This window comes from Schistocerca serialis, chromosome 5, assembly GCF_023864345.2.
Source record: "Schistocerca serialis cubense isolate TAMUIC-IGC-003099 chromosome 5, iqSchSeri2.2, whole genome shotgun sequence".
Taxonomy (NCBI): domain Eukaryota; kingdom Metazoa; phylum Arthropoda; class Insecta; order Orthoptera; family Acrididae; genus Schistocerca; species Schistocerca serialis.
This window is the reverse complement of record NC_064642.1, coordinates 99,129,377-99,273,555: the sequence shown is the minus strand read 5'-3', so window position 1 is coordinate 99,273,555 and position 144,179 is coordinate 99,129,377. Positions and strand designations below refer to the sequence as shown.

The following is a 144,179-nucleotide window of genomic DNA, read 5'->3' as shown; positions in this document are numbered from 1 at the left end:
AAGTAGGTGGCGCCAATGCGCGCGCTGCTCACACCAGATGTGATACCGGCGGCGGCAGTATCGCTGATTGAGCCACACGACTCAAGAACTTCTCCCTTTTAAGAGGTACTCAGTCTTTTCCTTGTGGTCACTTACCCCTTTGCAGACCCCTCATAGAGTACCGAATCAGGAACAAGTCTAAAATCTGTTACCAATGGAGAGAACGTCATGACACTTTATCAATTACAGGCCTCATGTCCTGTGGATACAAATTATATGTCTTTAAGGCAGTGGTTTCCACTACCTTCTTTATTTTCATGCTGTTCATCATTGCTGATCCTTCCGCCTTTGATGCTGCAAATTCTCCCTCCGAGGTTACGAAAGTGCCCTGAACCGCTGTCCGCTTCTCCGCCCCGTTTGACAAGGGCGTAGGCAGAACGAGGGTGACTTCTTCGTCAGCCATTGCTGATGATTTTTGTCCAAAAATGTAACAAGTGGCTGGGTCGAACTCGGGACCTGTGAAGTTTTGATTACCATGGAAGAGTGATCAGAATATTTCTTCCTCTTATGAATGTCTCGCAAAAATACAATGAAGATGAAATTAAAGTGACTCCATCTCACACGGTGGCACCAGCTGTTCTTGTTCCCAAGAACTATTCGCGACTGTAACAGGAAAAGAGGGAAGTTTCAGTGGTACATGAAGTACCCTAAGCCACACACCGTAAGGTGGGCTGCGTAGTATAGGCGTAGACGTAGGTGGCAGTGTAGGCTGTGAGTTGAAAGCGTCCTTTAGTGATGGTAGATGGGGCTTCAACACCCTGGACTACACTAGACGAAAATACGAGGGTTGGCCAGGAACTAAATGCATCGCATTTTTGTTCTTTAACAATTCTGTACTGAAAATAATAATGACACACACGAAAGAATGGTGTTTCATCTACACACACTATTTTTCCACGTAATCTCCATCCCGTTCTATAGCCTTACTCCAATGCCAAACAAGGGCTTGTATGATCTGTTGGCACGAATCCTTGTCCTGGTGACGGAGAAGTGCTTCACTGTGTGAATAGCCTCCTCCTCGTCCTCAAAATGTCTTCCACGAATGTCATCCTTTAATGGCCAAACAAGTGGAAGTACGAGGGGTGCTAGGTCAGGGCTCAGACGAGAGCACTTGCCCGCGAAAGGCAAAAGTCTCGAGTTCGACTCTCGGTCCGGCACACAGTTTTACTCTGCCAGGAAGCTTCATCCCAACGCACACTCCGTTGCAGAGTGAGACCTAATTCTGAAAGCATCTAACGGGTTGGTGTGGCGCCGAAGTCGCCGGAAGCGTGTCTGTAGTTATGTTAACCTGTTGACATATGCTTCTGAATTAATGGTACTGCCTCTTGGCATCATGTCAATGAGAATCACACCTTCTGATGTGGTGGAAGAAGAGCCAACACCGTGTTATTAGAGGGGGCCGGAATGCACGCGTTTTAGCTCACGCAGGCTGGCGTGAGGAGGGATGAACTATACTGACGTGAGGTCTGGAACATGACAAGGAATTAGAATTCAGAAAGCGGACGTAATTAGTTTCATACTTAACTTTAATCCAATAATGATTAACGTCGCTCTTGACGGGACATGATTCACAATATCTGTTCAGAATACATTCTTGTAGTAACTGAATATAGCGTCTTGCTAGGTCGTAGCAAATGACGTAGCTGAAGGCTATGCTAAACTATCGTCTCTGCAAATGAGAGCGTATGGAGGCAGTGAACCATCGCTAGCAAAGTCGGCTGTACAACTGGGGTGAGTGCTATGGAGTCTCTCTAGACTTGACCTGCCGTATGGCGGCGCTCGGTCTGCAAACTGATAGTGGCGACACGCGGGTCCGACGTGTACTAACGGACCACGGCCGATATCATGGCTACCAAAGTGTGGTCTCTGGCGGTGACACCACATTCCTCCCCCGAAAATCGGCGGACAGTATAAGGCCTCCGCCCGCCGTGGGGAGGACCCCATGTTGACGTATGCGACGAGGTGGGGAGCCTAACAACAGGCGAGTCTGTGCCACCCGCACCCTGCCATTCGGACCGCGGGGAGCTAGGGAACGCCTGAAAACCAACTCCAGGGTGCGCGCCAACATGCGGTGTATGCACCCGTAGGGAGACAGGAGGGGCCGAAGGGTCGACCTCCACCGGGCCGGGGCATCCGACGGGCGAAGACAACATATGGTCCGGAGCGGGCGAGAGTTCCATGTCGGAGGACAGCTGGTGCCGGGGAGCGATCGGCGGCGCGTGATCCAGGGGGGCGCCCGCCAGCTGCAGCGACGCGTCCACTGCGGGCGTCGCCGGCGGGAGAACAGGCGGCGGCGGCGGCGGCGCGTCGCCAAGGGGCAAAATGGAAGGCAGCGTCGGTAACACCTGAGGCTGAGGCGAGCCAGTAGATGGGTCCCCAGGGCGCTGACCGGACGGCACCGTCGCTGAAAGCAGACGGGGAGCGGCAGATCCCGTGCAACGATAGCAGCTGATTGAGATGCCGGCGCACCTCACCAGAGGCCCCCAAAACCAGATAAATAGCGCGTATGAGGCAGCGAGGAATGCGCCCTTCGAGCCAACGACGTTAACCTCGATAGTGGCGGTAGCAGACAACGTCACCTGGGGCAAAAGCAGGTGTCTGCCGCTGCACAGGAACCTCATGCGGCGGATGTAGCAAAGACATCAAGGTTCGATGAGGGCGACCGTGGAGCAACTCAATCGGCGAGCGACCACCTCGGGGCTGAGACCGATACGAGGACAAAAAAGAGCAATAACGGGTCCTCCCGAGATTGCGACTCTTTCAACTTCAACATCTGTGACTTGAAAGTCCTGACCAATCGTTCAGCGGCACCGCTTGACTGTGGCGAAAACGGCGCGGACGTCAGATGTTGAATACCATTGGTCTTGCAGAAGGACTGAAATTCTGCGGACATGAATTGTGGGCCATTGCCGGAAACAATTGTCTGTGGAAGACCTTCAATGCAAAAGATAGCAGATAACGCTTGTATGGTGGCAGATGATGTCGTGGATGACATCCGGACAACAAAAGGAATTACTGAATGAATCTATCACAACCAACCATCGAGCATTCCAGAATGGACCAGCAAAAGCGATGTGTAAGCGTTGCCAAGGGAAAGTGGCTTTTGGCCATTCAAAGAATTTCCGCGCTGGTGCTGATTGTTGTGCGGCACACACCATGCAAGAAGAGCACATATTCGTAATCGCGGCATCGATTCCGAACCAAATACAGTGCTGACGAGCAAGTTGTTTCGTTCACACTATACCCCAAGTCCTTAGTGGAGAATCTTTAAGACAGAGGAGTGCAACGAACGTCGTAGCACGACCCCTGACTGATCATTATCAGAACGCAACAGCAAGACACCACGTCGAACAAAAAGTCTCTCCTTCAGAGCGCTAAATCGGCGAACCAACGGCTCCCCGATCCGTGACTTTGACAAGGGCCATTGTGAGCAACAAAACGCAGAACGGTAGCAAGGACAGGGTCGGCAGTTGTGGCTGTAGCTACACGACGAAAATCAATAGGAAACGATTCGACCACATCATCGGTTTTCGAATCAATGAACATGCAAGCAAGTTCGGAGGAATCGAATGCCCTATCCTCAGCAACAAGCCAACGAGACAACGCATCGGCGATTCCGTGCTTAGCAGTTGACCGACACAAGATATCGTAGCGGTACGGCGAGAGAAATATAGACCAGCAAATGAATTTCTGCGCTGTACGTGGAGGTACAGGCTTGTTCGAATGAAACAGCGATGTCAAAGGTTTGTGGTCTGTGACGATGGTAAAGTGACGGCCATACAAGACGTCACGATACTTTGTAACACCAAATAAGAGAGCCAATGCTTCTTTCTCGATCTGTGAATAATTTCTTTGCGCAGACGAGAGCAATTTGGACGCAAAGGCAATAGGGCGATCGTACGAGCCATCTTTGTGCGCAAGCACAGCACCGATCCCGAAATCCGATGCATCCACCATCAACAAAAGGGGCTTCTGGGGATCGAATGGCGTAAGGCAAGTATTGGAAAGCAACGCCGATTTCAACCGGCGAAACGCGCGTTCGCATTCCGTCGTCCAGACGAACGGAACACCTTTACGGCGTAAGCGATGAAGCGGAGCTGAAATGGAAGAGGCATGCGGCACATATTTATGATAATGGTTCATTTTTCCCAGCACACTCTGTAGCTGCTTCAAATTCTGCGGCGAAGGCATGTCTTGTATGGCACAGAGGTGTGTGGGACTGGGATGTAAGCCTTGGGTACTGAGTACATGGCCCAGGTATGACAAGTCATGAGCAAAAAACACACATTTGTTCTTCTGCAAGCAAAGACCATTTTGTCGCAAGACCTGAAATAATGTTCTGAGATTGGCTAAATGTTCTTCTTTCGTCTTTTCGGAGATCACAATATCGTCCAGATAGTTTGCTGCAGTAGGGACCGACGCACAAACAGTTTGTAGATATTGCTGAAACTATGCACGGGCGGATGCGCACCCGAATGGCAGTCGTTTGAACTGATACAAACCAAGATGCGTGTTAAGCACCAAAATGCGCTGGGATTCTTCGCCCACCGGTATTTGCAAGTACGCATCTGCTAGGTCCAATGTCGAAAAATATTTGCCTGGGCACAGTTTGTCAAAAAGATCTTCTGGGCAGGGTAAAGGAACAGTAGCAATCACTAGTTGTGGATTCACTGTTGCCTTCAAGTCCACACAAAACCTCAATTTTCCCGAAGGTTTTGGCAAAATTACTAAGGGTGATGCCCAGAGAGAAGCCTGCACACGTTCAATTACAACTTGTGATTCCAAATCATGTAATGTTTCTGCAACCACATCACGCAATGCATGGGGAATATTGCGCGTTCTGAAAAATTTCGGTTGCTCGTTTACTTTCAGTTCCAAATGTGCTTTACAGTGTTTAGCGCAACTGAGGCCCGGTGCAAAAATGTCTGCAAATTCTTCACATAGACGAGAACACTGTCTGAAGTCACAGTCTGGTTCACTGATAGGACCTGATTTACTATAGACAAGTTAAACAACTGAAATAAATCGGAAACAAACAAGTTCACTGCAGAAGAAGAACGAAGGATGTAAAATGACACAAGTTTTGTTTGTCCTTTGTATGTTGCAAGAAGGCTACACTGTCCTAACACAGGGATCCCTTGACCTGAATAGGTAGTTAACTTAACATTTGTGGCATGGAACGGAGGTGTGCCCAGCAGTTTGTCTTGATTGATCAGTGGAACTGGAGCTCCGGTATCGAGCTGGAATGGGATCACTTTGCCGTTAATGTCCATGACTACAAAAAGTTTATTTTCCTGCTGACGACAAGAGCGACTGTCTCGTGCAACGTGAACTGGCACTGGTAAAAAATCACTTGCGACTTGACGTGATTTCCGGCGATGGCGACGCACACTATTTGTGGGACGAACACAGTCACTGTTAGAGAGAGTGGCACTGAGCGGAGTGGAATGAACGACATTTATTTCCATGGGCGATGTTTCACGAGCCTGAGTATAATTGGTTCGATACCGATTCAGGCGTGAAGCAAAGGGCCTGGAATGGTTTGGAGTGTCTGATCTGAGCTTTTTCTGTCAAACATGCCCTTTTTTATTACAGTAAAAGCAAATATCTTGGCGTGACGGGCAATTCTCACGTGAATGTTTAGTAGCGCACCGCGGACGTGATTTAAGCAGTGCATTTGCTTGCCGCCGCGGCACACATGGCTGCGAGCCTGGCGGCAGCGGCGCGGCTGGGCAGGAGGGCTGTTTACTGCTCCGTGCAGCTCGCCTGGCGGGCCAGCTAACCTGACACACGGCTGGCGAAGTTTCAAATGATTCCTGAGCAAAGTCAAGTGTGTCCTGCCGATACAATATGTCCAGCACGTGTTGAAGGGAGGGATTGACTAGTTTCACAATCTGTTCCCTTATACGAACATCAGAAACGTTCTGTGCAATTGCATCACATACCATAGTATCTGAATATGGGATTCCACATTGACACTCAAAAGCACAATCCCTAGTAAGGCCTTGCAAGGTTGCAACCCACTCCCGATTACTCTGACCTGCCATACGTTTTGCACGAAAGAAGGTATACCATTTCGCAACTAGATTGACTGATTGTTTGAAATATGCATCTAATGCAGACAAAATTTCGTCGTAGGACAGAGCTACTACGTCGTGTCGGGGAAATAATTTGACTATCACACGGTAGGTTTGCACTCCGATGGACGACAAAAGAAAAGGCTGCCGCTCATTACCTTCAAATCTGTAGGCAGCAAGATGGAATCCAAATTGGCGTGACCACTCCGTCCAGCTTTCCAGTGCAGCATCAAAAGGTCTGAAAGACGGTGCAACGGCGTGTTGTGGCTGCGTTAGCGGTGGAGTGGTGGCTGCCTCATCGTTTTGCATTCCACATTGACCTGAACCAGCTGTCCAAGGGCATTCAGTAATGCCTGCGTCTACTGATTCCGTAAGCGATAAAATTCAGACAGTACATCTGGAGATTGTGGCGAAACCATTACACAATTAAATCAGGGCATTATAGTTAGGAACACCGTTGTGACTCGTCGCCAATGTTGTGGTGGCAGAAGAGCCAACACCGTGTTACTAGAGGAAGCTGGAATGCACGCATTTTAGCTCACGCAGGCTGGTATGAGGAGGGAAGAACTATACTGACATGAGGTGTGGAACATGACAAGGAATTAGAATTCAGAAAGCGGACGTAATTAGTTACATACTTAACTTTAATCCATTAATGATGAACGTCGCTCTTGATGGTATATGATTCATAATTTCTTTTCAGAATACATTCTTGTTGTTGTTGTGGTCTTCAGTCCTGAGGCTGGTTTGATGCAGCTCTCCTTGCTACTCTATTCTGTACAAGCTTCTTCATCTCCCAGTACCTAATGCAACCTACATCCTTCTGAATCTGCTTAGTGTATTCATCTCTTGGTCTCCCTCTACGATTTTTACCCTCCATGCTGCCCTCCAATACTACATTGATGATCCCTTGATGGCTCAGAACATGTCCTACCAACCGATCCCTTCTTCTGGTCAAGTTGTGCCACAAACTTCTCTTCTCCCCAATCCTATTCAATACTTCCTCATTAGTTACGTGATCTACCAATCTAATCTTCAGCATTCTTCTGTAGCACCACATTTCGAAAGCTTCTATTCTCTTCTTGTCCAAACTATTTATCGTCCATGTTTCACTTCCATACATGGCTACACTCCATACAAATACTTTCAGAAATGACTTCCTGACACTTAAATCTATACTCGATGTTAACAAATTTCTCTTCTTCAGAAACGCTTTCCTTGCCATTGCCAGTCTACATTTTGTATCCTCTCTACTTCGACCATCATCAGTTATTTTACTCCCCAAATAGCAAAACTCCTTTACTACTTTAAGTGTCTCATTTCCTAATCTAATTCTCTCAGCATCACCCGACTTAATTCGACTACATTCCATTATCCTCGTTTTGCTTTTGTTGATGTTCATCTTATATCCTCCTTTCAACACACTGTCCATTCCGTTCAACTGCTCTTCCAAGCCCTTTGCTGTCTCTGACAGAATTACAATGTCATCGGCGAACCTTAAAGTTTTTATTTCTTCTCCATGGATTTTAATACCTACTCCGAATTTTTCTTTTGGTTCCCTTACTGCTTGCTCAATATACAGATAGAATAACACCGGGGAGAGGCTACAACCCTGTCTTACTCCCTTCCCAACAACTGCTTCCCTTTCATGTCCCTCGACTCTTATAACTGCCATCTGGTTTCTGTACAAATTGTAAATAGCCTTTCTCTCCCTGTATTTTACCCCTGCCACCTTCAGAATCTGAAAGAGAGTATTCCAGTCAACATTGTCAGAAGCTTTCTCTAAGTCTACAAATGCTATAAACGTAGGTTTACCTTTCCTTAATCTTTCTTCTAAGATAAGTCGTAAGGTCAGTATTGCCTCACGTGTTCCAGTATCTGAATATGGCGCCTAGCCAGGTCGTAGCAAATGACGTACGTGAAGGCTACGCTAAACTATCGTCTCTGCAAATGAGAGCGTATGTAGACAGTGAACCATCGCTAGCAAAGTCGGCTATACAACTGGGCCGAGTGCTAGAGAGTCTCTCTAGACTAGACCTGCCGTGTGGTGGCGCTCGGTCTGCAAACTGATAGTGACGACACGCGGGTCCGACGTGTACTAACGAACCGCGGCCGATTTAAAGGCTACCACCTAGCAAGTGGGGTGTCTGGCTGTGACACCACACCTTCACAGTCCCACAACACAGTGATGATGGCCTGACAGACGCAAGCACTTGCTTTCAATTTTTCCTACTGTAGGGAGTGGGAATGGCACCAATCCATTGACTGCCATTTTGTTTCGGGCCCGGAATGGTGAACTCAGGTTTCATCACCTGTCACGATCCGGGACAAGAAGGCCTCCCCTTCAGCTCCAAAACGTTGCAATAAATCAAGATAAATGTTTTTTCTGTGCAATTTATGATCCACCGTTAGGCACTGCGGGACCCATCTTGCACACACTCTTGAATATCCAAGAGCGCGGATAATTGTGTCCAAACTTCAGTTGTTGGTTGACAGATGCAGCGCCAACAGCCGAGCCGTAATGCGTCTGTCCTCGCGAATGTCAAAATCAGCTCGATGCAACATGTCAGGCGTGACGGCCGTGGATGGTGTCCCCGACCGCTGCAAATGGTGGAGCTCCCCCGAACCGCCTTCTGATTACATCGCCCTCCGTGCCCAGCGATTAACTACACTTCTTTTTGTATCCCGCCATGGTGGCGGCGCGTGGGTAAGGAACAGGAAAAGGAAAATTACGTCGGCACTGCAGTGAGTAAAAGGGGTTTACTGGTGCAAGAAGAATATATAACTTTGTACAGATGCGAAGTCTTAGACCCGGCGCTGCAGTCTGGAACCACAAGACCGCTACGGCCGCAGGTTCGAATCCTGCCTCGGGCATGGATGTTTGTGATGTCCTTAGGTTAGTTAGGTTTAACCAGTTCTAAGTTCTAGGGGACTAATGACCTCAGCAGTTGAGTCCCATAGTGCTCAGAGCCATTTTTTCTTAGACCCGTCGTATGTAGAGCCAACTGAAGCGAAGTTTCCTGGCTGGCTGCACCTGATGAAACGGGCACAATCTGTAGCGGAGCACGTGGAGCTGCACAGCACCAGCTAGAGGGCGCTGCCGTCGGTGTCTCGTCGTAGTGCCAACCTTTGAAACTATGTGGCATCGTTACTATCGATACCACACTTCCGCCGACAGCAGATGCTCCATAAACTTTGTACAAGCATTTGTGAATATTCGCCTAAGTTTCTTTCTCTGGACTAAGAAATACAATCAGGGCACATTGCTTGTAACGTACATCACCTACAGACGCCATTTTGAAACTATCCTGCAGGTACGATATCTGCCAGAAGTGACTGAGACCTGGCGCCCTCACTCAGGAGATTTCAAATATTACATACGTAACGATTCACATTCGTAGGATTGTTTTTGGCCAGCCGCAGTGGCAGAGCGGTTCTAGGCGCTTCAGTCCGGAACCGCGCGACCGCTACGGTCACAGGTTCGAATCCTGCCTCGGGCATGGATGTGTGTGATGTCCTCAGGTTAGTTAGGTGTAAGTAGTTCTAAGTTCCAGGGAACTGATGGCCTCAGCTGTTAAGTCCCATAGTGCTAAGAAAGCCATTGTTTTCGGCTGAGAAAAAAAATGCGACGTGCTACTTTCTGGAAAAGCCTCGTAAATTCCATCTGCACTTTTGAGCATTTTATAATGAGATTAACATCTGCAAGACGGTCATATGAACAAGAAGACAAGGTAGTAAAAGCATTTTTAGTAGGATAAATTGTTGCAGCCTGGAAAATTTTAGCGTTAGACGCGGTAGCACATGCTTCTGAATTCATACTCTGCCCCAGATCGCCGGTGTAATCACTCCATTTTTCACGGTGTGGCGGTGATGACCGGTAATACGGGAGGCGCTGCTCGTCTGCGCATTTTTTTACGAAGCGTAAAAAAGTCGCCTTACCTGTGCTGCTCGAGATAGCTTCGCTTACGATGTCACACGCGATGGCAGTTTTTAGCGTAAAACTGGTTTATTTAACAGCTGGGGGCCGCGGAATGGAATTTCCGCCCTAGTCACGTAATTCTCGCGTGACGCACACGGCGCCGCCTACGCCGCTGCTGGTCGCTGCCGTTATTTACACAACATGCAGAGCAAGGAAGCGGCGCGTGAGCCGTTTCGCGCCGGCCTCCTGCTGATGGAAATTGCAATTCCGGCGGCGGTGATAGCGAGCGCGCGTTTCGGCGCGCACGCCGGCCGCGCAAGCGAAGGAAGGGCCTCGGCCGTGGCTGGGCCATCTCTCGAGGCGCAATCGCGTCCCACGGTCGCGGCAATCTCGTAAATAGCGGTAGGCGGCTCAACAGGTCCCAGCCCAGACGGTGCGCACCTTTCTCCGACCGGCTATGCTGAATTTTATTCCCGCATCAACGATTTATCGTAAGCCCTGTCTGCTACTCGTGGCGATAAGAATGTTGCACCAGAAATACAGAGTGATTACAGGATACGTTTGGGGAGATCGGATAGTGTCCGATCATGCACTGCACTGTATTGGACAAAAGGTGTTTCTAAACCCTAGCACTGGTCAAATGGAACACTATGGTTCCAGAGACCTTTTAAAATCTCAGACATCTCGGATGTACACTATGTGATCAAAATTATCCGGATACCTGGCTGAAAATGACTTACAAGTTATTGACGCCCTCCATCGGTAATGCTGGAATTCTATATAGTGTTGACCTACCCTTAGCCTTGATGACAGCTTCTACTCTCGCAGGCAGACGTTCAGTCAGGTGCTGGAAGGTTTCTTGGGGAATGGCAGCCCATTCACGGAGTGCTGCACTGAGAAGAGGTATCGATGTTGGTCGGTGAGGCCCGGCACATTGTCGCCGTTCCAAAACATCACAAAGATGTTCCATAGGGTCCAGGTCAGAATTCTATGCAGACCAGTCCATTACACGAATGTTATAGTCGTGTGACCACTCCGCCACAGGCCGTGCATTATGAACAGTTGCTCGATGGTGTTGAAAGATGCAATCGCCATTCCCGAATTGCTCTTCAACAGTGGGAAGCAAGAAGGTGCTTAAAACATCAATGTAGACCTGTGCTGTGATAGTGCCACGCAAAACAACAAGGGGAGCAAGCCCCTCCATAAAAACACGACCACACCATCACAGCCGGCCGGAGTGGCCGTGCGGTTCTAGGCGCTACAGTCTGGAACCGCGTGGCCGCTACGGTCGCAGATTCGAACCCTGCCTCGGGCATGGATGTGTGTGATGTCCTTAGGTTAGTTAGGTTTAATTAGTTCTACGTTCTAGGCGACTGATGACCTCAGAAGTTAAGTCGCATAGTGCTCAGAGCCATTTGAACACCATAACACCACCTCCTACGGATTTTACTGGGGCACTACACACGCTGGCAGATGACGTTCCCCGGGCATTCGCCATACCCTTACCCTGCCATCGGATCGCCACATTGTGTATCGTGATTCGTCACTCCACACAATGTTTTTCCACTGTCAATCTCCAATGGTTCAAAATGGTTCAAAATGGTTCAAATGGCTCTGAGCACTATGGGACTTAACATCTATGGTCATCAGTCCCCTAGAACTTAGAACTACTTAAACCTAACTAACCTAAGGACAGCACACAACACCCGGCCATCACGAGGCAGAGACTCTCCAATGTTTACGCTCCTTACATCAAGCAAAAATGGTTGAAATGGCTCTGAGCACTGTGGGACTTAATATCTTAGGTCATCAGTCCCATAAAACTTAGGACTACTTAAACCTAACTAACCTAAGGACATCACACACATCCATGCCCGAGGCAGGATTCGAACCTGCGACCGTAGCGGTCGCGCGGTTCCAGACTGAAGCGCCTAGAACCGCTCAGCCATTACACCAAGCGCGCGCGCGCTTCGGCGCACACGGTCGCCGCGTAAGCGAAGGCATTTACCGGCGCGATGTGTGGCTGATGAGCAGCCGCTCGATCACGAAATCCAAGTATCTTCACTTCCCGCTTAACTGCCATAGTAATTAAAATGGAACCCGATGTAGTTTGGAATTCCTTTGTGATGGCCTGGATAGAAGTCTGCAACTTATACATTGCGACCCTCTACTACTGCCTACGGTGTCTGTTAGTCAACAGACGAGGTGGGCCTTTACGCGTTTTTGCTATAAGTGTCTTCACGTTCCCATTTCATTATCACATTAGAAACAGAGGACCTCGGGATCCTTACGAGTGTGCATTTGCGTACAGACGTATGACAGAAGTCACACCCAATCACCTGACCACGTTCGAAGTCCGTGAGTCCCGAGGAGAGCCCCATTATGCTCTCTCACGATGTCTAATGACTACTGAGGTCGTTGATATGGAGTACCTGGCAGCAGGTGGCAGCACAATGCACCTAATATGAAAAACGTATGTTTTTGGAGATGTCCGGATACTTTCGATCACATAGTGTGTATACCAGGTGTGAATTTCCTGAGACCGCGCCTGCAGCGCCATCTGCTGCCTGTAACGGCTGACGACGAATGTCAACACACAGTAACTCAAGTTCCATACATCGATACCTGTTTCAAATAAATATGTCGAGTTCTCTGCCTACGAACTACGATTTGCAAACAGTTTTGGTTTTCCGTTGTCATTTGAAGAGAACTGCTGCAGAATCACATCGAATGCTTGTCGAAGCTTCTGGCGAACATGCTCTTGGGAAAATACAAAGTCTCGGGTAGTTCAAACAATTCAAAAGCGGTGACATTGACGTGAGAAACGACGAGCGCGGGAAACAACCGAAAAAGTTCGAAGACAACAAACTTCAGGGTTCATCGGATGGAGATAATGCTCAAACTCAACAGAAACTCGCGGAACCATTGAATGTGACGCAGAAAACCGTTTCTCTTTGATTGTAAGCTATGGGAAAGATGCAGAAAGTGAAAAAATGGGTTCCGCACCAACTGAAAGAAAGACAGCAAGCAAATCGAAAGACCCCTTGTGGAATAGTGGTCGCCAGAGGCAAAAGAAAGCCGTTTCTCCATCGAATAGTGACAGGTGGCTACATTTTAATCCTAAGCATCGTAAATCATGGGTGAGTCCGGAAAAGACCAAACTGCTTTGGGAAGAATACAATGCTCTGTGTTTGGTGAGATCATAAGGATGTCATCTACACTACTGGCCATCAAAATTGCTACACCACGAAGATGACGTGCTACAGACGCGACCGGAAAAAGGTGCTGTGATATGCAAATGATTAGCTTTACAGAGCATTTACATAAGGTTGGCACCGGTGGTGACACCTACAACGTGCTGACATGAGGAAAGTTTCCAACCGGCTTCTCATACACAAACAGCAGTTGACCGGCGTTGCCTGGTGAAACGTTGTTGTGGTACCTCGTGTAAGGAGGAGAAATGCGTACCATCACGTTTCCGACTTTGATAAAGGTCGGATTGTAGCCTATCGCGATTCGGGTTTATCGTATCGCGACATTGCTGCTCGCGTTGGTCGAGATCCAATGACTCTTAGCATAATATGGAATCGGTGGGTTCAGCAGGGTAATACGGAACGCCATGCTGGATCCCAACGGCCTCGTATCACTATCAGTCCAGATGACACTCATCCGCATGGCTGTAACTGATCGTCCAGCCACGTCTCGATCCCTAAGTCAACAGATGGGGACGCTTGCATGACAATAACCATATGCGCGAACAGTTGGACGACGTTTGCAGCATGGACTATCAGCTCGGAGACCATGGCTGCGGTTACCATTGACGCTGCATCACAGACAGGAGCGCCTGCGATGGTGTACTCAACGACGAACCTGGGTGCACGAAGGGCAAAACGTCATTTTTTCGGATGAATCCAGGTTCTCTTTACAGCATCATGATGGTCGCATCCGTGTTAGGCGACATCTCGGTGAACGCACGTTGGAAGCGTGTATTCATCATCGCCATACTGGCGTACCACCGTGCGTGATGGTATGGGGTGCCATTGGTTACACGTCTCGGTCACCTCTTGTTCGCATTGACGGCACTTTGAACAGAGGACGTCACATTTCAGATGTGTTACGACCCGTGGCTCACCCTTTATTCGATCCTTGCGAAACCCTAAATTTTAGCAGGATAATGCACGACCGCGTGTTGCAGGTCCTGTACGTGCCTTTGTGGATACAGAAACTGTTGGACTGCTGCCCTGGCTAGCACATTCTCCAGATCTCTCACCAATTCAAAACGTGTGGTCAATGGTGGCCGAGCAACTGGCTCGTCACAATACGCCAGTCACTACTCTTGATGATCTGTGGTATCGTGTTGAAGCTGCATGGGCAGCTGTACCTGTTCACGCCATCCAAGCTCTGTTTGACTCAATGTCCAGGCGTATCAAGGCCGTTATTACGGTCAGAGGTGATTGTTCTGGGTACTGATTTCTCAGGATCTATGCACCGAAATTGCGTGAAAATGTAATCACATGTCAGTTCTAGTATAATATATTTGTCCAATGAATACCCGTTTATCATCTGCATTTCTTCTTGGTGTACCAATTTTATTGGCCAGTAGTGTGTTATGACTTATTGAAACCTGGTGAAACCGTAACGCTGATCGCTACTGAAAATCGAGCATTATGTGAGAAACGACCGGAATATGGAAAGAGGCTGCACAAACTCATATTGCTCCGTGATAGCGCCCCATCACACAGACCAAAACGAATCTGGGGAAAGATCGAGTTGGGAAATACTAGGGCATTCGGGTCATTCTCCAGACTCGGCACCGTCGGGTTATCAAGTATTTGCATCACTGGGAGACGCTCTCGGTGAACAACGCTTCACTTCGTATGAAAATGTACGAAAATGGTTCGCTTCAAAAGAAGAACTTTTTTTTGGCGTGACATTCATTGCCTGCCGGAGAGGTAGGATAAATGTATAAATACCAATGTAGATTATTTTGAATCAAACATAGTTTATGAGTTTCAAACAACAGGCGTGTAATTATTGCAACCAAATACCGGTTTCACACTTCTATGTCTGGTAAATAGACAAAAGTGACGAATGAAAAATTGTATTACGTCTGGGATTCGAACCCGGGTTTCCTGTACACTAGGCCGGTGAGCTAACCATTATGCCATCGTGGTAGTCCGTGCAGTTGTGTAAAGCCAATGTGAAAGGGTAGCATAGTGGTTAGCACATCTTTCTAGTTAGGAGGGGACCAAAGTTCTAATCCCAGCCTTGCTCCAAACTTAAATTCGTCACTTCAGTCTACATATACGCATCATCGATATTTGAGACTTGTAAATATCTCTGCAACGATATAGTTTCATATGGTTAAAGTACTTCCACTTCCGGCAGGATATTCCTTTCGTTTCACCCTGAGATGTTATTCCAATTCAGTTGGAGAGCTTGTGCAGCTCTGTTCGAGTTTAGGGGTAATATCAAAATGGTTCAAATGGCTCTGAGCACTATGGGACTTAACATCTGAGGTCATCAGTTCTCTAGAATTTAAAACTAATTAAACCTAACTAACCTAAGGACATCACACACATCCATGCCCGAGGCAGGATTCGAACCTGCGACCGTAGCGGTCGCGCGGCTCCAGACTGAAGCGCCTAGAACCGCTCGGCCACAACGGCCGGCAGGGGTGATATCAAGTGAGCTGAGGCGTGAGTGAGAATTTGAGTTGAGGAGGGAAGTGTGCTGGGGTAGTGGATTTGTGGAAGACCACTCTCCCAGGATAGCGTAGTTATTAGCGTGTCATCCTAGGCGGCAGAAGACAGAATTTCGAATCCTGGCCTTCGTACAAATTTTTATTCTCCGATTCAGACTGCATATGTGCATCTAGCACTGGGTGACAGCACCGCTAAGTGTGAACTACGGCAAAATAAGCCGCTTAGTGTAATAGCCACTCACGTTTTGCTGTAGGTGTCATACGTTCTCCCGTACCTTCTTTTGAGTTTCTATGAACGAACACCTTTTTTAGCACTGTTGGTTCTATAATCTCACAGAGATACTTGAAATGTGTGGCCCTTCAATAGAAATGACAGTGCGTTTCTTAGCGGCAGCATGTTATCTATTTCTAGTGCACGAACCTAACAACTGCCGAAAGGATTTATTGGTGTTTCTATCCAATTGATAAACTTCCTAGTAGAATCAACTTGTGAATGTATGTTACTAAAAATATAAAAACAATGTGAATATTAGTACAATTTGACTTCTGTACAAATTCTGTGGTGTAATCCTATCATTGTAAATAGAAATGACTTTTCGCTTCGTGGTGCATGGTTACTATAGCCTAAGAACTATAAAATGCATCTTGGTGTACTGAACAAATACAGGTTTTGTGACATATTATTTGAGCCATGGCGGCTTATTTCATAAACGATAATCTTAGCTGTCGTCTAACCAATGTGCGCGGATGATTTCCGTGCGCGATTATCGCTGTCTTGCATAGTCTTCAAAAGCGGCCGCTAGAGTTGCGTTTACACAGAGAGCCTGCGAAGAGCGGGGCCTAGGCAGTTGACGGCAGTTTTCGCACAGTGTGGACCCAGGGCCAGCAGCAGTGCTTGGAGCAAAGGACACGAGGTGCGGATCGGCACGACTTTTTTTTCCGGGTCATCGTTCACTCTTCTTCAGCAGGACTGGGCAGAAGGCAAAGGTCTGGTTAGCTGATGTGCGCAACTAGCTGCTCAGCTCTGGGCACTTCGCTATCTGTTTGAGCAGATGTCGTGTTTATGTTTTATGTTCACTGAGTCATCATGCTCTTTGTGATTTTATAGCAATTTGTCCTAATCTGCTGGCGAGCGTTCTCTCTCTCTATGCCGCACGTAATTAAAAAAATTGTTGGTTTTAAAATTCTTATTCAAGGAAACCAGCTGTTTCAAGATTTAATATTTGTTTTTGCTATGTTTTAGCAGTTGCTGGGCTCTGGTATCGCTATGTTCCAGCCCTTTGAAGCATTTTGTGAGCTCCAGATAATGATGAGACCCGAGCGAGTTGTTTATTATATTTTTTCCTCGGAGAAATTACTTCCTTTCTGTAGTTCTGTTAGCGAAGCTTATTTCCTAGGGCGTATGTACTTATTGAAAACGTTCTATAGGTGCAATCATGGTTAAACCATAACTTTACTTGTACTGTCACCCAGTCAGACACTTTATCTTTCTTGTGTCAACAGCACTTACTAAGTTGCTGAGAGAGTGTTCCGTGTCGGCAGCTTCTCGCCACGTGGGCCTGGCTTACTTGCCGCCATGTTCACGGCTTTCGAGCATTTCCAAGCACGGCCTGCTGTTTATTTCCAGTCGCGCGTCCTGGCTGTCTGTGTTCAAGTTAAATAACATATGTTATCTAACTTGCAGTGTAAACGAATGTTGCTGTCAGCCAGAAGGCCTCTGATTAGCTTGCTTCACACAGGAAGTTTTCCCTTTAATGTCTAATGCATAGTGTAACCTTGTTCTAAGTTTATTGAAAATCTCCCGACGTTAACCTTTTGCGGGTGTGCCCAATGTTTTGAAGAGATTTATCTAGAACTGTTTTAATTATTTGAATTGGCTGGTTTATTGAAAATTGATTGATTTAAATATTTTAAAAGGCTAATATTGTGAAGTTCTTATGTCTTAAATTGATTTAACAGTATTATTATTGTAATTCAACAGCTGTCTTATTTACCAATTTGAACTCCTACATCTTTGTAATGTCAAATCAAATAATAGATCTCTTCAAACCATTAGGCACACCCGAAAAAGGTTAACATCCAAAGATTTACAATGAACTTAAGTTACAATATGTATCAAAAATAAAGAGAAAACTTCTTATGCGAAGCCAGTTAATCGAAGGCCTCTTTGCCGACAGCAAAATCTCGTTTACAGCGGGAGGCATATATATATATATATATATATATATATATATATATATATATATAATATATATTATTATTATTATTATTCACGTTTGGGCCCTACTGGACCACGCGAAGTACAATCACGGGGCATTCAGTTATTTTCTTTTAGACTTTCTCTCTGCCCAAATTGTTTTCATTCTCTCGGAATGAGCTCTTTTCCTTTCATCAGACCATGTGGTTCCAGTTTTCTTTGGTTTTTCAGCTTGACCAACTACCCAGTCATGAATTTTTTGCCCAAATAATTTTCTGTCTTGAATTTCATCTTGTTTTATATCTGCCTCTTTCATGTCCTCTTTTATAGCAGCAATCCATTTTATTGTCTCAAATTTAGCTTTACTTCGATTTTCGTAGAATTCCACTACTTGTTTAGTTAGTCTGGTAGCATCCATTCTTTTAATATGCCCATAAAATTTTAATCTGCGTTTTTTCATATCCGAATATATGCTGGTGTATTGTTGAATTTCACTATTTGCTCTTAGCCTGTATGTTATATATATATATACATATATATATATATATATATATATATATATATAATCTATAGTGAGGTATTTAAAACTGGCGGAATACATGCGAAATACACATCGGATTAACAAAAAAAAGTTGTAATGAACTTTGTTCATCTCAAAGAGGGACATCCATTACCATGACGCTCGACCCTCCTACACCACCCACGGGGGAGGGAGGGGGAGTGACTTTGAAATCTTGAATATGAACCCTTGTTTTTTATTGCATATTTGGATTTTCCGTGAAAAAATATGTAACTGTTGTACGAAACACGTCGGAAAACATGAAAATGGGGTGACAATTGTTGCATATCGGTAATATCTCACAAAAATAAACATCCGATTAGGAAAATCAAAGAACATTATTGATATATGGGAAAATGCTATCATCTGACACCTTCTACCGTCCCGCAACGCATTCTTAGACGACATTTAGCATTACCCAGGAACAACGACGTGGAAGTAGTAGTAATTTATTCCCTTCGGCGTGCTTAATTTTGGTGAGTCCCCTTGCTTCTCGCATGTCTTTCATTGCAGCAAATGTTCGAAATGTCCGTTGTTACTAATTCACATAGCAATCTGTGTTTGAACGACAGTCCGACATGTATTAGTGTCTCTGAGCTAATATTTGCACATTCACTGCGAATTCGCTGCCGCATATCTTCGGGGGTTGTTGGTACATCCACGTAAACTCTTTTAGCCATCCCCATAGGAAAAAGTCGGCAGAAGTCAAATCGGGTGAACGTGCGGGCCACATCTGAGGACCTACTCGTCCAGTCCGTCGACCCGAATACTTTCTATTCAAAACTTCTCTAGATAGTAGTGAATAATGCGCTAGGCATCCATCGTGTTGAAACCGCATATCCACTCTTGTTTGGAGTGGAACATCGTCTATTAGTATGCGTAAAACATTACGACAATATCACTGTGCACTTGACCAGTCAGATTATCTTCTACGAAGTATTGGCCAAATACCTGCGTACCTAAAATACAGCACCAAACGTAGACACTCCGTGGACGTTGGTGTTGTGCTTTCCTTAATCAGTGGGGACTCTCCACCGACCAATAATGAATATTATGTCGTTTCACATGACCATCATTCGTAAAATTTGATTCATGAGATAAAAACATCTGTTAAATGAAATTATCATTGACTGCGAGTTGTTCCTGTATCCAGTAGCAGAAATTCGGGCGATTGTGAAGAACCATCACCATGCAGTTCCTGATGCTGCCGTAATTGAAATGGATGCCAATTTGTGTCCATGCACTGTGCGTAGAACACTTCTCTGCGAAATTCCTGAACGTCGAGCCCTTTGCTGAGAACTAATGTATTTGCAGCAGCCGCAGCTAAAACATTCACTATGTTATTTTCGTTATTCAAAGGCCACGGTCGGACTTTTTCTCTAGGTTTAACACTTCCCGTTTTAGTAAAAAGGTGGACAACACTGTGAAACGTCGCTGCAGACGGAACATTCCTATCGGGGAACAGAGTAGCACACATTTGACGGCCGGCCGGAGTGGCCGTGCGCTTCTAGGCGCTACAGTCTGGAAGCGAGCGACCGCTACGGTCGCAGGTTCGAATCCTGCCTCGGGCATGGATGTGTGTGATGTCCTTAGGTTGGTTAGGCTTAATTAGTTCTAAGTTCTAGGCGACTGATGACCTCGGAAGTTAAGTCGCATAGTGCTCAGAGCCATTTGAACCATTTTGAACCACACCTTTGACGAGCTTCGCCAACGTTTCTATGAGCCGCGAAGTATGCAGCAATGATATCGACCCACTCTGCAATCGTTAACATCGTGAAACAATTGCGACGAGATGTGATTTTTCATTTTTTCTTCCCTTACTGATTTTCGATTCCCCCCCCCCCCCTCCTCTCGGGGGCGGGGGGAGGGGGGCAGTGACAGCATCGTAATACGTTGCTCTACAGCTGATAGAAGAGTTAAACAACATAATGGTAAGATAACAAACAATATAAGATAGGCAATAAAACGGTGACTTCGATAGTAACAGTAAAATGGCGGAAGTTGCGGAATTTTAAATAGAAAAATAAGGCGTTGACGATGAGAATAAAGACGCACAGTAAGTAGACAGGAACAATGAAAAAAACACAGCGACAGTCTGGTGTCGGTTCGCACGAGATAAAAAAAAAACACAACTAGCGACAGTATGGTGGCTGACAGGGGATGCAAAACACTCAACATTAACTGAAAACAGCACTATAGAGGCGACACGGCGGCGGATGGGGGTAGGGGGACGAGCCGGACCGAGAAGGGGGATAAAAGGGCGAGCCGATGGTGAGAGAGGACATTGAAAAAGGAGGGGCAGGGCGGATGTGAGAAGGAATGTTGAAGGCAGTAGAAAGGAAAGCAAAAAGGACTCAGGGGAGAGAAGGGCGTCAGAGAGCTGGTGGGCGGTCAAAAAACAGGATGGAAGGGGGGGGGGGGGGAAAGGGAGCTCGGGAAAAGGACAGAGGAAGGGAGGTGGAGGTGAGGATCAGAGTTGATAGGAGGGAGAAATGGAGGGAGAGGGGGCATCATCCAGGTTGGGGGAGTTAACGGAATCTGCCTGGGGATGGGAGATGAAGTGTGTAGAGGTGGAGGGTAGGGGGGACACAATGGTGAAGGTGCGGCAGCGGGCAGGGGTTGGAGAAAAGAGGAGCAACCATGGGATGAAGAGGATCAAGTCGGTGGGAGCTGTAGAGGATGTGGATATGTTCGAGGAAAAGGAATTGGGTCATAGAGGATGCGTGTAGGAGACGGGAGTCATATACGGAAGGTAAGGTGGAGTGCATGGCACTAGAGGATCTGGAGGGACATACAGAATTTGGGGGTATAACAAACGGATCAGGGATATGTAGGTGTGGAGGATTGGAGGGTGCAACCTCTGTGTCTGGCCAGAGAGGAGTTTAAGGAGATGGATGCAGTTGTGGGCTATGGACTGGATAGAGTAGATATGAGGGATCCAAGTGAGGTGACAGTCAATGGCTGAGACCAAGGTAGGTGAGGATGGGGGAGAGGTGGACAGGACGAGTGCAGATGGTAAGGGTAAAATCAAGGAGCCAGAAGGAGCGAGTTGTACGACCTACAATGATTGCTTGGGTCTTCGAAGGATTGATTTTGAGAAGCCACCGGTTACACCATGTGGCAAAAAGGTTGTGGTGATTATGGATAAGGCTTTGGGACTGTTGGAGGGTAGGAGCGAGGGCAAGGAAGGCGGTGTCATCGGCATACTGCAGGCGATGGACTGGAGGGAGGAGAGGGTTGGGGCGTATCTGCTGTGTACAGGAGGTAGAGGAGAGTGGAGAGCACACAGCCCTGGGGCACACTTGCAGAGGGGTAGAAGGTGCAGGAATTGGTGTTATGGATGGTAACGTAGGAGGCATGGCAGGAGAGGAAGGAGGCAATCAGGCAGACATAGTTGATAGGAAGGGCGTAGGTCTGGAGTTTAAACAGGAGACTGGGCTGCCATACACGTTTGTAAGCCTTTTTGAGGTCTAGCGAGACAAAAGTGGCGGAGGGATGGGAGTTAAGTTGGAGGGAGAGGAGACGATTGAGGCATGGGAGGTGGTCATCGGCAGAGAAGGAAGGTCGGAAGCCACATTGAGTGTTGGGAGGAGGTGGTGTCAGTGGAGGTGGTGATGGATGCGCCAGGTTAGGATGGATTGCAAGAGCTTGCTGAAGACGAGATGTGTACAATCAGAAGCACGTAACATGTACAGTCTGACCGCAGACTGAGCACATGATAAGTTTGTTCTTCATTCGACTGTTGGAGGTGTCACATGACAGCATTATCAAAAACATCAAAAGAGTACTTCGATTGTCCTAATTGGATGTGTATTTGTTTGAAATAGTGCCGTTTTGCAACAATTGTCATCCCATTTGCATGTTTTCCGATTACAACAAAATCTATCATGAAACGAAAGAAATGTTTCATACAAAAGGTACAATTTTTTTTACAGAAAATCCAAATCTGCATTAAAAAAATAGGGGCCTACTTAAGATTTCAGTATCATCCCCCTCCCGCCCCCAGTGGTGTTGCATGGGGGTCGAACATTATGTTCATGAATGTATCTCTTCGAGATGAACAACTTTTATTACCACCTGTTTTTAATTCGATGTGTATTTCGCCAAATATTCCGACAACAGTTTTAAAAGCGCCACCGTGTGCGTGCGTGCGTGCGTGCGTGCGTGCGTGTGTGTGTGTGTGTGTGTTAAAGGCTAGTCCTTCCATGTCATTTCCCTGGTAATGCTCTGTTTCATTACTTATTCCCTTCTAAAAGAGAATATGTTTTCGAGTTTTTGACTGATTCCACACCTATGCGTAACATTTAACTTAGGATCTGTGAATGTTACATTAGCATATTTGTTTTCGTTTGTAAACATTGAATATTCTTGGTCATGTTCTACATCCTGGAAGGTTCATCACTATGGGTCTATTGGAGCGACAAGTGCATCTCCCCTAATTTAATGTCTTATTTCCCAGTACGTAATATTACACTTTTACTGTATCAGATGCAACCGGTGTTATTCTCCTTATTGCAGGTTGCGGCAACGTCTAGACCAAGGAATATCTTCGAGGATGTTAAACTAGCACAGAGGGGTACGTTTTGGGAATGACAAAGTATTTCCGAATTCCACAGGGGAAACAGGTAACATAAAAAGTATTTTTTACGGTTTCTTTTTCAATAGGCACAGATGGAGAAATCAGGAAGTAAATGGAATGAAAGTACCATGAAGGACTTTTGCCCGGTTAACCGTACGGTCTAACGCACTGCTTTTCCGACGGATTATTGTCGAGGTCCGGCATACCGGGCAGTCTGTGGACGGTTTTAAGGTGGTTTTCCGTCTGCCTCGGCGAATCCGGACTTGTCCCCCTCAGTTACACTATGTGCAAACACTTTCTCCACGTACGCGTACACCATAATTACTATACCACTCATACATTAGGCTTAGACTCATCTGGTGTGAGACGTTTTCCCCGTGGACTGCTCTAGCCTGTTGTAGGGTTGTGTACCACTGCGGACTAAGGCGGGGACGAAGCCATTCCGTCGTTTCTAGATTCAATACAATACAATACAACATGAAGGAAGACTTAGAAAATGTCGGACCTCTTCTAATGATAAGCATGGTAAAGAGTGAGGAACATTCAATTCCAAAAAGTACGTTCAGTGGCAGGCTCAAGATCTGACAGGAAAGGGAGGAAATCGTGATGAAAACTGTTTTAGGAAATAAGATTTTTCCAAGAAAATTCAGAGATGAACAGTAAACAGTGTATTATGAGAACGTTAAAAATTTAGAAAACCAGCGTGTGCTTTTGAGTAAAGATGAATTCTTAAATGTAGTGGAGCGAAACTCGAAATGAACATAGGTTCGCCGGCCGGTGTGGCCGTGTGGTTCTAGGCGCTTCAGTCTGGAACCGCGTGACCGCTACGGGCGTAGGTTCGAATCCTGCCTCGGGCATGGATGTGTGTAATGTCCTTAGGTTAGTTAGGTTTAAGTAGTTCCAAGTTCTAGGGGACTGATGACCGCAGATGTTACGTCCCACAGTGCTCAGAGCCATTTGAACCATTTTGAACATAGGTTCAAAGAGACATTAATTACAAAAGAGTTTTAGTATAGTTTTATGAAGGGACAAGAATCCACGAGTTTTCAGCGAACAGCAGGTCAGAGGGTTTCATCTGCAAACAAGTAGACATGTTCCTTGACAAATTAAGAAAAAAATGGACAAGTTCAAGCTTCTAACCATTTACGATCCAATGCCGAAAATTTTTTTACAAAAATAACTTTGACATTCCACATTACTGCTTTTTTTTATCGTCAGGCTTCTGAAATGTTTAAAGCAGCCCACCAAGAATTCTTTTACTGTGGCAACCTTTTCATCTCAGAGTAGCAGTTGCAAACTGCGTCCTCAAGTATTCAAATCTCTGACTTCTTCTACATGTTTTCCTATCTACGGCTCTCTCTAGTGCCATGGAAGAAATTCCTGATACATCAACAGATGTCCTAACACCCTGTAACTATTTTCCATGTATGCCTTCCCCCCCTCACCCCGAGTCTACAGAGAAACACCCACCTCTCTCCTTATCTTACCAGTCCACCTAATTTTCAACATTCTTCCGTGGCACTACATGTCGAATGTATCGATTCTCTTCTGTCGTGAATTTTCCCGCACTCCAAATGCACATTTGCGGAAATTTCTTCCTCAAATGAAGGCCAATGTTTGATATTAGAGGGTTTCTCTTCGACGGAAATGCATGTTAATGTCATCTTTGCTCCGTTTGTCAGCGTTTACTTTCCTTTCAAGGTAATAGAAATCCTTTGTCTGCTTCGTGATCCCCAATCCTGATAATCTTCTCGCTATTCACATACTTTAGTCCTTCTTCGATTTACTATCAATCCTTTTTCTGTACTCATTACTCTTCTTTCCATTAAACACATCCTATAATTTCTTTTCTCTTTCACTAAATATAGCAGTGTCATCAGCATATTTTGTCATTGGTATTCTTTCACCATGGATTTTAAACCCACTCTTGAACCTTTCTTTCATTTCCGTCATTTCTTCCTCTTTGTATTAATTGAACAGTAGCAGCTGAAGTCTACATTCCCCTTTAACACACTTTTTAATCCGAGCACTTTGTTCTTGGTATTCTGCTCTTGTTGTATTTTCGTATAGCTTACTCCCATTTTTTGTTTTTCAGAATTTCCAACACCTTGCACCATTGGGAATTGTACGAGTAGAACGCTTTTTCCAGGTCAACAAATGTTATGACTGTGTCCCGATTTTTCTTTTGTCTTGCTTCCATTATCGATCACAACTTCAGGACTGCCTCTCTTGTGACTTTACCTTTCCTGATGCTAAACTGATGGTCATCTAACAGATCCTCATTTCTGTTTATTATTCTTCTGTTTATTATTCTCGTCAGCAACATGGATGCATGCGCTGTTAAAAGCTGATTTTACAATAATTCTCGCACTTTATCTTCGGAAATGTGCGGGCAATGTTGTTCCTAAAGTCTGATTGTATGTTGTCAGTCTCATACATTGGACACACCAAGCTGAATAGTCGTTTTGTTGCCACTTCCGCCAATGATTTTAAAAGTTACAAAGGCATGTTATGTGCATTCTGCCTTATTTGGCCTTAAGTCTTCAAAAGTTGTTAAACTTTTGATTCTAATATCGTATCCCTTATCTCTTTCTATCGACTCCTGCTTCTTCTCTGACTTCTTTAGGCAAGTCGTCTCCTCTGTACCTACCTGTGGACTTCCAATTGCACTCTAAATATTACCGCCTTTACTACTAATTACATAGAAAGTTGTTTTGACTTTTCTATAAGCTGAGTCTGTCACGACAATCATCTGATTTTGGATTTCTTGACTTTTTTCACGCAGCCATTGCACCTAAGCTCCCCCGCACTTCTTTCTCAATTTGTTCTTAAGTGACTTGTATTTCTGTATTCCGGTATCTCCGTGAACATTTATGTACTTCTTTCTTTAGATCAGTTGAAGTATTTCTTCTCTTACCCAAGATTTCTTCGCAGTTACCTTCCGTGTCCGTTTTAGAGGTACCCATTCCACTTCAAATATTGCATAACCAACGAAAGGATAATGTTCTTAGAGTCTGAGTGTTATGCAAGAATTTCAACGTTTAGGGAAGCTAGAAAGTTTGAAAAGGGAAATAGTAAGGTCCAATCTCGATGTAGAGGGGATCAGTGAATTTGGTGTGTATGTTTTTCTTAACTTACATTTTTGCTAAATAAACAACGCCCAACCAATAAACAAATTAACAAACTAAATTAACAGACTACCATGAACGTACACCAAATGGTTCAAATGGCTCTAAGCATATAGGACTTAACATCTGAGGTCATTAGTCCCCTAGACTTAGAACTACGTAAACCTAACTAACCTAAGGAAGTCACACACATCCATGCCCGAGGCAGGATTCGAACCTTCAACCATAGCAGCAGCGCGGTTTCGTACTGAAGCGCCTAGAACCGCTCGACCACAGCGGCCGGCGAACGTACAGCAACCACACATATACATGCAACCAAGTAATTTACATGTCATCAATATAACAGTGCTTATACATTCCAAACATGACATAGTAACTGCAAAACTGTGAATTTACTATCGTAACATATTAATTACCACCTTAATTACTCAAATATAGGACAACAGTCAAAATTCAGTTGCAACCGGTGTTACGTAGGTAACATATACATAAGTAGTAAAGCATACTCAAAATTTTATTATATTATAAAAATGTGTAATGAACATATTGTCGCCCACATTGTACAGCAGGTCACTCGATAATATCGATTTAGATGAAACAATCTGCAGTGAAAGGAAAGAAATAAACATTAATATCACATAGCAACAAATATGGAAATTCGTTATAAACTTGTCGCTTTGCTGCTTTATACTACTACAGTGCAGGATGTATGGAACGTAAAGTTAGTGTTTACGAATTACACTTTGGCAAGCTATTTTAAATCCACTGGTATATCTTATCACATTCAGCATTGCTCACAATACAAATGAATATTCCAGTGTAGCAATTCAAATTAAAAACAGTCACAAAAATACGTCAAGAAGTGAATTTCTTCCAGCCTGAATCATAAAAGATGGAAAAGCTGAGCTATTATTCCTCAGATCAAATGAACTTGGTTCTTTACCTCCAAATAAAGCATCACAGTTACCACATATTCAAAAACGTTACGTCACGTTGTAAAACGGTTAGGTTAGGTTAGGTTGGGCAGACAAAAATATGGAGACACCACAAACACATTACCATGTCTACTACGGTGTAAGAAAACCGACGGCATTCAAAACAGGTTCCAGTGGTCCCAGAATGGTAAACAAGTACTGTATGTTTGTTAAGGAAATTTTATGCCATTCTCCAGAAAAACAGAGGCAATTTCAGATAACGACGGATGTGATTGATTGCGATCAATTTTGACTTTAAAATGGACCACGCAGGCTCAATAATATTGACATCTGGTGACTGTGCTAGCTAGAAAAAATTCGAAAATTCATTCTTGAAATCAGAAAACCAGTCCTCGGCGATGCCAGATGTGTGAATAGCGGGGCTTTCATCTCTCATAACGGGAAAAAATTGTATTTGGAATGGTTCTCATGAGCCAAAATGGTCACGTAATCCTTGGCAGTAATGCTATCTTTCAGAGGAACACAGGGACCATGGGATACCTCGATGTGGCTGCCAATCATCATCAACTCCCTCCATGTTTCACACTTGAGATGTCAACCCGGCCAGAATTTGGAAACAGTGTGAAACAAGACTCATTGGAGCAAGTGACATCCTTTCATTGCTCCATACTCACGGTTTTATGTCTCTTGACCATCATTTTCCTTTTACGGACGTATACATTACCGATGAGTGATTCTGCAATTCCAGTTCGCCCTTCAGTTCGCTGCTTCAGGAGCTGCATTCATGTGACATTCAGTTCTGCAGTGACTTCGCAGCTGTTGTTCTCTTATTTTTTTGTAACAATCTCCTTCAGTGACGGTTTTTCACTTACACTCAACAAACACTTCCATCCGCATTGTGACTCTGCTTTCCCTGTAAGCGGTATAAATTTTCTACTTTTTTCCCCTCTTGAAACATCAAACACTATGGCTCCCTTGGTTATGGAATCACCCATGATACAGGAAACCAAAATTTGCCTATATTCGAATTCACTTAGCTCCAACACAATGCACTCACTACCGCACTGTAGTGGCAACACTAGTTAAGATGGAAAAAGGTTAGCTTTGGTGCAATATTTCTGAGTGCACAAGTTACAGCCAGGCACAGGCCTCTTAACAGTAAGTTACACTACCAGCGGATGTGAATAGAATGGAGGACACAGGGCCATAGACCCACTGAAAGGAGTAAATGCAGTGGTTTGCATGGTGCAAGCTACAGGCAAAAGTGGCCCACTGGCCCAACCCAGGTGTTAAGACTACATGAATAGGAATCACACATTAGCAAAACAAAGGCACAGAGGTATGTATAAATAGGCGCTGGTTCACTAAAAAGGCATTCAAGTGTGACATCTCTCCTGGATGGTGGGGCACATCACACCACTGGCTACACACTGCAGCAGATGGGGTACCAGCGTTCCAGTCGATGGCAGGTCGCTGGTTCGACCCTCTGAGGCCAATGTGGGGTCCGCAGGAAGCCAATGGTGTGCAACGCTACTCTGCCATGGATCGCAACTGCAGGCAGTCTTGTTGGCACCCAACACTCGACGGAGGCATCCCGAGGTGAGGGCCGCAGATTCAGATGCCGGATCACAGGTGCTTGTTGTAGCCCTGGTGCTAGCTATGAGGGGGAAGAAGCATGCAGTGTGCCGACCTGCAGCTTCCCGTGAGCAGCACTGCAGCAACAGGGATGGAGGCCACTGTGTTGGCTGCCGGCGCCTCCTGACGTCCTCGCAACTCCACGGCCGTACAACGCTGACACACAGCAGAGCACTGCATGGGTCGCTGAGGCAGCCGTTCTGCACTAAACCATTTCGCAGACAGTGAAGTGGTGTCCTCAGCATTGCGGGACCCAGTGATGCACACTGAGAGGAACGGGGGCACTGTAGCTGGAAATAATAAATCACTGGGAAATTCCGGCGAATTTTAATATGGAGCACCCTGACAGCCCATCCTCATCCAACATGCCCTCTACATTTGGCCTCAGAATAGCACACGTCTTCTGTACAGTACAACCTTTGAGCCAACTGCCTGCATTAAAGTCACAAAATGTGGTGAGTGTTGACCAATTTTTCCTTTTGAGTGTTGGAAGTTTTCTTTCTTTTTTTGTGTTTTGGGTCTGGCTCCTGTCAGTCCATTTTAGATGTTCTGCAAAGGCACACTACTTTGTTTTCTTCTTGTCAGAATAAGTGTTAGTGTATTTGGGGCAGTAAGATGTTGTTTTTTCAGGGCATTTGATTACTTTTGTATTGCTATATGATAATACTGAGTATGAAGATACGAAGCTGTAGGAATTCAGGTTATTCTTGTACTTAAATTTTTAGTTTTGGGACTAACTGGGAACGGAAGCAACACAATGGCAGAGTCAGGGACACAAGGTGTATCAGAACTGGAAGTGGTATGGTTTTGTTGGAATAGGTAGCACAATTGACAGTGGACAATACGAAGCTGAGAAGTAAATTAACATCGAGAAGTGATCGGGAAACCACTTCAAATCAGCTGTTTTTGCCTGGGGTGTCACAGCAGGTGATTGATCCAACCACTGCAAGTTTCATTATTCCGTTTTCTGGCAAGGCATCTGAGGATGTGTGTTCGTTTGTGAACGACTTGGAAACTTCAGCTGTGATGAATGGTTAGTCTGATGAACAGTTGTTACATGCAGCCAAGATTTGATGAACAGGTGATGCGAAGTCATATATAAGGTGTTCTGAAGCATTAAGGTAGGTGGGACAGTTTAAGCAGTTGAAGAAGGGGCCTCTGCAGAGGTACAAGAAACAGAATAGCGCTCGGTATTTCAGGGAGAGGTTGAGTGCGATGACAAAGAGGCAGGGGGGGGCACGGTAGAGAAATTTGTGGACAAGATAAGAGACATTAACGAGTATACTTAAGAGTTGGGTCAAAGCGATGAAGCAAATGGTATTCTGTTGCAGGAGGCCAAGCAAAGAGCACTTGATATATTTTTGAGGAGGTTAACGGCGCATATGTAGCATAAAGTGTGTGAAGGGACTGCAAAATATTTGTATTTGGCCATTCAGCTAGCAAGTCAACGTGAGGAAATAGACGTGGCAACGGAGTACGTGATAGACAAGCAATGTTTATAACAGGTATAAAATGTTATAAATGTGGTCGTGTGGGACACATGCAAAGGCAATGTACCCAGTCACCAAAGAATAAAGGGTGGAAATCAGCAGCGTGGTGGATGCAGAAGTGGAGTTAGTAGAGGTGGACAATTGCTAAACGGCAGAAGGGGTCAAAGACCCACCTAAGGGTGGGTGCTACAAATACGTATGCAGAGGTCGGATGTTAAGAGGTACGATCCACAGGAACTAAAATATTTAAGGTTTTGTTGGACACAGGGGCACAAGTGTCAGTGGCTACTAAGAAATCAAATGGCTCTAAGCACTATGGGATTTAACATCTGAGATCATCAGTCCCCCTGAACTTAGAACTACTTAAACCTAACTAACCTAAGGACATCACACACATCCATGCCCGAGGCAGGATTCGAACCTGCGACAGTAGCAACAACGTGGTTCCAGATTGAAGAGCCTAGAACCGCTCGGCCACAGCGGCCCGGTTTCTACTAAGAGTTTAATAGGATAAAGGAAGTTAGACGCACCACGTTATAGGCGGCATGAAGTGGGGGATAAGGACCTTTGGGGTCAGTGACAGTTGACGTTCGCATAGGGAAAGTCCGATTTGATGCATGCATGGAGGTAGTACTGTGCGCAAGTGAGGGCTACGACATGATCCTAGAAGTAGATTTCTTGCATCAACATCATGACAAAATTGACCTTCGACAACGAAATGTGGAACTTGGCGGAATGTTATTTCAGCTAGGAGAAACTGTTGTCGATGCAGAGCTCTAGTGAGGTGCGTTCAACATAGTGAACAAACTAGTTGAACCACATACATTAGCATTAAGGCTTAATTCGCATGAGTGTGTGTCTAGTGGCACCGGGAAATCGATTTGCGTAAGTGTAGAGTAAAATCTACCTGTGGGTATAGTATGTGTTATTGAACAGTTGAAGGATAATGAATTTTTGGATACATTATTTTGTTTTGTGAAACGTAGTATTGTACGTGTACAAGAGGTAAACGACGGGCGAGTAGCCCCCATGAACGTGAATAATTTTAGCGCTGTAGACGCGAATTTGGGAAAAGGAGGTTTAGAAGCGAATTTGGATGTACAACATGACAAAGACAGGTGTTCGAGAGGTAGGCATAGTAATCAACCAGGAACTGCCGACAGAACTGCATTGCTTAACAAAGTTAAGCATTGGAAAGGAGAAGAAAAATAACAGATGGAAGAATTGTGAGAATTTAAGGATTTGTTTTTTCCGCAAGGGCCGTTACCAGCAACTCCTTTAGTTCAACATAGGAAACCAACATGTGATGAATCACCTGTTTACCATAAACTTTACAGAATACCGAGGTATTTGCAGCCAATTGTGGAAGATTTCATTAATCAAGAGCTTGCGGACAGTATTGTAGAGCATAGTAATAGTTGCTGGGGAGTGGTGTATTTGCAGCCAATTGTGGAAGATTTCATTAATCAAGAGCTTGCGGACAGTATTATAGAGCGTAGTAATAGTTGCTGGGGAGTGGGCATTGTCGTTGTGCCTAAAAAATGTATGGATGTAACTAAGAAATACAGGTTCTGTTGTGACTACCGATACCTCAATAGTAAGACAGTAATAGACGCATATTCCATTACAAACATATTGGAGACTTTGGATCACTTAGGACACTGCCAGTACGTTTGTACGATGGATTTGACAATTGCTTATCATCAGTTAGAGGTGGCTCCTGAGGATAGTCCAAAAACTGCTTTCTCTACTCCAAGAGGCCATTACCAGTACATCAGAATGCCATTCGATTTGAAAAACGCTCCAGCAACGTTTCAGAGGTTGCTAGACAGTGTATTGAGGGGTTTGAAACCACGACAGCGGCTTGTCTAGTTGGATGACATTATAGAGTTTTCATGTAGTGTGGAGAAGCATAGACAACGGTTAAGAGAAGTCTTTATGAGGTTAAGAGCAGCTTGTTTGACGTTGAGCCTGGAAAAGTGTCATTTTGCATTGGAAGAATAGGTCATATTATTAGTAAGGACAGAGTGCGAACAGATCGGAGGTTGGTTCAGGCTGTAAGCGCTTTTCGGGAGCCAAAATCTGTTAAGTAACTACAATCATTTGTCGGGATTAGCAATTTCTATCGAAAGTTCGTCAAGGTTTCTGCAGATTTAGCACAGCCATTGACATGATTGTTATGAAAGGGTATGGAATTTGAGTGGACAGAAGAGTGTCAGAAGGCTTTTGACAAACTGAAAGAAGTGTTAACATCAAGTCCGGTTCTTGTGTTTCCAGATTTAAAAAGGAATTTATTCTAGCATGTGATGCATCGAATCAGGCATTAGGGTGTGTTCTTAGTCAGGAAATAGATGGGAAAGACAATCCTGTAGCCTGTGCGTCTAGGCAGTCGAATACAGCAGAGAGGAATAACTCAACAACAGAGAGGGAGATGCTTAGCGTAATCTATGGAACCATATATTTTAAATGTTATTTACATGCGAGAAAATTTCGTATAGTGACAGATCATGCTGCGTTGAAGTGGTTGTTCGGTTGAAGGATCCGTCCACTAGACTCGCTAGGTGGGCTGTGAGGCTTAGTGAAATCGACTACGAGATGGTGCACAAGCCTGGGAAGAAGCACAGTAATGCGGATGCACTGAGTAGAAAGGTGGCAAATGTAGAAATCATAGGTTGTGACATGGCAGTACGGCAAGAATTACAGGACGCTGACAACGATTGTAAAGTGTATCGGACACAGCCACAATTTAATGTGTACAACGGTCTTCTGTGCAGGGAAACGAAGTTAGGGCCAAGGGTAATAGTGCCAGCAAAACTAAGGGATGAGGTTTCAAAGGAAGCACATGATCACGTGTTATCTAGTCATGGTGGGTGTAGAGAGATGAATATGAGAGTGTTGGAGAGATATTGGTGGAGAGGTGGGAAAGTAGATGTGGCTCAGTATGTCAAGAATTGTATACCATGTGCTCAGAGAGCAGATTTGAGTCAGAAACGGATACAGCTACAGCAATTGCCAGAAGCAACATGTCCATTTTCGATGTTTGGAATTGATGCCATAGGACCTTTCAGTCTAACACCATCAGGGAACAGATTCGTTCTGACAACAATAGACCATTTTTCGAGATATGTGGAGAAGGTGGCTTTGCTAAATCAACAGGCAGCAATGGTCATGCAAGCATTAATAAATAATTGGATTTTGAAGTTCGGGGTACCAGAGACAATAATTACTGACCAAGGGAACAACTACATATCAGATATAATGAGGGAACTGTGTAACTGTTGATCTTAAAGAAGTTGAGGATGAGTGCGTTGCTTTCACAGGCGAACGGAAGGACAGAACGGGTACACAGAACAGTCGGGAAAATTCTGAGTTTTTATGTGGATTTTCATCACTGACAGTGGGACGAGTATTTGAGGCATATTGTATGTGCATACACTGCAAAAGACCATACCATACCAGCCTGTGTGTGGGTCAAAAATGTCTCACCATTTGATTTAGTGAAGCTACAGAAAAGGAAGGACCGGTGCATCTGCACATCAATTCGTGAGAACCGCTCGGGATGTTTGGAAACGGGTACAAAAGAATACAAAGGCTTTGGAAGGGCAGGAAGATGCAGTGAAGTGGAAAGAAAGTTTACCACATAGTAGAGTGGGGCAATGGGTAATGCTATCCAGCCCCTATACAGCAAAACGGAAAATGAAGAAGTTTGTCACGAGGTATCAAGGGCCATACCAAGTAGTTGAAACCACATCCCCCATTAATGTTAAGCTTCGGATGCCAACTAGAACAACGATAGTACACATTCGGCCGTTGTGGCCATTTAAGGATTGTCTGAATGTGATTACAAGCATGTCAGAGGAAGGTAAGAGAAAGAAAGAGTGAAGAGAGGTGTTAAGCACAGGGAAATCCAGGAAGATAGAGTACAGCATGAAGTACCGTGCGCTTTGCGATCCAGATGGTAGTAGAGTATTTGTAGTTTTTTGTTTCTTTTATGTATCAGTGGGTTTGCATAGATTAATTTGGCATTGTATTTTCGTATGTTGTATGTGTTTTCGAGTATTGTGAGCCTGCTGGGGCAACAGTCCTTTTGACAAGGTAGGAAGGATGATGGTGGTCCTTGTCCTGAGGTCACTGAAAAGGGGAGCGTTGAGCAAGTTTGTAGAAGTAAAATCTGAGGAGGTTTTGCTGATCTCGGCAGTTAACAGACAGTACGCCGGAATGACAAGGGAGGAATTACGGAGCTGCCATCGAGGGAAGGTAACGGTATGTCTAGCCAGGGTGATAAGCACCAATCTGGACACATGCACGGTGCAGTTATTTTTAGCCAGGTGGAAAGAAATATACTGTCCAAGGGACATCATGGATCCAAAATTGAACTTGCAACGGGTTGGGATGCATTGGATCTTTTTCAACTACGAATATTTGATAGTGGTAGCAAGCTGTTTGGAGCAGGGAGTATTTGCCGAAGTGATAAACAGAGAGCTGGAGGGGAGTGGAATTTTAATCAGTGGAACTGCATATGGCATAGTAGGAACAACCTTCCATCTGCCAGCATAAATTTCAGGAGTCACGCACTGAATGTTACACAGCCCCAGCTTTACTGGCCAGAAGCAACTTCAGACTTTTTGCCAAGGCAGAATTTGACCTTGTTAAATCAAACCATGGAGTGAGGTCTGTTGCAATCCATAAACCATTTCATTTCAAAGCAAGAGGGGCGCATATCAGCCGAACAGCTTGTGCACCATGTCGCTCAATATAGGAAAAGGAAACTACAAGTAATGATCACTTTGAGCACCTCTGTGCCAAGTGCCATCGCAGCCTTAATTTTGTTGTGCGTCGTTTTCATTCTGGTCAGGCGGAGAGCCAATTCCAGGAGGGAACTGACGGTAGTCCAAATCCTAGTGCATTGGATACCGAGGGCATAAGACAGGTACATCTACATCTACATCCATACTCCGCAAGCCACCTGACGGTGTGTGGTGGAGCGTACCCTGAGTACCTCTATTGGTTCTCTCTTCTATTCCAGTCTCGTATTGTTTGTGGAAAGAAGGATTGTCGATATGCTTCTGCGTGGGCTCTAATCTCTCTGATTTTATCCTCGTGGTCTCTTCGCGAGATGTACGTAGGAGGGAGCAATATACTGCTTGACTCCTCGGTGGAGGTATTTTCTCGAAACTTTAACAAAAGCTCGTACAGAGCAACTGAGCGTCGCTCCTGCAGAGTCTTCCACTGGAGTTTATCTATCATCTCCGTAACGCTTTCGCGATTACTAAATGATCCTGTAACGAAGCGCGCTGCTCTCCGTTGGACCTTCTCTATCTATTTTATCAACCCTATCTGGTACGGATCCCACACTGTTGAGCAGTATTCAAGCAGTGGGCGAACAACTTTACTGTAACGTACTTCCTTTGTTTTCGGATTGCATTTCCTTAGGATTCTTCCAATGAATCTCACTCTGGCATCTGCTTTACCGACGATTAACTTTATGTGATCATTCCATTTTAAATCACTTCTAATGCGTACTCCCAGAAAATTTATGGAATTAACTGCTTCCAGTTGCTGACCTGCTATTTCGTAGCTAAATGATAAGGGAACTACCTTTCTGTGTATTCGCAGCACATTCCACTTGTCTACATTGAGATTCAATTGCCATTCCCTGCACCATGCGTCAATTCGCTGCAGATCCTCCTCCATTTCAGTAAAATTTTCCATTGTTACAACCTCTCGATACACCACAGCATCATCTGCAAAAAGCTTCAGTGAACTTCCAATCTAATTCACAAGGTCATTTATGTATATTGTGAATTGCAACGCTCCTATGACACTTCCCTGCGGCACACCTGAAATCACTCTTACTTCGGAAGACGTCTCTCCATTGAGAATGACATGCTGCGTTCTGTTATCTAGGAACTCTTCAATCCAATCACACAATTGGTCTGATACTCCATATGCTCTTACTTTGTTCATTAAACGACTGTGGGGAACTGTATCAAACGCCTTGCGGAAGTCGAGAAACACGGCATCTACCTGTGAACCCGTGTCTATGGCTCTGTGAGTCGCGTGGACGAATAGCGCAAGCTGGGTTTCACACGACCGCCTTTTTCCAAACCCATGCTGATTCCTACAAAGTAGAGTTCTAGTCTCCAGAAAAGTCATTATACTCGAACGTAACACGTGTTCCAAAATTCTACAACTGATCGACGTTAGAGATATAGGTCTACAGTTCTGCACATCTGTTCGACGTCCCTTCTTGAAAACGGGGATGACCTGTGCCCTTTTCCAATCCTTTGGAACGCTACGCTCTTCTACAGATCTACGGTACACCACTGGAAGAAGGGGGCAAGTTCCTTCACGTACTCTGTGTAAAATCGAACTGGTATCCCATCAGGTCCAGAGGCGTTTCCTCTTTTGAGCGATTTTAATTGTTTCTCTATCCCTCTGTCGTGTATTTCGATATCTACTATTTTGTCATCTGTGCGACAATCTAGAGAAGGAACTACAGTGCAGTCTTCCTCTGTGAAACAGCTTTGGAAAAAGATATTTAGTATTTCTGCCTTTAGTCTGTCATCCTCTGTTTCAGTACCATTTTGGTCACAGAGTGTCTGGACATTTTGTTTTGATCCACCTACCGCTTTGACATAAGACCACAATTTCTTAGGATTTTCTGCTAAGTCAGTACATAGAACTTTACTTTAGAATTCATTGAACGCCTCTCGCATAGCCCTCCTCACACTACATTTCGCTTCGCGTAATTTTTGTTTGTCTGCAAGGCTTTGGCTATATTTGTGTTTGCTGTGAAGTTCCCTTTGCTTCCGCAGCAGTTTTCTAACTCGGTTGTTGTACCATGGTGGCTCTTTTTCCATCTCTTACGATCTTGCTTGGCACATACTCATCTAACGCATATTGTACGATGGTTTTGAACTTTGTCCACTGATCCTCAACACTATCATTACTTGAGACAAAATTTTTGTGTTGAGCCGTCAGGTACTCTGTAATCTGCTTTTTGTCACTTATGGTAAAAAGAAAAATCTTCCTACCTTTTTTAATATTTCTATTTATGGCTGAAATCATAGATGCAGTAACCGCTTTATGATCGCTGATTCCCTGTTCCGCATTAACTGTTTCAAATAGTTTGGGTCTGTTTGTCACCAGAAGGTCTAATATGTTATCGCCACGAGTCGGTTCTCTGTTTAACTGCTCAAGGTAGTTTTCAGATAAAGCACTTAAAAAAATTTCACTGAATTCTTTGTCCCTGTCACCTGTTATGAACGTTTGAGTCTCCCAGTCTGTATCAGGCAAATTAAAATCTCCACCCAGATCTATAACATGGTGGGGAAATCTACTCGAAATATTATCCAAATTATCCTTCAGGTGCTCAGCCACAACAGCTGTTGAGCCAGGCGGCCAATAGAGACATCCAATTACCATGTCTGAGCCTGCTTTAACCGTGACCTTCACCCAAATTATTTCACATTTCGGATCTCCCTCAATTTCCTTCGATACTATTGCACTTCTTATCGCTATAAACACGCCTCCCCATTTACTGTCCAGTTTGTCTCTGCGGTATACATTCCAGGTAGGAAAGAGGTTGATCGAGCATTAAGCGTAGTGGTCATCCACTAAGGAATCTTTACATTTTGTCTCATGTCATGTGTTTTAAGAGAACTAGACCACATCTAAGTTTTCTAATACTAGTAGTAAATATGTCATAAGTACATGCCGACCTAAAGAAGTTTAAGAGTAGTTAGGGGTTGACCTGGGGACCAGGTCTCTCAGATGTGAGGTAGGGGGGGGGGATGCCAAATAATGTAGTGGCACCTCCAGTTAAGACTGGAAAAGTTTAGCTTCGGTGCAAAGTAGAATGGAGGCCACAGGGCCATAGACCTGCTGAAAGGAGTAAATGCAGCAGTTTGAATGGCGCAAGTTAGAGGCAGAAGGGACCCACTGGCCCAACCAAGGTATTATTAGCACATGACTCGGAGCGAAGCGTTTTCAAAACAGAAGCACACAGCCATGTATGAATAGGTGCTGGTTCTCTAACAAGGCATTCAAGTGCGACATCTGCCCTGGATGGCCGGGCATGTCACACCAACAGCTACATGCTGCAGCAGGTGGGGCACCAGCATTCCAGTCCACAGCAGGTCGCTAGTTCGACCCTCTGAGGCCAATGTGAGGTCTGCAGGAAGCCAGTGGCGTGCCACACCACGGCTCGCTAATTCAGGTAGTCTTTTTGGCTCCAAAAACATGATGGAGGCATCACAAGGCGAGGGCCGCAGATTCGGACGCTGGATTTCAGGTGCTTGTCTCCACAACCCTAGCCATGAAGGCGAAGAAGCACGAAGTGGGCAGCCCATGGCTTCCCACAAGTGGTACTCAGGCAACAGGGATGGAGTCCACTGAGTTGGCTGCCAGTGCCTCCTAACAGCGTCACAACTCCTTGTCCGTACAACGCCGACACATAGCAGAGTGCTGCATGGGTCACTGAGGCAGCCATTCTGCGGCAAGCCGTTTCATAGATACCGAAGTGGTATCCTCAGCATTGTGGGACCTGGTGATGCAGACCGAGAGGAACAGGAGCACTGTAGGTGGAAATAATAAATCGTTTGGGAAACTCGCACGAATTTTAGTACGCATCCTGACGGCACGTCCTCGTCCAACATTCCTTCTACAGCACAGAACACTGTTCTTAACACGACTTATACATTCAGAGAAATGAGGACACAGGTGCAGTTCATCGAAAAGGAAACAGCGCAGCATATTGGCTTGTCTAGCATCGCCATTTAGGTTCAAGCACACTTTCCTCGCAGTGTTTCCATATTTTTGTCTAACTCCTGTGTGTTGACTGTATAGAGGCCATAATGTAACTGATTACAATATTAACACCAACATCACAGTTTTCATAGATTATTTTTTAGTAATAGTCACCGCAGATGCTGTGGCATGGCTTCAGGCTCGTTCTGTCGGTAGACGGCCGTCGATGCTCTGAAATTCCTGTGTCGCGCGAAGGACAGCCGTCAGCTTTCGCCTTATCCCTATATTGCTCATGAGACGAATATAGCACCAATACAAACACTTTGGAGTTGTATATTAAATAGCTACTGTTACTGTATGCTCATTAACACTCATATACATAGCAGTTCGGATAGCGTATTGTAGTATGAATCGTATAGTCCAAATTCTGTATCACTAAATCGATTGTGTATAATAAGTTTTTTATCAGTCTCATTGTTTCGATGCGACCTGCCACGATATCCTCGTTTATGACAATCCTTCCATCTCAGAGTACCATTTGTGTGTGAACACATTCAAGTTTTATAGTGGTTAATCCTCGAATAGTTCGTGTCTCTTCTATTTTCCACTTCTGTAAAGTGTTTGCTCGAAGCTAAGCAAGTTATTTCTGGATGTGTGTTAGTGATAAATGAGCAATCGTCCTCGGAATTTGCATGTTGCGGATTGCTGTTCACTTAGTCATTGCCTTACGTTTTTGTTCTGCCATGTTAAGTGTTTAAATTCTCTGTTTTATAAACAATTACAAATTACCTGTGGAAGGGTTTTGGTGGCAAGTAAGCATTCGCAGTAGTACTCTCCGTGTTGAGCATTGCTGTTCTCTTAACCTCCTCTTTTTTTCTTCTCTGGATTGCTTATAGTGTTTGAATTATTCATTTACATCATTGTTTTGCACTGTGGAAATCTTCTGTGGTGGCTTATTTGCCACGTTTATTTGTGAGATACATTTTTCAGAGTTCTTGGTGCATCTGTATTCAATTTCTGTATCACGTACACCCTTTGCTCTGCATACCCTATTCGTACTTCGATTGTAATATCACACACATCTTAGTAGAGGTTACAGCCTGTCTGAAGTTCGTTTGCTGTACAATGACGATTCACTGAAAAAAGTAAGCTGGATTAAAATAACTATTAATTTAAAAAGGGCACCATGACAAATATGAACGATCACGAGTCCGACAGTGCTTGAGATTGTGTAAAAATATAGGGCAATCGAACAGAGTGGAAGACTGATGCTATATGGCACTATTTGTGAAACCAAAAAAAGTGTCACACGGTGTTGCGCAAAATCTTAAAAGCAAACTGACTATTGTAATGGGGCTGCCTTTCAGCTGAAACTAATGCGGCAAATCGATGAACTCCCCTCACTGAAAATGCTAGACTGCGAAGAGAACTCAACAAATCAAGTGCTCTAGCTCTATTAAGGCGCATTTAGCAGATGTAGTCTTAGAATAACACACTACTCGAAAATCTGCAGAACGCTCTTCCCATATATTCCGCAACTGCTGGAAGTAAAGCGAATAGCCCTAAAAACAGACGCCAAGACCACAGAAAAGTAAGAAAATTTGGTCTTTATCTACTGAAATGGCGATCTTGATGACAAGTCAGTCAAAGAGAGAGTCGCCTCTACAATCAATCCATGCATAAAAGACTAAGAAACAGTGCAGTTACAATTGACGGTAATATGCGGAAGGAAAATGGGAACAACAAACCATGGGTGAAGAGACATGGCGGTGTACAGGACTAGGTAGACAACATTTCTACCCGCTGACACACCAGTTGATGACGCTGCAGAACCTATACGTCTTACGGGTTTCCTGTCAGCAGAGTATCATAACGATTCCCCAGTAATGCAGTCCGTACGAGAAGAGGTGATTAACGCTCTGTATAGACTTAAGGGGAACAAAGCACTAGGTCCCGACGGGCTCTATTCAGGAGTATTACGCAATACGATATCCTGACATCAGTACTGAACGAAGCACTACTTCGAGAAGAGCTCCGGAAATTCGAAAAGTTGTAATACGGAAGGAAGGCAAGAGTCCTATCGGACAAAAGAGCTTAGACCGATCAGTTCGCTAAGAACTCTCACCAAGGTGCGTCTTTTGTGTGACAGACGATAGCCGCACAAGGAGGTCCCTCGCTTCAGCCAATGGTAGTTTGATCATCAACCAACGTCATGTTATAGTGGGCTCGACACTCTACAAATACGAGATTGCTGTGTTAATATATGTAGCTCGGGACCTTCAGAAAGGAATTAACTTACTGAATAAGTGAGAAATTTACCACGGAGATCTCAAGAGAATAAACTAAGACACGTTACATAAGGCTACAGCAAAGACATAGAAATTTAGCCGGTTATCTGGGACAAAACTAGGAAAGATACTCAAATTACATTCTCCAAATAATTGCAGTCCCCTCGCTGCTCTAAGGAGACGAGACCTGGGTGATTAGCAAAAAGCAAGAAAGCTGTATTCAAGCCTAAGAAATGAAATTCCTCAAAGGTTGCACAATGGAAGAGAGACCAAGGAATCAAGATGTTAGAAAAGAACTAAAAATATTTAGTCCAAATAAGAGAAGTTGTAGAGTATAGGAGCAAATGGAACGAACACCTCGAAAGAATGGAGAGTGACACTCCCTTCAAAGGGTAGAAATTATAAAGTGAATGAAGAAGAGATGGAGGAAGACCCCAGCAACGATGGGTACAGTAACATGAAATTTCACCTAATAGCCGAAGAGGAGGAGGAGAAGAAGAAGAAGAAGATGATGATTTGGGTCTTTTGAATCTTTGGCCGGCATTCTATCCAAGACAGAGAACACCAAGTCCCTTAAATTCCTCTTATGTACAATTGTAGGGACTGTTTACTAGTGTGGACCGGAGGGAAGTCCAAAATACTAAATAAAAATACCAAAGGCAGTCCACAGAGGTCAGTTAGCGGATCCATGGTTTGGAATATAACTACTGAGCAACTTGTACAAGTATTCGAAAATTATGACGAGGTAGAAGCATGGTAACGTACGCCTTGGTGGTTGCATCTGGAAGTCCTAGGGTCAAACTAAGAGGAAAACAAATCACATACTGCATGAGATGAGAAATGTTGCGCTAACAATGAACTGACTATCACAGCCCAAGAGACGACATTTGCACAACTGAATGGAAATTTGTGCTTTACTATAAGTGTCACAATGTGACTGGAGGGCGTTCCAGTTCCCTGTAGTAAAACTACTCAATATCTGAGAGTACTATTGGATAGAAGAAGAAATTTTATAGTGCGTGTGACGACCGGCACACAAAGAGCACAAAACGTTACGCACAAATTTAACACTTACTGGTACAGCTCAGTACAAACTTCAATTGCACTCTGTAAGGACCCACCACAGCGCAGTTTCCTCTGTGATAGTGGGCATTGCCGCAGGCGTGTGGACGCACCACCTCCGTTACCAAAGAAGCATTCTGAGACGGATCCGAAGGGGTGCGCTACTTCACCTGACTGGTGCCTTCAGTTTGACTGCTGCTGAAGTATTGTCAGCTTAATGTGAATTGAAGCTGTGAACATAGGTATTTGATACCAGGCAGCAAGTCAGCAAGATACAGTATGAAGGGCAGAAACCAGGAGACGGTGTTTTTTATATTAACAGAACCAGAGGGATAACAAGCTAGAGTTGTGGAACTAGCGAACTGGAGGAGTGGCCAGTGAGACCTAGTACTTAGGGAAAGGCAGGATTTGGTGCGGACGGTGCCGTAATCCGTTACCATTGGTTGCTCAGTTTTTTCTTTTTTTTCTTTTTTAATCGCGTACACTTTATTTGGAAACAATTGCAAATGAAGCTCACAATAAGGAACACTTATTCAATTTGACTGTTAAGACACAATGTTTAGTACAAAAAAATCTTGAGCAATTTGCACTCATGGCTGAAGGCCTCACTGACCAGAAATTCACATTATTTGTCAGCTGAAGGCCCCAAAAGTAATAACTCAAAAAAATACAGTTGGACGTCTGAATGCCTGGATAGCAAATTTTTGAGAAGCAGTTAAACTTCTTCGAGAGATATTTAAAGAACACTCATCATCATTTCATTGTCAAGATATTTTGTTTAATTAGAATTTCTGAATAGAAGTTACACTCACGGCTGAAGGCCTTATTAACAATAGATTCAAACTCTTTGTCAGCTGAAGGCCCAAACAGTAATAATTCAAAATTATTATTTTAAAAGAAAAACAATCATCACAATCTGACAAAATCAAGAGAGAGGTGGGCCTCAAACAGTACTCCAAGGATCGACCTGGGAAAATCGCTCAACTTCGTAAACGATGAGACAAGCAGCCAAGAGTTGTATTCACTTAACCAGATGGTAGCTCAGACTAGGGGCACTTTAATCGCAGACCAACACTCTTGCAAAAACTACCTAACCTCAGATAACCTGTACAATGATGGAATAAGCTACGCGAGGCGTAACCAGCGGACAGCACTGCACCTTGAGAATCCGGTATTAGAACATCCAGAAGCAGCAGGAACCACTATGACCAAATTAGTTCAAAAGAAACAAAATATCCGAACCACAATCAAGGAGGCTGCTGAACTACATGCCTTAGCAGCGGCAAGGCGAGGAAAGGACACTGCCGCAAAGTACGCTCACCTCTAGGGCAGGTAACTGGGGCGTTAGCGGCCACTAGGCAGAGAAATACCGCTGCTTGAACTTCACCAATAATAACACAAGGAATTCAATGACTAATAATAAGAAGTGGAGGATGGCTAATTAATTTCACCAACTCCTAACATACTACTCGTTGCTCTTCAGCGACCTTGCGAGCACAAAAGTGCGTAGAAACGGCATGATCTCATAATAGTGGTGGTTTCACTACTGGGTTAGTGTTCACTCAACTCAAACGTCCTGGGTCCGGTGGACAAAGAGGTTGTGGCCCTCGCAACTACAGCCCCTCGATCCGGCGGTGCCTCCGCGCCGCTAGCCGTCCCGGCATGTCCTCACTGTTGCTCCATCCCAACCGAACTCCCCGACACACTCCGACCTGGCAAACACTTGACATCCTTCGAAAGATAGTACGACTGTACTAGATATCGATAACCGCTGCTGCTGCCACTCGCGGACAGACAACGCTAGCAACCCTAGTGGAGGCAGTAAACACAAGAGGAAACGTGACGCCACTATCCCCATTGCACGATGCCAGCCAACCAACGGCACCAACGCGAGCTGTAACACGGCTCAGTCATCTTCAATGGGACATATTTTATACGAGATGAGCAGTTAATGTAACATCAGAGATGGACTGAGAGTGAAGCATATCTACCCCATTTGGAGAATGAAATCTTTTTAACAGGGTATGGCCCGTATCCAGTTTAGTTAAAAAGAATTCAAAAGCGTGTCGTTGACCTTTGTGTTTGTCCTCATGGGGGAATCTCATATCGCGTTGTACTGCTGTGTGCGGACTACCATGCAGCTGGAACGTCAATAACACCTAATACTACAATGGAAGAAATAGTGATACAGAGCTATGGACTTTAGTTATCTGCATATCAAATGAGATATCTCCAACTGAACTGAACCGATACCACGAAAATTAGGGAAGTTTCATATTTATATCAACAGAGGGAGGAGTAATGTCAGAGGAGATACCACAACAGGAAGAGAGCACCGTCATATATCCATATTATGTTACAACAAGCTCTACCAGTAGGACAGAACAATCTACAAGGCGCTTTCAGTATGTAAGTAGACACTTACCTTTTCTCCGCCAATTTCGGTTGAAAAAATACGCAATTTGTTGCGGTACATCGTTGAATATTCTCGCTGTAATCCTTAGTTTCATGAAGTTCCTATAGGTGGCACCGCTAAACATAGCCTTCAAAATGGCGTCTGTAGCTGAGGTAAGTTCCAAGCAGAGAGCAGTCGTTGAGTTTCTTTTGGCGGCAAATCAAAGCAGCGCGGATATTTACAGGTGCTTGCAGAATTTCTACGGAAAGCTGGCATTGAACGAAAGCACGGTGAGTCGTTGGGCGAGGCTTTTGTCACCACCTCAACAAGGTCGCCCAAACTTGTCTGATCTCCAACTGCATAGAGGTGTAGAACATGCGGCTTCTCTCATTCGACGTGATCAATGGATCACGCGCCTCGTCGCGCAAGTGAAAGTTTCTGTTGGTACTGCTGACAAACTCGTTCACCAGTTGGGGTATTCAAAGGTGTGTGCCCGCTGGGTTCCTCGAAGCCTAATAAAAAACCATGAAGAGCAACGAAGGATCATCTCTGAGGAATTGCTTGAGTGTTAGGAGGCTGATTGTGACATTTTTTTGTCAAATATCGTCATAGGCTTGAATCATCACTTCGAACCGGAAACAAAATGGCAGTCAATGGATTGGCGTCACACCACCTCTCCCCCGAAAAAAAGTTCAAAGTCGTATCCTCAGTCGTTAAATTCATGGTATAGATCTTCTCAGTTCAAATGGCTCTGAGCACTATGCGACTTAACATCTGAGGTCATCAGTCCCCCAGAACTTAGGACTACTTAAACCTAATTAACCTAAGGACATCGCACGCATCGATGTCAGAGGCAGAATTCGAACTTGCGACCGGAGCAGTCGCGGGGTTCCGGACTGAAGCGCCTAGAACCGCACGGCCACCGCAGCCGGCGATCTTCTCGGACTCTGAAGGGGTTATTCTGCGTGATGTCCTCCCATGTCTGACACATCCATGTCAGAGGCAGGATTCGAACCTGCGACCGGACCAGGTAGGAGAAGTGTATTGCGCCACCCTCAGGAAACTGGAGAAATGGTTTAAGCGTGTTCGTTGCCGAAAAAATGCCAACGAACTTCTCCTTCTCCATGATAAAACAACGTCTCACAAAATTCTGGGCACCGAGAGAAGCTCACAAAACTAAATTGCACTGTTCTTCCTCATGTTACTGTTACTGCATCGATGATTTCAGCCGTAAATAGATACATTAAAAAAGATAGGAAGATTTTTCTCTTTAGCAAAAGTGACAAAAAGCAGATTCAACAGTACTTGACGGTTCAACAGAATAGTATTGTCCCAAGTACAGATAGTGTTAAGGATCAGTGGACAAAGTTCAAAACCATCGTACAACATGCATTAGATGAGTATGTGCCAAGCAAGATCGTGGGAGATGGAAAATAGCCACCGTGCTACAACAACCAAGTTAGAAAACTGCTACGGAAGCAAAGGGAACTTTATAGCAAACAAAAATTACACGAACCGATATGTACTGTGAGGAGGGCTATGCGAGAGGCGTTCAATGAATTCGAAAGTGAAGTTCTATGTACTGACTTAGCAGAAAATTCTAAGAAATTTTGGTCTTATGTCAAGCGGTAGGTGGATCAAAACAAAATGTCCAGACACTCTGTGACCAAAATGGTACTGAAACAGAGCATGACAGACTAAAGGCCGAAATACTAAATGTCTTTTTCCAAAGCTGTTTCACAGAGGAAGACTGCACTGTAGTTCCTTCTCTAGATTGTCGCACAGATGATAAAAAGGTAGACGTCGAAATAGTCGACAGAGGGATGGAGAAACCATTAAAATCCCTCAAAAGAGGAAAGGCCGCTGGACCTGATCGGATACCAGTTCGATTTTACACAGAGTACGCGAAGGAATTGCTCCCCTTTTTGCAGCGGTGTACCGTACGTCTCTAGAAGAGCGTAGCGTTCCAAAAGATTGGAAAATGGCACAGGTTATCCCCGTTTTCAAGAAGGGACGTCGAACAGATGTGCAGAACTATAGACCTAGATCTCTAACGTCCATCAGTTGTAGAATTTTGGAACACGTATTATGTTCAAGTATAATGACTTCTCTGGAGATTAGAAATCTACTCTGTAGGAATCAGCATGGGTTCCAAAAAAAGACGATCGTGTGAAACCCAGCTCGCGATATTCGTCCACGAGAGTCAAAGGGCCATAGACACAGGTTCTCAGGTAGATGATGTATTTCTTGACATCCGCAAGGCGTTTGATACAGTTCCCCACAGTCGTTTAATGAACTAAGTAAGAGCATATGGACTATCAGACCAATTGTGTGATTGGACTGAAGAGTTCCTAGATGACAGAATGCAGCTTGTAATTCTCAATGGAGAGAAGTCTTCCGAAGTAAGAGTGATTTCAGGTGTGCCGCAGGGGAGTGTCATAGGACCGTTGCAATTCACAATATATATAAATGACCTTGTGAATAACATCGGAAGTACACTGGGTCTGCCGGCCGGAGTGGCCGAGCGGTTCTAGGCACTTCAGTTTGGAACTGCGCGACCGCTACGGTCGCAGGTTCGAATACTGTCCCGGGCATGAATGTGTATGATGTCCTTAGGTTAGTTAGGTTTAAGTAGTTCTAAGTTCTAGGGGACTGATGACCTCAGAAGTTAAGTCCCATAGTGCTGAGAACCATTTGAACAATTTGAACACTGGGGCTTTTAGCGGATGGGGCTGTAGTATATCGAGAGGCTGTAACAATGGAAAATTGTACTGAAATGCAGGAGGGCCTGCAACGAATTAATGCATGCTGCAGGGAATAGCAATTGAATCTCAATTTAGACAAGTGTAATGTGCTGCCGGCTGCTATGGCCGAGCGGTTCTAGGCGCTTCAGTCCGGAACCGCGCGACTGCTATGGTCGCAGGTTCGAGTCCTGCCTCGGGCATGGATGTGTGTGATGTCGTTAGGTTAGTTAGGTTTAACTAGTTCTAAGTTCTAGGGGACTGATGACCTCAGATGTTAAGTCCCGTAGTGCTCAGAGCCATTTGAACCATTTGTAATCTGCTGCGAATACATAGAAAGAAAGATCTTTTATCATTTAGCTACAATGAAGCACGTCAGCAACTGGAAGCAGTAAATTCCATAAATTATCTGGGGGTAGGCATTAGGAGTGACTTAAATGGAATGATCATATAAAGTTGATGGTCGGTAAAGCAGATGCCATACTGAGATTCATTGGAAGAATCCTAAGGAAATGCAATCCGAAAACAAAGGAAGTACGTTACAGTAAAGTTGTTCGCCCACTGCTTGGATATTGCCCACCAGTGCGGGATCCGTACCAGATGGGGTTGACAGAAGAGATAGAGAAGATCCAACGGAGAGCAGCGCGCTTCGTTACAGGATCATTTAGTAATCTCGAAAGCGTTACGGAGATCATAGATAAACTCCAGTGGAAGACTCTGCAAGAGAGACGCTCAGTAGCTCGGTACGGGCTTTTGTTGAATTTTAGAGTACATACCTTCACCGAGGAGTCAAGCAGTATACTACTTCCTCCTTCGTATATCTCGCGAAGAGACCATGAGGATAAAATCAGAGAGATTAGGGCCCACACAGAGGCTTACCTGCAATCTTTCTTACCACGAACAATACGAGACTGGAATAGTAGGGAGAGGTACTCAGAGTACCCTCCGGCACACACCGTCAGGCGGCTTGCGGGGTATGGATGTAGTTGTAGATCCTCCCCGAATGTTTCCCCATCCAATGTCCATCTGCTTGGCCCCACGAATAATGCACTCCGCGGGGATCAGTACGTTGATGGACGTTGGCTCAAACGTCGACAAATAGAGTCGTACCATGTGGGCATACAGGCCTCTCAGAAAGGATGTCGCACTGAACGGAGATTATTTTGGAAAATAGGGTTTTGTGCCCAGAAGAGTGGGGAATAATATGGTGTACTGGAATCCTGAATAAAACCAAACTGCTTTAAGAAAAAAATACGTTGCGTTACAAATTGAACACACCTCATTCACAGCCTGCTGTAGCTCTCCCCCACGAATAATGCACTCCGCGGGGATCAGTACGTTGATGGACGTTGGCTCAAACGTCGACAAATAGAGTCGTACCATGTGGGCATACAGGCCTCTCAGAAAGGATGTCGCACTGAACGGAGATTATTTTGGAAAATAGGGTTTTGTGCCCAGAAGAGTGGGGAATAATATGGTGTACTGGAATCTTGAATAAAACCAAACTGCTTTAAGAAAAAAATACGTTGCGTTACATATTGAACACACCTCATTCACAGCCTGCTGTAGCTCTGGGGGGGTGGTGGTGGTGTGTTGGGGCTTATGGGCGCTCAACATCGAGGTCATCAGCGCCCTGACACACATTAAAAGGAACGAATGTGGACAGACCTAAAAAAACTAAAGCACACACTCAAAGAAAGCAGGAAAAGAAGGAAAATGCTACATAAGAAAGTAAAACCTAAGGAAAGGGGAAGCATAGCAACAAGAATGTCACAGGAAATTACCCGGCGACGGACGCGAAATGCAGACGCTTCCTCTTGGTCTCACTCAGAGGAAGATCGCGTTTTGTAGCCACTAGGATACCGATCCAATTCTGGGATTTTAAGAGACAAGAAGTGACTTAGACATTCCAGAAGACCAGAACGGTCCATAACCCATACTGTGGCAATTTCCATTATTTATTGTCCTCTGAAGTGATTGTTCAAATACTTGTATACGTATAGGGGGAAAGTCTTTGTAGTGGCCTGAGTTCTACCAGGACACACAATCCAGAAGGTTCCATAGTAGTACAAGTGGTGGGTTGCAGAAGTAGTACACTGAGAATCTAAGGAAATGACGCTACTGGATGCCCATTTCGGGACAGTAGCTGGCTTGATAGGATTCAAACCAGTCGTAGAATAGTTGTACGTTCTAGATTTCTATCGTGTTACGTATTTACTTGTTTCCTTATTTTGTAAACTCGTTATAGTGCATGCTATGTTATACATCAAATATATAATATGAAACAAAATTAGTGTTATGTATAGTTACGACCTGCTATAGTTTTCTAGCTACCAGACCACTGTACACTGAGGTGGCAAAAGTCGTGAGACTCATCGCAATATCGTGTCAGAATACCTTTTGCCACACGTTGAGTAGCAACTCGACGTGGCGTGAACTCAACGTTAGAAGCCCCTGCAGAAATATTGAGCCATGCTGCCTCTATAGCCGTCCATAATTGCGAAAGTGTTGCCGGTGCCCGAAGTGACCTCTCGATTACATCCCATAAATGTTGGATGGGATTCCTGTTGGGCGATTTGGGTGGCCAAATCATTCGCTCATCTCGTCCAGAACGTTCTCCAAACCAACAGCGAACAATTGTAGCATGTTGCATTGTCATCCATAAAAATTCCATCGCTGATTCCGTGAATGGCTGCAAATGGTCTCAAAGTAGCCCAAGATGACCATTCCCAGTCAATGATCTGTTGAGTTGGATCAGAGGATCCAGTTCATTCTATGTTAACGTAGTTCATATCATTATGGAACCACCACTAGCTTGCCTTGTTGACAACTTGGCTACATGGTTTCATGAAGACCCCGACACACTCAAACCCTATCATCAGTTGTTACCAACTGAAATCGGGACTCATCTGACCAGTCAACGGTTTTCCAGTCGTCTGGGGTCCAAGCAATATGGTCACGAGCCCAGGAGAGACATTGCAGGCGATGTCGTTACTCGAGTCGGCCCTTTGCTGCCATAGCTCATTAACGTCAAATTTCACCGTACTGTCCTAACGATTAGCTTTGTCGTACGCCGCAGGTTGATTCCTGCGGTTACGTCACGAAGTGCTGATCGAGTGTTAGCGCTGCCAATTCTACGCAACCGCTACTGCTTACGGTCGTTAACTGAAGGCCGTTGGCCACCGCGTTGTTCCTGGTGATAGGTAATGCCAGAAATTTGGTATTCGCGCCACACTCTTGACACTGTGGATCTCGAAAAACTGAGTTCCCTAACGATTTTGGAAAGCAAATGTCCCATGCGTCTAGCTCCCACTACTATTCCGCGTTCAATGTCAGTTAATGGCCGGCGTGCGGCCACAATCACATCGGAACCTTTCCACGGCAATCACCTGAGAACAAATGACAGCTCCACGAATGCACTGCCCTTTTATACCTTGTGTACATGGTGTATGTGCATATCGCTGTCCTATGACTTTTGTAGCCTCAGTACAGATTAAAAGAAATAAATAAATAAAAATATAATAAATTCCAAATTCTGTCTTCGCCTACAAGTTTGCCTTCCACGGCGTGCCCTAGTATCGTGAAAATTATTCTCTGTTGTCTAATGTCGTATCATCTAGACTCTTTTTTTAGTGAGTTTTTCTCGCCTTAGTTTCAGAAATCATTCTTACTTCTTATGCCGTAGGTTATTTTACTAACATCCTTTCAAGCAGTCTGTTACATGGTACTCAGTTTTGGTGTTAAGTCTGTTTATATTTTATACCGTTACTCAAAATTTTCGAGTTTCTTTGATGTGCTAACAATCAGTATTCTATGATCGGTAAAGTATTGCATTCAAGGTGTTACGCAAATCTTTCTTACCTTCAGAGTGGATATAAATGTTGTCAACGGATTTTATTGGCGACGATCCTTCACTCTCAACTTCATTGCCACTCCTGACCTTTACTTCGTCCATTGCTTAATGGATAAAATTGTTGAACGGCAGAGGAATCCAAGAATCTCTAATTCGAGCATTTCTCTCTTCGTCCACTAATCTTAACTTTCCTTGTCGATTGTGGTAAATGCAGTCTGTTACCCGTCTTCCCCTACAACTTATACATGAATATACGAGTTTCCCAAAGACACTTGTGAACTGTTAGTCCAGGCCGAAGTGGCCGTGCGGTTCTAGGCGCTACAGTCTGGAACCGAGCAACCGTTACGGTCGCAGGTTCGAATCCTACCTCGGGAATGGATGTGTGTGATGTCCTTAGGTTAGTTAGGTTAAATTAGATCTAAGTTCTAGGCGACTGATGACCTCAGAAGCTAAGTCGCATAGTGCTCAGAGCCATTTTGAACATAAATGTGAACAGTTCTCCACATTGTGAACAACGTAACACGTAAACAAGAAGAAACGAATTGTATTTCAGGTTATCTCAAGATCAACCTCATACACAGACGAAAGCAGTTGAAAAGGAGATTACAGATATAATTTTTTGGACTTATATCATTTCTTAACAACCTTAAAACAATGAGGGTAAAAGTGATAAAAAGCAGTAACACATGACGTATATTAACACCACTTTTTCAAAATTTGTCAGACAAAGTTAGCTCCAATTCAATATTGACCACAACACAGCCACATTTTAGAAATTGAAGATAGTCTCCTCATTTTAGACGTTATGAGCTTCAACCTAATATGATATCCCGTTTTCTGTGAATTACTCCAATATCAATTACGGTTCCAAAACTCCGCGACAGAATTAAAAATGTAATTAAAAATCATGCTTTCGGAGAGAAAACTGTACACGATTGTAAGTTTCTAGGTAAGTTTGTAATTTTGGACCACATAAAAATGAAAATTGTTATTTAGTTGCGTACGCAAAAATGTTCTTCAAATCGTCCTTGTAAACCGTAATTCGGTAAAGTGTATTTTGACAACGCCAACATGTCAATTGGAGTCCCTGCTACTGGCGTGTACAGTGGGGCGAATATCGGTGTTAAGAGTAGCAGTACAATGAAGCCAACTACGGATTCAGCTCATTTAGTAAATGTCATAGCAATTATACGGCATTACTGTAATTTGAGGACGTTTACATTTGTGACACCCGAGAGATTAAGGAGCATTACAGCAGTCTGAGGAAGTTTGCGCGCACAACACGAGCGCTCCCGATGCGAGAGCTGCGACTGCGGTGAACCACGTTAATATGGCTGCTGACCCAGCGATTCATCAGAGCAGAGCGAAGCTATAGGCTAAAAGGCGAATCTAATTAATGGACACTGCATTATGAATTACTGATTTTCAGGTAATTTGGACGATTTATGACATACGTGACTAGCCAAGCTCGGTTTCACATGGCTTCGAGTGAAGTAAGGTATAACAAAATTTCGCTAACAAAGTTTGCTCGCTCACACCAGTTTAGTGTTGTTTCGTGCTAGACGATTGACGAAATAAGTAAAGGAAAGCACCTGAAAATTCTTAACTGAGTAGAGTAACTTCCTGTCGCGTAGCGCGAATGCAAACTTTCGCTTACGATGGGAAAGTGGAAAAATGGGGTATTACAAGTGACTGAGAACTGTTGTTTTCTGCAAAAATAAATAAACAGTGAAATAAATCAAAAATAATAAGTCTAGTTAATCCTGTTTCGCTACAATGTAATTAATTTTGCTGACGATGTATGAAATGATTGCCGGCCGCGGTGGTCTAGCGGTTCAGGCGCTCAGTCCGGAACCGCGAGACTGCTACGGTCGCAGGTTCGAATCCTACCTCGGGCATGGATGTGTGTGATGTCCTTAGGTTAGTTAGGTTTAAGTAGTTCTAAGTTCTAGGGGACTGATGACCACAGATGTTAAGTCCCATAGTGCTCAGAGCCATTTGAACCATTTTTTTTTTTTTTATGAAATGATTAGTGTCAACAGTATCCAAAGTGGGTTGTACTGTAAGGTGTATGACTGGAAATCCCACAGGCATTGAATTTTATTGGATTTTGGGAACAGATCATGCAATAAATTGTCTGTTTTATTGAAGCGAATAACGTCTGTAACATTTTCGTCGAATGAAGTGTTCTACTATGACGATTGCCTCGAAGTGATTAATCAAAACTCTATACTGTTTTGCTGCAATTATTTTCATTACTTTCCGCCTATTGTACGAGGAAGTTCCCGAGCGAATGTAATTATATATTTAATTCCAATAAACAGTTTTATAACAGTGAAACACGAAAGAGAAAAAGAGTTCTGGAATTAATTTCAACTGGTAACAGGGAATACTCCCTTCAAGGACCACAAAATTAGTTATATTTGGAAAAGGCTGGGAAATGCTGGAGGATTCCTTTTAGATTCCATCATGGCGATACAGAGATTCAGCAATCACATATTGAATTGTAAGACTTTCCCAGGAGCGGATACAGACTCAGATCAACATTTGGTGATGAAGAACAGTACGCTGAAGTTTAAGGGACTAGTGAGGAAGAATCGCTGAGCAGAAAAGTATGATGCGACAGTGCTAAGGAATAAAGAGACACGCTTGTAATTCTCTGAAGCTATAGATGCTGTCGTGATGAATAACCCAGTAGGCAGTTCAGTTGAACAGGAATGAACATCTCTAAAAAGGGTAATCACTGGAGTTAGTACTACTTAAACCTAACTAACCTAAGGACAGCACACACACCCAGTCATCACGAAGCAGAGAAAATCCCTGACCCCGCCGTGAATCGAACCCAGGAACCCGGGCGCGGGAAGCGAGAACGCTACCGCACGACCACGAGCTGCGGACGATTTCTATGGGAATTCTATTATTACACTCAAGAGTGGAAGACGAATAAGTGGAAAGAGTACATTGAAGCCATCTATGGAGAGGAGGACTTGTCTGATAACACAAGAAGAAAAAGGAATCGACAGAAAAGAGATAGGGAATCCAGAATTACAATCGGAATTGACAAGAGCTTCGGGCAACTTAACATCAAATAATGCACAAGGGATAGAATATTTTTAAAATCGTTGGGAGAAGTGTCAACAAAACGCTGTTCTCATTGATATAACACCAGATTTTTGAACAGTTACCATCCACCCAATTCCGAAGATAGCAAGAGCAGATAAGTGGTAGAAATGTAAAATCTCAGGCATCGAGGTTGCTCACAAGAATAATACACAGGAAAATGGAAAAAAAATGAGGAACTCTCAAATGACGATTAATTTGTCTTTAGGAAAGGTAAGGGCACTAAGGGGCAGGTCCGACGTTGTGGTTTATAACGAAAGCAAGACTTAAGAAAAATCAAGACACGTTCATAGGATTTGTCGACCTGAAAAAACCGTTCGACAATGTAAAATTCTGAAAAAAGTGTGAAGAAGCTGTAGAAAGAGACTGGTAATATATAATATGTACAAGAGCCAAGAGGGAAATCTAAGACTGGTGGACTAAGAATGAAGTACTCGGATTAGAAAGGAGTGTAAGAGAGGTATGTTTACTTCCCCCTCTACTGCTCAAGCTAAATGTGGAGGAAGCAATGACGGAAATAAAAGAAAAGTCCAATAGTGGGGTTAAAATTGAGGGTGAAAGGGTATCAGTGATAGGATTCGCTGATGATATTGATATCCTTAGTGAAGGTCAAGTAGTAGTTCAGGATGCGTTGAACTGAATGAACACTCTAATGAGTAAAGAATATGGATTGAGAGTAAATCTAAGAAAGATGACAGTAATTAGAAATATCAGAAATGAGAAGAGCGAGAAACGTATCAGAACTGAGAACCCCGTAGTCGACGAAGTTATGGAATTCTGCTACTTAGGTGGCAAAAAACCCGTGATGGACGGAGCAAGAAGAACATAAATAGCAACTAGAATTGACAGAAATAGCATTCCTGGCCAAGATAAGTTTGCTAATATCAAACACAGAGAAGAAAAGAGGCATTTGAAACCTGTTGCTACGGACCAATGCTGAAAGTTAGGTGGACTGGTAAGGGAAGTATTAGGCTCTCCACAGACCCGGCGACGAAAGGAGTGTATGGAATGAAAAATGGAACATCGTGACCGCACACCTGTCAAGATATCAAGGTAATAGCTACCGTGACACTAAAGGGAGCTGTAGAGAGTAGAAACCGCAGAGGGAGACAGTCATTTCCTTCTTTTCTTTTCTTTTTTTTTGGGGGGGGGGGGGGGAGGGTCCTGTCATCAGTCTTCTGACTAGTTTAATGCGGCGCCCCACCTTTCATCTCAGAGTAACACTTGCAACTCACGTCCTCCGTTATTTGCTGGATGTATCCCAGTCTCTGTTTTACAGTTTTTAACCTCTACGCTCGCTCTAGTGCCATGGAAGTTATTTCCTGATGCCTTGACAGACCTACCATCCTGTTGCCACTTTCCTCGCCGAGTCTCCGCAAAACCTCCTAATTCCTAACCTTACCAATTCGCCAGATTTTCAACATTCTTCTGTGACATCACATCTCAAATGCTTCGTTTCTCTTCTTCTCTGTTTTTCCCACAGTCCATGTTTCATTGCCATTCAACAATGTGCTCCGATCGTACATTCTCAGAAATTTCTTCCGCAAATTAAGAAGTATATGGACACTAGAAGACTTCTCTTGACCAGGAACGCCCTTCTTGCCAGTGACTGTTTTTTATGTCCTTGCTCCGACTGTCATGGGTGATTCTGCTGCCTACGTAGTAGGATTCCTTAACATCATCTACTTCGTGACCACCAATCCTGATGATAAGTTTCTAGCGGTTCTCATTTCTGCTACTTCTCAGTAATTTCGTCTTTCTTCGACTTACTGTCAATCCGTATTCTGTACTCATTAGGCTGTTCATTCCATTCAACAGGTCCCGTAATTCTTAATCCTCTCAACTTGAATTTTAAATCCACCCGTGAACCTTTCTTTTATTTCCGTAATTGCTTCTTCGATGTGTAGATTGAACAGTAGGGGAGAAAGATTATCGTCCTGTCTTATACCCTTCTCAATCCGAGCACTTCGTTGTTCATTTCCCATTCGTATTGTTCCATCTCGGTTCTTGTACATATTGTATATAAGCCGTCTTCCCTGCAGCGTAAATATTTTTTACTCAGAATTCCGAACATTTTGTGTGTAGCTTCCATTTGTAACCGCAACGTCAGAATTGTCTCTCCCGTACATTCACCTTTCCTAAAGCCAAACTGATCGTCATCTAACAGATCATAAATTCGCTCTTCCATTCTTCTATATATTATTCTAGTCAGCAACTTGGATACTTAATCTGTTATGTTGATTGTGCGATAGTTATCGTCCATGTCGTTTCTTGTAATCTTTGGAATTGTATCGACGATGTTGTATGGTACATTGTCAGCCTCAAACGTTATAACACACCAATGTTAGCAGTAGTTTTGTTGCCAGTTACCATTGTTATTTTAGATATTCTGAAGGAATGTTGTATATTCCTTCTGCCGTATTCCATCGTAATCCTTGCACGCTTCTTTTAAAATCTGGTTGTAATACTGGATCCCCTACATCGACCCCTGTTTCTCCCTCAATCGCGTCATCAGACAACACTTCCCCTCACTGACGCCGTTAATGTCCTCTTTCCACCTGTCTGCTGTATCCTCTGCACTTAACAGTGAAACTCCCATTGCACTCCTAATGCTATCACTCTTGCTTTTAATTTCACCGAGGGTTCTATTGACATTCCGATATGCCGAATCAGTCCTTCTGACAATCTGCTACATGTCATGATGACGTTCTGACAATCTTTTCTTTTTGGTCAGATTTTTCCTGCACCTCTTTCACCTTTATTTCCCTGTACTTCCTGTTGTTTCATTTCTTAATGATTTGTATTTCTGTATATCTGAATTTTCCCGAACATGTTTGTACTTCCTTCACTCACCGATCAACTGAAGTGTGCCTTATGTTACTCATCGTTTCTTCCCAGCTACCTTCTTTGTATGTATGCTTTATTCCCAACTTCTGTGATTACCCATTTTCAACTGTCCATTCCTCTTGAACTGAACTCATTACTGATCTGTTCCTTATCGCAGTATCTATACCCTCAGAGAACATCAAGCTTATTCCATATCCTTATTACTTCTGTATCCCAGTTATTTGCGCATTATTTTTCATTGCTAATCTCTTACACTTCAGCGTTCATCACTACTAAATTGTGATCTGAGTATATCTGCTCCCGGGTACACCTTACAATTCAGTATCTTATTTCGGGATCTCTGCCTGTCTGCGATGTAATCTAACTGAAATCTACCAGTATATCCCGGACTTTCCCAATTATACACCCTACTTTTGTGAGTGTTGAATAGAGTACTTGCTGTTACAAGCTGAAATTTATGGCAGAAGGCAATTACTCTTTCTCCTCTCTCATTCCCTGTTCCAAGCATATATTCTCCTGCAACCTGTCCTTCTCCTTCTTCCCTTACAATCCCATTCCAGTTCCCCATGACTATTAGACTTTCATCTCCCTTTATGTACTGAATTACTCGTTCACTATCTTCATATACTCTGCCTCTCCATCTCCGGATTGCGACGTCGGCATGTATACCTGAACTGTCATCTCGCGTCCGTCGGCCGTCGTAATTTAATATGTTATTATTGTTATTATTATTATTTTTTGATTGTTGCCGACTTACGTGGTGGGCCTTAATAAAAATGATATTCCATTTAATTTTGATTTTACGGTTAAATGCTTTCCTGAAGTTCTCCTTTTTAACAATATTAATCTCAAATTATTTGTTACGTTAATGAATGTTAGACTTGCAGCATCTTAAAACATGAGCATACCAGCTGAACAATGTAATAAACATTCCATATTAATTTCCTCGGCTAGTCAGTTCACTTTAAAGCAATAGATCTTTAGTTATTAATTATAATTGCGGCCCACACACGCGCGAGAGTATTTTTCTTACCTCCGTTAACTATTGTATTGTAGTCGGAGTTCTGGCTCTGGCTGTCGGCTACGGTACTGAAAATAAGAATTTGAAAGCTACTTATTTCTGCAACTTCGTGCGGCTGTGGAGAAAAATTAATATTATGTTAATAGCGGGCGAGTATTTCGCTTCCGCTAATTTTCATAAGTTAATATCGCCACGCAATGGCGTCGTTGGCTGCATCGGCCGCTGCGATTGTTGAGCTGTAAATTATTTGAATGCAGGTTAATTCAAGGAAGGCGGACATGAAATCGGGATCACCTCTTACAAATTAAAAGTGCTCAATAATATTAAATCATTATATTATATGCTTAACTCATACAAATATGCATACATTTGCCAGCACTCGAAAGATGTCCGTCGATACACAATAAAGACAAGAAAAGAAGTGAAGACGACTAAGAAATTAACAAAAGAGCGTATCTTGTCGTCTCTTTAGATCACTTTGTTATATTTCTTTGCATTGCATTTCTTTGCATTTCTCGACAGAGAAATTATTGTTTTACGGCTACATGAAAAAAAAAATATTATTCATTTTATGAATGTCTCTTCTTTATAGATATTGTTTGCCCGCATCTCGTGGTCGTGCGGTAGCGTTCTCGCTTCCCACGCCCGGGTTCCCGGGTTCGATTCCCGGCGGGGTCAGGGATTTTCTCTGCTTCGTGACTAACCTTAGGTTAGTTAGGTCTAAGTAGTTCTAAGTTTTTTAAATATTGTTTTTAAGTATTTTCGTAATATGAAACTGGGGACGCTATATTGCCCCCCGAAATGTTTGTCATAAAAAATGTTCGTGTTTTTTGACATAAATATTTCCTCTTTCATGTCCACAGTGTCCACACGCAGATTTTTCTTTCACAGTCTACATATGTCACATCGTATATTTAAACCGTTAAATTACTGAGGTGTGTTGCACACAAAGTGTAATACAGATGAAGTTATCTACATAACAATATAATATACAATTGGTTACGTATACAGTCATGTACAAAAGGACATAGAATACAATTAGTTTCATTTTGGCTGCTTCTTCTTAGGGTTGCAACTTTTGCAGTGTTCAAGGTATACAATCACTAGTTGGTCTGTAGAACTTGAAGTCCCAGGGGTGTCAACTGTTCGCTCCCCATTTGGCGCGGCCGTAGGGAAACCTGGGGAAAACCTCGGCGGAGCGACAGACTAACTGCTTTGGTCACTTTCACTTAAATGTTTCTGGGATGTCACTGGAGTACAGGATGTGCATACATTACAAATATTTTTTTGTTGTACTATGCAAAGAATGAGGTCATTATAACCATTGATTGCGGTGTCGTTGATGATCTACGCCGCGACGTTTAGCTCGCGACGGCGTCGGTTGGTGTGTTCGGTGTTCGGCGTTCGCCGCGGCTGCGGAGAGGTCAACACCCGCTCGACGCCAGCGTGTCTCTCGCCGTAGCGGAACGTCAGAATCAGCTGATCGGCTGCACGGTTGGTGATGCGCTTCTGTCTCGGCCGGGCGTGGCGGAGTGGGATGATATCCGCCTCCCGCGCTTGTTGGCAGGAGTCAGCTCTGCTACGCATCTCCGACGTAGTACATGAAACATACACACAACCAACGTAATTATTTGTTTCCCGCTGCAGATGGTTACGCTAGTGGGAAAGAAGCATTTATTAGTGCGGCAGTTGTTGTTAAGTTTTCGCCAGTTTCCGAGTGTTAAGCTAGTACTGTCTTGCAGAATACATGACATGGATCTTCTCCCGTGAATGAAGTTTTGTTGCGCCACTGTTTCCATTACACGTCAGTTTTTGTCTTGATACAATTATTTATGTTTTCGCCGCACTCGCAGGCACTGGTGAGTGTCCCAGTACGAGCTTAGCACAAACATTCGCCGTTTCTGCGGTCGCTGTTTTGCAACAGTCCACGCATCGCATTCCAATCTCGCATTATTGTGCTCACTGAAACTACAGTCTGTCCCAAAAATATTGACTGTGGGTTCACTTCACGTTAACAGTTCACATTTATAAGCAAATTCACAGTTTTTCGTGCGTAATATTGGCGTTTGGCGTCCTTACCGCTGTTGAACGTTCAATACTAGCACTTCACGTTAACAGTTTCACCTTCACAGTTTTTCACACTGCTTAAAGCAACTGTTTCGATTAGTTCACAAACACTAATGTATTTCATTCAGTCTGAACTGGATTTTGGCTAGTGCTGGATTTTACCAGTCTCTCGCACTAATTATCTCTTTTCATTTTCCACTTAGAGTGGTACTTGCCTTCAGATTTTTTGACTATACAATTGTATTTCCGTCTCATCTGAGGTAAGTCCCCATGCCATGTCTGCCCACTCATTGCGTACTTGCCCTCCAGAGCCAGGCTCGACTTTACAAAACATTGCCTCTCGCGTTATCGTACACATTTTATAATCTAGACCTAGCGTGCAAGTTTCTAGATTAGTGTTTGATTTGTGACTTTTGTTTACACGATAAATTCATGTAAATCTCTGCCTTAGCAGATGGCAATATATTTTAACAGTTCTTAGCGGTAGTCGCGTTTACTGATTTGCTTTGTACCTTGTCCACAACACATGAGGTACCTTGGGTGATGTACACCCTGCACTCATATTGTTAAGTAAATTATGATTGAGCATATTTCAAGATCGATATAGACATAAATACATGGAACAACATATACACTATAATATTGAATTTAATAAGTTGCGTTACTACTACAGTTCAAAAATATCCATGACACACTAATGAAAAATTCTTTCATCATTACATGCTGTTGAATTTTTTTTAAAGAATTTTTCAACATGAAATTTATAAAATACTCTTAAATCTACGTTTATTTTTTTTCAAAATGCAATTGTTTAAAAATACTATTATTCCTTAACATCTACAAAATTGAATCGCACTAATCTTGTGTGCCTCATTGTCTTTAAATGTTACACTAAAATCTGAACATTTACTCACAAAAAAATACGCTATAAACTTAACCTATTATTCAAATATGTAAAAGTTGCTCTACTGAGCGAACTTCTTTAAGTCTTTGTATGGATAGAGTCCTCTAATCTCTTCCGATTCTACGTCACCCAACAAATAGCTACATCCATGTGGTATGTCTATGATTTTGTAGGGCCCGGCATACACCGGTTGCCATTTTTTATTCTTTTTCGCTAACAGAGATGACTTGGGATGAGTCCTTATTAGCACCAAGTCACCTGGTTGATACAGTGTTACCTTCTTTATTTTCTTGTCATGCTTCTCCTTTCGGCGCTCCGCGCACCTCGTTAAGTTATTTAGAGTCTCAGCTATAATTTGTTCGTGAGGTACAACTTGTCGTGGTACAGTTGGTAATGGTGACAGCCAGCTGTCGGTTTCATTCTTTCCAAACATGACTTCTAGTGGAGTATAACCGGTGGCTGAATGTGGCAATCAATTGTGGAGTTCCTCAAAAGTATTCTGCCCACTTGGTGTGGCGATTCGGAATGTAAGTTCTCATGAACCTGTTCAACTCTTTAAAGGTACGCTCTACAAGACTGCTCTCCGGGTGAAATCGAGCTACAAAAATGTGTTTAATACCTTGCTCTTGTAGAAACGTTTTCCATTTGAGACCAGTAAAATAGGTGGCATTATCGGATAATATGATCTGTGGTTTGCCAGCATTAACAAAATAATCTGTTCGTAATTTCTGAATGAGGGGTGTGGCCGTTGAAGCTTTTACAGGATACAATTTTAGAAATTTGGAAAAGGCATCATATACATTTCACACCACCTCTGCCAGTGGGTAGTGGCCCTAGAATGTCAACAGAAACTAGTCGTAATGGTTTGTTAGGAACAACAGGGTGCAATTCACTTATAGTGGGCAAATTTGTAGATTTCGTCCTTTGACAAACTACACATGTCCTTACAACATTCTGAATTATTCTTTTCATATTCTCAAAATGACATTGTCTTGCGAGAAGTGCTCTACATTTTTCAATACCCACGTGTCCCCACGAAAGGTGCACGTGCTAGATTAAATCACTGATACATACTTCCGGTACACAGATACACCACAAGTCCTTGTTAACATCCTTCCGGTAATATAACACCCCATTTTGCACAGAATAATGGCTACCTATCTGATTTCCACCCGAAGATAGGAGCTCTTGTTTGACTTTTCCCAAGGCGGGATCTTCGTCCTGTAAACTAGGCAGTTGCTTGCACGTCTGCTGGAACTTTTTTCGACAAGTAGGGTCTTTCATAACTAAAATTTTGTACTCTGTTGCCTGTTCTAGTATTGTTGTTAACTCAGGCAGACCTTGCGGCAACCGTGACAAAGCATCAGGTACTACGTTGTCACAACCTTTTATATACATTATTTGAAATTGATATTCCTGCAGAGCAAGCACCCACCTAGTCAACCTGTCGTGCATTAACTTGCATGTCAGCAAAAAACTTAAGGCCTGATGATCACAGAAAATTTTTACATTTTTTCCGTACACATAGTATCTGAACTTCTTCATGGCCCATACTACTGCTAGTGTTTCGAGTTCGGTGACTGTATATGATCGTTCACAACTTGACAACACTCGGCTTGCGAAACCGATTATTCTTACGTTCTTGTTTCCACCATCCTCATCGATTTGAAATAAACAAGCGCCTAGTCCGACAGTGGAGGCGTCTGTAGCAAGTCAAAATTCCTTTGACATGTCAGGATGTGACAATAGATTAGCATTTAGAAGGGCTTGTCGTATTTGCTCAAATGACTGCTGACACAGCTCATTCCATATCCAGGGTGTAATCTTTCTCAACAAGTTTAACAGGGTATTATCATTTAAAAGCTGGTCAGGTATGAATCGTCTGAAAAATGACACTAGACCCAGAAATGCCTTTAACTGTTTCTTGGTTCTAGGAGGAGGGAAGTTCTCAATTGCTGCCATTTTCTTCGGATCGGGCACAATACCTGTAGGTGATATTACATGACCAAGAAATTTTATTCTCTCCCTGCCAAATTTGGATTTTGCGAGGTTTGCTGTTACGCCTACCTCAGAAAAATCTTTTTAGTACGCATCTCAGCGTGTCCATGTGGCTTTCCCAATCGGGAGTAGCTATTAATAAGTCATCGACATGCAACGTTACTCGGTCCAACAAATCTGGTCCTAATACTTTATCGAGCGCTGCAATGAAGACACCTGAACTAACATTTAATCCAAATGGTAAAACTTTAAATTGGTAACTTCTACCGGCAAACACAAAGGCAGTGCACTTTCTTGATGATTCAGTTAGTTGGATTTGCCAATACGACGAACGCATATCGACAGAGGTCAGATATTTAACTCCATAAAACTTCTGTATCTGTTCATCCAGGTTTTCTGGTCGCGTTCTGACAGGTACAATTATTTTGTTAATATCGCGCTCATCAAGCACGAGACGTATACTGCCGTCCGCTTTCGCTGCGGCCACGAGCGGACTGCTGTACAGGGATAGAGATGGTTCAATCATCCCCCAATCAAGCATTTTTCTTATTTCCTTCGTAACTGCCTCCTTCTTTGACCACGGGATGGTGTAGTTTGCGTGACAGAAGGTATCGTGAGGTACCACTTCGATGTTATAGGTGTAGCCCTCGATAACACCGGGTTTTTCCGAAAACACATTCTCGTAATCTGTAAGTAGCTGAGTCAATTCGTTTTGTTGTGCTTCAGTCAAATTTTCTGACTCCCTAACTTTCATGGCTATCAGTTTCCTTTTTTCCTCTTTGTCTTCAGTAATAAACTCTTTATAACGTGCTTCTCTTGTACTTAAGTCAGAATATAAATTCATTACCTGTATTCCTTCGAATCTAGACTGAAAGCTCCGGCAATATTTACCGTGCACTTCCCGTGACCTCAACAATGGCAAAATTACACGTCTATCCTCATTCATAAGGCTTACTTCCCCGCACAAGAGGTCGATTTTTGCGTCCCTCTGGCGTAAATATTCCATCCCCAGGATGCAAGCCACACCTAATCCCTTAACTACTAGGAACGAGCTTTTCATTGCCTCATTTCCTACCGTAAACTCGACTTGCACCTGGTGCTTTATGATATGAGATTGTGCACCTATTGCACCTGTAACACGACAATTCTTTACTGGCAATACTGGTATTCTATTATTTTGACTCAAGTACTTGTAAAAATTTGCGCTCATGACATTGGTTGACGCACCGGTATCGACTATTATGTGTATTGGTGCTCCATACATATCTGCTTGCAATATAGCCTGCACAACACTTTTGTCGGTTCGGTTACGTTACATTTCTGCGGTATGTCTACAAGTTCCTTTTCTATTTTTATTCCCTCATTGTATCTCAGCATACAAAGTTTATGGCTGTCATCCGTGAATGTGCCCTAACTACACCATCCTGCAGCCAACAACGGAGAGCGTATTGTGGCTGTCTTTAGTTTAACGGATGAGCATTAGTGGGTTGACAGTTGTCTGTCACTTCCACTAACCTCACATTGTGGTTCTGGTTGTTGTTGTTGCTACTGTTGGGTTGGCCGCCCTGCCTCCCCGATGGTGTATTTTGATATTGTGTATGGCTCTGGTTTTGCGGTGGTTGGTTGTAACTTCCTGACTTGCTCTGTGATGGACCTGGGTTGGCGTTCCATTGTGGCGCTGTGTTTTGTTGCCACTGTGGTGTCGGTTCATTACAACCACGCCACTGGTTTCGGTTGTTCCGCCATTGCGGATTGCCGTTACCATTATATCCATTAGTAATGCGTCCATCATGATGTCTCTTTCGATTTTGACGATTATAACCGTTGCCGTTATAACCATTGCCACTGTTTGTGCCTCGATTCTGTTGCCGGTGCTCTTCCCTATTCCCGTTACCATTTGGTACTAAGTTACTACCATTACTGTGGCTGCTATTGTAATCGGCTTTTTGTTGATTACAGCCTGCATGGTTCCACTTGTTTTCGGTTTTCATATCTTCGATCAATAAGTCAACAGAATCCACTATTTCCATGAATTGTTCTATATCGTATTCCGGCACATTGATGAAATATCTTTTAATTTCACTGGGCAACTTCATTTTTATTAATCTGATTATGTCACGATCGGACATTGGCTCGTCCCAGTACCTGGTTTTGTTTATATACTTTTCGAAATATTTGCGTAACGTTACCATCTTAGGATTGTACATTTCTGGACTGTAAAACTCCTTTCGTAGTCTTTCTTGGACGCTATCGGACCAGAATTTTTGCAAGAAGGCACCTTCAAACTGTTGCATCGTTAGACATTTTTCGGACACGTCGGTGGCCCACAGTGCCGCGTCACCTTGAATAAAGGAGACCACGAACTGTATTCTTTATCTTTCCGTCCATGTCCTGGGAAACACATTCCTGAAGCTCTTAATAAATACCACAGGGTGGACATTTCGTTTTTCGCTATTGAAGGGTTGGAATGTCCTGTGTTTTATTACATTGTCCTCTTTTTTGCACATTTGATTGCTACATTCTGGGACATTCATTACTTCATGATGTGCGCTGCACGGTATCGCATGTTGTTCGTGCTCATAATTCGCATTAGGTTGCGGTTGCGCACTCGCACCCTGCCTACCGTCAGCGTTATTATAGTAATCAGTACGCGGAGTCAGATTCATTATCTGTCCGCCACTGTTTACACTGCTTTCCAATGCAGACAGTCTCCGCGCGACCTCCTGTTGCCAATTTGGCAACTCCGCTGTCACACGGGATTTGATCTGTGTTAATTCGGCATGTAGTGCGGCAGCGCTAGCGTCAATATTTACACTCGCGGCCGCAGTCGCTTGTTCTACAGCTGTTTTTACGTCGCTTTCAATCTTTGCAGATATCTCGCGATCCTTTACTTCTAGCCATTCATTGAATTCTTTGTCGACTTTTTGAGTTTGCATTTCCAAATATGTATCAATACTTTTCCGTGCATCTTCCTCCACATTATCCACGCGCTTGGTTAAAGTTTGGACATTGCCTTCAAGCCTAGCCTGCGATATCTGTAGTTTTTGCATCTCGCCGGCTAAGCTTTGCACGCGTCCCGCATCTCGCCAAGTTCGCTTTGTATACGGTCTAGTTTCGCTTCACTGCGCTGCTCTTGCTCACTGAGCTTTTGCGTAAATTCTTTCCCTTGGTCATGTAGCATTTGCGTTAATTTTTTCTCCTGCTCATGTAGCATCTGAGCCAGTTTTTGATCACTCTCCCTATCTCTTTCTTCTAACCTGCGCATAAATTCTGCAAATGGGTCTGCAATTGGTGAGCATACTGGTGTCCCTCTTAATCTAGCACTCGATTGGCCCCCCTGCCCAGGCAGTGGAGTTGTTACTCTATTCCCATTCTGCTGTGGAGCGTCATTCACCGTCCACAGATCGTCGCCCCCCGCTCCGGAAATTATGTTACCGGAGGCGGTGGCTTGGGATTCGTTTACGTTTTGCAAATGATCCTCACTTTCCATGTTAACAGAATTTTGTTCTTCTGGTACGGATGCTTTAGGTTGTCCTATCTTACCCATACTAAATTCACTTTAAGCCACTGACAAATCTTTAACACTGATACACACACGAATAATTATCACCTCCAAAAATAAACACATAAATACACAAAACACCGAAGGTATCTCATGTTCACATGGGTTCGATATTCCGCACAGAGCTACACAGGATGCTTCCACAATAGGTCTTACCTTTATTTTTCTTTATCGTAATCCCTTTTCTTTCCTACACATTTTCTTCTCCAGATCTCCTCAGGGTGTGGTTTTGTTGTTGTACATGTAAAAGAATTTACATAAGCATTAATATTTTACAACAATTAGACACATACATAATTACATTCAGTACAATAGAATGATATTAATCGGGCCCCAAAGTTGCGGTGCGTCCGTCGGCCGTCGTAATTTAATATATTATTGTTATTATTATTATTTTTTGATTGTTGCCGACTTACGTGGTGGGCTTTAATAAAAATGATATTCCATTTAATTTTGATTTTACGGTTAAATGCTTTCCTGAAGTTCTCCTTTTTAACAATATTAATCTCAAATTATTTGTTACGTTAATGAATGTTAGACTTGCTGCATCTTAAAACATGAGCATACTAGCTGAACAATGAAATAAACTTTCCATATTAATTTCTTCGGCTAGTCAGTTCACTTTAAAGCAATAGATCTTTAGTTATTAATTATAATTGCGGCCCACACACACGCGAGAGTATTTTTCTTGCCTCTGTTAACCATTGTATTGTAGTCGGAGTCCTGGCTCTGGCTGTCGGCTACGGTACTGAAAATAAGAATTTTAAAGCTACGTATTTCTGCAACTTCGTGCGGCTGTCGAGAAAAATTAATATTATGTTAATAGCGGGCGAGTATTTCGCTTCCGCTAATTTTCATAAGTTAATATCGCCACGTAATGGCGTCGTTGGCTGCATCGGCCGCTGCGATTGTTGAGCTGTAAATTACTTGAATGCAGGTTGATTCAAGGAAGGCGGACATGAAATAGGGATCACCTCTTACAAATTAAAAGTGCTCAATAATATTAAATCATTATATTATATGCTTAACTCATACACATATGCTTACATTTGCCAGCACTCGAAAGATGTCCGTCGATACACAATAAAGACAAGAGAAGAAGTGAAGACGACTAAAAAAATTAACAAAAGAGCGTATCTTGTCGTCTCTTTAGATCACTTTGTTATATTTCTTTGCATTTCTGGCCAGAGAAATTGTTTTACGGCTACATGAAAAAAAATATTATTCAGTTTATGAATGTCTCTTCTTTATAAATATTGTTTTTAAGTCTTTTCGTAATATGGCACTGGGGACGCTATACTCTCCATCTTCGGATTGCGACGTCGGCGTGTATACCTGAACTGTCATTGTCGGTGTTGGCTTGCTGTCGATTTTGATGAGGATAACCCACTCACCCACCTGTTCCCTGGCCGGCCGGTGTGGCCGAGAGGTTCTAGGCCCTACAGTCTGGAACCGCACGACCGCTATGGAAGCAGGATCGAATCCTGCCTCGGGTATGGATGTGTGTGATGTCCTTAGGTTTGTTAGGTTTAAGTAGTTCTAAGTTCCAGGGGACTGATGAGCTAGATGTTAAGTCCCATAGTGCTGAGAGCAATTTGAACCATTTTTTGACCTGTTCTCAGTAACCTGTTAACAGTATCGTTCGGCCCTGCCTTCCTATATATAACGAATCCTACTGCGTAACAACATTTTCTGTTATTGTTGATGTTACCCTTTACTCATTTGAACAGAAATCCTTGTCTTCTTTCCATTTCACTTCACTATCCCCCAGTACATCTATATTCAGGCTTGGTATTTTCCTTTTCAGATTTTTTAGCTTTCCTACCACGTTAAAACTTTTGACATTCCACATTATTCAAGCGGTATCTCATGGTCACCTCCCCTTTGCTAGGCGCCGCCCAGAGATCTGAATAGGGGACTGTTCCGGAATCTTTTGCCAATAGCGAGTACACCATGACACTTTTTCAATTACAGGGCACACGTCCTGTGGGTACACAGTATGTATTTTTAATGCAGTGGTTACAAATGCCTCCTGCATCTTCGTGCCGTTGATCATAGCTGATTCTTCTGCCTTAAGGGGCAGTCTAACACCCCAAGGACAAGAGAGTGCCCTGAACCTCTGTCCGCTCCTCCGCTCTCTTTGACAAGGCCGTTGACAAAATAAGAGGGCCTTATTATCCCGGAAATCTTCGGACGCCATTGTTGAATTTTATTCAAAATTTAAGCGGTGACGGGACTGCAATGCGGGACCGAAGATGTTTTGATTCGCTATCTAATACGCTACCCCTATCCCACGGGTGCTATCGGTTAATACTGTATGTAACTTGTTTATATGTTTATATATTGGCAGAGCTTCAGCCTGCATTAATATCACTGACAGCCCTGTGCGCCCTCTGAAAGGGACTCTGTGGTTGGTCGGACTCGCAGTTGGAAGCTAACAGTCAACAGTGATGGAGGTTACAAGTCAATAGGTAGCAATGATGGAGGTCAGAAACAGTGTTACCGCGAGCGGACGGTCTGGGTCTGTGTCCGTCATGGAGATTTAATATTGGTTGGATATGGATTGTAAAATGATAACGGAATTATGGACGATTGTGTAAATTTTGGAACAGGATGTCACATGAATAAGGTAAAATCTGCTAAGTATATTGTTTGCTCTGCAACTAAATCTTTCCTTTGCTAACCACGTGCCTATTAATAGTTAGAGCCCTCAGTAGTTATAATCTTTTTATTTAGTTGGCTCTATACTTGCTGTATTTTCTGTAGGTCGTGTCATGAATATTTTCTGTGAGGTAAGTGACTTATGAAATGTATGAGTTATTGTTAGGATTTTTTTCTAATTCAGGATAATTCTTTTATGTCAATTAACAGTCAGATTGCATTGCGTTTGTATATTATGGGTCATAAATGAATAGAGTAAATTTGAGCTGTATCTGTCAGGGAAAATTCTGTAGGTCAGTTTTGAAACGATAAGGACGGTTCACTTGCATTCAATTTCACTCAGGAGTTTCAGAATTGAAGATATATTTAGAAGTTTCAACTGTGCCAATTGATCTTGTACTTCCCGCATTTCTCTTTTGTGTTAGGTATTGATTTGTTTCTGACTGTTCTTTACGAAGTACTTAATCTCGACTTTTTCTGTCTTCACAAATCTCTTGTAGAAGGCGAACCAGTTATTATGTCCTCACACTCCTCTGTATCAGTAAAAGCTACCAGTCTTGTATCATTCAAATCTTCATCTACCTTTGTAGATAAATTTGTTAACTGATCTGAAAGTCGAGCTAATTTGTCCAATAATGAGGTAATTTCCTCCATGTGCTTTCCCGAACCAAATTTTAGAATAACTACTGTACCCTTAAGTTTTCCTGATCTTCTACATGTTGTGCAACCGTATCGATAAGATGCAACAGAGTCAATTGTAGCCTGCAAGGTGTCACGATTTTCGTCTACGATGGTCGTTTGTTCAGTTATGTCTAGCTTTTGAAGCTGTTCCTGTGTTTTATTCTGATTTTGTTTCATTTTGTCTAACGCTTGAAGATTTTGATCAAGCTTTGAATTAAATACAATAACAATGCATGAGTAACTGAGACATGTTCCTCTGTGCTTTTTGGCAGTGCATTCGCACCAGCAACACTCATATTTCGAAAAGCAGAAAGTGTGTCTTGACTTAATTGAGGAAAATGTAGTGACACAAAACCCATATCTACGGTATATCCAAGATTTTGTTCTGTTATTTCACATTCCTGAGGCAAACTGTTATCAACTGATCGTCCGGCAATACTTCTGTGTACACTAATTATTTCACTGTCTACACCATGATTTACTGCCTGGTCTATGTCCCTGTGCACTATTATCAAATTACTGTCTTGAATATTCGACACTTCATTACAGGGTGGTACTAACACGCTACGCTCGTCTTCACTATCATTTCTCAATTTGATTTGCAGCCTAGTGTTACTCTTCTCTCATGCCATGATAATCACAGTATTTTACACAATAACACAAAAAAAATAATTTGAAAAACAAAAATAGGAAGACACACTAAAATAGCACTGAAAATAATAAATATCTAATTAGTTGCAAACAAGAATTCAATATACTTAGTGCAAATCCACATGTATGTCACAACTGCTTTGCTCATTACAATATACTACACCAATAAGAAACAATTACAAAGGAAATTTCATATACAATTATACACTAGCAGTAAACAATGACTAATTTCTATTCATGCAATAATTATTCAAACTACGCTAAAATCAGAAGATTCCAATGAAGCATTCTGGCACGGTCGCCAGGTGAAACTTCTAAATATATTTTTTCTTCTGAAACTGCTGAGTGAAATCGAAAGCAAGTGAACCTTCTTAAACTGCTGAGTGAAACTGAACGTACAGTCACTTTGCTTGTCTTTATCGTTTCAACACTCACCTAGAGAATTTTCCCTGACAAATACAGCTCAAACTTATTCTATTCATTTATGACCCACAATATACAAAGGCAACGCAATCTGGCTATTATTAACACAAAAGAATGGCCCTGAATTAGAAAAAAATCCTAACAATAACTCATACATTTCATCTTGCCTCACAGAAAATCTTCCTGACATGAACTACTGCAAATACAGCAAGTATACAGCCAGCTAAATAAAAACATTCTAACTACTGTAGGCTCTGACTACTAATAGGCATGTGGTTAGCAAAGGAAAGATTTTGTTTCAGAGCAAACAATGTATTTAGCAGATTTTACCTTGATTTTGTGACATCCTGTTCCAAAATTTGTACAACGGTCCATAATTCCATTATCATTTTACAATCCATATATTACCAATCCATATATTACCAATATTAAATCTTCATGATGGACACACATCCAGACTGTCTGCTAGCAGTAACACTGCTTAAAACCTTCATCACTGCTAACCATTACTGCTGAGTGTTAACTTCCAACTGCGAGTCCGACCAGCCACAGAGTCTCTTACAGAGGGTGCACAGCGCTGTCAGTGATATTAACGCAGTATAAAGCGCTGCCAACATACAAAAATATAAACAGGCTACTTACAATACATGCAACGAATATTTGGGAACATAGTTTGAAATGGCTACTCCATGAGGAAAAGTTTGGCATACCTGAGTGATTCTTGATGGGCCACATCAAACAGGGCAGAAGATTTTTGACTAAAATACATAAACTTCTAAATTACAGGTTCCATCAATCAGTCGTCTTTTTTTAAATTTTATTTTGCAGATATAGATTTTGGCTAGAAGCTAGCCATTCTCAATACACTATTATTTTCGCTCAATGCATGTAAGTCCCTGTTGATTGGGCTTCACCCTCAGTTACTGAATACTACTGTTGTTGTTGTGGTCTTCAGTCCTGAGACTGGTCTGATGCAGCTCTCCATGCTACTCTATCCTGTGCAAGCTTCTTCATCTCCCAGTACTTACTGCAACCTACGTCCTTCTGAATCTGCTTATTCTATTCATCTCTTGGTCTCCCTCTATGAATTTTACCCTCCACACTGCCCCCCAATGCTAAATTTGTGATCCCTCTATGTCTCAGAACATGTCCTACCAACCGATCCCTTCTTCTAGTCAAGTTGTGCCACAAGCTCCTTTCTCCCCGATTCTATTCAATACCTTCTCATTAGTTATGTGATCTACCCATCTAATTTTCAGCCTTCTGCTGCAGCTCCACATTTCGAAAGCTTGTATTCTCTTCTTGTCTAAACTATTTATCGCCTATGTTTCACTTCCATACATGGATACACTCCATACAAATACTTTCAGAAAGGACTTCCTGACACTTAAATCTATACTCGATGTTAACAAATTTCTCTTCTTCAGAAACGCTTTCCCTGCCATTGCCGGTCTACATTTTATATCCTCTCTACTTCGACCATCATCAGTTATTTTGTCCCCAAATAGGAAAAGTCCTTTACTACTTTAAGTGTCTCATTTCCTAATCTAATTCCCTCAGCATCACCAGACTTATTTCTTCTACACTCCATTATCCTCGTTTTGCTTTTGTTGGTGTTCATCTTATATCCTCCTTTCAAGACACTGTCCATTCCATTCAACTGCTCTTCCAAGTCCATTCCTTCGCTGACAGAATTACAATGTCATCGGCGAACCTCAAAGTTTTTATTTCTTCTCCATGGATTTTAATACCTACTCCGTATTTTTCTTTTGTTTCCTTTACTGCTTGCTCAATATACAGATTGAATTTCTAATGCTATTAAATAAAAAACTCTAAACTATAGGAAGAGAATCCTCCACCATAGACTTCAGAGTAATTTGAAAAATATATATCTAGATGTCAATGTTGGACGGCCGGTGTGGCCGTGCGGTTCTAGGCGCTTCAGTCTGGAACCGCGTGACCGCTACGGTCGCAGGTTCGAATCCTGCCTCGGGCATGGATGTGTGTGATGTCCTTAGGTTAGTTAGGTTTAAGTAGTTCTAAGTTCTAGGGGACTGATCACCACAGATGTTAAGTCCCACAGTGCTCAGAGCCATTTTTTGTCAATGTTGGTACGAGGGTAGTTTGCAAAGTTCGCTGATCAGCACCAGACGTCAGAGCCAGAGCAATGAGGTTCGTGTGTAATAACTAGTTCGCCTTCTACAAGCGATTTGTGAAGACAGAAAAGTCGAGATTAAGTACTTCGTAAAGAATTGTATGAAAGCAAAAGAAATTGATGTCGATTTCCAGAACATACTGCAGGACTCTCCTCCTTCATGTTCAACTGTGGGCAAATGGACAAATGAGTTTAAATTAAGTTGGGACGACTTTGATGATTGATTATACGCGTAATGTTCGGCCAAGATGTGTGACTCTTGCAGAAATTATTGCAAAAGTACATAATATGTTTATCAGGATAGCCAACAAAAAGTGCGAAAAATTGCTGAAGTTGTGAGGATGTTATCTGAACGGGGATATGACATTTTAACGGTAGATTTGTGTATGAGAAAATTATCTGCTAGAAGGGTGCCGTGATTTTGAGCGCACAATCATAAATTTATCTGAACGGAAATTGTAAGTAGGCTGTTTAGGTTTTCTTATTGGTAACGCCACGTAGCGCTCTGTATGAGAATCACTGGCTGTGCTATGTGCAGTCTGTGGCTAGTTTGCATTGTTGTCTGCCATTGTAGTGTTGGGAAGCTGGATGTAAACAGCGCATAGCGTTGGGCAGTTGGAGGTGAGCCGCCAGAAGTGGTAGATGTGGGGAGAGAGATGGCGGAGTTTTGAAATTTGTGAGACTGGATGTCATGAACTGCTATATACATTATGACTTCTGAACACTATTCAGGTAAATACATTGTTTGTTCTCTATCAAAATCTTTCATTTGCTAACTATGCCTATTAGCAGTTAGTGCCTTCAGTAGCTTGAATCTTTTATTTAGCTGGCAGTAGTGGCGCTCGCTGTATTGCAGTAGTTCGAGTAACGAAGATTTTTGGTGAGGTAAGTGATGTGTGAAAGGTGTAGGTTAATGTTAGTCAGGGCCATTCTTTTGTAGGGATTTTTGAAAGTCAGATTGCGTTGCGCTAAAAAACATTGTGTGTCAGTTTAAGCCCAGTCACGTATATAATTTTTCTAAGGGGACGTTTCATATGTCGACCCTTAGCCGAGGATATCTCACTGGAATCTTCTGATTCTTTCTTGTAGTTTGTGTAATTACTGCAGCTTTTGTTTATTGCTAGCGCGTAATTATAGAGAGAATTTCCTTTGTATTTGCAGTTTTTCATTGTTGTACAGGAGAAGAGAAGTTTGTGGCACAACTTGACCAGATGAAGGGATCGGTTGGTAGGACATGTTCTGAGGCATCAAGGGATCACCAGTTTATTATTGGAGGGCAGCGTGGAGGGTAAAAATCGTAGAGGGAGACCAAGAGATGAATACACTAAGCAGATTCAGAAGGATGTAGGTTGCAGTAGGTACTGGGAGATGAAAAAGCTTGCACAGGATAGAGTAGCATGGAGAGCTGCATCAAACCAGTCTCAGGACTGAAGACCACAACAACAACAACAACAGCAAAACAGTTATGGCATACATATAGATTTGCAGCAAGTATTTCGCAGCTGCGCTTGCAATTAACGAGATATTATTTTCAGTGCTACGTTAATGTGTTCTCTTATTTTTGCTCTTCAAATTGCGCTTTTCTGTGTTATCGTGTGAAATATTGTGACAATAATGGCGTGTGAGAAACGTAATACTAGGCTCCAAAGTAAACTGAGAAATGACAGTGAAGACGAAAGCAGTGTGTTAGCGCCACCGAGTAATGAATTAACTAATGTTCAAAGTAGTAATTTGGTAATTGTGCATAGGGAAATGGAGCGGGCTGCAAACAGTGGTGTAGACAGTGAAACAATTAGTGAACAGAGAAGCATTAACGATCGATCGGTCGGCGACAGCTTGCCTCAGGAATCCGAAATGACAGGACGCAATCTTGCAAATACTGTAGATTCAGGTATTGCGTCCTCACCGTTTTCTCAAATAAGTCAAGACACAATTTCTGCTTTTGAAACTGCGAATATTGCCAGTTCAAATGCATTGCCAAATAGCGCTGAGGAACATGTTTCATACACCAGTGCATTGTTATTACAATTAATGCAACAAATGGGACAAAAGCTTCAAAAGTTAGACATAATGGAACAAAATCTTCAAAAGTTAGACACAATGGAACAAAATCTTCAGAAGTTAGTCACAATGGAACAAAATCAGAGACAAACACAGAAAAAGCTTCAAAAGTTAGACACCACACTTGAACAAACACGTGAAGATTTAACTATTGAGTTACATAACATTGAATTGAAATGTCAAAAAGTCTGTAATGACGTAAAAACACAGATTTGTGAGCATTTTCAACCTATTTTTTTTGCGGCATGAAAATGCATTACAGAATCACGAAGCAGCCATAAAAGAACTGCAAACTATTGTTCATGAAAATCATGAGACCTTGCAACCTAAAATTGACTCAGTTGCATCTACCGATTCGGTTACGCAACTTGCAAAAACTCAAGAAAACTTAAAGGACACAGTAGATACTCTGAAAACTGGTTCAGAAAGACACATGGAGGAAATTAGTTCATTATCAGAGAAAGTAGTTCAACTTTCGGATCAGCTAAATAATTTATCCACGAAGGTAGATGATAATCTGAATGACACAAAACCGGTAGTCTTTAATGACACAGAAGAGTGCGAACAAATTAGGAAATTCAAACAAAATCGGAATCAAATTAATACGCAACACCAAAGAGAAATCCGGGAAGTACAAGATCAGCTGACACAGGTAATACAAGAATTACGTATTTCAGAGGACATTCGCGCTCCAATACGGGAAGAGGGACATAGAAATACGGAACAGCCACAAAATAATAACACAGGGCACTTCGGAAATTATGAAAGAAATTGGCAAGGTACACCGAATTTTGAGATGGACCCGCCGAAACGACATAACAATGACCAACATGCGACTCGCCGACATGATGATTTTGACTATAAGCTGTTCATTACTACACGTAAATTCAAAATATTTAAGAATTCTGGCAACGACATTCATCCACAAGCGTGGCTTCATCAATTCTCGCCGGCCGAAGTGGCCGTGCGGTTAAAGGCGCTGCAGTCTGGAACCGCAAGACCGCTCCGGTCGCAGGTTCGAATCCTGCCTCGGGCATGGATGTTTGTGATGTCCTTAGGTTAGTTAGGTTTAACTAGTTCTAAGTTCTAGGGGACTAATGACCTCAGCAGTTGAGTCCCATAGTGCTCAGAGCCATTTGAACCATTTTTTCATCAATTCTCTCATTGTTTTCCTCCCAACTGGTCATTAGAACACAGATTAGAATTTATGTGTGGCTACTTGGAGAATGAACCAGCTGTAAGAATGTGATCGGTCATTCACGATTGCCACAGTGAAGGAGAGTTTTACCATGCCTTCCTCTCAGCATATTGGTCTCAAGCCACACAAGACCGAGTAAAACATGGCATCATAATGATGAAACATTTCGAACAATCTGAATTCTCCAGTCTTGTGAAATATTTTGAAGACATGTTGCACAAGAATCAGTACCTGTCAAACCCATACAACCCCTCAGAACTCATCCGCATTTGCTTAATCAAATTGCCTGAACATTTACGACATATTATTTAGGCAGGACGTTGCAAAGACGACATTGAAGCTTTTCAGGGACTGTTACAAGAATTAGAAATTGACACTGACAATTGCGGAACGCGAAAACAGGAACACAACCATTACAGGTCACATCCGTCGCAATTCCGCGATGAAAGAAATAATAACTGGACGTGACAAGGCTATTCTCACAACACAAATCGTGACCAAAACAGACACCACCCATATGACAACCGTTGTTAGAGTAGTAATAATTACAGGGAAAAATCACCTCTCCGCGGTAATGACTATCACAGAGACAATCAGAGAAACGGACAATATGGGAACCAAAATAAATATTATCGGGGAAGACAGAATAGCTTTAGAAGCAATGGTCCAGTGTGCAGTTACGATTCAGGGAGAAATTCTCCACCACGTGACCGACAGGAATGAAACTATGAAATCTACCGACATGACGACAGACGATATGATCGTAACGACAGACCTGAATTGCATCAGAACTGACGGGATTCAAACAGAGCATGGCCCTCTCGACAAGGTAAATTTGAAGAAGTTAGGTCTCCAAATCCCAATAATGACGCGCGCCAACAAAGAGACAATAGGCGATGACTCATACCGCTGGCAGCCACGAAACATACGTATGAAACTGACGACGCAGCTGCCGTAGCTAGTAATTACGCAAAAATGGAAGACATTAGGGACATCTTACTCCAGGAACACGACGTAAAACATAACAACATTGCATATCCTGTGATTCATATTACAGTAAATGACGTAAATTTTACTGCAGTACTTGACTCTGGCAGTCCCATTTCAGTAATTAGTGAAACAGCCTTTAGCAAATGCAACAAATCGAACGATTGCCCCACACTTCCGTTATGTAAGATTAAATTACAAGGTGCAATCGTTGGAAAAAGTGTAGATGTACGCCAACAAACCAACTTAGAATTCTTTTGTCAAGGCCACAGCTTCTCTATTGTTCCATTATTGTCGACGGAAATTATATTGGGAGTAGACTTTTTGAATGAATAGAAAGCAATCGTAAACTTTCACGATGCTGAAATAAGTTTAGAGAGAGAAGGTAAGTCAACAACTTTGAAATTTGAAGATTGGCTCTCAAACCATGACGAGGAAATTAATCGGCTTTACCTTCACGTTAGACAACAGTTCGGAATTTTGTATGGAACTAGACACTAACAATCACTCTGCAAGTACTGACAGGGATGATATCGACGGCGTATTTGATACTAATGAGTTAATTCGGAATAAAATTCAAACAATTGAGAATTGTAATGACACTGATAGGCAAGACCTTTTCGAGATTTTACAAGCACATTCCACAGTTTTTACTCACAAAACAGGAACAATCAAGGGATTTCAATACCAATTTCGTGTTCGTGAGCATACTAAATTTTGTGTTAGACCATACGTAATTCCGGCGCATTATAGGGACTGTGTTAGAACAGAAATACAATCTATGCTTAATGAGTGCATTATTGACCCTGCAGTAAGCTCATACAACAATCCATTACATGTTGTTGAAAAGAAAAATGGATCGATCAGGCTTGTCTTAGATTCGAGACAAATCAATACTATCAGACAGGCCGCAGACGATGGAAGAACTTCTTCAAAATTTTAATGGTGTAAAAGTGTTGTCTTCTATTGATCTCAGATCCAGCTTTTATCTGATCGAACTTCATCCGGAATGTAGAAAATACACAGCTTTTCTTTGTTTCGGCGTTTGTTATCAATTTCGGAAACTTCCTTTTGGTTTGAACATTTCTTCGGCAGCGTTCATTCGAGGGCTAAATTCCATATTACCTGATTTCTTAAAACATCACATCACCTTATATGTGGATGAAATTCTAATAGCAGAAGCCTCACGGGAACAACATAATCGCATCCTCAACAGTTTCTTACGTATTTTTGCAGAATCTGGAATTACAGTTAACTTGGAAAAGTCTGAATTCGATAGGTCAAAGGTGAGGTTTTTGGGACATATTATTTCTTCTGAAGGCATTCAGCCGGATCCTGAAAAGTTAGAAGCAATCAGAGCCATTCCAGTTCCATCCACAAAAAGACAAGTCCGCAGTTTTCTAGGTCTCGTAAATTTTTACCGTCGTTTTCTGAATATGCAATTTCTAGTTACACCAAAACTTTGTTCTCTCACTGGAAAAATACTATTTGGAACTGGGACGAACAAGCACAGTTGGAATTCAATTCTTTGAAAGAATCGCTACTTAACGCGCCAATACTAGCTCATCCAGATCTCTCACAAGATTTTTGCCTTAGCACGGATTCTTCTAAAGTCGGTCTTGGTGCCCACTTATTTCAAGAAGCCATAGAAAATGACACTACTGTTCAGAAAACTATTGCTTTTGCTAGCCGAGTGCTAACAAAATCTGAAAAAAATTATTCCGTTGCTGAATTAGAAGCTTCAGCTATCGTTTGGGCATTTAACAAATTCCGTTTCTTTCTTTCTGGTAAGCACGTAAAAGTATACAGTGATCATCGTGCATTACAATTTCTTATGTCTTCAAAATTAAATCATGACAGGTTAAAACGTTGGGCATTGTTTCTGCAAGAAATCCGCTTCATAGTAGTCTACATTCCCGGCAAGGAGAACATCGTTGCGGACGCACTGTCACGCGCACCGGCTGGGCGTGAGAAAAGTAACACGGCAACCTCGAGAAAAATTTCATTATTCTTTACATTCAGAAAGTCGCCTTTTAAAACTTCATCACCACATCTTTAAAGGACATTGCTCATGAACAAAATAAAAATCCGATTTGGAAAGACATCAAAAGTAAATGGCATGAAAAGCCGCACACTCAGATTCGGCATTATTATCTGGTTAGAAACAACATACTCTTCAAACGCTGCACTGTTGATGACAAGCTATGGGTACTTAGCATTCCAGACGATTTTGTTAATAAGCTTATTTGGTACATTCATTTCAGCTACGCACATTTTGGTCCACGAAAATGTTATCATATTCTTCGAACGACTTGTTATTTTAACAATATCGAAAAGAGAATTCTAAGAGTCTTGTCTATTTGTACACTTTGTCAAAAGGTGAAACCATCTACTATCTCACATCGTGCTCCGTTGTTTCCAATCATTCCTTCTAAACTAAAAGAATTTGCTGCTGTTGATCTCTTGGGTCCCCTTGTCAGAACATCGAATGGATTTTCGTACGTTTTAGTCGCTGTTGAACTTACTTCAAAATTTGTTTTTTTCAACTCCGTTACATAAAGCCACTAGACGGTCTGTATCCAACGCCTTTGTTAAAAATTTCTTACATAAAGTTGGACACGTTAGTAAAGTCATTTCAGATAACGGACCGCAATTCAGATCTGCTGTTTGGTCACGCATGCTTCAGAATCATAAAATCAAACCTGTTTTTATTTCATTGTACTCACCACATTGTAACCCGTCTGAACGGATTATGAAAGAAATCAATAAGCTTTGCAGACTTTATTGTCACAGAAAGCATCAGCATTGGGACACATATTTACTCTTATTTCAAAACGTGCTGAATGAAATGCCTCACGACTCCACTGCTTTACCACCTACTCTTGTACTAAAGAATGAAGAACCACCGACTAGAATCAGAGAGCTTGTACCTTTTCCGAAAACACGTAAACTTCGACACAAAGAAATAATTGATTTAGCTATTAAAAATATAAAATCTGCAGCAGACAAAAGGAGAAAACTACACGACAAAGCAAATGCAAAGAAATTATATATTGGTCAGAAAGTTCTCATTAAAGCTCATTCATTGTCACATAAGAAGAAACACTTGAGTCACTAATTCTTTCTAGTTTACAATGGACCTTACAGAATCCGACGTATACCACATGATAATTGCGTTGAAGTTGAAACTCTGGGTACTAGGAAGAGTAAAGGTTTACACCACATTTCACATGTAAAACCGTTTATTGAAAAATAATCTGCTTTTTAACTTTGTCTTTGCCATAAAACTTTTCACTGCACATTTCTAGTATGCTTTGTCAGACATAAGAAACTGTTAACATGCAACAATGTTTGAAGTTAAATATCCAGTCTAGAACCTAGGGAACATTTTTAAACAGAAATTACGTATGCATTGTTATAGTGAACAGACGACACAGTGTTGTATTTGTACATTCTTGCTTGTTAGTTGCACGATGACGTAACGACTGTAAGGCTTACATACTTAGGACATATACTGGTATTGCTGATGAGATTTTAATGCAACATTTTGGTTTAATTAAAGATACATTCTGGATTTAAAGTGCTTTCTGTGAGATACCAGATGACACAGTGGTTAGTTTATGTGACAGCTACATGATTACATCACGACGTTACTAATGAGTGACAATTTACAATGTTGCTTTTGCGGTGTGTCTGTTTTACATCTGCACAGTTTCTCTAAATTATTCTGGAAAGTAAAACATGTTTTAGTAGTAACTTTTGTGGTATAGCTACAAGGAGACAGCCTTTTCCGTAGCACAACAATACGTTACAGCACAATACTTTCTTCATCACAACAATAAGCGTAATAACCAAGAAATCTTTACGCAAAGCATTTCACTTTTGTTTATCATGAGGTAAGTACATTGAATTCTGCAGAACTTAGCTTTTGGAGGACGATAACTACGAGACTTCCACAGAGATTATCTTACAACATTACGCACAGTTTAGCGCTACAGTACACGTATTTGAGTGATTAATTTTGTACTTAAAACATTTATTTTTAAAGATATTTGAAGTACAATGATACAAAGGTTTTCCGTGATACATTTCATTCCATTGCTGTAATCTGTAACACCTGAGGGTATAATTACATTAATCCTCAGGGGGGTACACGCTTACTTTCTGTATCATGTGTTTGGCAAGCACAAGGAGCCCTAGCAAATATGGTATTTGCTTTTACAACTTTACACAACGGTACCATATTTCTCTAACACAGAATTACACAGCTATCTCGTTATTTAACAGAGAAACAAACATTTTTTTTTACTACATCAGTGACACATGTTTACGCAATTACACAGTTGGGTAACTTCACACTTATGAAATTGTATTTTGTCTGTACTTTATGAACTGTTCACATTTTTTCAGACCCATTGTGATATTATGAGAGTTTTTAATGATATATTTGGTATGGGATCACGATTTTTAAAGTACGTTTGAGGCAGATGACACTTTTGAAATGAGCAGAGAATTTTTTTTAGGTTTTGAAATTATTGGAGGGAGCTACGACGATTTTGAGAGTTGACTGAGGTGTTATGATATTATTACAATGACTATGTGTATTATGCTGTTGCGGTATGTTTATGATCAATAAGCTGATGCTCTATGAGTTATTTGAGTATGCTATGTATCTGTTATGATGAAATATTGAAGAAGTGTCGACGAATAAGGTAAGGAATAATGAGTAGTGGTTAGGGACTCTGGTTTGTGAAAAAGGTTGTTGGAAACCAAGAATCGTACTTTAAGAGTTATGAGATGTATGTAAATGTGTGAATGTATTACAATGCTGACGAAAACTTTTTGGTCTCTCTTATGTCAATAGGATTTTGTTTCTACAGATTTGTAACGCAAATTCTTGACCTGTGAAATATTTTTATATGAGACTGTCACTGTAGCAGAAACTGCTGTCGTAAATATTTCGGTAAGAAAGTTAAGTGACCACCTTCACGTAATGTGTCGTGGGCACCCAGCTGCGCGACAGACGCCTGGAGAAAAGCCATTAGTGTGTGCCTTTCAGAGGCACAGGTGGAGAAGAAAAAAAAAGGCCATTATCCTCGCTATTGACACTCCTTTGTAGAAAGCATCGTAAATACGACACCCTAAAACTTGAAAACATGATTACACTGTACAGTTCTTAATTTATGATATTTACTGAAATGAAATGATGAGAAACATTTCATGTCTATTGTCTTGCTAGTTGAAGATTGTTTACTGCATTATGAAATGCCATATGGCTAGTGAATGACGTTTCACGCCTTGCTTTGCCTATTTTGTTTAATATCTAGTTCCTAGCTGCACTGCAGCATTGGTTAAAATAAAATTTTATGGATGTACTAACATAAATATTTTATGCCTACAGATCCAGTAAAAAACAACTTTATGATGGATGTACTCCAAAAAAATGAGGGAGTACAAAAAGACATTTCCACTTCCCAGCAATTGCATACATAATTTTTGGCAGTGACTTGGTAACTTGTCTGCTAGTGCAAGTTACAGTGATGCATCCCTCTAGTGTTAAGATGTGACATAGGTATTAAATATGGCCATTTTTACTGTAATATTTTTTCTGCTTGAGCTTTCTCATGTTTAGATATAAGTTATTGCATTTGCTGCGGCTGTTTTCCAGGCATAGTGTTACTAAATTTCACTTTGTATTACTCTGTTAAGCTAGTTTTACTACTGATTTATTTTTCTTGTTGCTGCATATTGGCTCTTATTAGTTGTAATGTTGCATTGCTTGGTAATTTAGATTTACTGCAGCTTGCTTTGACAATTTCCATTTTTTTTCATTGCTGTTTGTATTAATTGTTTTATGCTGCTGCATTGCCTCGTCCCTTAGTGTAGCATCTGAGCTCAGTAGATTTAAGTTAGCTTAAGAGGGGGTAGACTATATAAGAGAATGAGTTGCAATGTATTAGAAGAAATGCATTGAGAAGTTATACAAAAAAGTACAGAAAGCAGGTATAGATAGGACTTTTTGGGAATAATGATGAATGAAGGGAGATCTCCAAGGAAAAAAAAGGTTTTGTTTGCAAAATACTGCAGTACCAAATGTTACACTGAAAACAAACCCTGTCCTTTCCCCCTGTGTTATTCTGCTATGTGTTTGTGTACTCTTGTATATTTGTGTTTTTCCTGTCTTTATGTGTTTAGCTAATAAGATTTATGTTGTAGAATTTTTCAAATACAGTGTTATTTTCTTCGTAAAGATGTTTAGACATTATTTATTCTGTTTTGCTTTAAGGATCATGTGTGAAATTAATGTTTCAAGAACTATTCTCATTATTTTATTTATTTACTTACGTCATAATTCCTGTAACACTGATGTATATGTCTATTTCTATTCTTTTGTAAAGCCTGTATTACTACAAATGTTATCTGTATTGTTATGTTCTTTAATAATGTATTTTGTACCTTTGTTATTGTATTATTATGTTATAAAATTGTAACTGACACCAGTTCATCAAATTAAGTAACTTGTAAGTTACATTTCACTGCACATGTTTCTGTTGGTCATAGTGTATGGACAATATGTGAGAAGTAGGGACTGATAGTGTTTGCACGTGTGTTAGTAATTCTACAAAGGACTGGATAACAGCATTGCTGGTTCTAAGGACATTTCAAAAAGATTTTTGTGAGTGCACAAGTGGTGGTTCATGGACTTGCTATGTTATCTGCAAGACTCTTCAATGGTGATTGTGCACCTGCACAGTCACAACAGATGGCTGCTGGCCATCTCTACAAGGTCTACAGTGGGTCTGCATCTTTTATGACCCACCAATACCATTATTTCTACAAGGACTGCAGTGGGTCTGCACCTCTGGTGGCCCACCAATTCCGTAATCTCTACCAGGACTACATTGGGTCTGCTCTGTGATGACCTATCTACCAATATTCTTCAAAACTTCGACTGACTCTGCTGTGGGTTTGCTCTGTTGTGGCCCATTACGTGTCTGCATGTCAAGAGTCAGTACTGTCTTTATGTTGGAAGCAAACACTACTTCTTCAAGACGGCATGGAAATCCACTTCTTCCGTGTGCATTTTCTTTTACTGCTCAGACTTTGAGAAATACACTGCAATTTTACTATGATGAACGATCAGGACTGTCTTTATGGACTGTGAGAACATTTTAGCTTTTGACCAACATTGTATCAATAAGTGTGTGCATTTGATTTCTTTGTTATTGTAATTGTGAAAAAAATTTTAACAAATATGTATTGGTCAGTGCCCAAAAAAAAATTGTAAAATTTTTTGTGGGGAGCATGGGGGCTATGTAAGTAGGCTGTTTAGGTTTTCTTATTGGTAACGCCACGTAGCGCTCTGTATGAAAATCACTGACTGTGCTGTGTGCAGTCTGTGGCTAGTTTGCATTGTTGTCTGCCTTTGTAGTGTTGGGCAGCTGGATGTTAACAGCGCATAGCGTTGGGCAGTTGGAGGTGAGCCGCCAGCAGTGGTGGATGTGGGGAGGGAGATGGCGGAGTTTTGAAATTTGTAAGACTGGATGTCATGAACTGCTATATACATTATGACTTTTGAACACTATTGAGGTAAATACATTGTTTGTTCTCTATCAAAATCTTTCATTTGCTAACTATGCCTATTAGCAGTTAGTGCCTTAAGTAGCTTGAATCTTTTATTTAGCTGGCAGTAGTGGCGCTCGCTGTATTGCAGTAGTTCGAGTAACGAAGATTTTTGGTGAGGTAAGTGATTTGTGAAAGGTATAGGTTAATGTTAGTCAGGGCCATTCTTTTGTAGGCATTTTTGAAGGTCAGATTGCGTTGCGCTAAAAAACATTGTGTGTCAGTTTAAGCCCAGTCACGTATATAATTTTTCTAAGGGGGCGTTTCAAAGTGATCGATCTGTGTTTGCCTCGCTTCAAAACAACCAATAACATTTTTTGCACCAGTTTGTGACCACAGATGAAACTTGTGTGCATTACTGTCTCCCAAAGGCAAAACAACGGTCAAAGTAGTGGAAACATGTTAGTTCACCACCACCAAAGGAAACAGAGGCAATACGGTTGTGTTTGTTTTATGGAGTGCGGGTGGAATTCTGCTGATAGATTATCCTCCTACTGTCCAAACAATTACCTTACACTAAAGGTTGAAAATATCGCTTCAGTTGTAAATTTCCTTTACTACCACGACCGGTTTCAGGCTCTCATAAGCCCATCCTCAGGTGTCGCACTGTAAACAGCAAGAGGTGGCAGATAATTTTCACACGCCACAAAACATATAAAAAAAATTCATGAAAAGTTATAAAAACTTTTAAAAAACATTTCGAAACCGCCGGTCGGGTCACTCACGTAAAAGAATAGTTTCATTGCGCCTTACGTTTTATCTTATATCGCGGCTTCCACTCAGTTATTCCGCAGTTCTGTACCAACCTGTTCAATACGCTCCTTTACTACGCTTAGTACGCTTTTAACTTGTTTCGTGTATTTTTTACGTAATTTTTTTTGTTTTCTTTTCATTTGAAATGTAAACCAATAACCCAATCTGTGACCGACCGGGCTAATGGCCCCGTGTTCTTCTCTCCGTCAGTAGACTGCAGCACTTTTGCCACTTTGGTTTACCAATTTGCTTCCTCGTTCGCATCCGCTACTCCCTGTTCTACGCTCATAGGTAGCACACCGCGCCTAGTACACGACCACCGCGGTGCAGTGTAAGTGTCCTGGTATTATGTCCTAGTATTATTTGTATATTTCCCTACCCAGGCAGTCGTCCATGGTACTGCCTGGTGTCACTTTCGCATTGACATATCTTTCACAGCACTTAGCCCAAATCGACTGTTTCGAAATATTTTTTAAAGGTTCTTTTAAAACATTTTTATGAATTTCTTACTTACATGTGTTACGGCGTGTAAAAATTATCTCCCGCCTCTTGCTATTTCCAGCACGACACATGAGGATGGGGTTATGAGAGCCCGAAACTGGGCATGGTAACAAAGGAACTTTACAACTGAAGCGCTATTTTCAACCAATAGTATAATGCTCAGCTGCGGATGTTCTTCCAACAGGTTTGTCTGTAATTACGGGACAATTCTATGATAACCTCCTACACCAACTACAGCAACTGCGCTAAAAGATATACGAAAAATACCAAGTTCCGCAAGAAAGAAACTAAGTCATCTTTTCTAAAGACATTGCTAACCCACATTCACGGGTCGTTTGCGTGATAAAAAACATAACATAATACACGCATTGTTGTCACACCCTCCTCATTCGTCTGATTTGAGTCTATCATTTTTGCAACACTTCCCCAAATTCAAAATTTTCCTTGATGGACGGATATTCTCCTCAAACGAAAAACCGACAGCCGAAGCTGACGAGACGTTTTGCAAGCCTGGAGGAATCTAATTTTCAGGATTGGATCGAGGCATTTGGGCATCCCTGAACCAAGTGCTTTAGTGTATATGGAGATTACATTGAGAAATAGAAAAGTTGCAGTGAGTCAAGTCGTTTCTTTGTATTCCGTTAAGAGAACTTTTGAGTCAATCCTCGGACACGGGGTGTTCCAGAACGTCACCGAAAAAACATCGGAGGTTGTTCAATTGTATTTTGCCTCGCGGGTTTGCCACGCGGTCTGAGGCGTCTTCGACGGTTAGTGGGGCTCCTCCCGTCGGAGGTTCGAGTCCTCCCTCGCGCGTGGGTGTGTGTGTTGTCTTAAGCGTAACTTAGTTTAATTAGTGTCTAAGCCTAGGGACGGACGACCTCAGCAATTTGGTCCCATAGTCCTTACCACAAATTTGCGATTTTCAATTATATTTTCCACGTTTCTTGGTATAAGAGACTCAGGTCTCAGATGGATCGTTTCAAAATAATAATGTAATTGTGGGGTATATGAAGACAGTATTATGCTAATTCACCAAAACACGAAACACACAAATGCAAGAATCCTCGAACTACGCGAAAGTACTGTGACGTGAATGCAGTCGCTTCGGAAACAGCGCAAACAGCGCGGTTGTGCTGCTCTTCCAATGTATTCAGTGAACACACAAACGAGAAGCATGTCGACACTCTCTTCATTAATCTACATCTACATGACACAAACCTATCCACACTGCTCTCTATCATTGTTAACGTACAACTAATCCAATCGGAAAAACAAACCCCTGAACCGAACATTAGTGAATGCAAGCTACAGGCCATTACTGTAGTCAACTGCAACTGAATGGAACACGTTTATTTCCAAACAAGACACGCAGCGCATTCCAGCGACATTTCCACTATTTTGCTAGGATAAAGATTCAAAGATAAACGACACGGAATGTAGCAAGCCACCGAAAGCCAGTTAGTTAGTTAGTTAGTTAGTTAGTTAGTTAGTTAGTTAGTCATATGTTCCTCACATCATGTGAACAATTGTTTTATCGAAATGATGTGGTACGATCATGTTCACAGAAAATGTTTAAATGATTACTGTTACCATTAATGAACAAATTAGTTCTTAATCCTACTCATACAACTACACTTAAAAACAAGGATCTCGTTTGAGAACCTCAGTATTATGTTTCTTCCATTTCAAGTTTTCATCATTATTTGCACACAGAAATTTGGAGCATTCTACCTTATTTACTGGCACCTGTTCTTGTGCTGCTTCAGTGATATGACTCTTGTGAAATTACTGACCCATATCACTAATTTTTCAGCCACTATTTTACGGTTACATGTGCGGATCCTGTAAACATATACGTGGGGAGAAAGCCTCACACGCTCCTAAAGATGCATGGTTCTTGGTGCGTTTAGGGTCTTCTTTTCATCAGAAGCCTCTTTGTGAATCTCATTAGGTCAAGGACGCCTCCCTGGGATGATCAAGAATCTTCGCGGAAGCCAGGCCGTGACCTGCTCCACCGATTGTGTGTGAACACAGCCGGTGACTGCCCACAAGCTTGACTGTGAATGCGGTGTCCACCTTTCCATCCCCTCAGCATAATTTCATCATGACATTGCGCTAACGTCAAAGGCCCAGAAACCGCAGCGCCGCCCAGCTAGCGCGGGAGAATATGTTTCGTTTTGCTCCAAAAATTTTGTTTATCCAATGAGAATACAACCTGCCAGCTATGCATGGCGTCCATGTAACGACCAATCAAGGTAACACTGCTTGGAGCGCAATGCCAAACTTGTGATGGTAAAATGTGCAAATTGTTCGCAAGAATTCAGAATCATACTGTCGTTTCCCCAAGTTTTGAAAAATGTTGTTGCATTTCTTGTCCATCGCGCTGGTAAAAATTTGAAGTCAACTCCTCTATGTTGAAGGTTCAAAAGATTGGACGTTGGTTGGGAGGAAGTAACTGTTTCCTACATTTGGGAATCGACCACTGGAGAAATCAGGAGCTCTCTCCCGGCTCGGGCTGATCTTGAGAAGGCATGAAGTTTTCAAACGCCTTAATAGCGTGACGTGTAAGCTGAGCAGTTTGCCTCTCTTATGTTCCAGGTACGCAACTTGAATTGCTGATTTAATTTCAGTCCCTTTTACGTTTCTTTAATCTTGTATCCGCAAGCTGCAGAGATGATGAAATGTTGGTGCTTCTTCCAGTACTTTAATTCACGGGGCGCGTGTAATATCGGATACTGATAGTCTTCACGAAGAGCTAGTACATCTGGAGAAGGTTTTTAAAGAGAATGGCTATACTTCGCGTCAAATACGGAAGGTCATGCACAATTATAATAGCAAAAAGCAACGCTCTGAGGAGACTGATGACTATAAGTCAACTGCGTTCCTTCCATATGTTGGGAACGTGTCTTCTAAAATTGGCAGATTGTTTAGGAAGAATAATATTAATGTCATCTAACGTCCACCAGCGAAGAGCAGGGCTTTAGTCGGATCCGTTAAAGACGATTTACAATTGACGAAGGCAGGTGTTTACAAAATTCGCTGTGAGTGTGGCTCTAGATATATAGTTCAGACGACACGAACGGTCCAGGAGTGCTTTATAGAACACGAAAAACACTCCCTGTCTGCGGACACCTTTAAAATCAGCAATGGTGAACATTGCATTTTCATGGTACATTCACTGGAATACAATAATACGAGGGTTGGAACTTTAATAGGGGAAACTATTTATTTGCAGCTCGTGCAAAACAGATGCGTGTTTCAAAGTTTTGCTGACCTTCAAAGTAGTCACCAGCATTGTGTATAACCCGTTGCGAGCGATGTGGAAGTAGGTTGTGTTCCAAAATTGAACAGCATAGAGACAGTAGTGATGACACTTCCTGCAGGACCTGACCATCATATTGCAGGACAGTACTCAAACACGTACAGTGCAAGCTGTTACTGATTTGTTTGACTGATGGGGATGCTAAGTGCTATACCACGTACTGCACTCCCCTGACTTAAGCCCTCGTAAGTTCAACTCGATTTCTAAACTGAAGGAAACACTCCCCGGCATTCGCTTCAGAACTTCCACAAATTCGTCGGGCAATAGACCTCGCCGCTGCAACTGTCAACACAACTGGCACTGCTAAGAGTAGCTTACGACTTCCACATCGATGGCAACAGGTTATACACAATGCTGGTGACTACTTTGAAGGTCAGTAAAACTTTGAAATACGTATCTGTTTTGTACGAGCTGTAAATAAATGGTTGCCGCTATTAAAGTTACAGCCGTCGTACCAAAATTTTAGCACCGGTTTCCAGTTTCTGGGACTATGTAATTAAAGAATCCATGGAAATACGTCTTGCTGATAATTTAATGAATAGTGATAACGGCTTTCAGCTGGATAAAAATTGGAATCCAATTATTAAAATTATGCGGTCAGAACGGAATCGACATGCTCAGCCAATACTCAGGGATTAGATTGCTCTTGCTTCACCACTGAGGGCAGCACACACAACTTGGCTGCCTCGCGCATGTCACCACCTAACGCATGCGTCCTAAACCGCCAGTATGATTCGCATGCGAGGAATTAGCTATAAATACCATGACTGCACCAGGTCTCTTCAAATACGACCACGTTTTGCTGTCCGTTTTCGTACAGTCACTAACAGTGGTCTCTTCTCGTCCAGCCACTTGTTTCTTTGACCATAGAGTTGGCGCATTACTGCACCCCTCCTCTGCACTTCCACCGTCGGAGGTTGGCACGGAACTTACCCCAAGTTCCACCGCCACACCTTCAAAGTGCTATGCTCGGCTGTTATTCAGCCGTTGCTTTGAGTCTCCTCTCACTTGCCCATCGAGACAGTTGGACCGGACCTGAACCGGTGACGCTGTGTATTAGTAAAATGCCACAAAAAAAGGTCACTTCAGTGCTTCGTCTACTCACCTGAGGACGGCCGGATGTCTCTGCGCCGAAATATCGTGGCAGAATGTTGATGGGATCCGGCTGCAAACCCGAAAATTACTGGAAGAAGAAATGCGCCGGGAAAATTTCATAAGTAACACATTGGTGCTTCATCCTCTTTACAGTCTTGCTTTCATTTGGTACCTCCGACAGCGTTAGTGACACTTTCGCTAATTTAGTTTCGTAGCTCAGTTATTCTTGTGTTTTCATAACTGTTGATTAACATTAGTGAAAAGAGTAAATAAAATTCTAGACGATTCTGATACAACTTTCCTCGTTAGTGGACCCACTAAAATATAACTATAATCTATTTTACTGCCAAGATTTATTTTACTGTCAGCGTTGTCCTTTGCGTATAGCGTCCAGATTACGTAATAAGTTCTGACTATTTGATGTTATAGCAGCAGCGGGCGTGGTACTCCATTCGACATCGCGAGGACACTTATTTATCGCTCTGTTTGTTATTCAGAATAGAGTATAGCGTGATTTCTTAAAATTTTGGGAGAGTTCACTTTCAGAGAATAATAGTTTGAAACAGATCATCAGCAATATCATCTACCGCTTGGTCGGTAATGGTATTTACTATAACACTAGTATAATCCCTTATATCAACAGACTCAAGTTTAAATTTTGTACAAGGAGGAGTCATACACTTTCAATTACCTTGGAAAATATGAAGCTTCGACGACCAAGCTTGGTGATGGGGTTAGTCTTCCTCTACACATTCACCCTAGAATGTGACACATTTTTCGCAACGATTGATCACTTAGCGGAGATGTTGTTTATAGAAGCAGTGGCGGCTCTTGCATATATATCCTGGGTTTTCACAAATTTTTATATTCAGATAAACCTGACTCACCGTAAGATCGACAGCATGAATAAATGCTACAATCTCACAGTAGACGGTGATGTGCTTTAGGCCCTTATGATTGTCAGTGTCTCAAATGGATTACTGTATAAAATTCATAACTTAATATATTACAACTCACTCAGAAACCCACAAAGTAGGTCAGCTCAACTTTAACATATACTGACGTCCGATCTAATTTTACTACACAAGATAGTGAATTAGTATTTCTGAGGAGTGTTCTGTCATCTAATGGGATTTATGCCACGCAAACGGGGATAAAAGTCTGCCGCGGTGTGATAACACCGGTGGCACTGATATAAACTTGCCGGCCGGTGTGGCCGTGCGGTTCTGGCGCTTCAGTCTGGAGCCGCGTGACCGCTACGGTCGCAGGTTGGAATCCTGCCTCGCGCATGGATGTGTGTGATGTCCTTAGGTTGGTTAGGTTTAAGTAGTTCTAAGTTCTAGGGGACTGATGACCAAAGATGTTAAGTCCCATAGTGCTCAGAGTCATTTGAACCATTTGATATAAACTTCCGGTTTGAGTGACACATCGTGAACCATGCACTTTGTTTATCAATTCCACATGTACTTGGCCCATAAGGCAATTACGTCACGTGAGATGCGCATGCGTAAAAGCTACTTAAAATGCGCACAACTGAAGGTGTGCTCGCAACCCTGAAGCCAAGTTTCACAGAGACCAGAGAAGCAGCTGCGCAGTAGATTTAAGTGTTCTGTCCTTCAGATTGCAGCATCTATGTTACGTTTAACAGCTTTCAGAAAAATAAAAATAAAAGTAACAAATCCGCAGGGTGTCGAAAGTTAGAATGTTCACGTGCTGTTGTGCTCTTACGCAGTGAAATCTGGTTTCGCAGGAGAGAGCGGATCAGGTTGTGGAAAGGGGCCCGAATCAGTTGCTGCTAGTTACACAAACATACGAAGTTTATTTTGCTAAAACACTTAATCACACATCCCCTTACAAGAATTCAAAAACAATACGGCTGAAGGCCAGAACACAAGTTATTCAAATTGTCTTAAGGAATACACACAGCTGAAGGTCTTAGTTACAAAATAGAAGAACTGAGGGCTTAAGGCATGGATAACAAGAACTCCAGTAAGAAAATTTTAAAAGGTTTTAAACAAATGACCTTTCAAATTTTATTTTAGATGGCTGAAGGCCTTACCTTAAAATATTTCACGTAAGGTTCGGCTGAAGGCCATATATTGAACATCGAATAACTCAAGGCTTAAGGCCTGGATAACAAAATTAAGATAGAGAGGAAAATTATCAAATTTTCAAATGATTTTTTAAATTTTAATTTAAGATGGCTGATGACCTATTTCACGTAGAAGTTCGGCTGAAGGCCACATGGTGAACATTAAAACAAACTGAATTAACACACGGCTGAAGGCCTCGCACAGTACATGAGACTAAAAGAAAATCACAATCCAAAACAACAGAGCAGTGGTGCTCAGAAGTGTTCCAAGGATCGGCCTGGGGAGGAAACTCTAACGTAAGTTTAGGTGAGACAGGCAGCCAAGCGTAATATTAAATAATCGGATCGCAACACGTCCTAGGGATGGCTGAAGAACCAACCAACAACCTAATGAAGTCCCTTCCACCCGACCAAGAGCATGACAACCGAAAATTTCAGCGAGGACGAAGATACCAGCAGCACTATGTCTTGACAACTGGCGTCTAAATACAGTCAAGGCACAATAGCCACTAAAAAGAAAATATGAACAATGCCAATGCTGTCAAACTACACGCCATGCAGGACAGTATCAACACGGTTAGGAAAACACACTGCCAGAAAACTACACTAACGACCAGGACAGGTAACCGGAACGTTAATGGCCACAAGGCAAAAGATACCGCTGGTGCACTTCACTAACAAGTTACAATCACTTCAATATTTAAACACCACACAGGAAGACGGCTGCAAAATTTTGCTGACTCCAGCACACCACACGTTGCGCTTGTGGGAACGGCCAAAGAATCAAGAACTGGCAATGAACGAAGAGATGCCACAGCAGTTGAGGTTTCATAACATGTTAACCGATTACTCAACTCCAGTATCCAGGTTTGGTGGGCGACGACCATTGTAGCTCTCGCAAATAGTGCCTCACAAATCCGACCACGCATGCACGCCAGCAGCAGCCCCGGCCTGACCCCGCGCTGACAGAGACTTCCTCACTGCTCTGTCGCAACCGACCGACTGCCTCACACACACCACCACACGGAAATATAGCGGGCACGCCAAAGATGGTACAGCAGTACTAGTATCGATAAACGCTGCTGCTGCTGCCACTGACAGAATCAAGTCAGAAGAAACGGCATCAATGCGAGCCAGCCACGGTTCACACAGCAGCCGCCAGTCTTTAGAAGTCTGCTTAGGAAACGCTCCACGTCAAAAATCACCTCATCCTCATCTAGAAATATGTGCCACGCAATGATTTCTTCATCAAAGTAAAGAGACGGAAGTGACAAGGTGCTACTTCAGGTAGCCTCGGATCTATGATATTTCCAAACTGGAGCAAAACTTGATAGTGGTGCCCCTCTCCCACTTGGGCATTTGAGAGAGGACGTCAAAAGTTTTTAAGAGAATCGATTTATCAAAACTATGTTAGTTTTGTAGCGCATATCATTCTGAAGAGTGTGATATATATATGTAAAACACACATGGTCGAGACAGCGTAAGACATGTTATTTCGTGTTAAGTGTGCCAAAGTGCAGTGCCACGCCTCTTTACACAGTATTCTTCTATCGCACGTCACTGCATTTCGCTCTGTGGAATTCAAACGTGTATATTTTGTAATGGAAGCCACCAAATCTAGAGTCAGGACAGTGGAAAATAAAATGTCCTGTGGTGCTTTCCTGCTTCCAGTCAGCCTTAAAAAACTCGCAATTAATACCGGGTGGGATTATTTATGACCAAGAGAACCTTCTCTTTTGTGTGACATACTTCTTCAGTCCTTAGGTCCCAGCGTTTTTTCTCTCTTACCTTGCTATAGATTTACACGGCGTCCTTTTCTGCGAAAGGATCTGTTACCTCGTCAAATGTTTTGCTACACGAAAAACCAAAATGTGGTTGTCTAACACTGAAAAAACTGTTAATACGAATAGTACCCAGGACTGGTGTGGTTTGATTTGCTTACGTCGATTTTGTCACTGTAAGCGAGATAAAATGAAATAGGCGATTCTAATATTGCAGCAACTGTAACACATACCGAATACGGGAGATTTTTTTGGCATATATGGTCATTTTTATCTACCTCATTTACATAAATAACACGACCGACTATAATTCACGAGGTACTAACATCAAATGCCTATTAGACCTACTACAAGCAAAAAGTTTTACGCTAAGAAATAGTTTCGCACTTCATTCATACGCTCCAAATTCTCAAGCATGAGATCGAAAATTAGTATTAAGATATTTTTATATAAATTTGGAGTCGTCATATTCTACCATATAACTTGTCCCCGTTTCTTCTCCTTCCTCGCTCTAACAAACAATCTTGTCATCATTAATTCTGAAACTATTCCTGCCATTGTCAAAACTTATTTTCCGGTTAACTTCGCTAACAATGCCAGAATCACCTGTTCAGTTATCCCGCTTGGATTCTCCGGCTAAGCGTTACCACGTTTTCATACAACGCGTTCTCCGCGCTGTCCCGAGAATAGAACTTAAAGCGGCAGCTACCCGGGGACTGTACGACTGGCCCTTAGTACTTGGAAGACAACGAGAAGATAATATGTAACCTTTCTTATATATTATTCCTGTTAGTTGTTTATTTCCACTCTGGTAGTCTGAATCTAGGGATTTCACTAATAATTATAACAGCACTTATCAGTCGCACATCCAATCAAACACAAAAAAACAGCAATTGGCATTGACCAGTTCGTGTTTATTCGGCTCATCTCGTATACCCCGCCCTCTTTTTCTGTGGGAAAGTCTTTTATTTCTGGATGTGTCAGGACTCCCATCGCAGAGACATCACGTACACTATGCACGTATTCTAAAACGAACTTCTGATGCGTTCAGAAATCAACTTAGAGTATATGAAGATGATATGTGTTCTTTCAGACATGTCCGAAAGAACAGATACCATCTTCAAATAGTTGAGACTAACCAGCCATTGTCCTGCTTCTTCTGTGCTGGATGCACACCCATTGCCCGAACTCTGGCGGGACTCGGTAAGATTTTCTGCTGCGAGTAATGAGTGTGTTGGGCAGGGACACTACGAATGTAGTGTGTGGACATTAAGTTGGGAATGTGGGTCTCACGCGGAGCGTGCAAGGGATAAATCCCTGCAGTTACAGTATCATCTGTGCCCTCGTTGGCTCAGATGGATACAGCGTCTGCTATGTCAGCAGGAGATCCCGGGTTCAAGTCGCAGTCGGGCAACATATTTTCAACTGTCCCCGTTGATGCATATCAGTGCCTGTCGACAGCTAAGGGTCTTGATTTAATTATCATTTCAACTTAGAATGTGTTCGAAAATGTTCACAAACCAGCAAGCATGCGTTTCAAAACCATATGAATAATCGATAGACCAACGTGCCCTGGATATTACTTGCTTTGTGAAACAAGGTTTTTCTTTTCTTCAACAATATGAATGTGGTGCCCCCTGAAATTGCCGTCCGGGCCGGAGACCTTGGTTGCCCCCCCCCCCCCCCTTGACTCCTTGTAGATCCGGGCCAGACCTCAGGAGAATACCGTGGTGAGGGGGGGCGGGGGGGAGCAAGGAGGTTTGATGAAACGCTTTACAGCCACAAGAAGCAGCATGTGTCATTGTCTCCTCTGAGCGAAACGAGCTGCAACGTTATGTAAAAAAAGAAAAGAAAAAAACTTCCTTTCACAACTTGCTTTTACGCTTCGTCTTTGACAGGGAGATTTCGGTAGCGTACTCACTTGACGAGATATCCCTGACAAGGATAGAATGTTAACTTCACACCATGGCAGTTACATAAACCATTCACGACCACTTTGCCTAATAATGGTTACGATTCGCCTTTTTGTCGCCCATGGATCCACATGTTTCCACTGCCTGCTTTGCTCCTATGTCTCCGTATCACAGCGATTCATCCAGCTCTCGTCTATGGTGGCTAAACGACTAATGAAATCTGGGTATCCTCTACACTGCAGCCGCAGTGTGGAGGATATCCAAATTTCAGTTGTTTTGGTTGGGCTGGCTTCTTGAATAATTGTGGGCTGTTGCATTAACATCTGATTATCACTTTTTCTCCATCGTGTTTATTGTGATACGTTGGTATTCGAGCACCAGGCCCTCCAAATCCCTTGTTACACCCGATTATACACAGAGAGAATGTCTAAATGGTTCAAATGGCTCTGAGCACTATGGGACTCAACTTCTGAGGTCATTAGTCCCCTAGAACTTAGAACTAGTTAAACCTAACTAACCTAAGGACATCACAAACATCCATGCCCGAAGCAGGATTCGAACCTGCGACCGTAGCGGTCTTGCGGTTCCAGACTGCAGCGCCTTTAACCGCACAGCCACTTCGGCCGGCAGAGAATGTCTACCTCTCTGTTCTACGTCAGTCACATTTGTTTGTTCACACCTAAAGCGTCTGTACCAGCGAAGCATTTTTGCCGTATACTTTCAGTTTGGATTGTTGCAGCGTTGTTCTTCAAATGCAGGAAACGAATTATTGCTACTTACTGCACATTACCAATGGGCTGTTATAGCTCCTTTAGAGGCGTGTTACGCAGCTGTGGCACGGGGATTCGCATGTACTTGATTTTAATTGAAAGTATCGGCTGACAAATATTATAAAAATGTTGGTAAAAAGATCGATGCAGTGTTCCTTCGTATATGCGTACTGCTGCAAAGCTGGCAGAAGCTTTTAGCCAGTGGACTGTCACCTATAGACATTATGACAGTGTGTGTTCAAACCTGCTTGTTGACGTTCGGTGAATGCCTCTTACATCTCGTTTTTATCGATTGTGATATTACGTAAAAGTCCTCTACATTATTACCCTTCTCTATGGGTATTACGGGAGCGTTCCCCACCATATCTTATTACTTTTAGGGCATACGCCCTTTTGTGGATAACCTATTGCAGGAGATTGTTTACGAACGCTATGTTTCCCATAAAATGTTAAGTACCGGGTGGACATAATTAAAGTACAGCTACTCACGTAAGTGCAGTATGGAGTATAATTATCATATGGCAGTGAAACTTGGTACACATGCTAATAAGTTATGGCAGTGAAACTTGGTACAGGTGCTAACGCGTCATTGCGTAATACATTTACGCTGAAAAAATTAGTTCCAATCTTGGCCATGAGGTGCAAGTCTGGCGCTGTATGCTGTATGTATGACGGTATGACATCCACGCTGTCATATGACAAGCCATAACGTGAGTGAACATTATGACTACCGAGAAGAGAAGTCGTGCACTGTTAGTGAAATGTAAACGGCAACAATTACAGTGCTGCATTTGGAGAGCATCGCCGACTGAAAGCTCTACGGATAAGCCCGATGTCGTTGAACGGTTTAAAGAAGGTAATGAAATTCTAAAACGCGGGTGAACTTGGGGTGGCATCTAGAAGAGGAAAGTGTCCTATCCCTGGGGAAGGTTCGTCGAAGTTACTGTAAATGACCATGCAGCACGTGCCACGTCCGTGGCGTGCCATGCCGCGAGAATTGTTCATCTCATGGGCAACGGTACAGATAATGTGCAGTCTACTGTAAACTGGTACCTATACAATAACCAGCCGGTCCGTCAACTGGAGTATCGTGATCCGCAGCAATGTTTGAATTTGTTCTTTGATTTCTGTCACGGATCGAAATTGATGACATGTGGCCTCAGTGGAGTAACGAGGCACATTTTACACAACATGGTTCAGTGAATGCACAGAACTGCCGAATCTGGGGCAGTGTTAAACCGCGTGTTGTGAACGAAGAGCCATTGCACTCGCCACATGTGACATTGTGGAGTGGATTTACTGTCACCTTTACTCTCAGAGGGTCTGTTAGATTCACCACGACGTACGCACGTTATGGACACCTCCTTTTACAAGATGTGATTCGTGCTTTGCAAGAGCGTAACTATTTTGGAAACTAGTGTTTTCGTGCAAGATAAGCCAGTAAGGCGTGTCGCCGTCCAGTGAAGGATCTGCTTAATGCAACCTTCCATGAACATGTTATTTCCAGACTTTTGCAGATGCATGGCCTACAAAAACAACTGATGTGAATCCATGTGACTTTCGGCTTTAGGGATGTCTAAAAGAACGTCTTTACGAGGGACCTACGGTCTTTATATGATCTGTAGGTCAGTATACGAGAACACGTAGCTCATATTCCACCGTAACTGTTGCGAGCAACTTTTGATCACGTTTGTTTATGGATGCAGCATCTCGTCGACGTCTCTGGTTTCCATGTTGAACAAATTATATATGTGGTGGTTAATAATAAAATCCACATTATGCCTTTCTTACCTGTTTGAAGTTTTCTCTCCGCATCCTTTCCTAATCTATTACATATGGAGACACTTCTATACGTCTTTCTTGTGCTCACAGCGCCAGATTTGTCCTGCTGGCCGCAACCGGAACTTTTTTTTCCAACTTAATTCGGTTCCGTATTAAAGCATTAAAATATATGCCAAGTTTCGCTGCCATACAATAGTTATAGCCCACTCTCCGTGTCTGTGAGTAGCTGCTCTTTAATCATAACCACCTGGAATATTGCGACTTGATTCCAGTGAACACGTTTTTCCTTGTGGTTTCATCTTCGATTTTGAATTATTTATTTTCTACATGATTTTTTTTCTACTTGTATACAGATCGTCACCTGAAAATGCAGCAGTGAATGCTGTGAAACCGGTAGTACCTAGTGACAAAAGGGTTTTACAGCTGAAGCGGTTTAATTTTCAACATGAGTTATCACGGCTGTGGTTGCCCAGATTCTAAGGTTTTATTTTGATCGATAATGGCGATAAAATGGGGACAGTAATTTTCTCTGCGAGTGCTAACCCTACTCCACTCAAATGGCACTATGAATGACTGCTGACGTAACGTCCCCAGCCGGCACACGGATCACCGTCAATATCACTTGCTCTCATTTCTAAGAAAGCGTCAGAGAGTTTCTTATTACGTCAGGACGTTGGTGTAACAACTTGTTATCCGAAACTTTACGGCAAATTTTTTCTCTCTTTGGAAACTAAATTCGATGAAAATTTCTTCCACTAACTTGAGTAGAAACTGCTACCTATCTCTTTATTCTAAAGAAACGGTCTGTTGGAATTTTCCAAATTACACGCCACTGGACCTTCACTTCAGCAATTTTCGTAGTTTTCCCTCTTATGCTCTGCATTGTCCAGCATCGTATCTTCCTAGATCTGGGGGAACGAAATGGTCAGTGTGTTCACTGGCCTCTGTGTTCTTTCTTTCTCGTATATATGATTCTATTATTCATTAGTATAATGATCATATTCTTCAAAATGGCATACGTACATATTTAATACCAAACATAAGGGTACTGACTACAACCAATATGCACCACAGCAGTCGCGTACAGAATAAAACAGTTAAACAGGCTGGTTGAAATGATGTGCTAGTTGCTAAAAGATATATTAAATGAATATGTTGTAGAAAAACAATGCTGAACGTACTGCAACGACACCATTATTATTGATTTTAGTTTATTTACGTGAGGAATGTCATGACTTATGGCCAGGAGCTGCTGAAAGAGTTGTGTAAAATAATAAATTTCATCAATTCGGTACTGTTGACAAATAGCAGAAAATTACATCATCGATCATAAAAACGTGCGAAACACTGATATTATAGATGTTATGTTAACAGTCATCATTAACATTGCAGGGAAGAGGCATTTTACATATTACATAACAACAGTGAGGAATTAACTTGTTTTATTATCTGATGCCATTGATTTTATCGCCTGGAATGATGAACATGTTTTTATCAACCTGATGATGGTCTGAAGACTGAAACTGGTTGCTCAGTAAAGAAACGCTATTAACAGCTGTTGGCCATGAAGCCTGACGCTCTTCACATATGCACGAGCTGTGGCTCACCACTTGCAGTTGATTTTAGATGACGCAGAAAGCTAGATCAAACCAGTTTTTTTGGCCTGAAGGACACAACAACCCCAAGAACTACAACAATAACATACTTATAACCTATTATACAATTTCAGTAGTTTTAGTTAGCATTTACGCCAAAATCGACAACTGCAGGAAAACATCTCTGAGGGGGAGAAATAGATACAAAAAAATTGATTAAAACTTCCTGGCAAATTAAAACTGCGTGCTGGACCGAGACTCAAACACGGGACCTTTGCCATCTTCGGGCAAGTGCTCTACCGCATAAGCTACCCAAACACGGTTCCGTGCATTGCCTTACAGTTGTACTTGCACCAGTGACGATGGGTTTGTGTGTCGTGCTTCAGTAGCTCAATAACTAGAGCACTTCGTCGCTTAAGGCAAATTGAGTCTCGGTTCAAATGGTTCAAATGGCTCTGAGCCCTATGGGACTGAACATCTGAGGTCATAACTCCCCTAGACTTAGAACTACTTAAACCTAACTAACCTAAGGACATCACACACACCCATGCCCGAGGCAGGATTCGAACCTGCGACCGTAGCAGCAGCGCGGTTCCGGACTGAAGCGCCTAAAACCGCTCGTCCACAGCGACCGGCCGATTCTCAGTCCGGCACACAGTTTTGCTCTGCTAAGAAGTTTCGTATCAGCGCACACTGTACTGCAGAGAGAAAAAATCATTCTTCAAAAAAAAAGCATTTGTTTCCGTAGGTGTGAAGATAGCTGCTAGTCAACACAAACCGCTTAGCATCTGCTTCTTTTTAAATAATATTGCGATCCATACCGCAGAAACTGAAACAAAAGAAATCTAAAAATTTTGTCTAGAACATTTGCCAAAAGAATGTCGAAGGAATACTCATTCAGGTGGACATACAATCGTGGTAGCCTAACGAAATATCCACAACTGCTGCAAGACGAATTGCTTTAGTCGTACAAATCACAAGGAATCCATGACCTGAATCCATGTGGCTTGTGGTTAGTTGAGGGTTGCAACAGCACTGCTTCACATAATAGTTGAAACAGTCATTCATTAGCCAGAGAAAACCTCATACACAGTCTTTCTACTGAGGGACCTATGAATTTCTAAAAGGCTGTTATTTTAATTTCTACGTTTGCTATTGGCTAAGATGGATTTGATTGACGCTTTCATTAATGTTTTTTAAGCTTTCATACAACCTCCAACACAAAACGTATGTTTAGTTCTCGAAAAAAAAAATATATTGGGGTCAAGGAGGTATGTACCTGAAGTAAATAAGACAAAATCCGCCAGTTTTCAGCCAAATTGCCCTGCCGGCAGTATATGTGCTCGAAAGTTCTCGCCACGATAAAAGTGAGAAACGACATCTTTTACAGCAAGGAAAGGCAGCCAGAAAGGAAGGTTCGCATCGCAGCCAGCGACGCCAATAGTTTACCTCTCGTCATGGGACCGACAGACGCTCCTTCTCTTTCACAAAGGGGCCTCCTTGTATTTACTGTATAAAAAGGAGTCGGCGCCTTGGCCGAAAAAGGAAAAGCAATGATTTACTGTGGCGTATTGACCGAGCGAACGAATACACTCAAAAAGTTGTCTGCTCCGCTTCACCCCAAAAGCACACAGAGATCCACACACACACACACACACACACACACACACACACACACACGGTCGTGCATATATTCCCAGCAGTACTCCTTCACCTACACCCCCTCCCCAGCTCCACACTCTGCCCTTCGACCAGTCACTTAGCCTCTTTTTCCCACACCGAACGAGCCCCTCCCTTTCACGTCCTATTCCCAAAAGGCTAAAGAGAAGTTTTCCATCGCTCGGAATTAAATTTCTCCCCATTCGGTGATAAAAAGCGCTCTCCGGCGGAACATGAGTTTTGCGTTACACGGGCGCCCCGCACACCTCTCGCCCTCTGGTGACTGAGCGGCGCGACGCGGCGTCGGCGTCGGCGTCGGCGGCGCCGGCGTCGGCCCAGCCGTGAAGACATGAAAAGCGCCGCCACTGACCCGCGCTGCAGAGTGCTGCGCGCTCAAGGACGGCCGGCCAGCTCACCCCGCGAACCAGACGCTGTTCCGCGCCCAGCGGAGCAATACGTCGTGGAAGGTAGAAAACAGCAGATATGAGCGGCAGTCGCTTCCTTCCTGGTGAGTTCTCATTCAAGCGTCGTGCGTCAGCTCCAGACTGCCGTGACTGCTTGGAATACGTAGCTACCAGGTGTACCGGTATGAAATGAGCGTTAAGATACAAATGTGTCGATAGGGAACATTTATTATGAACGAGCCTTAATTTTTTTTTTGGTTGGTCTGACATCTGTCAAAGATATTTAGTATACATCAAGTCATGGAACGGCAAATCATCGAGTAAAACTGAAATGATATCAGGTGTTCCCCATGGAGGCGTCCTGGGACCTCTGCTGTCCCTGATCTATATAAATGACCTGGGTGACAATCTGAGCAGTTGTCTTAGGTTATTCGCAGATGATGCTGTAATTTACCGTCTAGTAAGGTCGTCCGAAGACCAGTATCAGTTGCAAAGCGATTTTGAAAAGATTGCTGTATGGTGTGGCAGGTGGCAGTTGACGCTAAATAACGAAAAGTGTGAGGTGATCCACATGAGTTCCAAAAGAAATCCGTTGGAATTTGATTACTCGATAAATAGTACAATTCTCAAGGCTGTCAATTCAACTAAGTACCTGGGTGTAAAAATTGCGAACAACTTCAGTTGGAAAGTCCGCATGGATAATATTGTGGAAAAGGCGAGCCAAAGGTTGCGTTTTATTGGCGGGACACTTAGAAGATGCAACAAGTCCACTAAAGAGACAGCTTACACTACACTCGTTCGTCCTCTGTTGGAATACTGCTGCGCGGTGTGGGATCCTTACCAGGTGGGATTGACGGAGGACATCGAAAGGGTGCTAAAAAGGGCAGCTCGTTTTGTATTATCACGTAATAGGGGAGAGAGTGTGGCAGATATAATACGCGAGTTGGGATGGAAGTCATTAAAGCAAAGACGCTTTTCGTCGCGGCGAGATCTATTTACGAAATTTCAGTCACCAACTTTCTCTTCCGAATGTGAAAATATTTTGTTGGGCCCAACCTACATACGTGGGAATGATCATCAAAATAAGAGAAATCAAAGCTCGAACAGAAAGGTTTAGGTGTTCGTTTTTCCCGTGCGCTGTTCGGGAGTGGAATAGGAGAGAGATAGTATGATTGTGGTTCGATGAACCCTCTGCCAAGCACTTAAATGTGAATTGCAGAGTAATCATGTAGATGTAGATGAAACAACATCATATATTTTCATCGTGTTGACAATGTCGAATTTTGTACCAGAAAGTGATGACTTGCGGAAAGCAATAATTTTTTGTTTTCATTTGATAAATGTGCTGCAGAGTCTCATCAAATGCTTGTCGAGGCATATGGTGATCATGCTCTATCCGAAGCAACATGGAAAAGATGGTTTCAACGGTTCAGAAGTAATGATTTTGATGTAAGAAATGAAGAACGTGGAAGACCATCAAAAAAGTTCGAAGACCCCGAATTGCAAGCAATATTGGACAAAGATGATACTTTGAGTCAGAAGCAAATGGCAGCAATGCTAAATGTTGCACAACAAACAATTTCTGACCATTTGAAAGCTATGGGAAAGACCCAAGAGTGTGGAAAATGGGTGCCACATGAATTGAATGAAAGACATATGGAAAACCGAAAAACCATTTGTCAAATTTTGCTTCAAAGACATGAAAGAAAATCAATTTTGCATCGAATTGTTACTGGCAATGAAAAATGGATTTAGTTTAAGAATCCTAAACGGGAAAAATCATGGGTTAATACGGGACAACCATCAACATCGACTGCCAAAGCAGATCGATTCAGCAAGGAGACAATGCTCTGTGTTCGGTGGGATCAGAAAGGTGTAGTGTATCATGAGCTTCTAAAAGCCGGTGAAACTGTGAATGCTAATCGCTACAGACAACAAATGATCAATTTGAACTATGCATTGATCGAAAAAAGACCAGAATGGGCTAGAAGACATGGCAAAGTAATTTTCTTACACGACAATGCGCCTGCACACAAAGAAAAACTGGTTCAGGATACAATCAAAACACTTGGCTGGGAGCTGCTACCCCACCCGCCGTATTCACCAGACTTGGCCCCTTCCGGCTACCATTTGTTTTCACCAATAGGACACGCATTGACTGAGGAACACTTCGATTCCTACGAAGAAGTCGAAAATTGGGTGTCTGATTCGCTTGCTTCAAAAGACGAACATTTCTACTGGCGTGGTGTCCACAAATTGCCAGAAAGGTGGTCAAAATGTATAGAAAGCATTGGTCAGTACTTTGAATAAAATGGTTTTACTTTTCAATTCAAAATTAGTGTTTCATTTTCACAAAAAAAACCCTCATTTCATACCGGTACACCTGGTATAAGTCATGATCTTTCTCACGAGTTAAGCCTGCGGTCCTGAATTAGTGCATCAGTCCACCTCTTCCTGGGACATTATAAACAACGACAGGGGATCTCACGTTGATTCCATATTTCTTGATTTCCAGCAACGCGACCGTGTACTTGATTCCCTGTAAGAAATGTGAAAGTAACAGACGGAAAGTTGACTAGTAAAGTCGTCGCGATACCAGGGTTTCTCAAGGAAGTTTTATAAGCCTCTTGTTTTATTAATCTACACTGCCTGGCAAAGTGGGTCACAGAGATAGCGAGGAGAAAACGAAATGTAACGTGCCGGTTGAGATGCTATATGATGTTCAATTATTACAAAACAGAGTCAAAATTACGAAGAATTTCGCAATATGAACCCACTTACCACTATCAAGTTGCACACCTTCTAGCATAGATACATGCAGTTAACTAGGTTGGGAAGGGTGCCACTAAGCCGTTGTTTGTAGACGGGTTATGGAGTAAAAAATTCGCTTCACATGTATGGTCACTTTGTTTCAACAGCACGACTGGTTTTGGAGCGTTACTAACATCATCAGGTGAAGTAAATCACAACATGGCGCTAGATACCATTTGATACTGAACTTTTCCCCGCTTCCTGGAATTTTACTCCATTCTAAAAATCATGCCGAACCCCACAAAATGATTTTTGTAGTGTTGTAAAATACTAGGAATCGGGGGAAAAGTCCTCCAGCATCAAATTGTAATTGACTTCACCTGATGATGTAACTAATGTTACGAAACCGGTCGTGCTTTTGATATAAAGTAACCATACAGGTGCGTAGTGTTTTTTTTCTTTTTCTTTTTTGAACCTGAAACTTTTTTACTGCTGATGTCCATTAAATAAACGTTTCCGTCCTGGATACTGACAAGGGATGGATTTGATGTCCGAGCTGGCCCCACATATTCCAGCGAGGAGAAATCTGGTGATGCTGCTGGCCACCGGAGTATCTCTACATCGAACAGATAATTCAGTGAAACATGCTGTTTATAGACCATCATTCTACTGGTGAAAGACGGCTCCACGATAATGTCACATGAGAGGTAACACTTTCGGACGCAGGACATCCATGAAATACCATTGTGCCGTCTGACTTACCTTGATCACTACCAGTCGCGAAGAGAAGTCACACCCTGTTACTGTCCATACCACGACGCCAGAGGTGAGACGTGTGCCTCTTCAAAACACTTCAAGAATTGGTCCTGCCCCAGGACACCGCTGTGTTTGCCTGTTATAACACCCCAAACATAGAGCCCCTAATGGCATCCCTTTTCACCAAGTGTGACGTAATCACGTACACAAACAGTGATCCCATACTGTCAAATATTTTTTATTCTAGTCTCTGATCAAGATATCAATTCTTTAGACGATGACCGGTTTCAGTCCGAACACACACACACACACACACACACACACACACACACACACACAGACACACACACACACACACATATATATATATTGACGATACCATTATGGCCTTATCACTTTAGGACATGGTGCAAAAATGATCTGAGGATGTTCATTACGGACTGAAACCGGTCATCGTCTAAAGAATTGATATTGTGATCAGAGACTGGAATAAAAAACATTTGACATCCCTTTTGACAGCAAAAGCTATAAAAATTAGTTATTCTGACCTTGACAGTAGATACTGGCAACAAAATATTAACACTATTGAAAGTTTTACCATCAGAAATAGTAGGGAACTAACAACATCTATTCTACGGGAAGTACTAAATGAAAGACTATCAGATGATCACTTAATATACGAAGCATGAAACTCTAAATGAAGAATTCAAGATATGTGCTTTACGAGGGTTAAAACCCAGACGAGATAAAGTGATCAGAGATAACATTTATCCAAGAAAAGAGCTGTAGACGCATCGAACTGTAACTTCGCTGCGACTGTAATGAAAAAGTTCAATGCAGATGTTAATTCGCTCTCTTGTAGGCGTCGCGATAGAAGCACGCTTATTGACCGACATTAGATTCTTTCAGAACGATCTGGAATTTTAAAGTTTTTCAAGTATCGTCTTGACATATTAGTCAAATTTCTGAAGAAAGGTAACAGAACGTTTATCGTTTAGCCAGACAACGTGAGGCGTAGCGCCGTATAACGACCCTGCCTTGGAGGCGGTTAAGTGGGAGAGCTGGATAGTGACAGATGGTGACGCGAGACTAGACGTGCACGTAGTTTATGTATCAGCCGATGGAGGACAATACTGCATAGTGGGTATTACATATTTACGTCGGTAAAAAGTGCAGTCGTTAGGTTTACTATTTTGTGATTGGTTATGGATGAAAAGTGCGGACTGACGCGGGAGAGTGTTGTTTTGCTATTGGCTGTTGAGTAAACTGACCAATGGTAAAGCAATATTCTTCGCGCGCCTTTCTCTGCTGGTGGAGAAGACTTAGAGTATTCTAGGGAGGAGTCGAAGCCTAGAAATGAAAGAGATCGGACGTGTGCAGTAGTAGTTCCGATGGAGATGATAAGTTGCCGGATCTAGCAGTGTTTCATACATCAAAAGTGTGGTAAAGTGACGGCATAATTATTCCGATGGGTGTATAGAAATTTCGAAATTTTTAAGTGAATTTTGTAATGAGAAAGGACATATATTCCACGTGGCGTATTGAGCAGGTCGGTGGCTAAAACTATCACTGCATTTGGTACCGACAGACTTAATATTTGGCGAGCATTATCAATCAAAAACAATCAGTATTTTTATAGCTATTACGTTTCCGGGAAATGCAACACCATAAACTTGCTAACGTGAGTGAAAGGGATTATGAGTGACTGTGTTAAGACTAGCACGGGCTTGGCAGTGATACTTGTTCACTTAAGTTTCAGAATATATTAATTGAGGACAAAATTTCCAACCTTTCATTTGTGTGAAAACTTCCTCCCTAAACGTAGATTAGTGACTTAAATTGCAGCCTGGTTCATTTCGAAGTACAGTAGGTTTCACTCGGCTTTCCTACTGATGATCTGCTGAGACAATGTTCACAGGAAGGTGCAGGTCCCTCGTAAACGGGCGGAAAGAACCGCGCCGCCGCAAACGGAACAGATATTACACGTGAGGGAAAAGTAACTCGTGTGGTACTTAATCATATCTGGGACTTAGTCGTCGTGATCTGTGATTGTCACGAACGTTGAAGGACACAGAAATGTACCAGAGGCGGACATAAACTCTACAAATAGACTTGAGTAGGAAACATACACACGTAGTAATGAAGAATTCACAGGTACGCCGTGTTGTCGGAAGCTGTAGTTAGTGTCAGAATTGCTGATGTAAATCGTAGCTTCAGTTCCCTGAATGACAGATCGGTGTGCTTTCCAATGCATTCGTTAGATAATTCAGAAGTTCGATAAACTCAGTTATAACTTTAATACTTCGTGTCGTCTACATCATTTAATTGAATTTTATTGTGTAACTGTGAATAATTATTTTCTTGATAGAACGCCGAAGCTAAAGGTGACTGAGTGACATTATTAACAGGGAACAGTAACTGAACGTTGTATAACGACGCTTTCTGTACGTTATTTAGAGAATACATTAGATCTGGATTTACGAGGTAGGAGTTGTTGAATTAGCACAGTAGCGATGCATTAACGACGCTATAATACTTCACAAATCAACATTCTCGCACGACTATAATGTGGCATCGGCTTGAATGGTATAACTTATAATTCGAGATATCATACTGTCTACATTTGAACATTCATTTGGAAACCGGGCATAAAAACTACTGTTATCAAGTTTCGAGTAAGCTTATAAGCCCGTCGCGAACATGCGAAGGATATTTGGTTTATTGTTTCAGATAAAGGAAGTTGTTGCGGTACCGAGTGGTACATTTCGGCGTGCTGCTCCATCGATACGTGGATATTTGTTACAGGGAGAAAGTATCTGAAACCAACCAAAGCGAGGAGTTTGTTTTAAGAGTTACAGATCGGAGTTGTCTCGATCGACGGACGCCGACCTGTGTCAACCAGACTTTAACATCCATTTCCATCGACTGACACACACACACACACACACACACACACACACACACACACACACACACACACACTTGCCACACTGTGCTGTTCATATGAGACACTGCAGAACTGCGATTCATCGCTGAACACAACGTGACACCATTCCATGCAATGCGGTACCATGCATCGTCCAGGTGTCCCACTCATAGTGCCACTCGATACACCGCAGGTTTGTGTTGTGCTGTTAACGGCAGCCTACACACGGGACGGTAATTCCCTGGTCTAACTGTTGCAAGTCTACGACCAATGGTACGGGATGGCACAGAATAATGCAGGGGGTCCATTACTTCCTCTCAGGTGGCGGGTACAAATGTGAAGGTGTTATTAAGTCTTTCAAATTTATCATAATGGGGGTTAAGAAAGACCTATCAGTAATTGAACCGTAGACAATTTAATAGCCAAGATCGTATTCAATACTTTTTTATCCTGACTACAGATTTCAGCAGCTAAGACTGTCATCTTCTGACCTACATAATGATGCATTTATATGGATCACACGTAAAGACGTTATGATGTGTTTGGTGGCCAGACGTGATAGACTGGAATCTTGACGATGAATATGTGTGTCTTTGTAACATCCCCGCAAAAAATGAAATGATAATACTTAAATGCAAATGGACATTGTGCTAAGTGTAAGCTCCCCAGAGAAATTTTGAAACACAATAATTGAATGTTAACTGGAATACAACTTAATGTAACCTCCCAGCAAATAAATTTAATGACAATGACAATTAAATAAAAATTAGCAATCTGACCCAGGTATAAGCTGCCCACAAAAATGTGAAAGTCAATTCAGTGATAAAAAATCTCTGTGACAATGAAAACACAGACCGAAATGTCGATCTTAGGCCCTGTTCACTAATTAAACTGTAATTCTTACCTTAGTAAAAGTGCATCTGCTCTTATTTTTTGCCATAGCTTGGAGGAAATTCATTGCAAAAATTTTGAATTTAAGGGAAACTTTTCTTTAAGGAATAGCAAGGGAAATATTTCTTTCATTAAAGGATTCTTTGTTGAAAAATTGCTTTGAAAACAAAATTATTATTGTGGCGATTCTTGGACAAATTAGTTACAGTTAATTTACATCATTAGCTGAGCGCAATGCTGCTTCATTACCTTATTTAAAAAATAATATACCTCGTCCTGAATCTTGACCAGAGTGCCATGTCGACGCCCGCCGACTCCTCACTCGCAACTGAACTCTCTCGCAACTCGACTGCAACTGCGTCATCTCGCACGCGCTACTACTCTCGAACAGCTAACTCGCAACTGAACTGCACTCTCGCGCGGTCAAGCGCAGACTAGGAACGACAAATAGCTCTCTGGTCAGAGACTCTGGAATGCCTCGCCATCGCCGCCACACAACATACGTGTTTCATCTTCCATTTCTATGCACTCTGTCATTGGGCCATTGTCATATCAGAATACCCAATAAATCCAAATACTGCATGATTCGAGCGGTTCTAGGCGCTTCAGTCCGGAACCGCGTGACTGCTACGGTCGCAGGTTCGAATCCTGCCCCGGGCATGGATGTGTGTGATGTCCTTAGGTTAGTTAGGTTTAAGTAGTTCTAGGGGACTGATGACCTCAGATGTTAAGTCCCATAGTGCTCAGAGCCATTTGAAACATTTGAACCATTTTGAACCATTGCACGATTCGACGTCCCGCCCAAATGGAGACCCGCAGGCCCCTTTCAAACGCTAATAACGCTGTCTCATACTGTATTCTTTACAGTGATCACTCAACACCTACACTGCTCACACCCATTATATACCGTGTCAGGCCTCCCAACAACACTAAACACGAAATTCACTAAGGCATTCCGGCGGCCGTTCTTCCCGTCACAGAGAATTGGAAGTCTGATCATTGACATACCAGAAGATGGAGCATATGTTCACAAATTTACGTAGGCATCCGACAATGCCTTCTGAGTGCTTCACATTTTTGTCGTATAGTGTATACAAACGATCTGAAGGCAGTTAGGGCACCCTCTTAGATTGCTTGCAGCTGATACTGTTGTTTGCCGTGTACTAAAGTCATCAGCTTCTGTAAAGTTTGGAAGGTAGGAGACGAGATACTGGCAGAAGTAAAGCTGTGAGGAGGGGGCGTGAGTCGTGCTTGGGTAGCTCAGTTGGTAGAGCCCTTGCCCGCGAAAGACAAAGGTCTCGAGTTCGAGTTCGAGTCTCGGTCTGGTACACAGTTTTAATCTGCCAGGAAGTTTCATATCAGCGCACACTCCGCTGCAGCGTGAAAATCTCACACTTTTTTGAAGTGAAATTGAAACGTCCCCTTTGAACAATTATACATGACTGTGCTTAAACAGACACACAATATTTTTAGCGCAACGCAATCTGACTAGAACTAATTAAACCTAACTAACCTAAGGACATCACACACATCCATGCCCGAGGCAGGATTCGATCCTGGGACCGTAGCCGTCGCTCGGTTCCAGACTGTAGCGCCTAGAACCTCACGGTCACTCCGGCCAGCAAAGTCATCAGAAGATCTAAACTAATTACAAAATGATTTAGACAAAATGCCTTCATGATTCTAATAGTGATAGCTACTCCTGAACGGCAGAGAGTTTGTTGTATTGAAAGTGAATACTAAATACGGGGGTTGGAACTTAAATAGTGGTAACTATTTATTCACAACCGATACAAAAGCGTTACATGTTTGTACCTGTTACTGTCCTTCAAAGTAGTCACCAGCGTTGCCGGCCGAAGTGGCCGTGCGGTTAAAGGCGCTGCAGTCTGGAACCGCAAGACCGCTACGGTCGCAGGTTCGAATCCTGCCTCGGGCATGGATGTTTGTGATGTCCTTAGGTTAGTTGGGTTTAACTAGTTCTAAGTTTTAGGGGACTAATGACCTCAGCAGTTGAGTCCCATAGTGCTCAGAGCCATTTGAACCATTTTTCACCAGCGTTGTGTGAACCCGTTGCCAGCGATGTGGAAGGCGTAGTATACCGTTAGCAGAGCCTGTTTTGTTGATGGTGCGAATAGAGTGGTCTAAAGTTATGGTGATTTTCGTGTACAACTGTGATGATGTTATCCTAACGTATTACGTTCCTCCGCGGCGGACCGTCAGTGCACAGTATTGCTTTTGGTTTTTGGAGCATCACCTGCAATCAGCTTTGCGAAAGAAGCGGCGACACTTTCTGCGCAACCCACCCATCATTTTGCACGACAATACGCGGGAGCATACAGCACAAGCTGTGGCTGCTCTGTTCGGTCAATGGGATTGGAAAGTACTGTACCATCCACCATACTCCGCGGACTTAAGTCCTTGCGACTTTGATTTGATTCCGAAGTTGAAGGAACCGCTTCGTGGCATTCGCTTCAAAACTGTTCCAGAGATTCGACAGGCAGTAGACCGCTCCATTCACACCATCAAGAGATGGTATGCTGCGCCTAACGGTATACTGCGCCTTCCACATCACTGGCAACGTATTCTACACAAAGCTGGTAACTACTTCGAAGGACAGTAACAGGTGCAAACATGTAACTCTTTTGTATCGGTTGTGAATAAATAGTTGCCACTATTTAAGTTCCAACCCTCGTAATTCCGTTGCGTTCAAGTTACACGGAAAATCGCTAAGCGCAAAGGTTGTCGTTTCAACTAAAAACCCAGGGATCACAATTACGAGCATTTTAAAGTGAAAGCATCATACAGAAAATGTTGTGGGGAATGTCAACTAACCACTGCGTTTTATTGGCAGTACACCTTTGAAGAAGCAATAAATCTCCTAAAGAGTGTAGCGTGTCCGTCCTCTTATGGAAGTATTGCTGCTTTTCATGGGAACCTCATCAGATAGAATGGACGGGGAACATCTCAAGAATTCAAAGTAGGACGGTTGTGTCATCGCGAAATAGTGGAAAGAGTGTCATGGATATGATAAGTTGGGGTGTCATCATTAATCAAAGAAGGTTTTCTTTAAGTAGAGATCCTTCCACGAACTTTCACTTACAAACTCTCTTCTTCACATCCAATAATGTTTGTTGACCCCCAACCACACAGGGAGAGAGGACCATCGTAATAAAATAACAGAAATCAGAGCCCCCTACACAAAGATTCAGGTGTTAATTTTTCCCATGGGCTCTTCTAGAGTGGACTGGCCCAGAAATAGTCTGAAAATGAACCCTCTGGCAAACACTTGAGTGAGAATACCAAACACGCGGATGTAGATACAGATGTCTGGCTTTTCTGTTGGCCCTATCGGTGGTTTCCTTTTTCCTAGAATTCCGGAAGGTGTTCACCAAAACGTTAACTACTAACTACTGTACGTTCATACGGAGTATCTTCGCAAATACATCATTGACTGTGAGTATTTAATGAATGGAACCCAATACGCTATACTGGACGATGAAAGTTCCACAGAAACTGCAGTAACATCGGATGTGCCCCAAGGAAGCATAATGCAGCACCTGACGTCCTCAATAAACATAAAAGGAAGACAAGATAAGATTAGCAATACAGTCAGGCCGTTTGCTTACAACGCTGTTGTCTACAGGGAAGTGTTACCGTTAGACGATAGTCAGGAAATGCAGGAAGAGTTGGGCAAAGCTTACACTTGGTGTAATGAATGAGATTTCTCTTTAAACTGTTAAATGTAAGACATTGTCTACAAAAAGAGAGACTATCCGACAGTACCTAATTACAGGACTAATGATGTACATCGTGAGCATGTCATTTCATAGCACTATATTGGGGTAATGCTAATAAGCGATATGAAACAGGATGATAACATACGATGAGTACTAGCGAAGGCAAATGGAAGATTTATGTTTGCCGGATTCTGGGACCGATAGTGCAATGCATGTGTAATAATGCGTACACGACGTCTGAGCGACCAGTTTTGCAGTATTGTTCTAGCGTTTGAAGTCCTTGGTAAGTAGGCACAACGACAGACATTGAACGAATTTACGAACGGGCTGCTCAGATCTGACAGGTCGTTGTAGGCCATGGGAAAGTGTAATCGAAACGTTCGAGAAACTTAACCCTAGTAGTGTATGCCTTTACCCTAGGGTCACAGTGACACCCTGTTATTTGCTGCAGAAACAGCTTAAATACACAGTATTTTATAATGAAACTGGACTAAACTACTAAATGCATTTTATTTCACTTCTGCCACGTATTTTATCGATCAAAACTAGTATTATTGCTTCCAGAATGCGAGACAAGAAAAACCTGTCATGTAAATTTTGCCGTGATAAACTCTAAAGTTATCCGGAATTTAAGATTTTATCTGCGGTTTAGTTAGGTGAAGATATTATTCCTTTAATGAAATACGCATATTACACAATTTTTTTGAGACTTTCTCAATTTTTCGTAAGTCCATTCACCCATAATTTCCATACTCTTGCCACAACTTAGTAATTCTTGAGGGCAGTACGACTTGCTGCATTTACCGCTTACCAGTGACCTTTTCCTGTCCTTTTAATATGAGCATATGAAACACCTCCTGCCCTCTGAAGTTGCAACATGTGTCCACGACCAGAGTTATTCCTTAGTTTGTATAGATTCGCCAGATAGATCACATTCGCACTGTCCATTCTTGCTGCAGGAGCAAGTATTCAGAATCGCTTTCGTCAAGTAGGTACTTACGTCACTTTCGCGATAGACTTCTTCTAACAGTATTTTCCATATAGCATCGTATCTACGTCCAATTTTGGCATTAACGTACCTGTCACTCAGCAGCGGAACAGTTACACAATCTGTACTCCTTGGTCACGGTGACCCTCCAAAAAATATTGCCCTGAAGTCAATTAAATAACGAAGTCTCACAACTTCGAACAGCCGTTCTCTACTAGGGCTCACACATTGCTGGCAACGGGCTGCATATGTGCAGTGGCACAGGCGCTGTAACGAACTAGAAACTCCAGCGTCAGTCTGAACTTGGTGTACACTTCTAGGGTTAATTGAGTATCCACCATACACTTGAACAGAATAATACTGAAATAAGATCATCCTTAGATGTTGGTCCCTCCGTCACCCAGTGTATAGATAGATATAGTCGTACCCAGTAGCATGTTTTGGTAGTCTCTCATTGCCCGTTCGAATGACATCTTTAACCCATTTCAGGCTGAATTCTTCGATGTTAATCGTACCACTGTCACCTTCAACTGCCTTATTGTCTGTTCATGGTGGATGCGCTCTTCTTGGCTATAACTTTTGCATCCTGTCGCAAATATCATTTCTGTGGCGTCCATTTGGCTCATTTGATTGGCTTTCACGACACAAAAAATGGTTCAAATGGCTCTGAGCACTATGGGACTTAACATCTGTGGTCATCAGTCCCCTAGAACTTAGAACTTCTTAAACCTAACTAACCTAAGGACGTCACACACATCCATGCCCAAGGCAGGATTCGAAACTGCGACCGCAGCAGTCGCGCGGTTCCGGACTGCGCGCCTAGAACCGCGAGACCACCGCGGCCGGCTTCACGACACAAAATTATTGGTCACGCAGAAGAATTGTTATTGTCATTAAAAGTCAATAAACACCAATTTCAGATAAATTCCTAATTGTACATTGACCGAATTTCTCTTGTCACGACACATCTTCCATAATAGTGATAGCATTCAGTAGACACGAAAAAGAGACAGAAATACGACGACTTCAGCAGAACAGGTATTTACTAAAAGTTCCCAAATAATTCTGTACAACACGGACCAGGTATCAGATCTCTGTTCACATTGTCATGGGGTGATACGCATTTAACGCAGGTATGACTCTATGAAAGTCAAGTGCAGTACTAATATGGTTTTCGTTTGTAAAGGTTTTTGAGTTCTTATTGACCCATAGACATGTTTAACAAATTTAAAAGGCACTCTAGTAAGTTGGGTTTTACAATGTCACTTATATCTTGAGAAAAATCTTGCTTATGTTCTCTTTAATATTTGTTTAAAACGACAGAGTTTCGGTCTCTAAGTGAATTTTATCCAGTGCTCATTGTCACAAGCGTGGCTGCAACTCACGGTTTCCAGCTCCAGACCGGGCCCTGTTCATTAGGGAGGGGAAAGAGCGTCATCTCAACTGCCGAAGTTAGGAACAAATCTTAGCAACCGATGTATCATTGGATTTGCCTTTCTACGTTGTTGTCAGTGCCGTTAAAACAGTTTTATTTTTAATTTTGTCTTTTTTTTAGTCATCAGTCTTCAGACTGGTCTGGCCCGCCACGAATACCTCTACTGCGACAGCATCTTCATCAAGTAGTAGCAATTACACTCAACATCTTTAATTATTTACTGGATATATTTCAATCTCTGTTTTTTCCAACAGTTTTTTCCTTTTGCAGTTCCATCTCGTATCATGGAGGTTATTCCCTGATGCCCGAAGACATGTGCTATAATCCTGTCCCTTCTTCTCACTGTTCTACATAAGTTTCTTCTTCGTCGATTCTGAGGTGACCTTCCACATTCCTTATCCCCATCAACCTACCTGATTTTCGACATTCACACACCACATCACAAACATACAGAATTTCTTCTGTTCCGGTTACCACAAACGTACATTCTCAGAAATTTCTTCCCCTAATGAAAACCTATGTTTGATACCAGTAGAGTACTCTTGGCCGGAATGTCACCCTTACCTGTGCTTACTTCTATTGTTTTCAGAACACCGAACATGCTGCACCATTTTAGACGGTCAAAGCTTTTTCTAGATCGACGAATGCTGTGACAGCGTCTTGATAAATCTTCAGTCATGCTTCCTTGACCAAGCGCAAGGTCAGAACAGTCTCTCTGGTGTCTTTACCTTTCCTGACGCCCCGCTGAACATCATCTAACAAATTCTAAATTTTCTGTTCCATTATTCCGTATATTATTCTTGTCATAAGATTGAATGCAAGTGCTGTCAAGTTAATTGTACGATAATTATCGCTTTTTCCCGAAGTCTGATGTTATGTCGCTAATCTCATTGACTCTGCCTACCAAATGTAATAGTCTTTTGTTTGCCATTCTCGTCAATGGCTTTAGAAATTCCGATACAGTGTTACCTACCCATTCTTCCTTATTTGTCTTCCACAGCTCTTTTAAATTCCGATTCTAGTACTGGATGCTCTACATCTTCCTTATCGACTCCAATTTCTTCGGATATCACATCATTTGACAGATTCTCCCGTCATATATGGCATGAATGTACTCTTTGACACCTATCCGCACGCTCCTCTGCGTTTAACAGTGGAATTCCCATCACACTCTTTATGTTGATATCCTTGCTTTTAATTCCTCAGGAGGCTGTACTGAACTTCTATATGCTTAGTCAGTCCTTCCGTCTACCATTTCTTTTTCGATTTCTGCACATCTTTCCTGCAACTGGCGGGCTGGTGTGGCCGAGCGGTTCTAGGCGCTTCAGTTTGGAACTGCGGGACCTCTACGGTGGCAGGTTTGAGTCCTGCCTCGGGCATGGATGTGTGTGATATCCTTAGGTTGGATAGGTTTAAGTAGGTCTAAGTTCTTGGAGACTGATGACCTCAGATGTTAAGTCCCATAGTGCTCAGAGCCATTTTCCTGCAAGTATTTCAGCTTGGCTGCCCTGCACTTCCTAGTTATTTAATTACCAAGGGTGTTATTTTGCTGCATTTCTGTTTTGCCCTGAACATTTTTGTGCTTCCTTCTTTTGAGGATTAGTTTAAGTATTATGGTTTTGAAGTTACCGTTCTAGTACCTATGTTTGACTGTCCAGCATTAGTCCTTACCATTTTGAGAGATGTCCTCTCTTCTTTAACTCAATTGCCTACTCTGGTATTCCTCTTGGAGTATCCACAACCTTAGTGAACTTCAAGCGCTTCTCAGCATTCCTCAGTATTTCAGTATCCCTCTTCTTTCCACTATGTTTTTGCCATACGTTTATCCCAGTCTGCCCTTCATTATTACCAAATTTTGATGTGGCTCTACACCTTTCATTCAACGTCTGATTTCGAGTTTTTCCTGTCTGACTAGTATGTAATCGGGGATGAATCTGTTGTATACTGCCTACCCGTGAAATATGGTGTGCATAGGAAATCTGCTTTCTCGGATCGCTAGACAACAATTCAAGCGAATCGTATTAATGAAGTTTATTGTAAAGGAAAGGATTACAATACTTAACTTTCTGTTAAGGGGAGCCGGAGGTGCCTATGCTGCCCATGTTAAAATTAAGTTTGAGGAACATTTATGAATAAACTACCAAATAGAAAAATTTGAATTTTTTTTACATATAGAGTGGTTTAGTATTGCAGTTATGACAAGGATTTTGGAGTATCTTTTCTAGTTTCCTCCCAATTATTTTTTTATTAATGACCCAAATTTTTTTTACAAATAATTGCTTTATAATTAAACTGAAATGAAACTACTGAACATATTGCCAAATGGCTGTGTTACAATGTAAGTTTGACCACTAGGAGTGCTGTATAAAAATTTCATCTCTCTAGCTTGAGTGAATTTTTAGAAAATGTTCCTTATATTCGAAAAATTCTAATTTACGGGAAATGGCTATCAAAGTTTCTCAATACATTCCTGCACTATAGGATGGATTATCAGGGTCCTCTTCTTCATCCTCCAAAAGCTTCCTCTTCTGTCTTCTTTTCTGGCCTGTTGTTCCATCATACTTCATATGCCTTTCTCTTCTTCCTGCTCCTCTCATCCTTTCTCTGTCAATATTTCTTAGTGCTCGTACAGTGTTCACCCCAGATGTAAATCCTAATGCCTTCAGAACTTCACACTTCACACTGTTTCCTTGGTTGTAGGTTGCTATTGCATCATAAATGCCAAAGTGCAGTGTTTTTATGCTTACAAACACCCTTTTAGGAATCACTTTCCAAATCAAATTGTTTACGCTCTCATTAGGATTCTGCGTCTTTCCGTGTAGACATTTGTGTAACAATTCTGGCTGTGCTAATTCATGAAAAATTGGTTTTATTGCATTTATCACAGCTGCTGGCAAACCATGTTTGTGATCATAGTCCTTTTTTGCATTATATTTGCACCAGGAATCTTTTGGGCACAGGCTGTGTTGAGGGTATTCATTGGAAGAGGCAGTATGAAGGAACAATGCCCACACTGCTTATCGCATGTCACTAACATTACTAGTATTTTGCCTTATAGCATACCCATAGTATCTCTGTAGACGTTCAATCACCCCATCAGTAAGCCTGCATCTCCCTCCTATTGTCTTTCCATCACTGAGCTTACTTGAACCCAAAGTTTGTTTGAGCCTTCGAAGCCGTGCACCCATACGCTTTTGCACATGCCCAATGCATTCCAACTTTTCAACTACAGCCCTTGCACACTCGCTGTATGCGTAACATAAGGCGCTGTATGCGTAACAGGCCGAGAAAATCCCAAGCAGTTCGCCAGGAAGTCACGAGAGGGTGTTGGATGCATTCGGCGGCCGCCCATTTCCTCTGCAGGCGCGGGGAAAAATGGTAACTCCACTTCTAGGGCGAGTAGAACAATAATTCAAAGTTTACATTAAAGAGGAATGTTCCAATTAATTTTCGGTAGCAAAAAAAAATCGTAATTTTTTGGATTTGACCACCTCGGCTCCCCTTAAACAGATACGTCGCAAGCGAAGGGCGACAGACAAAATAATAAATCTCTTCAGTATAGACAATGCTACATAGGAGAAGTGAAATCACTAGTCTTCATGCTATTCTTGAACTCGCTGCTGTAGAACTAGTAGAACTGGGTAGTCTTCAACTGGGCTGCGGTCAGTCGGGTGCAGCGCTTAGGTTCTGTATGTTCTCTTCGCGTAGAGGCCGCTGCCGTCGCATTGTCATCCTAGACAGGAGTCGGTGAGCGTGCTATTGGCTGACGTCTTCTTCACAGCCGTCTCTGCTCTATTATTCACGACAGGCGTGCCGGCGCTTGGCTTTACTACGGAACAGAATCTTTCTGCGTCTCTGGTTCTTTCCCAAGTATATGCTTTTGTCTTGCGATTCGGTGAATAGACAATTCGCTGTTACAATCTGAAATTTATTGTAAAACTAATTTACTCTTTCACTTCCTTCATTCCTGTTACCAGGCTCATATCCTCCCGTAATTCTTTCTTTTACACCTTTCCCTACAATCGCATTACAGTCACCCAAGATTACCACATTTTCATCTTCATTTACTTACTGAGTTATCCGTTCAATATCCTTATACACCTTCTCTTTCTCTTAATCTTCCACTTGCAATGTCACTCCAACTGGCCTTGTCGGCAGTGGTTTGCTATCAAATCTTGTGAGAACAACCACATTACTGAACTATACAGAGTCACTCACTTTTTTGAGCTACTTTCCTTTTAATAACGAATGCTACTTCCCTTACACTATTTTCTGCTGCTGTTGATACTACACCTATATTCGTCTGACTAGAAATACTTACCTTTGGTGCTATTTCACTTCACGGAAGAACTAGACTGAGCCTTTGTATTTCACTTTTTCGATTTCCTACTGCGTTCAAACATCGGACATTGGATGCCCCGACTAGTAGAATGTTTTCATTTTGTTGATTATTCGGTCTTTTTCTCATTTCCACCTCCTCGTTGGCAATCCCGTCCCCGAGACACGAATGGGGGCTAATATGAAATCATTTACTAATGGATCATATAACACTTTTCCAGTCACAGGTGACATGCTCTGTGGATAAATATGATGTGTACTTAATGAAATGATTTTCATTGCCTTCTGCATCCTCTTGCCGTTGATCACCGCTGATTCTTCCCCCTTTTGGCGGCAGATTCCAACCCAAAGGGCAGGAGAGTCCCTGAGCCTCTATCCGCTCCTCTGCCCTCTTTGACAATGCCACTGGGAGAACGAGGGTGACTTCTTATACCGGAAAACTTCAGCCACTATTTCTGATGACTTCTATTGAAAATTTAAGTAGTTTCTTGGTTCAACGTCCAAGACGTTTTCATCACTAATTCAAAAACGCTACTCTTAGTCCACGAGCACATAGTTCCGTAAGTTATTTCATTTTATATGTAGGAAAAAAATACATGTGTTATCAACATTGCCAATTACTTTCCTCTTTGCCTATTATCAACATTCGGTAACTGTTTCAATAGCATGAAGCGCTTCTGACACATTCGCAATGTCGTAACGTCTGTGGTGCTACGTAGAAATTACCGCCGGCCGCGCTGGTCTTGCGGTTCTAGGCGCGCAGTCCGGAACCGTGCGACTGCTACGGTCGCAGGTTCGAATCCTGCCTCGGGCATGGATGTGTGTGATGTCCTTAGGTTAGTTAGGTTTAAGTAGTTCTAAGTTCTAGGGGACTGATGACCACAGCTGTTAAGTCCCATAGTGCTCAGAGCCATTTGAACCATTTTTTTAGAAATTACCTGTAGAAAACTTTGGTACTTGTTCGAGGACGAAACAACTGAGTACAGTGAGGCTGTTGTGGTATCATTGATTACTGGTGGTGATCTAACATTAAGAAAAGCAGAAAAATACGTCCGCATGATGAGTGTGGTAATAAAGAGTGTAAGAGACTACATGAACAAGCAGCAACAAACATTGACCTCTGGGTAACAGAAAGTTTCAGAAGCTTGGCACAAATGTAGATTTATTGTAAGCCATATGCACCGACGATAGCAGAAATGCCAAGTATCCACTGCAATTCAAAGACAATCCAATAACGTTACAACAAAATCAATGGTGTCTTCCAAGAACATTCAAGCAAAGTCGAACCCTTACAGAAGACAAGAAGCTGAGAGACGTCAAAATAACTGTAAAACAGATTTGCGATAAATCTTCAGAGACTGAAAGGAAAATCTTACTTGAAACTTCCTGGCAGATTAAAACTGTGTGCCCGACCGAGACTCGAACTCGGGACCTTTGCCTTCCGCGGGCAAGTGCTCTACCAACTGAGCTACCGAAGCACGACTCACGCCCGGTACTCACAGCTTTACTTCTGCTAGTACCTCGTCTCCTACCTTCCAAACTTTACAGAAGCTCTCCTGCGAACCTTGCAGAACTAGCACTCCTGAAAGAAAGGATATTGCGGAGACATGGCTTAGCCACAGCCTGGGGGATGTTTCCAGAATGAGATTTTCACTCTGCAGCGGAGTGTGCGCTGATATGAAACTTCCTGGCAGATTAAAACTGTGTGCCCGACCGAAACTCGAACTCGGGACCTTTGCCTTTCGCGGGCAAGTGCTCTACCAACTGAGCTACCGAAGCACGACTCACGCCCGGTACTCACAGCTTTACTTCTGCCAGTACCTCGTCTCCTACCTTCCAAACTTTACAGAAGCTCTCCTGCGAACCTTGCAGAACTAGCACTCCTGAAAGAAAGGATATTGCGGAGACATGGCTTAGCCACAGCCTGGGGGATGTTTCCAGATTGAGATTTTCACTCTGCAGCGGAGTGTGCGCTGATATGATATATGTCTCCGCAATATCCTTTCTTTCAGGAGTGCTAGTTCTGCAAGGTTCGCAGGAGAGCTTCTGTAAAGTTTGGAAGGTAGGAGACGAGGTACTGGCAGAAGTTAAGCTGTGAGTACCGGGCGTGAGTCGTGCTTCTGTAGCTCAGTTGGTAGAGCACTTGCCCGTGAAAGGCGAAGGTCCCGAGTTCGAGTCTCGGTCGGGCACACAGTTTTAATCTGCCAGAAAGGTTCATATCAGCGCACACTCCGCTGCAGAGTGAAAATCTCATTCTGGAAAATGTTACTTGTTTAGTTGTTAAAGAAATTTTTCGCCTGTGAATAAGTTATCTATCAAGTCCTGCTCCCTAACTGCTCATTGGTCAAAACGACTCCTAAACGAATAATGTAATTACCAAAATACTGATTTTTTTGTGCTGAAATTGCTTTACTGAAGATTATAATGTAGTTCCTACGTTCGATGGTCGTTCAGATGCGAAAAGACAGTCACAGAACTAAGTAAACGCCAAACACAACAGCAGCTGTTCACATCGCTCTAATAACATAGGTGTAGCTTACCTTACGGGTTGTCAAATTCTATATTGTGTTGCCAGGGAGTTGGCCCTTCTGCAGCAGCAGTTGAACGTAGGTGGAGCGAAATGCGTGACGTGACCGGAAAAATGTGCAGTCCTAAACAATAGGGAAAACTGATAAAAGCGAGATGGAGGCACCTGACGTAATTATTGGCTGTAAAAACGGGCTTGAAAATAAATGCCGAACAGACAGTGTCGTGGCACGGAATAGATGTCTGTATGTCACCATACGTGGGTCGTTTGTTGTGTAGAAACGTAGTTAAATTTGCCGCGGTTGCGACGTCCCATTAGTAGCAATAGGAACTCTTCAACATATTACAGTAACTAACAATGGTAAAGTCTATCTTCGTGATTATCGAAGCAAGTATGTTGTGATGTTACTTCGGATTTTTCAGAAAAAAATCTTGCTTATTATGAATATACTGTAGGAACGGAAGGGACCTCTTTATGGTCTGATGTTTGAACATGAACAGAACAAAAACTCGTATGGAGATGGGTTTCATCTACTGAGGAGATCGCTTGGTCAAACACTAGTTGAAGCAATTTCTATATCCTGTTCGTCTGTGCAGGTTAACAAGATTTTTTAAAGGAAAGTTGGGGAACTTTCAGACTTGAGCTGTCCATATACATCTAATGAACGCGAGATCCGCATGGAAATAGGAAAAAATGCTGTTTTACGGAAGTTTTCAGTACCCAATTCTAAGAACGAACACTTCAAAAGAAGAAATACATCAATTTCTCTTACAAACATGTCACATAATTGTCATGGCGTTTGTATTGAGTTGCCTCTGCGTAGCTGTACGGAGTCATAAAATGTGAATGGAATGCACCCATAAGCGCTCAGTCGGATTCGCTTTTAGTAATTAGTTGGACTGTGACCTCTCATACCGGGCAACTTGGCGACAGGCAGAGGTGATCAATGTAAACCATTTAACCATATACGAAAACATTTCAGCAAATAACCTATCATTAAAACAGCTTTAGTCGAACTGTCTTTCAATTATTTAAAAATGTTTCTCAATAACAGTGAACCCAGAAAACATTTACAATATTGGGGATTTTTTCATCATGGTAGCAACGCCATCAACCGTTACGAAATCGTCTCGATTGAAAAACAGTCCACAGTTGCACTAATTATGTTTATTTTAAACCTTGTCCATGGTTTCTGTTATAATACTGTAGCCTTCTTCAGAAGTCATAAGCTTTTGAAAATGGAAAATGTCTTAGCCCAGCGGCTGTGTCAAGATCACTAAAATAAAATAACTTGAACAAACATAAACCTGTTTCAACAGTAAGTAAAATTACATATGGTACCGTATGTAATTTTACTTATGAAGTGTTCGGATTAAAAAGGGTGTGAGGCTAAGATATAGTCCTCCACTTCCAATGTATACTACGTATCTATACGTCGAAGAATTAGTGCTGGAAATAAAAGAAAGATTCGAAAGTGGTATTAGAATTCAAGGTGAAAGGATATCAATGTTAAGAGTCGATGGTGAAAAGGCTATCCCTGTGAAAAAGAAGAATTACAGGATCTTTTGAACGGAATGAACAGCCTAATATGTACAGAATATGGGTTGAAAGTAAATCGAAGAAAGACGAAATTAATGAGAAGTAGTGAAAATGGGAATAGCTAGAAATTTAATACCAGGATCGATGGTCACGAAGTAGATGAAGTTAAGGAATTCTGCTACCTAGGCAGAAAAATAAACCCTGACGGATGGAGCAAGGAGAACATCAAAAGCTGACTAGCACTGGCAGAAAGGACATTCCTGGTCAAGAGTAACGTACTAGTGTCAAACATAGGCCTTGATTTGAGGAAGAAATTTTCAAGGATATACGTTACTTTGAGGAAATCGGAAAAGAAGAGAACCGAAGCATTTAAGATGTGGTGCTACAAACGAATGTTGAAAATTAGATAGATTGATGAGGTAATGAATGAGGAGGTTCCGCGCATAATCGGCTAGGAAAGGAATATATGCAGAACACTGACAAAGAGAAGCTACAGTATGATAAGACATCTGTTAAGACATCAGAAATTGAGTTTCATGGTACAAGAGGGAGCTGTAGAGAGCAAAAACTGTTCTGCAGGGGAAGACACCAATTGGAATACATACTAAAATTATTGATGATCTGGGTTGCAAGTGCTAATCTGAGTTGAAGAGTTTGGCGCAGATAATTTCGTCGCGAGAAGCATCAAACCAGTCACAAGGGTGTAAAAAATTAGCTACTTGAGTTAAATATTGTAATTTTGTCATTAGGAAACTGTGGGTGAAGCTGTGGGCATTAGAAAAAGGAAAAAAAGCAGTGCCAAGTGAAGAAATCGGAATACATCCGACGTATTCTCCTGTTTGAGTTCAGGAGAGAGGCGACAGCAGCGGGGGCAGCCGGTAACATTTGTGCCTCATATGGGGATATTGGCACTGGACAGAGAACAGCAAGAAACTGTTTTTCTCATTTTAAGGAAGCTCGTTTTGAGGTTAGTGACTCACAACGTTCAGGAAGACCTTCGAGGTTTGATGAAGCTGGTTTAAACGCAAGTAGTCCACATTTATCGATGCCATTTTATTCCATAACCAGCAAATGTAATGAACTGTCATCAATTAGTCATAGTGCGACATTTGCTTGCAATGGGAAAGGTTCACATACTGGTACCACATGTTCTAAGCCAAAAGCACTAAACTCAGCGGATCATTTTATGTGTATCTCCCCTTGCTCGTCATCAATTGGTTCGTAATCGACACCGCCCATCCTCCTCTTGCATCGTTGCTGATGAAGAGCAATGTTGTCTTTACGCTAAAATAAGGAAACGAAAGGAATGGTTGAGCCAAAAACAAAGCAGCGACTCCCCATACAAACACCTGCCCGCACCCACGAGAGATAATGTTATGCGTCCGGGAGAACAACCGACCAAGAACAACGAGCAGGAAGACTGCGTGAAGTGATGCTACTCCACAATAACGCCTACCCTCATTCCGATAGGAGTTGGGTTGGGAAGTCATTTTGCGTCCACTGCATTCACCTGATCTTGCACCTTCAGATTTTCACCTTCTCCGCTCTCCATCGAACAACCCTCAAGGAACTTCTTTCCCGGATGAAAATGCACTTCGAACATGACTCGACTACTTCTTCACCTCAAAACCACGTGCTTTCTACAGTCGTGGAATCGAAAACTCATCCTAGCTTTGGCAGACTTTTAAAAGGTGAAGGAGAGTATATTATTGATGACAACAGTCTCTGTTATGAGTTTCTGTTGTTTTATTAAACTTACGGAGAAAGGCTACGGACTTTTGCAGCAACCCAATGCTTAGTGCAAGTGGATGGGGAATTGACGCGTCTTTTTAATATTTCTGGTCTTAAAATCAGGGTTAATGTTAAATTTAAGAAAAGTTTCAATAAATATTTTATATAAAATGTGTGACTCAAGTTCAGTCAATCGCTCTACCCTTTTAATCCTGATGGCCCAGTACTCTGCTACCATCTCGATCGATTTCCGTGTGAACTTCGCGAGGGGAACAGCATGCAGTGGGTTTTTGGATTCGCACACCTTTCAAAATGCCGTGGCTCACAGCAGTACACGAAACTGAACGTCTGCGATACTTATCAGTCGGTTTTCGTACCAGCTCAGTGATTTAGGTTACCGTGAACATGACCTACGATACTTACTTTAATAATCGTCGCGACAAAGTGTTTGTCATTTCTTCCAGACCTTCATGACGAGGATTCTATGGACATTCCCGTCTTCCAAGGTGACAACGGCGCTGTTCACAGAGTTGCACACACATGTTCCTGGGTTGAAAGTCACACACGTACACTACCGCATCCCTGGGCTGCAAAATAACACAATCCTAATCTTTTATAAAATACCTGGAGCAATTTGTAACAGCGGGTGAAACACCAATCCACATCCCCGCAGTTTATTTAGTAGCTCCACGGAATCTAATCATCATTGATTAGCATCTAAGCCTGCAGTAGCTTCTGGGTGGTTTGAGCAGCTCAGTTGGTGCTGTTGCCGATCCGAAGATCAGAAAACGAACTAGGGTTGACCTATAAAAAAAGTCGTGAGGTAGAAGCCAGAAAATTCCTTGAGGGAACCTCGAAGGTTCCTTTCCTTAGTTGTAACACTAAGATCGGTCTCGTCATATTCATCTTACGATGGAAACACCTTCAAATACGACACCTTCCAAAGACCCTAGCGAAACTATTGTTATATCTCGGACACTGGATTCCTGGGAACCAAAACTATCACGCGGGCATGACACAGAGCTTCCGACATCGACTCCACTAGAATTTAAATACTTAATACGAACTTCATACAGTATAACTATAATCAAAGTTGGTAAATTAAAACAACTGACGGACCTACATGACAAACTAAACATTAATATTCTGGCACTACGAGAAACTCTGAATGGGCACGAATATCATGTTCACTTAGAAACTTACAGAAGTAATAAGGAAGTGCTAACAACACCCAAATCCAAAGAACCGTCGCTGTGAATGTAACCACGACAAATGTTACCATTTCTGAAAATTACTAGAAACAAAAGGCGAAACAGAAATTAAGATTAAAGAAAAATAACAGGAAAACAGCCAAATTAAAGAAAAAATTACAGACACCATCATCAAACGCCGATTACAGTTGTTATTTGTCGCCAATAGAAAATGGATGACAAAATTCCCACAAAGGTAGTTATACTCGTAGAAACAACCTCAGAAATGGAAACCCACAGTAAAAGTCTAAAGTAAATTATTAAAGAAGAAGTTGACAGTCGTAAATAAATCATTGACGATAGAACGAAATTTAGAACTCTGATCATGACCTCTAATTTGCTGAGAAACACAAGCGACAAAATTCAGATTGGACAGAAGAACATAAAAATGTGCTACAAATCAACAGTCATTTGACTTGATATTAAGAAGAATTCAACAGACTGCTGGTAAAATCATGTTGTATTGATACACGGAAGGTGTTGCGGAGTTTAGATGCATCATCAAATGAGACCTACGTGGTAAAGACTAACATAGAGGGTCTCGAATTTCTGAAACTTAAAGTTAATGACATTAACATCTAAAAAAATGCTCACATTGTTGAAAGGTTCTAGCTGTAACCATCGCTCCTAATTTAGATGTATTATTCAGTGAGTATTATCTACATTACACTGGCGAACGATAACAAAGACATGATCCATTAATTTCGTAAAAATTGCTGGCGGGTGGATCATGTAGTTATACACCCTTGTTTTAAAATCTGCCTACATCTAAAACGAGATAAAGTGTTTAGTAGTGAGAAGATGGTAGTTTGCGTTGTAAGTAGGCTGTTTATGTTTTCTTATTGGCAACGTTACATAGCGCTCTGTGTGATAATCACTGGCTGTGCTGTGTGCAGTCTGTGGCTAGTTTGCATTGTTGTCTGCCATTGTAGTGTTGGGCAGCGGCAGCTGGATGTGAACAGCGCGTAGCGTTGCGCAGTTGGAGGTGAGCCGCCAGCAGTGGTGGATGTGGGGAGAGAGATGGCGGAGTTTTGTAATTTGTCATGAACTGCTATATATATTATGACTATTAAGGTAAATACATTGTTTGTTCTCTATTAATATCTTTCATTTGCTAACTATCCCTATCAGTAGTTAGTGCCTTCCGTAGTTTGAATCTTTTATTTAGCTGGCAGTAGTGGTGCTCGCTGTATTGCAGTAGTTCGAGTAACCAAGATTTTTGTGAGGTAAGTGATTTGTGAAACGTATAGGTTAATGTTAGTCAGGGCCATTCTTTTGTAGGAATTTTTGAAAGTCAGATTGCGTTGCGCTAAAAATATTGTACGTCAGTTTAAGGACAGTAGTGTATAATTGTTTAAAGGGGACGTTTCAGCGTTCCACAACGTGTTAATGCATCTTAGTTGCTTGTGAGGGTCACTTCTACTCTTCCCAACGCTAAGTCGCTCTGCCATCAAACCGGTAAGGAAGTATCATCCTATACCATTTCGCACAGTAATTTGCATTGTGCCCAGACTATACTGACTATTTTTATTGCCAATCTGGATTTTTATAAACTATTTAGCGTCTTCTCACTATCAAATGTTATATCCTGATGGCGTATGGCGGAGAGTACTTCTGGTACTACTATCAGATACCCCTCTCCCTGTTCCATCAGTGAATGGCATATGGGAAGAATGATCCTCTAATTTCTCGAATTTTGTCAACGTGATCATTTTGCGAGAGGTATGTGGGAGGAAGGAAAACATTGTCCAACTCCTTCCGGAAAGTATTCTTTCTTAATTTCAGTAGTATACCTCTGCGTCATCAACAACGCCTCTCTTGTAGCTTCTGCCACTGGAGTTTGTTGCTCATCTCTGTAATACTCTTGCGCTGACTAAAACTCCTGTCACAAAACGTGCCCCTCTTCGTCGTATCTTCTCCACCTCTTATACCATTCCTGGCGGGTAAATATCCCAGACTGATTAACAGTACTCAAGAATCGGTCGAACAAACGCCTTGCAAGCCACTTCTTTCACAGGTGCTTTACATTTTCTTACGATTCTTCTTATGATTCTCAGTCTGGAGTCTTCTTTTCCTGCTATTTCTTTTATGTGGTCATTCCACTTAAGATCGCTATAGATAGTTACTCGCAGATATCTTACGCTAGATAGTGTTTCCAGCAGTTCGTCATCAGTAGTTATACAACAGTGGATTTCTTTCCCTGTCTATGCCCAATATGTTACATTCATTTGCGTTCAGGATCAACTCCCAGAGGCTGCACCATTCTGAAATCCTCTGTAGGTCATTCAGGAAATAGGTATTGTCCTCTAGAGTTGCTACTTTCTTATAGAAGCAGGTTGGCATTATGAAGGATTTCTGTACACAATTTTATTCCCCACTGTTTTGAATGTTATTGTTGTTGTGGTCTTCAGTCCTGAGACTGATTTGATGCAGCTCTGCATGCTACTCTATCCTGTGCAAGCTCCTTCATCTCCCAGTACCTACTGCAGCCTACATCCTTCTGAATCTGCTTGGTGTATTCATCTCTTGGTCTCCCTCTACGATTTTTACCCTCACGCTACCCTCCAATGCTAAATTTGTGATCCCTTGATGCCTCCGAACATGTCCTACCAACCGATCCCTTTATCTAGTCAACTTGTGCCACAAACTTCTCTTCTCCCCAATCCTATTCAATACCTCCTCATTAGTTACGTGATCTACCCACCTAATCTTCAACATTCTTCTGTAGCACCACATTTCGATAGCTTCAATTCTCTTCTTGTCCAAACTATTTATCGTCCATGTTTCACTTCCATACATGGCTACACTCCATACAAATACTTTCAGAAACGACTTCCTGACACTTAAATCTATATTCGATGTTAACAAATTTTTCTTCAGAAACGCTTTTCTTGCCATTGCCAGCCTTTATTTTATATCCTCTCTACTTCGACCATCATCAGTTATTTTGCTCCCCAATTAGCAAAACTCCTTTACTATTTTAAGTGTCTCATTTCCTAATCTAATTCCCTCAGCATCACCCGACTTAATTCGACTATATTCCATTATCGTCTTTTTGCTTTTGTTGATGTTCCTCTTATATCCTCCTTTCAAGACACTTTCCATTCCGTTCAACTGCTCTTCCAAGTCCTTTGCTGTCTCTGACAGAATTACAATGTCATCGGCGAACCTCAAAGTTTTTATTTCTTCTCCCTAGATTTTAATACCTACTCCAAATTTTTCTTTTGTTTCCTTTACTGCTTGCTCAATATACGGATTGAATAACATCGGGGAGAGGCTACAACCCTGTCTCACTCCCTTCCCAACCACTGTTTCCCTTTCATGCCCCTCGACTCTTATAACTGCCATCTGGTTTCTGTACAAATTGTAAATAGCCTTTCGCTCTCTGTATTTTACCCCTGCCATCTTTAAAAATTGAATGAGAGTATTCCAGTCAACATTGTCGAAAGCTTTCTCTATGTCTACAAATGCTAGAAACGTAGGTTTACCTTTCCTTAATCTTTCTTCTAAGGTAAGTCGTAGTGTCAGTATTGCCTCACGTGTTCCAACATTTCTACGGAATCCAAAGTGATCTTCCCCGAGGTCGGCTTCTACAAGTTTTTCCATTCGTCTGTAAAGAATTCGCGTTAGTATTTCGCAGCTGTGACTTATTAAACTGATAGTTCTGTAATTTTCACATCTGTCAACACCTGCTTTCTTTGGGATTGGAATTATTATATTCTTCTTGAAGTCTGAGGGTATTTTGCCTGTCTCATACATCTTGCTCACCAGATGGTAGAGTTTTGTCAGGACTGGCTCTCCCAAGGCCGTCAATAGTTCTAATGGAATGTTATCTACTCTCGGGGCCTTGTTTCGACTCAGGTTTTTCAGTGCTCTGTCAAACTCTTCACGCAGTATCGTATCTCCCATTTCATCATCATCTACATCCTCTTCCATTTCCATAATATTGTCCTCAAGTACATCGCTCTTGTATAGACCCTCTATATACTCCTTCCACCTTTCTGCTTTCCCTTCTTTGCTTAGAACTGGGTTTCCATCTGAGCTCTTGATATTCATACAAATGATTCTCTTTTCTCCAAACACAAAACAGTATTTTTCAACACCGTCGCCATTTCAGTGCGACAGTCTCACGCCACCTAACAGGAAAGGCCTGTATGCCTCCATAGTACCACTCTAGTGGTCGACGTCGGAACCAACGTCTTGTGCCGGCCGAAGTGGCCGTGCGGTTAAAGGCGCTGCAGTCTGGAACCGCAAGACCGCTACGGTGGCAGGTACGAATCCTGCCTCGGGCATGGATGTTTGTGATGTCCTTAGGTTAGTTAGGTTTAACTAGTTCTAAGTTGTAGGGGACTAATGACCTCAGCAGTTGTGTCCCATAGTGCTCAGAGCCAGAGCCAACGTCTTGCAGCCTCAGTAGCCTCCCTATCATCCACGTACTGCTTCCCGTGGAGTGTAGCCTTCATTAGGCCAAAACAGACTTCAGAGCTGATCGTTGTACCATGAGGGCGGACATCAAACAAAATAATCGCTTTAGAGTCTCAGAAGACTGTCTCCCTTGACTTTGCCGTCTGAGGGTGCGGCTTTGAACTGATTCTTCGGAGTAGAGATGGTTGGGACCACTCCATGGATTGTCATTTTGTTTCCGGTTGGAAGTTATAAACCCTTGTTTCATCATCCTCTGACGACGTTCAAAAAACATTGTCCCGATCAGCCTCGTAACGCACAAGGAGATCATTGTTCTAGGTCTCCTATTGGGCAACGAGGAACCCGGCGGACACACATCTATGAGTACCACAACAGGTGGACCGTATAGGCACTACCAACAGAGACGTCCACGTGTGCAGCGAGGTGTTTGATCGTGGTCCGTTGATCAACTCGAATGAGGGTGTCCGCACGTTCCAAGACTGCAGGAGTCTCAGCTGCTTGCGACCGGCAGGCATGCGGGAGATCAGACAGTTCTACGGGACGTTGTTGCGATTATGACAGACCCTCGCCTAACGACTCACCCGCCTTTTGTTCACTGCCGCATCTTTGTAGACATTCTGCAAGCGCCTAGGAATATCTGCGATGCTCAGATTTTCCTATACAAGATACTCAACTATGACTCTCTGGTTGGAATGCATACCCATTCCACACGCCATTTTGAAGGCTGTGTACAGCGCGACGACCTATCGAAACTTCATTAAACAAAAGGGGCTGAAGCGGAAATATTCCGCGATGTCCGACAACAAATTCCGCATCTTTTCAGCCGACCGAGAACGCTGCTCGTAAACCGTGATAGCAGTGAACTAATCTTGGCACTGAATGCCGTCTTTCCCTCTGCTAGTCTGCCTTTTATATCCTTGCTTTGTTCGTCATGTGTTATGTTACTTTCAGGTTATCAGAATTCCTAAATTTCGTTTACTTTCGTGGTCTCCAGTTTCGATGTTAAATTTATCGCTAATCTCATTTCTGCTACTTCTCATTACTTTGGGCTTTCGGTCCGTGTTCTGTAATCTTTCCATTCAACATGTCCTGTAACTCTTTTTCATTTTCACTCAGGATGCAAATGTCATCAGAGAATCTTACCATTGATATTCTTTCCTAGCGAATTTTAGTCCCACTTTTGAATGTTTCAATTACATAGGTCACTTATTCAACGATGCAGACGTCGAGCAGGAGGAGTGATAAACTACACCCCTGCCTTACACTCTTCTTAATCTGAGCACTTTGTTCTCGGTCTTTCAGTTTCATCGTTCCCTCTTAGTCTTTTTACATATTGTATATTACCCGTATTCCCCTATGGCTTCTTCAGATTTTCCTCCGAAGTTCGCATCTTGCACCATTTTACGTTGTCTAATGCCTTATCTAGATCGAAAAATCCTATGAATGTGTTTTCAATTTTCTTAAATCTCACTTCTGTTATGAATCGCAATATCAGTAATACCACTCTTGGTGTCTCTGGCCTCCTGAAAGCCAAACTGCTCGCCATATAGCAGATCTTCAGATTTGTTTTCCATTCTTCTGTATACCATTCTTGTCAGCAATTTGGATGCAAGAGCTGTTAAGCTGATAGCTGTGACAGTTTACACTCATATCTGAAGGTGTAATGGGAGGGAATGAAGAAAGAGAGTGCTAAATAACTTCAAACGCGCTGATGACTTGGGCACAACCAACAGCAAGTGAAAAAAATGGCTTCAGCTGGACGTGAAACTATTATCAATGCTGGCGGTGGCGTTATACGGTACTAGCGCGATTTGTCCTGGAGGTGACTAAAGCTTTGTCCAACGTGCTTACAACTGCCACAGCCACGGTTAGTAACACACAATGTGGAGGTGTCCAACCCGAGCTAGTCCTCTGTAACCCGAGCAGATCACGAGGATAAACCCAGTAACGGAGAAAAAAATGTGCAAGTGAAAGTTCCAATCGAAGGCAGGGGGACCTAATTTCCTCACTGACATAGGACATGTGGCGCTGTTGGTTACAATGCGCCAATCGGATGACGATGTTTAGCGGGACGGATAGTCAACTTGGTGCTGGTCAGCAGAAGTTAGGGTATATGACTTCACAGGGATTCTTCTTGATCTTTAATTTCTACCAACAGAATGTGTAGTACGAACGTAGTGAAGGCCCAGCACTAGTGACAAATCATCTCGCATTAGATGTCTGGTGTTCTCCTCCACTGGACTGCAGTAAAACTATTTTCACAAAATTTCACGTCAGACTTCATAGTTGTTCAGCTGAACGTGTCACTTCACCGACACAGGTTCAGACCTCTACAATTTCGAGTGTAGAATTTTTGGTGAACGATTCTATAAGATGAATAAAAATGTTTCTATTATTTGCAGAAAAAGTTTAAAGTTTCAGGCTCTTAAGTATCAAGAGTTATACGGCGACCGCTAGAAGATGAAGAAAATCAAACGCTGTTTAAAATTCTTTATTGGCTTTCTCTAATAATTAAACTCGAAGAGAATATCAGTCTTGCAATTATATACAATCTACACTACAGCGTCAGCAACAGTAGAGCACAAAAGAAACTTAATATGCGTGGCAGAATGTTCATAACCCCTTGACATGCTTGCTGATATCAAATCGAATTTGACCACCTGTTACCAGCTTTCAGTTCAGCTGCTTTAGTTGGCAATTTGGTTTGTAGTCGTACCGTCGCAAGTTAGCTAACTTGAAGCCCTCTGATTCATCAGTGTATTATGGAATAATGTTCAGAAGCAGTCATTTGTAACACATAACATTTAGTTTTCCATTATTAAAATGTCTCAATTGCACTGGAAAACAGGGTTAGTACGTCAGAGACATCATGGGATGACTTGTGAATAACAGATTAAGGAATTGCGTATATCTACACCTGTAATGTGTATTGGTACCGCTGGTGCGTTTATTGGTAATTAATGATGACAGAAAACAACTTCACTGTTCCTGAATTACTTACTGCTTTTGTGTGTGCGAAAATCAGTAACAATGAGTGGAAAACCTGGCCGCCAGTGACGACTGTAAACTATACGTGCATACAGATGAGGCAAAACTGAGGCTTATTCATAGAAAGCTAAACAAAATCACATTACGCCACCAGTTTTCGTAAGCGCAAAGTAGACACGTGGACTCCGCCGAAACTGGCACGGATCTTTCATGGCCGAACGGACTATAGAAATAAAAGCGTCGCCGCTATTCGCGGCTATAATTTCCCCAGAAATATATAGGGTCCACCAGATACAAAAATTTTTAAAAGTTAAATCTGAATTGTAATACCATTTTCTTAACGGATCCTCCTTCTTAACAGAGAAACGTTAATTAATCGCACGCACCCGAGTGTGTGCGTGTGTGTGTGTGTGTGTGTGTGTGTGTGTGTGTGTGTGTGTGTGTGTGTGTGTGTGTGTGTGTGCATGCGTGTGTATATGTCTTACGTAAATATTACACACACAGAAGGTGTGCATGTAGCTATGTCTGTTATTTGTAAATCAGTTGACACGTAAAGAGGCCTTGTCAACATAACGGGCGGAACATGTATACGATTAAAAGTACAATGATTCAGAATGTGCTATATAGCTTGTGGTCAATTACTCGATGATTTCAGTGGAAGCTGCTTCCTATGGAACAGAAGTAGGCATGGAGAAAATTGTTTAATCGTCTTCTGTAATGTAGCCAGTGTAGCACTGTATGCCTTCTTGAGTTTCGTACAGTTTGTTCCGTTGCAGGTATTAGCCGAGATGGCAGAGTCGGAAGCAAGTCTCCCGTTAGAGTTACAGGCCATCGAAGATTTTGTTTCTCCAAGGAAAGTCCTTAAATAACATTCACAATGAGATGTCACAAATACTGGGAGAGAAGTGTACTTCCTACTGCACTGTGAAAACTTGGATATCTAAAGACCGATCCTTTCACTGTTGCGAGGCGACTACGCAGTGGTCACCATGAAACCGGAACAGACACTGTAACATCGTGTGCTGTCCAAGAACTGTTTGTTCAGGACCAACAAATATTCGCCAAAAAGATAGCTGAGATACTGGACATCTCCAAAGAGCATATTGGTTTCATTATCACCACAATTCTTGAATTACGCAAGCTTTCGGCGAAATGGGTGCAAGATGTTTGAACTGTTATCAGCAGACTGATCGCCATTTTGAGGCTCCAGTGACCTTTCTGGCGAGATTAGTTACTTAGGATGAAACTTGACGTTTATGACCCCGAAACCAAGGAACAGTGAAAATAATGGCGCCATAGTTGGTTCTCACTGCCGAAGAAATTTCACACCCAGATATCGGCAATATAACTGAGGGTGTCAGTTTTCTGGGACAAAGACATCATTGTGTTGGTGGACTGTTGGCCTAAGGGGTCTACTATAACCGAACAATACTATGCTTCACTCTTGGGCCATCTGAAGGGCACAATTAAGTGTAAAAGGCTAGGAAATTTGACCAAAGGGATTCTTTTATTGCACGACAACGCACCTGCCATCACGTCCAACTTGGCGGCTACCTAATTGACGATCCTGGGCTTTCAGCTAGTCATCCCTCCTTCTTGCTTGCCAATCGTATCCCCCTATCCGAGCTTGATGAGACAGCTGAACGGTAATGGTTCTCAGAATGCCAAAGATATCATAGAGCCTGTTGTGACGCTACAACGCAGTTCTTGCTATGAATTTTTTCGCTTAGTTAACACATGAAACTGTTTGTACACGATGAATTGTCTAGTGTAAATAAGTATTGTAAATACTATGTTTAACTTACGTAACATTTAACACTGGCAAGTCAGGCATATTTAGTTAACGTTGAAGTCAGAGAGATTGTTTTGTCGCGCCACTGGGCGCGAGATCACGCCAGCGGGTAGTAGTAGCAGTGACGCCGTGCTCGGAGTAAGACGTACAGTCGAGTGCTGCTAGTCCTAGCTGTGTTACATCTAACGGCTAGTATCTGGATCTAATTACGACGGGAAAGTAATGGTCGGCATATTTGGAAGCATGGCTATGGAAGTTATTACGGATTTATGGGCATAGTGCTGAAGAAACGAGGACTTAAATGTGAAGCGCACTGTGGGCCAAAGTCGCAACAGTAAAAGTTCGATGCCACATTGTGTCGCTGCCGTGGACTTCCGTCGATCCACCGACAACGAGGGAAGTAAGATCTACGTAATTTTCGCAGCATAAAATTATAGAAGGCTTGTCAGTGACTGTGCTTTTCTCTGAAGTTGAACAATTAATAACAAGCACTTTATAATCGAAGTGTTGTAGCTACATTCCACCCAAGTATTTTCCTTCCGATCCTTACCTTATTGAACCGAGTGTGTCACGTCATTCTCGAGAGAAAATATGTTATTTATCAAATTATTTGCATAGACGGTGAAGAGTAAATTTCAGTCTGGTTATCGTAGTTAATTGTTGCACGTAATAAGCTTACGCCAACCGTAGTAACTTAATAATAGATTGAAGTAATAAATTTGAGTATTAAGATTTATTTCAATGCATATTCAGGTGAAGTTAGTTCAAGGATATTTCATGAAACTATAAAGCTTATTCCACCTAACAACCCCCCAATTAATGTATTATTATCATTCAAAACATAGTTAATCAATTATTGGCAATATATTTCATTATCAGTAGATTAAAATGTGCAAAGTACCTAATTTTAGAGACAGAATGACAGTCCATTATTCAAAATCTCAATAGATAATTATCTGTGTTGTCATCATTGCACTTAGCTGACAAATTATGAACAAAATGATTATCAAAATACTTATTGAAAGTTAACCATTAATGTTTAAGTGGAGTTGGATTGTTATGACGTTGTTTTATAAGACTACTGAGCCTGACACAGCACTTACGTGGAAGTTCCCGTTCCACCTGCTGCGCTACAAACAGGTAAACTATATTTTTGACACAATTATAAACGTACTTAACAGTACTGTCGCTCATTAGTTGAGCTGGCGACCGATTTTTTAATTGCTTTTACAACTTAATCATTTCTTTCGGCCAAATTTCCACTGGCAAAATTTATTTCCAAATTATTTCCATTTACCGATCGTCATTGAATGAAATTACTCATTCAATAACGATCAAGTTTCCCGCGGAATAATCATTATTTACTTCGGATCCGGATGGCTTATCTCGACGCGGGTCAAAATTCATAATTCACAGTCATTGTCAACTTGTAATTTCGCAAATCCCGGGAAGCAGGGGGTGTTATACTGTGGACAGCTGGTTTCGCGAGTGACAGCAGGACTTTTATTTGTGCGGACCGGAAAAGCTGCAACAACGATGTACCAAGTGTATGTTCTCAGGGGAAATAGTATTGAATAAATGAGAAATTTCAAACTCCACCTTTTTCCTTTCTAGGAAAAGTGAGGAAAGTATCACCAACCCCTCGAAATTGTTTCTCGTTTCGGTTGTAATGTTGTGTATGCGGAACCGTAGGTACCACTGAGAACCTCATTCAGTGACAAATAGCTCCCATGTAAGCTGGCATAAACTCCAGGGAGAGATTGCATAACATATCAGAATTTTCAAACACATAATGGAGACAGGATTGAAATCAGCTCTTGACCTATTGTAGACGACATGCGTATGACTGAGGGTGAATGAACAGTACGTATGGTTGAGTGCTCCAAAAGTTTAGAATGTGGTTCCCAAGTGAGTACCTCTGAATTAATCTTATGACCGAACCGTTCTGCAAAAACATGGAGAGAAGCAAAACTATGTTTTGAAAAATTAATATAGTTGGTTGAATAAATAGCAGACCCCCATAATTTATTTTTGACGTAGAAAGGGTCATTTAACTGCATTAATTTGTGAATTTTACTTAGTTTTGCGAAAACTCTATCAGTGTTGACGTTATCTGTTACATTTCTTCCAAATCTCGTCGATCTTATGTTTAATTGCATGGACTACCGACGTCACGGGCGATGCGTTTATGAATTTCGTGCCAGTTATCAGGCTATCGTCATTTCTGATTAAAGTGAAGACTGGAAGAACTTTCTAAAACAAATCTTAAGAGTTTTTGGTAGATTACTTATGGCACCGCTGAATTCAGCGACGACGTAACATTTTCAGTATGTTAGAACATGTTTTTTGTAAAATAGTTCAGAAGATGGTCATTACAGACCGAAACCGGTAGTCTGACGATAAAATATTTTTGACAATAGACATGAACTAAAGGAAATTTATTGTATATTCCGGCCACTGTTCAGTTTGCGACCATGTAGCAACTTGTGAATTTCAATAACGATATATTCCAGTGACTTGTCTTATCTCACTGCCTTTTCTGCTGTTTGGGGAAAGAAATCATCGGTCCACAATAATTTCTGTTGTTTGAGAACTTTCTAATTTTGATTAACCGCGTCACCTTTGGCTCTACCACTTGTTTGTACATTCACCTACTGTCGATTGCTGCACCACGTTTTCAGATACCAGAGTTCCCAGGACGAGAGAAGGATTCGACAAAGGAAAGGCGGTGACTCCAAAGAACGTCCAGACCTCTCTGCATCATTAACGTTGGTGAAGGGACAATGACTGCCCGTACAAAAGGTGGCGCCCCCGTGGCATTGTCATTCGGCTGACAATGGCGAGCTTTGCTGGTGGCAGTACATTCTGCAAGGGCAATATTCGATATCTACGTGGCTACGCACTCTGCCATCGAAAGTTCTCAGATTCCATCAAATGAAGTTATATGGTTCTAGAGGCCTTTCAAGTCTCAAACATCTATGAAAATTAGTACCTAGGCAATATTCGGGCCAGGAACTTGTGCTCACTAGGCAGACGCCTTAACCAACACGCCACATTGGCACAATCGCTCTCAGTAACTACTCGGATTACGTTAGTACGCCTCTCTCCTCCACCCAAATTCCAGAATCAAGTATCCACATGAAAGCACACCATACATATAGTAAGCCAAAACGCTACGATATTCAAACACTTTTTGCCTGGATGTTAATTACTGGTGCTATAAACTTATTTTCTATCCATGGCCATTAACAACTTTATTGCAAATGTATGGAGTTGTTAGTGCATATGTCTAGGTCTGCCGGCCTGGGTGGCCGAGCAGTTCTAGGCGCTACGGTCTGGAACCGCGCGACCGCTACGGTCGCAGGTTCAAATCCTGCCTCGGGCATGGATGTGTGTGATGTCCTTAGGTTAGTTAGGTTTAGGTAGTTCTAAGTTCTAGCGGACTGATGACCTCAGAAGTTAAGTCCCATAGTGCTCAGAACCATTTGAACCATTTTGTCTAGGTCTATTAGCAAATAAAAACTGTCATGATACTGAGTTCCTTTTTTTTCCAAGTCGTCACTTGCGGGTTTTCAAAAATAAAATAAAATGATGATGTGATGGGCCTCAACTACGATCCCTGCGACTCAGCGTTGCAATATTAAAAGTTTTGACTGGTTTCGTTGTCTAGGGGCTGGGATGCATAGTCGCCGCATCACAAGCCAAATACTTCTCAGTCTAACAGTATTCAATATGAATACACACATGAATCGAATGGTCGAAGGTTCCTATCACTCGGCTATTGCGAATTATTAATGTAACATATAAATTTATAAATGAAGGGTTGCAATGAAATGAAATCCGTAGGTACTATCTTAACGAGTTTAAATGATGGGTACGATAGTAGAAGTACTTTTGAGAATGCGGTATATATCAGAAAAACACTTATTAGTGTCGATGGTCCAGCAATTAAATAAAATATAAGTTGAACAACAGGGAAACAATAGATTCCTACTTCACGTAATTAGTTATAAACAAGAACATAGCTCGCAAGATATTCACTTCGAAACGGATACTACGTCTTCACTGCAGAAGCCACGAAAAAAACATAAGAGCACAGGTTGGCATTCCAAAATACTTCTGTCCTCCATGACCACGCACAAACTGCTCCACTGTCCAAGTCTTTCCGCTGACTGTGCGCCATTCGCGCCGTCGCGTCCAGCCCTCTCCGTGTCCTGTCCCGTACTGTACTCCGATTTCCATCCAGTTCCCCATTCACGAGCACTGTCATTGGCTAGAGCACTCCCACCATGTCTTCAAGCCAACGCACATTCACAAACATAATGAAACATATTCGAAATACTGGGTTTACATTGAAATAACTTGAAATTAAATAAATATTCCTACGGCTGGACAATGAACATGCTCTAGCATGCATTATTACACTACTGGCCATTAAAATTGCTACACCAAGAAGAAATGCAGATGATAAACGGGTATTCATTGGATAAATATATTATACTAGAATTGACATGTGATTACATTTTCACGGAATTTGGGTGCATTGATCCTGAGAAGTCAGTACCCAGAACAACCACCTCTGGCCATAATAATGGCGTTGATACGCCTGGGCATTGAGTCAAACAGAGCTTGGATGGCGTGTACAGGTACAGCTGCCCTTGCTTCTTCAACACGAAACCATAGTTCATCAAGAGTAGTGACTGGCGTATTGTGACGAATCCAGTTGCTCGGCCACCATTCACCAGATGTTTTCAATTGGTGAGAGATCTGGAGAATGTGCTGGCCAGGGCAGCAGTCGAACATTTTTTGGATCCAGAAGGCCTATACGGGACCTGCAACGTGTAGTCGTACATTATCCTCCTGATATGTAGGGTTTCGCCGTGATCGAATGAAGGTTAGAGCCACGGGTCGTAACACATCTGAAATGAAACGTTCACTGTTCAAAGCGTCGTCAATGCGAACAAGAGGTGAACGAGACGTGTAACCAATGGCACCCCATACCATCACGCCGGGTGATACCCCAGTATGGCGATGACGAATACACGCTTCCAATGTGCGTTCACCTCGATGTCACCAAACACGGATTCGATCATCATGATGCTGTAAACAGAACCTGGATTCATCCGACAAAATGTCGCATAGTGCTCAGCGTCATTCGAACCATTTTTTAAGGTTATCCATCCACTCTTCCTTATTTGATCTTAAGTCCTCCAAAGCTCTTTTAAATTCTGATTCCCTATGTCTCTTCTAAATCCACTCCTGTTTCTTCTTCTATCACGTCAGACAAATCATTCCCCTTATAGAGGCCTTCAATGTACTCTTTCAACCTATCCATTCTCTCCTGTGCATGTAAGAGTGGAATGCCCGTTGCACTCTTAATGTTACCGCCGTTGTTTTTAATTTCGCCGAATGTTGTTTTGACTATCATGTGTGCTGACTTAGTCCTTCCGCCAGTCATTTCTTTGTCGATTTCTTCACATTTTCCATGCAGCCATTTAGTCCCAGCTTCCTCGCGCTTCCTATTTTGTCATTCCTTAGTGACTTGATTTCTTGATTCCTGAATTTCTCTGAACATTTTTGCGCTTTCTTCTTTCATTGACCAACTGAAGTATTTCTTCTGACAGTGGCGGTTTCTTCGCAGTTACCTTCGTTGTACCTATGTTTTCCTTTCCTAGTTCTGTAATAGCCCGTTGTAGAGATTTCTCTTCAACTGAACTGCCTACTGAGATCATCCTTATTACTGTAGCTATAGCCTTAGAGAACTTCAAGGGAATCTCTTCATTCTATAGTACTTCCGTATCCCATTTTCATAGCACACAGTTAACGCTGTTTTTGTCTAATAACTTATATTACTACGTTTCGTAAGTGCAGCGCAGACGAAATTGTTATTATCTGGTATGTAACATCTCAGCAGTGGGATTTGTTGCTGAGAGATATTCGCTAAGACCTATTTCATATTTTTCCAACCTCTTCAATAGACAGCTAAGTCAACGATGTTATATGGTAACATAGTTGACTTATTCATCTATGGAGCTGTATGTGATAGCAGTAATTTCTTTGCTAATGTTTGCCGGTGTTATCTTTGCCTGTAAATTCTTTTTTGCGCTAATTTCAGTAACGTTCCCTATACCACTTTTATATTTTAAGTGTGCTTGTTGGTTAAGAATTTGGTTTGTATCTTTGGGTGTGTCTATGTAGATTTCTATTTGCTTAAAAAAATCATTATTGTCACTTTTGCTTTTATGTCCAAAACTTGCACCGTATTTTCTATATAGTTTAGATGTAGATATTCTGTCTGGATGTGATTGAAAAATGTGGATGGGTTTGTGTCACTGTTTCTGATATACTCTCGGTATCTGATTCTGAATCTTCTTCCCGTTTGGCCTAGATAGAATTTTTCGCAGTGATTACAATTTATTTTATTCACGCCTAAGTGCACAGTGCACAGTAAGATTACATAACGCACCGCACTCAATCATCGAAGAAAGATCTACCAAAGTACCAGTGCACGCAACGGTCACACTGGGACATTGCATTCATTTTGTGGGCGGGGGGGGGGGGGGGGGCGGGAAGGAAATATTTATTAGTAACATATCTACTTCTAGCTATAACGGAATTTAGGTCTATGGACTAAATTTCGATTTACCCTTTGGGTATAAGTCAAATATCAGACTTCAGTAACTATTGGTTAATTCCTATTATACTTACATTTTTTTAAATGATTAAATAACTGATGTACTTAGTAAAACAATTTAGTATAACTCCAGAAATGCGAAAGTATGTAAAAGTTTTAACTTAAGACTTAAAATTAAAACATTCTCATTTGGAATTGATATGTTGCTATTATCGACATCGATAACAGGCAAAAATCGTCAGCGTTCTCGATTCCCGGGCGGGAGGAAGTACCTACATACATTATTAAGTTTTTGCGGAATTCTCAAAGCGCGAGTTCTACTAAGTGGTAATAAATATGTTACTGCAAGATGTAATTGTAGAGAGATAAAGGATGTTAATCTTACCGAAGTGATGTAAAACTAATGTCAATATTTATAGTGGATGGCGCGCACATTTTCTATTTCCCTAACGTCGAATCCTCACACTAACGGCTGCTATAATAACTCATTACA

At 42.4% G+C, this 144,179-nt stretch overlaps 1 non-coding gene across 1 annotated transcript; it reads right to left on the bottom strand.

Annotated features, from left to right (window-relative positions):
- Positions 1-122,204: 122,204 nt before the first annotated feature.
- Positions 122,205-122,279, bottom strand: Trnap-cgg (transfer RNA proline (anticodon CGG)). The gene has a single exon. It is a non-coding gene; the product is annotated as a tRNA-Pro (tRNA).
- Between the last annotated feature and the right edge of the window lie 21,900 nt (positions 122,280-144,179).